Raw genomic sequence first — 144179 nt, 5'->3', positions numbered from 1 at the left:
TTGTGGTGTTGATGTTAGCGCTGGTTGTGGATATAACGATGGTGGTAACTGGGGTTGTGGTGATAGTGGTGATAGTAGTAGGTTTGAATAATCGGTTCCAGGTGATAATGGTTTGGGAGATGACTGTGTCCTTAATGATGATGATGATGATGATGATGACAGGATAGGTGCAGCTACAAAGGTGTGAAGGAGATAGTAGTTTTGGTGGTAGCGGTTAGTAGTAATAGTGGTGGTGGTGGTGGTGGTGGTGGTGGTTACTGCTAGTTTTTGTCATTGTGGTGGAGGTCGAGGTAGGTGTGGTAATGACAGTGATAGATGTGGTAGATGTGGCAGAAGTGGTGATAGTTTCGGTAGCTGTGGTGGAGATAGTGCCAAATGTGGAAGCTGGAGCTGGGAAAGTGAGGTGGTAGTGGTGGTGATAGCTGTGGTGGGGAAGGTGAGGTGGTGTGTGGGGTGAAAGAGGAAAGTCGGAAAGAGCGGGCTGGGAGGGCGTGGCCGGAGAGAGGGAGAGAAAGAGAGAGAGAGAGAGAGAGAGAGAGAGAGAGAGAGAGAGAGAGAGAGAGGGAGGGGAAACCGGAAGTGACAGTTAGAAAAAAGAAAAGAGGGAGAAATGGCAGGTTAGAAAGGAGTGTGGAAGAAAAGAGAAAGAAAAGGGAGGAGGGAGAGAGAGAGAGAGAGAGAGGGAAGAATAATGAGATCTAAGGTGTGGAGGGAGACAAAATTCTCTCTCTCTCTCTCTCTCTCTCTCTTAATTAAATCAAGTGACACAACCCCTCCAAACCACAAGTGAGAAAGATTGACGAGAGAGAGAGAGAGAGAGAGAGAGAGAGAGAGAGAGAGAGAGAGAGAGAGAATGCTCAGTGTATTTCGTCAGACTGATTCTCTACCCTCTTCCTTCATTCCTTCTTCCTTCCTCTCTCCGTTTGCCTTTTTCTTCTTTCTTTCTATCCTTTCTTTCCTCTTTTCATTTTACCCTTCATTCCCTCCTTCCCTCCTCCCTTCCCTCCTTTCCTCCATCCCTCCCTCCCATCCTTCCTTCCTTCCTTCCTTCTTTCTCTTCTTACTTCTCTTCTCCCCTCCTTCCTTCTTCCATCCCTACTAGCATCCTTCTTCCTGTTCCCACCCTTCTTCTCCATGGTTCGTTCTTTCCTTCCTTTCTCACATTCCTCCTTCCTTCGTCTTTTCTTCCTTCAAACGTTCGTTCTTTCGTTCGTTCCTTCCTTCCTTTCTTCTTTCTTCCCATCCTTCCTTCCTTCCTGCCATGCATTTTCTAAACTCTTTCCCCTCTCTCATTAGCTTGTCTTTTCCTATTATTTCCAGATTAAGCTTCTCTCTCTCTCTCTCTCTCTCTCTCTCTCTCTCTCTCTCTCTCTCTCTCTCTCTCTCTCTCTCTCTCTCTCTCCTTCCATTAACACTTAACATAATAGGTCCCTCAGGTGACGTTTTGCTCCACTTATGTCCCCCTTCCTCACTCTCTCATCTCTCTGCCTCTCTCTCTCCATCCCCCCCCCCCTCTCTCTCTCTCTCTCTCTCTCTCTCTCTCTCTCTCTCTCTCTCTCATTTCTTTTATTAATACCAGCGTTGGATTACCTATTAAAGGCAATTATATTCTGTGTAGTTGTTGTACATGTATAATTATATTCCTGTTTTCTTCCCTCATTTTCTCCCATTTCCTTCCCTTTCTCTCCCTTTTCCTCCTCCTCTTCCTCCCTTTGTCCTTTTACCTTTTTCCTCCATTCCTACCCCTGCAGGTTCCTTCCCTCCTCCCTTCCCTCCCTGGCTTCCTCCCCATCTCCTCTCTCGCTAACTCTTTTTACCCTTCTTCCCTTTTCCCTTACCAGCCTCTCTTCTTCCTTCCCCCTCCCCCTCTTCCTTCTCCCCCTCCCCCTTTTCCCTCCCTTTCTCTCTCTTTTCCTCCCTCTCTCCATTCTTCTCTCCGTGCCTCCATCCCCCACCCCCTTTCTCCGCCTGTCATTCACATACCTCTCTCCAGTCTCCTCTTCGCCTTTTCTCTCTTCCCTTCCCTCGCCTTTTCTCTTACTACCTCCTCCCTCTCTCTCTCTCTCTCTCTCTCTCTCTCTCTCTCGCCCCACCAGCTATATAGATGATGTCAACTCTCGTCCCACACGTGAAAAGAAAAATGTTAAAACGTTTCTCAGGAGCCAAGCATTTCTGAGCACTTTTTTAAAGCCCTTTCCCGAGACCATTTTCGCCGCGCTGTATATTAAGCAGTGGTGTTAACCCCACCTTCGCTACGAGAACTTTTCCACTAAGTTAAACAAGTCTCGTGGTAGATGGAATAACAAGATGATCCGAAAATAGCGCTCCACTAGAAATTCGTGGCTCAATGTGCTGGTGTGGGCTTCGATGTGACACTAGGATATGAATAAATGGTGCAGAATAGACATTAATTACGCTGACTGACCCGTCCTCGGCACATACGGAACATCGCCCGGCGGAGTGCAAGTAGAGCCTAATATATTGACCACCCTGTGTAATTACTAAGTCTTAATCTCAATAAAGCAATTATCTAACATTGATTGTAGCTCCACCTCACCTGTATCGAATCTTAAAAATTTCCACACAATTGAAAATAAATTCTTTACAAGAATTCTTTCCCAGCCTAAACAAATTCATACCAGGGGCAGCAATAATGAAATATAAAATGTGTCATGTTACTGAATATGTTCATAGAGATTACTACAGACCACTTCAGTGCATGAGTAAGTTGGAATCGTCAGCTGAGAGAGAGAGAGAGAGAGAAGGAGGGGGGGGAGACCAGGATTTCAGAAACCTTACATTCTGGGTATACTTTATAAGGCTCTTTGTCTAGGGCCGGGGTTTTTTTTCCTTTCAGGACGTGGTGTTTCTTAAGCTGTGTGTTTAAGGCGACCCTGTGTTTAGTCTTTTTCTCCTCTCTCTCTCTCTGTCTCTCTCTCTCTCTCGCTCACGGCTTTTATTATTCTCCTCTTCCCTTCGCCCTTTCACCTTTTCTCTCCCTTCTTCTCAGCTCTGCTCTCTCTCTCTTTCCTAGTAACTAGTAACGAGGTTAGCTGCTCGCCATTACTGATAATCTCCTTTGTAATGCTCTATGGGGGTACGTAAGAGAGAGAGAGAGAGAGAGAGAGAGAGAGAGAGCGTCGGGGATGAGGGAATAATTAGAATATACGACTATCTTCGAACACTTCTTTCATTTTTACGTTACTGCGTTTTATAAATGAAAGAATCCCGCTAGATCCAAAAAAAATCTCAAGTACGAGCAGTAAGCTTATACCTCTGGGCCAAAACAAGAGAGAAAATCATCATCATCATCATCATCATCATCGTCCCAACCTGCTTTTACCTAGGGATAGTTTGAGGTAGGGCTCAGAAAACAAACAAAAGGAAAGCACAAAAGAGGAACTATTGACGGCAGCCACTGAAATGAGCCGGACACTCATTCACCTGCCATCCAAGCCCCCGGAATCCTGGCTCCACCTCATATACTCAACCATCTGCACATATTTTATAGTATTTTCCGTTTCAGGTGATACTTACGTTATTTTCGAGATACAATTAGTCCGTGTATTATCAGAAAAAGTGCCACCCCCTCTTCATATGCTCACCGGAACCTAACTGATCCAATCAAGTAGATCTCCAGTCACTTCCCTAGCCTCATCAGCCTAAATATCACACACTCTTGCACGCTCATTCACTATATTGCACACATTCACCATATTCACCCACTTTCTTCTTGACCTACCAGGCCTCCTCTCGCCTTCAAACTCACTCACACATAGGCCTACCATTCTCGACACCCTCCCTACAATACATCCATTCTCTGTACATGACCCTACCACCTCAGCACGCTTCTTGCGTATTCCACATCTTTCATGAATGACAGTACTTCTTATTCTATTGAATATGTGCGTGTGCGTGTGTGTGTGTGTGTGTGTGTGTGTGTGTGTGTGTGTGTGTGTGTGTGTGTGTGTGTGTGTGTGTGTGACATGCAGACAGACAGACGGAGAGTTTGCTGTTACTGACCTGTCGTATATGACCTGGACAGTGAGGTAACCGGTGACCTGACCACTCGGCTCCTCCAGCTCGGTCAGGGTGACGGAGGTGTCTGAACTGACGGAGTCGCAGGACATGGCGCGCTTGAGTGCCCCCATGCTGTGATGCGGGTCACCCTCCCCTCCGCTGCTGAGGTACCCGGCGGAACTGGGCGGGGTATCGCTGAAGGTGTGGTGCGAGGCTGCGGAGTTTGGCGGGGTGGGGCCTCCGTGCGGTGGGGTGTCCAGTGATAATCTCCTCCCCGCCAGGGTGAAGACGCCAGGAGAACTCGGAGATGCTACGTCAGCTGAAGCCCGCCGGCTGCCCAGACTCCCCTGTCCTATCCTACGTGGGCTGAATGGGCTGTAGGGCTCGGCGGAGACCGGGGGCGTGTCTGTGGAGCCCAGTGAGGCGGTTCGTGCTGAGTTGGGCGGGGTGGTGGGTATCGTGGAAGTAGCTGAAGCGGGCGGGGATAGAGGTAAGGTAGCCGAGGAGGGCGGGGAAAGGGGTGGCAAAGTAGCAGATGATGGTGGGGTTTCTAGAGCATTGAGGGTGAGGGGCTTGGGATGGTCCGGGAGTTGTCGCAGTCTGGCACTGAGAGATGCGATGTATTCACGTACACGACGTGTACTCTCGTCCTCGTCTTCGTCCTCGGTCGCGCCCCACTGCCACGAGAACGGGGAAGAGGCAGACGTGCTTGAGGGAGTGAACGTGAACGTGTACGAGGACGACGTGGTGGCCGAGGGTGAGACGGAGAGGGAGCTGCCACCCGTAGTGGTAGTGGTGGTGGAGAGGGAGGTGGAGAAGGAGGTGGAAAAGTCGCTGGTGGTGGTGGAGAGGGAGGTGGAGAAAGATGTACTTGTGGTGGAGAGGGAGCCTAGAGTAAAGGTGGAGGGTGAAGTGGTTGTGGTGGAGAGGGAGGTGGAGAAGTTACTAGTGGTGGAGAAATTCTTGGTGACTGTGGTGGGGGAGGTGGAGTAAGAGGTGAAGGTAGTGGAGGACAGGGAATCTAGAGCAAATGTGGAGGATGAGGTGGTTGTGGTGGAGAGAGAGGAAAAATAGGAGGTGGTGATGGTGGTGGAGGGGGAGGGGGAGTAATTGCTGGTGGTGGTGGTGAAGGAGGTGATGGTGGCGGTGGAGGGGGAGGTGGAGAGGGAGCCTAGAGTAAAGGTGGAGTCTGATGTGACCTGGGTGGAAGCTAAAGTTAAGGTGGAAGGTATGATGGATGCGGTGGATGAGAGAGTGGAATCTGACGTTAAGGCAGTGGAAAATGAGGTGTAGGAGGTGGAAGATAAGGCAGAGGTGGAGATATGGCAGGTGGAGGGCAGTGTGGAAATACTTATGATATCTCTGGTGGAGTAGAGAGGTAAGGCAGAGGTGGTGGGAGATATGGAGGTGGAGGAATAGGAGGAAATGACTGAAGTGGATGAGGTATATGATGTGGAAGTTAAGGCAGTAGTGGAGGTGGTTAAGGCAAATGTGGAAGGCAAGGCAGAGGTGAAGATGGTGGTAGGAACCTTCGAGGGGGAGGTATAGGAGGTTGAAGTGGAAGTGGATGAAGTACTAGATGGGGTGGATGAATTGAGTGTGGAGCTTGAGAGAGAGGTGGAGGAGGAGGTATAGGAGGTGGAGGCATAGGGTGTGGAGGAGGAGGAAGAGGTAGAAGAAGTGGAGGGGGAGGTATGAGAAGTGGAAGAAAAAGTGGAGGTATAAGGTATACTAGTGGAGGTGGAGGAGGTGTACTGAGTAATGAAGCTATAAGGTGTGGAAGTAGTTGTGGATGTGGTGGAGTTATATGACGGCATGGAGGAATATGTGGAGGCATATGGAATGGAGGAGGATGTATACGGTATGGAGGCAGATGAATAATTCGAGGTGGAGATTTGTGGTGTGGAGGTGGAGGTATAAGATGAGGTTGAGGTGATGGAGGTATACGGAACTGCTGTGGAGGTACCTGACATGGAAGTAGAAGAATAACTGGAGATGGAGGCACTAGGTATGGAAGTGGAAGAATAACCAGAGGTAGAGGTACTAGATATGGAAGTGGAAGTATAATTGGAGGTGGAGGTACTAGGCTTGGAGGTGGTGGGGGAAGTATAAGCTGCAGTGGAAGAATAATTTGAGGGGGAGGTATAAACAGAAGTGGAGGCATTAGTTACGGCGGAGGAGGTATATCTCGAGGTGGAGATCGAGGCATAGCTAAGTGTGGAGGCATCAGAGGTGTAGATGTGAGTTGTAGTGGAGGTAGCAGGCATGGAGGTGGAGGAATAACTCAAGGAGGAGGCATAAGAGACGGAGGTATAGGCTGTAGTGGAGGTATTAGGCAAGGAGGTGGAGGTATTGGGGTTGGAAGTGGAGGTGTCGGAGGGCCACCAATCGTCGGAGGCATCCCTAGGTTCCTCGTGCACCTCCAGCTGCCTCATTCTGGCCTCCACCTCCGCCAGCCTGGAGGTGATGTGGGGGGAGTAGGGGGAGGAGGGAGGCTGCGTGGCTGTGTTGGGGGGAGTGGCTGGAGTGTCGTATGACCCCCATACGTTTATCTGGAAGGAAAAAGCAAGAATATTAATGACTATTGACTGATATAACCTGATGCCTCTCCTACCTGACTAGACAAACGTTCCACAACCCCCACCCTATCTGCCGAAAGGAGGATGGTAGACTGCAAGGGGACAGCAATTTCAGCCTACCGTCTTTCGAATTCACATCTGGTTGAGCCTTGGACCACAACAACAACAACAACAACCCCTTCAGTACGAGAATTATTTCTTCAATTAACCATCACAAGGCAGTGGTGGCAGTAGTGGTGGTTGTAACCCCACGGTCGTCTGAACGTAAACCCACTGGACTGCAGGCCAAAGATCCCCTTCTTCCGCAGTGCACCATTCTCCTCTCGTGAAAAAAGGAGGGAATTGTATAACCAGGCAACTCCGTCGCCCCGTCATATCGAGTCAGCACGTTAAGGCGTCTCTCCAGCCGTCCTACAGATACTCATACAGCGCACCATGCAGGGTGTTAGAGAGTCCTCACCACTGTCCGAACAACAGGTACAGTACAACACATACACCGTGTTGGGATCCGGTACTCCCTTATGGTAGAGAGCGACTCACCAGGGTCGGATCAGGAGGCAGCAACCGTAAACCAAAATAAGAGCAGGATGTGGTGCCGTGTCCTCTACTTAGCTTGTCACTCCGGCACAGATTACTGACATAACCCAATTACAGTTTCCCATTACATTTTCTCCTCTCTCTCTCTCTCTCTCTCTCTCTCTCTCTCTCTCTCACGGCTGTTTTCTAAGATTCAACTATTTAATTAATCACGCTTTGTCTCCACACAATACCATTGCCTACACTAGACTCTTCTTCCTTCCCAGTAGTTCCTTATATCTTGTCTGCTTCTGTCTTTGAGTTTTTGTAACACCACTTCTTTAGCGATTTATTCTGCTTATTACGTTTTATCGTGTATATTACTGACGCAAAACTAAGTCGATATTAAAGTTAAATACAGTGCATACAAGAGAATGTTAAGATGAAATATGCAGACTAAACTGCTAAAGAATAGGAGTTACGAAGCCTGTTCTACCAGAGTATGGTCCTTTTCCCCGTCGCTACTGCAGTGCCTCATTTGTATTCACACACTCGCCTCTTCTTGCCCAGCCGAGTGCAACAAAGAGGCCTTCATTCCCTCTAACTGAGCTTTTCGCCAACATGCACCAAGTCAGCTTACATTCCACATTTCGCACCACAAAGGAAGCACGCACACACACACACACACACACACACACACACACACACACACACACACACACACACACACACACACACACACACACACACACACACACACACACACACACACACTTAATTCATTCTTAATTTAGCTCTCATCTTGCTTTTATCGATTTCCCGCTCTCTCGTAGCCAAATCCTTCACATCTCCTAAAAAAAAAACATTCGCCATGTCTTATCTCAGCAATCTAAATTAATCTTAGTGCCTGAAATACCCATGAAATTCTTGTAACAATAACAAAAGAATAAAAAGGATCGGTAACCAGTAGCAACAGATTCCAAACACGAAGGAAGTTTTAGAGGCCAAACTTCATTACGTCGGCAGTGTTGTTTTGACTCGGTTGTGGTTGTTGTGCTTCTTCTTGCTCCCCTAAAGTTGGTTCGTTTTCACCTGACAAAACTGGACCATTTCCACAGCGTACGTACTTAGATGTGGGTGCATGAAATTCGATTAGCCTTTTGTATGGGGTCAGAATAAGTCTCCTTAGTTGATAGTCAAAACAGTCCTCAAACCTGGACATCAGTCAAGCTGGAATTATGGATATTTGTCAGGTTGGAACAAACGCACTATAGTTCTATTAACCCCTTCAGTGTAAAAAGTCTCCCTTAAACTGATTAAATAGTCTGAAATTAAAAAAAAAAAGGAAAGAAAGAAAGAGCGAAAAGAAAAAAGTGCTTAAGAAAGGAACTTCATTACCTGAGGTGACTTGTCGTGGGTGGGTGGCTGTGATGGTTGTGGTGTGTCGTCAGGATCTTCCAGTTCAATCAAGTTCACCTCACTCTCTTCCGCTTTCCTTTGCCCAGTTTCGCTTGCTTCGTCAGCCTTATTTACCCCCTGGGCACCATCACTATCTACCCTGTGTCCGGTACTACTATCCTGACTATCCTTATCACCTGTTTTGTGTTTTCTTGCTGAGGGATCAGTTCTGCTTCTACTTCTACCATTACTACTACTACTATCATCACGGTTTTGCTCTCCGCTTTTCTTCTCACTAGTTTCGCCGGCACTGCGCACTAACACTTCACTTGTTCTGCCTGTTGTTAACCGCGTTGTCGTATAATCTGGTACTGTTGAAACTGTTGCCGCATAGTTCGGTATTGTTTGTTTGCCATCCGTTGTCGCGTAGTTCGGTACCGTTGATATGTTGTTCTGGTTGTTTCGGAAAGAGGTACGATCGAAATCTCGGTCGTATTTCGCATTGTTATTATTATTGAGTTTTCGGTTGTAAGTGGCCTGCGGGAAGGCATTGTACTGGATGTTATTAGTGGTGTCAGCGGTGACGTAATCAGTGCTGTCACCTTGCTGCTGGATGGTCGAGATGGTGGAAATGGTGGCAGCGGTGGTCATGACAACACCACGCCCGTTCATGGCAGCCATTACCTGACTCTCACCCCCAGATATCCAGACATTCATTGGCTGTGGGGCTTCTCTCTGGGGGACTGCGTCTCTGTCTGGGGTGGCATCTCTCTGGGAAGTGTCTCTTTGTGGGGCGGCGTCCCTTTGGGGTGCGTCTTTCTGGGGGGTGTCTCTCTGAGAGGCGTCTCCATTGCGCGTGTCTCTCTGTGGGGCGTCTATCTGGGGTGCGGCGTCTCTCTGTGGGGTGGCATCTTTCTGTGGTGCGTCTTTCTGTGGTGCGTCTCTCTGTGGGGTCTCTCCCTCGGGGGCGATGCCAGACTCTGAAGACTCGTCGGGGGGCACCCAGGAAGCCCTGAAGGGGTTGGTAGAGCCGCGTTTGGGACTCCCTTGTTGAGAGGTAGCCAGCAGTTCCTGTGGAGGCCAGAGAATAAACTATGAAAAAAGTGTGGTTTTATGAGAGTGAATGAAATGTTTTAAGTTATACGAGATTGTTTTAGAGGTTTCAAACTGCATCAGAGATATTGAATTGTATTAGATGAAATGAGAGCTGAGTAACTTCTAAAAAGTTTGATGAGAGAGGAAAGGTTGTATGAGAGAATAATGTTTGTATAAGAGAAGTGTGGTTGTATGAGATTATATTAGGTTATATGAGAATGTATGACATCTTATAGACTGCATTAGAGGTATTAGAATGTATTAAATTCTATGAGGGGATGTAATGAAGGTTTGGCGAGACAGGAATGTTTCTACGAGAGAAAAAAAAAAAGTTTACAGAGAATATATATGAGAAAGAGATTGCTTGGAGGAATAAAAGTTATATACATTACATAGGAGAGAGATGAGATTGAGTGAGAGAAAAGAGGCTGTGTGAGAAAATGTATATAAGAGGTCAGAAGTAATAAAATGAAGTAGAAAAAAGAAGCTAGTGTGTGTCCCGTGTGTGAGTTAGTGAAACCGGGTGTAGAAGACCCGTAGAATTTGTGCCCCGTGTTTGAGTTAGTGAAACCGGGTGTAGAAGACCCGTAGAATTTGTGCCCCCCGTGTTTGAGTTAGTGAAACCGGGTGTAGAAGACCCATAGAATTTATGCCCCTTGTCTGAGTTAGTGAAACCGGGTGTAGAATTCCCATAGAATTTTGCATTTGTGTTCCCGCGGCCCTAAGATGATCCACAGTACATCCTCCGAAGCGATTTTGTTAGCACAGTCTATCTGTCTATCTATCTGTCTATCTACAGTATCTGTCTATCTATCTATCCATTTATTTAGCATATTCTTTCTGCCTACTCAGCACTCTCTTCGGCCTGTTTTATTCATCAATTTATTAATGACTATATTCCTCCCTCCTTCTCTCTCTCTCTCTCTCTCCATCTACTTATCTACCTGCCTATTTATCTATCCATCTCTCTATCTATCTCTCACCTTGCTAGAGTCCCGTCGTGATATTCTACCAGTCAGCGAGCGGCTTGAATCCCGTCGATCTAGCACAGGAGCAGGTCTGGAGGGTTCTGGGGGGGTGTCGATGCTGGCTACGCCCCCAAGACTACTGCTTCCGGGGGAGGCAGAGGAATAACCCCCCTCCCCCCCACTGTCTGGCCAACCGGGGATTCTGTGAGGGGGGGGGGAATCAGAGAGAAAGAAGGAGGGGGGGGGAAGGGAGAGAGAAATAGGAAGAGCAGGTTAGAGACGGGAAAGAGAAGGTGGAAGGAGTCAGTTAGATAGATAGATGGATGGATGGATGGATAGATAGACAGATAGATAGATAGACAGACAGACAGACAGAGAAGAAAAAAGATAAAACCGGCAAAGAGGGGAGAAAGAAAAAATAATTCGTTAACGCTTAAAAGTTATCAAAACAATTCTTAAAACTCTTTTTTTTTATTACCTGAACTAATCCGACCAATCTCTCTCTCTCTCTCTCTCTCTCTCTCTCTCTCTCTCTCTCTCTCTCTCTCTCTCGTACCCCATTCATCTCATACACAGAATGAAGTGATTTTTTCCTGCCATTTATAAACGCTATTGTTACTAAAACAATAATACTAACAGTTACATAGAATTCAGTTATTCAGCTCTCGGCATAATGATGTCTTTTTTTTAATTCTTTCTATATCCAAACGATTTTATTCAGCTGAACTCCTTTCCATTCCTTCAGTTCTCTCTCTCTCTCTCTCTCTCACCTGTGCTGGGGCGGTGCCGGGGCGGGTCGCAAGGGCTGGGGGGGTAGGGGGTCCTGCTGGGGGAGCCTCTGAGCGGCGGGAGCCTCCTCGACGCAGCTTAGGTCGTCTAGGTTGGTGAAGCGTTTGTAGGAGCCGCTTCGGGGCCAAAGACCTATCCAGTCCAGCTCCCCTTCAAGCTGTGTGTGTGTGTGTGTGTGTGTGTGTGTGAGAGAGAGAGAGAGAGAGAGAGAGAGAGAGAGAGAGAGAGAGAGAGAGAGAGAGAGAGAGAGAGAGACAGGGTAAGAGGAGAGGAGAAATAGGGGGACAGGGACAGAGGAATGAGACAGGATGCCGAGAAAGTGGGAAGGAAAATAACAAATTTCTATGAGACCACAAGGCATAATAAATAATAAACAAGACAACATTCACAAGCCCATAAATTTTGTGTATATATGTAAATAATATATATGTATGTATATAAACTCAAGTCTCAGCAAAACCAGTGAAAATTCCTGCAAACTTTATACAGCAATTTCTTAGGCCTCGGGGGCGTAGTCGAAATTGCTTATCTAAACTTTGGACTGTGAACATTACGCCGACTTGCAAATACCAGCTTATTACAGTTCAGTTCAGTTTTGGTTCACATCAAGGTATGCATGGCCTACTCAAAGTGGCATGAGAGGCTTGGTAACACCTCTTCTTTAGCGAATTATTTTGCATACTACACGCTAACATTCCGCTGTATATTATTCAGTTAACTGCAGATTCGACAAAGTGATTTGCAACGAGAACGTGCGAGAAAATACTGAGATGTAGTGTGAGGCGCAAATCGCTAAGGAAGAGTTGCTACGATAGGCACTAAAGTCAGTAAATATATACCATAGATACTCAAGAAATTACCAAAAAAAATCGAAAAACAAAGAGCAAAAATGACTAAAACTTGCTCTACAACTCCAACGAAAGCAATCTGACCACTGGCAAAGGGAATACCGTACCACGAGCGTAAAAATAAAATGCAACGCTGATGATTTTCTTTTAGGCCGCCACTCCCTTCTGTTGCATTGCTTCTCCTCTGTTCAAAAGGAAGTTGTTTTGCCTAGATTGCAATTCCATGTATGTAGATTTGTTCGTGATTGCTGTTACATGTTTGCAGACTTTGTTTTGGCGGGAAAAAGAACCAGATTCTATAAAATGATATTGTAAGGTGAACATATTTACTAATTTATTTATTATTGGTTAGGGCGCCCGTGGGTCTAGTGGTCAGGACGCCTCCGTCAGAATGAAACCCGTAGATAATGTAGGTTTGATCCCCAAGAGGTTTTTCGATCACATACTGCCATCTAGGGAAGCTGGCTGGTCATCCACCCTTAAAATAATGTCCTGGAATAGAGCAGCCTAGCTTCGGGCCCCTATACCTTGAAAAGAGTCATGTGGGATTGACTGATTCTGTTTATACATTTCTGTTCTGATTTTGATTTTCATTTCATAGGTCTGTGGGGTAAAGCGAGGATTCCGTGGACATGAATGATGTGTGAGTGACTGTGTAGCCCTGGATTTCACTTGATGTACTACTGTTAATAGTTACCCACTTCTAATACTTTCCTCTTTCCTTGATTCTGGATCCTGCACTTCAGGTTCCTTTGACAAAATAGTAGTGGTGGTGGTAGTAGTAGTAGTAGTAGTAATTGTAGTAGTAGTAGTAGTAGCAATAGTAGCAGTAGTGGCAGAAACTGTAGTAGTAGTAGTAGTTGTAGTACTAGTAGTAGTATAGTAGTTGTAGTCATAGCAGTGGTGATGGCAGAATCAGTGACGACGACGATGATGATGATGATGATGATGATGACGAAGGTAGCAACAACAATCACAATAACCAATCATCACCATCATCATCGCACATACCAGATAGCTCCGGCCGCTGGTGGTGGATCGCTGTGACCTGCAGAGGCGGACCTTCTCCTCCCTGGCAGCCTTGATCCACGCCTCCAGCCACGCCCACACGCCCATGTAACGCCCCAGCAGCCCCAGAAGACCCACGATGCCCACCCCGCCCACCACCGTCACACCCACCGCCCACCCCGACCCCATGCTGAGGAAATAGAAGGCTGGGTTAGGTTAGGTTAGGAGAGAGAGAGAGAGAGAGTAATAAAGAAACCCAAAAATCGATGGACCATTAGGTGGGTTAGACAGAAAAGAATGGAAATAAAGAATTACGGTTAGATAAATTGACAGGCGGATAGACAGGTTGACAGACAGATAGGTTGGCTGAGTTAGATAGATATCGATTGATACAAATATTATAATATGTAGATGGACATAGAAATACTGAATAGGGACAGGTACATACAGGTATAATTATCATGTGAGTGGATAGATAGATAGGTAGATAGACAGATAGAGCTTGATAGACAGACAGACAGATAGGCTGTTAGGTAGGTAGGCAGATAGACATATATAATTATAATAGCCACTCAGATTAATTAAAAGAAATAGTAATGCATCAGACTGAGACAATTACATCAATTTTTATCCCAAGGTGTAATAATGGGATTCTCTCTCTCTCTCTCTCTCTCTCTCTCTCTCTCTCTGACACTTGATCTCGCAGAATTAAGATCCATTAGAGAATAATTCTGGCAACATGGGTAGAATTTATACAATCGAAATAATTAATGTATTTCTTGTTACTTTTGATTTTCCATAAGAGTTCACGGAAGTGTCTTTAACCTCCTCAACGCGAGAACTTTTGGTCTTTACTATTTTCAGGCTAATTTCTTCAGATCCGGAGAGGTTTTTCGAGCTCAAGGGGTTAGAGAGAGAGAGAGAGAGAGAGAGAGAGAGACCCTTCCGCGGGAGAGCTCTGCCCTAGTTTGAAAAAATATATATATATTCAGGTATATCCATACTGTATAATTTTGACGAAGCAAATCAAAGCCAGCAAAAGACGTCACCATTCCTGCAAGTGATATCCCTAGCATATCATGGCAGATGGTGGCTTGGGAAATTTCGTAACACACTTTCTTTGGCGATTTATTCCTTACAAACCTCAGCATCCTTTCGTATGTTACTGATGCAAACAAATTTATGTCGATAAATAAACGATATAAAGAGTATACGGTACATGAAAAGTTTATGGTGTAATATGCAAAATAAATCGCCAAATAAGAAGTGTTACGAAGCCTCCTACACCACTTGTAATAAGACTCTTAGCACCTAAGTGGTGGCATTTGAGGGCAGCTCGAGACCTCTGTCTTTCTGCGCTCTCTGCTTGCATGGCTTCCCCTTTAAGGCAGGCACGCAGCAACGGTCTATCTCCACTGTGCCAGTCGTTTTTAATTATATATGATTAGTTTATATTCTTTTCCACGTTCTCTATATATAGTATGGCGATATTATAATGATTTATGTAATACAGAGTTGGACAGTAAGGCGAAGTAATCAAAATAAGTTGCTTAGGAAAAGGTGTTAGGGAGGTTCTTGAGCCAACGAGAAGACGGGCCTATGTGACATTACAAACTTCGTAGCACCCCATCCTTGGCGATTTATATTGCTTATTAAATATTAACGCCCGCTTGTGTGCTATTTGTATCTTTTTTATACCGAAGTGGGATTGCATCAGTGACATGCAAGAGGACACTGAGGTGCAATATGTAGAATAAATCGCTAAAGAAGAGGTGCTACGGAATCTCCCAGTCCATTTACCCCACCCTCACCATATTACCACCCCCACACCATCCCTTACACCACACTACATCACACCACCAGCTCACCATCACCCACACCACATCATCACCACACCACCACCACCACCATACATCACCACCACACCACCACCACATCACCACCACTACAGGCACCACACAAACATCACCATGCTACCACCACCACCACCAGTCACCACACCTCCACCACACCACCACCAGTCACCACACCTCCACCACACCACCCCCAGTTGGCCCCTCCGAACACTCATTCCACCTGCATAATTCACACCACTGGGAGAGGAACAGAGGCCGTCTGGACAGTGGAATGATGGAATGGACAGAGAGGTGATTGGGTGGACAGAGGTATGGCAGAATGACACGAAGGATAGAGTGGAACTGACAGTGAAATGATGGAATGTGAGTGGAATGATGGAATGAATGGTAGAGTAGTGGAATGATAGAATGAATGGCGGCATAGGCAGGAAAATGATGGATAGCATAATGAACAGTGGAACAGTGTAATGAACCGAAGAATGAAATGGACTTGAAAAATATTTAGAATGATAATTACTGTGTACATTCCACAGAGATGAGGTTGGATGCAGCTGTGGGGATTACAGTACATTAAATTACATTACTTTTTATTACATTACACTATACTGCACTGCGTTACACTGCATTACATTGTGCTATACTGCATGACATTATTTCAGTATGACTTGGTAATCAGGGAAAATTAAATGGGTAGTGGGGAGTGCTAGTTGAAGCTATTAAGTGTGTAAGTGTGTGTGTGTGTGTGTGTGTGTGTGTGTGTGTGTGTGTGTGTGTGTGTGTGTGAGACAGACAGACAGAGAGCGATGGTCTTTATCAGATAGATAGATAAGCAGAGAGAGAAATATTAACTATCTCCTCTGTCCTGGAAAAAAAATATTTAACTCGTCCATGCCATAAAAAATATTAGAGTGCGTTGCTAGGTTACAGTGTTTACGTGGAGACGCGCTGGGGCCCATCAGGCAGGGAATTATATCTTTACTCACTTTATTATATCTTCACTCATTATATCTTCACACACTTTATTATATCTTCCTTATTATATCTTCACTCACTTTATTATATCTTCCTTATTATATCTTCACTCACTTTATTATATCTTTACTCACTTTATCATATCCTCACTCACTTTATTAATCTAGGACCTGCGCATAAGGGAGCGTTTTGAGGCTTATATTTGTTTAACATTCTGACCTTATTAACACAGCTTTCATTTGCCTGGATTTATCTGGCTGACTTATTGCCTTTCTGCCTAATCTATTTAATCTCTCTCTTTCTCTCTCTCTCTCTCCTATTCTGTTTAATGGCCCGGTGGTTAGCGTACACGTCTCGTGATGAGTGCGCCCATTGTCTAGGGTTCGAATTCCTGGCGTGGAAGGCATTTAACTAGGATGCTGGCAGTACGTCCTTTCATATACTGTAGTTGCCTATGCTCCCACCCTATCGGTTGTATCGATGACGTGTGCAGACTCTGAATCTCGCTGTCAGAGTCACTTCCACAGGCATTTCCCGCCACACGTATATATACACCCTTTCCCATTAGAACTTTGCCAGCATGAGGAGGGGTTAATTTCTGGTTATCACTTTCCCTCAGGAGAGAAGCTTCGAGGTCTAATAACTGATAATAACTCCTCCCCTGACTGGTAATAACTAGTCCTATAAGTGATAATAACTAGTCCTATAACTGATAACAACTAGCTGAAAAAAGTTACTCCATGGAAAATACCGGACTGCAAAGAGAAAATACAGTGAAGAATTTTGGCCTGGCAAATTCCCTCCCTTGCCTCGACCCCTACTCCCACCCCGACCCTCTCCTTCGCCCTCACCCTCTCGCCTCCATCCCACCCCCTCCACCCCCACCTCGCAACGGGGAAATTAACAGCCATTATTTCTGAGCACCAACACACGAGGGAACGAGATAGACAGGAAAGTGCATACCTCTTCCAGTCCCGTACGTAGGGTCGGGGACAAAATGTTGCACAGCACATCACATGCTTCTCACTTGTCTTTGTTGGCTAATATTTCTAAGCTGAGAGAAGCCTGGTATGTTTCTCCGGCCATAAATACACAAGTTCGTCTTATTCTTCATTACTTGTGTTTTTCTTTTTGCTCTGGTGAGTATATTCATAAGCTGGTAGAGTTTTGGTTTGTTTCTCAGGCCATAAATCACTCTCTTGGATAAAATGCATCAGGAAGAAAAATGAAAGAAGTGGCCTAAGCATGAAGTAAACGTACTGGAATAACAAGCAAACTTTTCTCCCTGACTATACCCTTCAGCAGTGGCGTACCCAGGTCTCGCTGGATGTGGGGGGTAGATAACTAGGGGCCAAGACCATATTTTGGGGGGGAGAGGCTGAATGCTACTACACACTGTATACACGTTAAATATTCCTAAATTTAAAATGGAAGGGGATGAGGAGGCCAACTAAGCGTCTGTCTGGAATCCCGGCCCCCCAGGCTTCCCCCCGTAGCTTTGCCACTGCCCTTAAGACAGACAGACAGATGAAAAGTATAGCTGCCATTACTGCACTTAACACAGTGAAACACAATAAGGAAGAATTTTGTTATATGGGCCACTTTGTAATGTAAATGTAGTTATTACCCTTGGACGGTGGATGGTTAGATGATACTTTTAAGCACTCGAAATGACATAAGGGCACGACACAGTGATATATGCAAGGTGCCCTGGGATTTTTATTTAAAGAAAATGCAGGAGATTATTCTAAATCGATTAATACTAGAACATGATGCTACTCACAAAGAAGTGCTATGGAAAGGATGTAGAGCCTTTGCACAGTGTTTTTTCTGCCAATAAGCTACGTGAAATAAGCTACAAAAAAGCGAAAATCCAGGCCAAGTTAACGTGAAAGAACTAAAGAATACTCGTACTCTCTTGATCTCATAACATCGTAAGGTTACAGCATGACAAACATATAAAATCCAATAAACTACAGAAAAAAAGAAGTATGGCCGCAAGTTTTATATTCCTCGGGATTTCGGACTGGCACATCAGCACTCCGAACTATACGGCAAAACACGAAAATTTTTGAAGTTATTTTCCGTATTCGTCTCACACCTCTGTGAAAAATTTGTTTCTACTACGAATCAGTGTTTGCATCATCATCATCAGAATGTATCATCATCACCACACTGCATCATCATCATTGTCAGTAACAGCATCATTACCATTATCACCACCAGCACCACCACCAATAACACCATCATCATCAGCGTCACCACACCCCCGCTACTCCTGTGCACTGTTATCATTTCACAGTACTCACGCTTAGCTCGATATCTTGGACTTTTCTCACTATGCGCACGTACACCATACAAATACACGGTACACCATGTCCTCACCCACCTATACAATGCATAATACAGTGCATAATAGTATTAACACACAGGTGCTGCCATCATTACTACTGCCACTACCACAATTGCAAACCACACCCCACCACACCACAGTACTACCACACCACTACCCTTGTTATTAACAAACCATTATCCCTACCATTATCACCACAGCCACAGTCAGTACCACAAAACACCGCCCCACCACAACCACAACCAGCACCAGCCACAGTCAGTACCACAAAACACCGCCCCACCACAACCACAACCAGCACCACCACACACCAAACCACACCCACAACACCACCACACGCCAATCCACAACCACAACATCACCACACACCACCACACAACACAGCCACAACTAGTACCACCACACCACACTACTACACCAGCACATCACCACACCACACAAACACAACCACACCACAGCACCACACCACACCACCAGGACGCAGCTCATTAATATTCCCAATCATCCCACAGACCACACTAGACAACACACAGCCACAGTGCTCTTCCTGCGTGTTTGTTTGTTTACTGGTTGCTCGTGTGTGTGTGTGTGTGTGTGTGTGTGTGTGTGTGTGTGTGTGTGTGCGTATTTGACGTGGGAATGTATGTGTTTGTGTGCGTGTAACTTTTTGTTCTTGACTGATTTACATACTGAATCTCTCATTATAATAGATGAAAAATTGTTGGTCATTGATTGGGGTGATTATCTCCGGGTGGTTCGTGTGTAGTTCATCTCTCTCTCTCTCTCTCTCTCTCATTCCTCGCCGCTTTTTTCTCACATATGCCAAAAGACGGACCAAAGACGAAGCCAGCAAAAATTTTACTCTTTACAAAGAACGTGAGATTAGAGAGAATGAAAATAAAGATCCGCTTATTTCGGGATGCCAGGACACGTTGAGGTTTGAGAGACAGGGGGTCGAAGCAAGAGGGAAAAGAGTTAGATATTCAGAGAGAGAGAGAGAGAGAGAGAGAGAGTCGGACAGAAGAAACGCAGACAGACAACATACTCATAAATCTTAACGTTACCACACACACACACACACACACACACACACACACACACACACACACACACACACACACACACACACACACACACACACACACACACACACAACCTTCACTGTTCTATAGCCTCCCTTATCTCCTTATTTTCTCATCTTTCTTGAACCCCTCCCTGCCCACGTCCACCCCTCTCTCTCTCCCTCCCTCCTCTTCTTCTTGCTTTCTTCCCTCCATCCTTCACTGCCTTTTTAATTGTCTCACTTCCTTCTTCCCTCCTTCCCTCCCTATCTACCTCCTGCCTCCCTATGTCCTTCGTTCCTGCCTCTACCTCTCTTTATTCCTCCCTCCCTCATTTATATTCTTTTTTCCCTCCATATTTTCTTTTTCCTTCTTCCCTCCATCTTAACTTCTCTTCTTCTGTCCTTCCTTTCTTCTCCTTCCCTCCCTCGCTCCTTTTCTCTTCCTCTCTTCTCTCCTTCCTTCCCTCCATTTCTTCTTCCCTTCGTTCCTCATCCTCCATTTATTTCCCTCCTCCCCTCCTTTCCTCCTCACCGTCTCTCCTTGTCCCTCCCTACACTTTTGTCCGACAAGCACCAGAGTAAATATTTGAAGCGTTCTCTCTCTCTCTCTCTCTCTCTCTCTCTCTCTGCAGGTCACTGGCATCTTTAAGGCAGTATTGTGACTCCCTTTCTATCTATCTGTTTATCGTTTCTCAGGAACTAGATCTTATGTCAATATATTTCTGTCTACTTGTTTATCTGCCTCTACATCTGTACTTATTTTTTATCTTTGTTAGTCTGTTTGTCTCTTCCTATATCTCTGTCTATCTGTCTATCTGTCGATCAACCTACCTCTTTACAGTATTATCTGTACCTACCTACCTACCTATCTGTCTTTCCATCAACCTACCTCTATACTACCTACTGTACCTACCTACCTACCTATCGATCTGTCTGTCTGTCTATCTGTCTATCTGTCTATCTATCTATCTATCTATCTATCAGTGTATCTATCAATGCCGGGCAGCCGACCATTGTGAAGCCACCGAGGACTTATCACAATTAAAGCGAATAATTCTCTCTCTCTCTCTCTCTCTCTCTCTCTCTCTCTCTCTCTCTCTCCTGTTTACCTTTTCCTGACCAGTTGAGCGTGCGCTTTGTGTAGAGGATTCAGTGTCGGCTATTTTTATACATTCTTCTCTTTTTTTTCAGTCTTTTGTGATGATGCTGTGAATTACCTTCCCCTTTTGCTTTTGTTTTCATGAGACATATTCTTGATGGGGCTTTCTATTTCCATTTTCTTTTTGACCGAAAAGTAATTGAGTTTGACCGAGGCGTTATTTTTTTCTTTTTCATGTTTCATTTCCACAAGGGTGTGTGGCAGTAGGCTGGTTAGGAGGAGGATAAGGAGAAGAAGAAGAGACGAAGAAGAGACGAAGAAGAAAAGAAGACGAAGCAGAAGAAGAACAGCAAAAAAGATAAATAAACACTGTATGATGACCTCTCTCCCCGCCCTCCTTTCTCCCTCCTTGCATTGTTATCCTGAAGACTCACACAACGCATTCATTATACTCATTTCCCCCTTGCTTGACCTACATCCTTTCCATGGCACTTCATCGTGACTAGTATCATATTCTAGTGCTAATTTATTCCAGCTACCCCGCACTGAAGAAGGAAGTATCTGAACTCTGGCCCAAGTTACAGTAAAAATAATAATAATAATAATAATAATAATAATAATAATAATAATAATAATCCATTTTTAACCTACCTTATAAAAATAGCCTCGACAGGACAAAATAATAGAACTGTTGTTGTCTCCTTTCTTGTGTTGCTTGTACGATACATTGTAATACAGGATGAAGTGAGTGGTATGTGAGTGTAACTATAGTGATCGAATAAGTTATTCAGTGTATAATGGCATATCATCATCATCATCGTCATCATCACCACCTCTAGCACCATCATCATCATCACTATCATCATCATCATCACTATCATCATCATCATCATCACTATCATCATCATCATCATCACTATCATCACTCAAACCCTCTCTTACACCTGAGGATAGGGGTGAGGTAGAATCCAGCAACACAGAAATATATAAAATAAACCTTGGAGACCTATCAACAGCATACCCAGTGAAATGGGCCACACAGTCATCAACGCATCACTCAAGCCTCTGGAATCCTGGCTCCATCTCACAGCTATAATCATCTGCACATTTTTTTCTTTTTTTTAAAAGCGCTTCACCTACACCAATCGCCTAAAATCAATCCGTCAACTACCATGCTGTTGATAACGATAACGATAGAGTAATAATAATAATAATAATAATAATAGATTAATAAATAAAAATCCTTGCCACAACTCCTCGCACGTAATTCATCCAACCAGCTCGATCCCCTGTCAGTTTCCTAACTTTTTCAATTTCTCTCCTTATCAATTATCTATCTTTCTGTCTATTACCAGGTGCCTTATTCCCGGAATGGGCAGCCACAAACAAATCACCTTCATGTTATCCTGTCCTCCGCCTTCAGGCTGCCCTCTCTCCAGTTCATACACACCTCCAGTTCAAATACCTCTCTACTCCATGACTACATCTCTTCCCCGGTTTCCCCCTTCCCCTCCACACACACACACACACACACACACACACACACACACACACACACACACACACACACACACACACACACACACACATTCCTAGTCAGTGTCTCATTCTCAGTTCTCTGCACACGACCAAAGCCATCTCAAGGTACTTTAAACATTTTCCTGCTCATTCACATCAACATCACAACATTCCTTCACTTCTTAGCAGTTACTGTACACATAAAACACACACCTGTTAATTATGCAACAGGTTAAGCATCATATTTCCATAGTCCTGATAACGAAGGTAATAAGGAAAGGTGCAGTGTTATACTTTATATACATATATGCACATACGTAATTACGTGTGTATGTAAACATGTATGTGTGTATGGATGGATGGATGGATATGAAAACATTTATCTTGTGTGAATGTATTTACGAGTATATGTACTGCACTATGTATGTATGTATATATGTATGTGTGTGTGTGTGTGTGTGTGTGTGTGTGTGTGTGTGTGTGTGTGTGTGTGTGTGTGTGTGTGACTGTTTTTAGTGTCTTCAAAATCTCAACTTTTTTCTGTCACTCAGCTACGAAGTTTTTTTCGTATCGTACCTTTTGCGAGAGATATATCGCTATGGTTACGTGTTTACTCTCTCTCTCTCTCTCTCACACACACACACACACACACACACACACACACACACACACACACAGTGATTGCTCCGAGCCTGGGCGGCAAAAATGAGGTAAAATATTAATAGAAAAAACTGAGAAAAAATTAAGTGGCCTGGAGATGACTCTCTCTCTCTCTCTCTCTCTCTCTCTCTTTCTATCTATCTATCTATCCATCTACCAATCAGTCTCTTTCTCAGTGGGTTTATATTATCTACCTCCTCTCTCCGTCTATCTGTCTATTTATCTGTCTGTCTATTTACCTATCTATCTGTCTATCCATCTTTGCCAGTCAGTATACATTTCTGCTCTCTCTCTCTCTCTCTCTCTCTCTCTCTCTCTCTCTCCACGGTTTTGTTGAATGAAACGCTAAGCAAACTTACTAAGCATTTTAAAACCCTTACTCACAATCTCCACTGTCAACATTGACTTTCGGTCGTGTCAGATTTGTTCGTCTAAAGCGTAAGCCACGGAGAGGATTATAAGGGCGGTTCCGTTACACACACACACACACACACACACACACACACACACACACACACACACACACACACACACACCTATATATGCGAACAAGTACGTACATAATTATATAAAGCATCTCTTCTACATCTATTTATTTTGCATATTACATCTTACAGTTCTCTTTTATGCATATGTATGTCGTTCTAGTATCTACATACAGTATTTCTCATCAGTAACATACAAAAGGGCACAGGTGTAATATACAGAATAAATCGATGCGGAAGAGGTGTTGCGAAATCTATAAACCCACTCAAAATACCACCCTTAATCCATTCACTACAATGACACTTTTTGTATGAACACTATTCCCATTCGATTTCATTTCTTTCCCTGAAAGTTAGGTCTGACTCAAAGGAGTGAAGTCAAATACAGATAAAACACGATGCACGAAAGGCGTACAGGAAGGGCAGACAAATGAAGAGCGCCGAGTAAACTGCATCCGAAGAACAAAGGAAAAAAGAAGTTTGAGCCATTGAGGAAATAAAAAAGGTACAAGTGTCTGTTTTTGCTGGGGAGAGATGCCTTCACACAGTGACGTCCCTATAACTATGCTCAGTTCACCTTCACTTGACCCAGAATTACGTCCTGTGGCTGCCTTTTTCGTGGGGGTTAGTGACAGAATAAGACAATACTTTGGGTTTGTACTCTCTCCACAGCACTTCTTCATGACTAGCATCATTTTCTAGTGTTAATCTACTGTTATAACTCGGTATTTGAGATAGGGAGATGGCAGTTTTAGGTCAAGTTAGACTAAAAGGAGTATATGGATCTCTAGTGCCTGATTATGCAAACATACCTCTACTCCCTCCCTATCCCCCGAAAGGGAAATGGTAAATCGCAGGAGGAGGGCCTGCAGCCCACCGAGTTCACATCCAGATGAGCCTGGGACTACAATAACAACCCGATAACGTCATTTAGACATATGCATTCTTTGCTGCATCCCAAAAAAATAATAGATAAATAAGCGAATGAAAATGCCAACTAGTTTAATGATTATCAAGTGACAAAAGAAAAAACTTTTAAACAGACAGAAGATGAATGAAAAAAATGTGCTGAAAGAAAACATAGGAAACACTGTTAATAAAAAGTCTACCAAAAAAAAAAAAAGAAAAGTCTACTCAAAAACTCAGAGGAAAAAGCATGAGTCAGTTTTGTGATGAGTACCGAGGAGTAGATTATCATTATACACACACGAAAAAGATGGAGACGGATGGTTTTGGAAGAGCAAAGAAAAGATATACAATGAACAAATTAGCTTGTATAAAAAATAAAAGTTGGGATTTATTTTCGCATTTTGTTGATGCACGACAAACAGTGGATTATAAAAACACAGACAGAAGGCGAGAAAGAATAATGCAGGACTGGGAACAAGAAGAAGTGCAGTTAATAAAGACCTAGCATTCAAAACACAACAACAAAATGTAAACCTAGACGCTCACACAGACAAAAGAAGACGGGAAAGAATGATGCAGGGAGGTTTTTAAGGAGTGTGTATGCTTTTGCATTTATTAAATGCTTGGAAAACAACGACGAAGAATATAATGCTAATCTACTTGATGCATGACAATCAGATTATATACACAGACATGAGAATATTGGAAAGAACTACCGAGAGAGGATAAACGGAGACGAGAAGGAGATGACGGTAAGGAGTGTGTATGTGCGTATAGTTTATAAATCGGTAGCACGCAAAAAAATACGCAAAACAGAGGATAATGAAGACGGACACACAGAAACAATAGAAGACGGGAAAGAATAGCGCAGGGAGGGCAGAGAGTGAGGAGGTGGTGGCGGTAAGGAGTGTGTATGTGTGTGCGTCAGTCATAATGCAAGCACACTAGAACGGTCCCCATGTCAACACCGTCCCTCGCTCCCTCCTTTCTCTCTCACTTTTCTCCCTTTTTTTTTTCGACTTTCTTTCTCATCTTTCCCTTTTTCTCATTTTTCCTTTTTGCATCTACCCCACTTAAGGCTTTCCCTTTCCCATGTTTTCCCCTCGATTATTTATTTTCAGGTTTTATCAAGGTTATATATTTTTTCTTCTCATTCTCTTTTATCCTCTATTTCATTCTTACCTCCTTTTTTCTCTGTTTTTACCCGTTCACCTCTCTCTCTCTCTCTCTCTCTCTCTCTCTCTCTCTCTCTCTCTCTCGTGTTCAGGGTAGACAAACAGACAGGGAGACAGACAGGGCTGACCTAGGCAACCAAAGAGCAACAGGTTGGGGTGAAAGGAGGTGCGGGTGAGAGGGGAGGCTTGAGGGATAGGGAATAGGTCTCTCTCTCTCTCTCTCTCTCTCTCTCTCTCTCTCTCAAACACACACACACACACACACACACACACACACACACACACACACACACACACACACACACACACACACACACACACACACACACACACACACCTGCTATCATCTAGGTTAACACCGACATAACCTGAACAAACACTACTGGAGTTACACGATAATGATTATAATAGGAGAATTAGGATGCATCTTTTCCACTAGTATGTTAAGTATGCGTCTTTATCTGTTATGATCTGGAAAATTGAAGGTACGTGACTATGTTGTTTTTGTAGATGACGGGCTGTCCGGTTATAATGAAACCACCAAGTGAAGGCGACCCCTCCTGCACCAGTCCTTACATTTGATTGACGGGAGTACTTCAACAGCCTTAATCCTTGGCTCTGTGTTTGTGAGGGACGCCTACCTGGAGTGGCACCGATATATCCAGGCGGCTGCTTGACCCGGCTATACAAACGCCCCTCAACTCAGTCCCTGGCCGTCTTAAGCTTGGTGGTGGACTGCAGGGAAAGGGCAACTTCAGCCTGCAAGTCACTGGGTTCCCGTTCAGCTGAGCCTGGGATCACGACAACAACCACAAGAACAACACGACTTCTGAATGTATAAATAAACTGCAGGAGTAATGGTTGCTCACATATACTGTATTATGATAGCCTAGAATGTAAAAAACAATATGCTTTATACACTAAGATATTTTTGCTCTCTCTCTCTCTCTCTTTCTCTCTAATGTGGATATTTGGGTCGGATTGGATATTCCATTTGCCTGTTATGCAAAAATACTGGTGATTGGTAGAGAGAGAGAGAAAGAGAGAGAGAGAATTTACTTTTGTGTTTTTAGGATGAACTATTGATCTCTATCTCTCCCACTGTCACCTTTTCGGCCTGTGTGTGTGTGTGTGTGTGTGTGTGTGTGTGTGTGTATTATTAAACATTCTGTAACTTTATCTAGGATAGGGGAAGGCTCTCACCCTCACCTCACCTTCCAGCTTCACCCCCACACACCCCACCCCCACCCCCACCCTCACCCTCACCCTCACCCCCACCCCCACCCTCACCCTCACCTCTCACTAACCTTCATCCCTACCCTCACCCCCACCCTAACCCTCACCCTCACCCTCAGCCCCAGCCCCACCTTCACCCCCACCCTCATCCCCACTCTCACACCCATTCCCACCCAATCCTCCACCCTCACTCTCACCAACACCCCCTCCCTCACCCCCACTCTCACCCTCACCCCCACAGCCATCCCCACCCTCACCCTCTGTTTTCCTTTCATTTACTCCTCCACTGGACCTAAGCCTCTGAGAGAGAGAGAGAGAGAGAGAGAGAGAGAGAGAGAGAGTTCGTGATATCGTGAGGGACTGCTTATTAATCTCATCTTGACTAGCAGAGTAGGATGCTAGGGTCGGGTTCTGTCTGTCTATCTATCTATCTCTATATATCTATCCATCTGCCTCTGTTTTTGTGCAGCTATTTTTCGGTCTGTCTGTCTGTCTATCTATCTATCTATCTATCTATCTATCTATCTATAGTGAGGGAGGAAGGGTGCATATTTACTGCCTGGCCTCAGGGAAAGGGCTTTTTAGTCTGTGTTCAGAGTTGGACACAAAAAGAAAAATTATTATTATTATTATTATTGTTATTATTATTATTATATTTTTGATGTCATTTTTGTTGCTTTTGTTGCTATTATTTTTATTATTATTATTATTATTATGATTATTTAATTATTATTATATAAATTATCATCATTATCATCATTATTGTTATTGTTATTGTTTTTCTTCTTATTATTATTATTATTATTATTATTATTATTATCATTATTACTATTGTTATCATTATTACCAGTATCATCATTATTACTATTTTATTAGTGTTCATGTGTTTTCTTCAGCTCGAGTACGTAATTATTATCTTATTTTCCCTGCTACTTCACTCTTTGCTCTTTAACTTGGCCTAAAACTGGCATACCTCCATCTTGAATGCTAAGCTGTAATAATGGACTAACCGTAGAATGTGGTGCTAGTCATGAGGAACTGCTTTGGAAATGATATATTGCCGTAGCATTCTCTCTCTCTCTCTCTCTCTCTCTCTGCCAGTCAGCAAAGTGAATAAGATGTAAAGGAACGAAAAATCTGGGCCAAGTTAAGGTGAAAGGACTATATTATGAAGGAAATATTAAAGCTATAGCTAAGCCCTCTAGTCCGAAATTTGTCTTATAAGCTGAATAAAACTGTCATAAAAGAGCAACAAAAAAAATAATGCGTCCTCGAACTGATGGGGTTGTTGTTGCTGTGGCACCGGGGACGTCCGCACCGTGAATGCGTTGGACTGCAGGCTTAAGTTGACCTTAATTCCACCATCCTCCTTGCAGGGAATAGGGAGGCACTCGCAGGACGTTTGTATAATCCGTCAGAGGAGCCGCCCGGTTATATCAGTGCCACCACATGACGGGGTCTCTCTCCAGCAGCAGGTTGAAAGAAGGAGTGGCTGGCATGGCTTCTTTCCCTGAGCACTTTGGTGATATTTCTCTTAATCTTTTATGTTTTCCTGTTCCTCCCCCTCGATCCTGCCCAACCCATTTGAAACAGTAGAAAGTAGGGGTAGGGTGATGATGATGATAATGACGATAATCATCACCATCATACAATAGGTTCTCTCTCTCTCTCTCACTCTTCCTCACCCTCTCTTCCTATCCTCACCCTCACTCTTCCTCCCTCCTTTTTCCTTCATCTCACCCACCCTTCCTCTTGCTCCTTTTCCCCCCCTTTATTCATTCTCCTTCACCCAGTCACCCTCTTATTCTCCCTTCCTCACCCTCACCCCTCTCTTACTCTCACCATCCCGTACCCTCACCCTCCCTCACTCCCACTTTTTCTATATATTTTCCTTCACCCTTCTCTCTCTCTCTCTCTCTCTCTCTTTATCCCTCACCGGGCTCTCATCACCCAATGTCTTATTCAATTCCCTCGAGTCGTGATCAATATTAACTCATCTGGCCAGGTATTGTTGTTCCCTATTACTCCATACACTCCGCTTTCTTCCCATCTTAATTACGTTCGGAGGGGAAGAGTAGAAAAAATAAATGATAAAATGGGATTATTCCAGAAGACTATTAATTTTGAGTTTCCTTCTTTTTATTCCGTGGATTTTTCCCCATCCTTCTTGACAGGCCCTAAAATATCGTCAGTTTGATTGGTTGTTACTCGTTGCCCCCAGGGGAAATAGAAGAAAAAAAGATAATAAATGCCATTATTCTGGATGGCTGTTGATTTTGAGATTCATTTTTTTTTCTTCCATGGATTTTCCCTTACCCATCTTGACAGGCCCAGAATTTCGTCGTCGTGTTTTGTTGTTGTTGCTCTTGTTGTCCTCGAGCCTAAAGATGTACTGTGGTTGGTTCCCCTCAGTTGGTTTGTTTACGTTTCTGAGGGTATTTCGGCACTGTTGATCTGGGCGATTTGGAATCTTCGTACACCGATGCAAGCTCGGCCAGGTGTGGCGGCATCAGGGGGTTAAGGTCATAATTTACGTGCATGCATGGCGGATTTCCTTGCACCTGTATGCGTCCGTCCCGAGCCCAAGCTTGTCCTGTCCGCTTTGTCATCGATCACCGTAACACCCATTGCTCTTCCATCCTTCATCTTGGCTCACTTTATTATCATTTGGAGTCATCTGACCCATAATAACCGTGAAATAATGCCCGACCTTTGCCTTCAGCCATTCATTCTATTTCCCCTTGTAAATTTGCCTTTGGGGGGTTTTCTTAATGTCGGTGCTACGCAAAGATGAAAGACCTCACCTGAGGGACAATGGCGTTTGTTTACGTGGGAAGGTGATGTGCTTGGAGAGTCACATCTTGCCCCTCGCTTTGCTTCTTCTTCTTCCCCCTCCTGGCTGTCCTCACCGCCACACTCTCACCACCACACTGCATAACCTGCCCGGGCCGCCTCCCCTCACACACACGCACACGCACACACACACACATGCACACACACGGACACGCACGTTCTCTCCTTATTGATTCCCTGGCAGGGCGCGTGCGTAGGCTAGCTCACAGGGCTCCATATTTATGAATTTTCTTGGGCTTCACGGTGTTCCTTATTTACTAACGTCCTCGGGATAAATTGTACGTTAATCTTTGTTTATACTTTTATAGTTACTCATACGACCGCCAAACATTTCACAACCAAAGCAGAGTAAACATTAAGGTGAAAAAAAAAAGTCAAAACGATGTCTGATAATACTAAAATCCAATGCAGATTTGTTCATCGTGCAATTTAATTAGGCCTTTTGATAAATGTAGCCCCAGCGCTCTACCTGAGCCCTTCCATTCCCTCCATCCCTTTCCCTTCCTCATTCACTCCCTCTCACTTTCTCTCTTCCGGAAGGCCTAGAGTCAGAGCCACCACCACCATCCCTAGCGGCACAGCGAGGAAGTTAGAACTCTCCCTCTCAAACCTCTCTCCCTTTTCCCTGCTCGCTCACTCACTCTATCTCTCATGTTCTCTCTCCTGGAAGACGTAGAACAGAGTTAGGGCCGTATTATTAAAACTGAGTGCTCCAAGGTGCGGACAGGCCCTAAATTTCCGACGATAATATCTGAAGCGTGTGGTTATGATAGAACACGGCTGGCTTATGCGTCTTTGCTGGCTGCACTATGTAATGTGGGGTGCAGGCTGATTACATTTTTATTGTAAAGAAGAAAGAACCAAAGACTGTAAGCTGGCAAAGTTGTTAAAAAAAAATAATAAAGAAAGCCAAATTTAAAATCTATTCATTTCGAGATGCCTGGACACATTGTGCGTCAAAGAATGTGGGTCAGAGGAAGAGGGAAATATTGACTGAAGAAAACAGTTCCAGACTTGACCTGTTGCATACATGAATGACTGAGAATACTGGTTAATTCTTGCATTAGAACGTCATACAGGAAAAAAAAATAAAGGTGATAGTGTACTGCCAGACGAGTGCTACGCGCCAGCCGCAAAGGAGGGATGCAGGCAGACAGGTCAGAGGAACCGTGGCCATTGATATAGTGACAGATGCGAAATAAAGATGAAAAACTGTGGCCAAGAGAGAATGGAAGATTGAAGGGAATCAATGAGAGGAGATGAGTTAATGAGACGAAAAACCTTTGACTTCCACCCTGTTCAAAGGTGATGTATGTGCGGATCCCCTTCCGGGCATGCAAATTGTACGCAGCACAGGGGTGGCTAAGAATAAGACCTCCCTGTACAAAGTCAGGACCTGTGCAAGAGTTAAAAACAAATGAAAAGCACAGGGTCATCATTTACAGTGTTCCAAAAAAAATGACAGTCAAAATAAAGGAGGGAGGGGGGTTTGCAGATACCTTAGCGCAAACTCCCAGTATGTTAACACCATTACTGAAACGCGTGATGAAGAATGAAAGATTTGTCTTTTGTGGCTTGTCACTATTATTCGCATTTTAAGTGGTACAGGAAGCATCGTAGCCCCTCTTCCTTAGCAGTTCATTCTATACATTATACCTGATTAATTTCTTACACGTTATTGATGTAGATTATGTTGACATTTAAGTTATATAATTAGCAGATGGAAGAAGAGTAAATAAATGAACTGCATTCCACGATACATATCACATTAAGAGTTGTTATGAGTGGCGTCGGGCTTCGTAACAACTCTCCCTTAGCGATTTATTTTTGTATATTACACCTAAACATTACTTTGTATATTATTTCTGTCGTTTTGTTTATCTACATACCTGTGCATCAATAACATACAAGAGTACAATGAAGTGCAATGTGCAGCTAATTCATTCAGGATAAGATGTTACGAAATTTCCTTAACTACTTAAAATAGGAGTCTATTGAAGATATGATCTACATCAGTCAGGTGTGAAATCCACGACCCTCCCACACCACATCACACCACACTCTTACACCAAGCAAAATCATCCTCTCACACCACACCAAAGCACACCACACAACACCCCACACCACACTCTTACACCACACTAAACAAAATCATTCTCCCACACCACACCACACCAAGGTCATTAAGCGAAGGATCCTGAAGCTCCCGCATCTAGTACTTTTGAGCGTGTTTCATGTGTTGTGTTTTATGAGTTGTAATTTAGATTTTTTTTATTCTCTGACCTTACAGTCAGGACGGTAATACCAATACACTTCATTACGATACATAACAAGGCACTGAGCAAAGGCTTTCGGAACAGAGTAATTCGATCTAAAGGGTCCAACAAACTTTCCAGAATACCGTGTGATTGTTTCGTAATTGCACAACCAAGAAGCTGAACATTATTCTTATCGTCGGAAGTACAGCCATGGGCAAAAGTTCGCCGACAGTGCTCTTGCAGTATCGTGTAACCAACTGCCCTCCATATTCTCTTTCCTTCCCATGCGACAGAGAGCATCCTTCCTGCACTCCTCGGTTTGTTGTGTGCTTCCTATTACCATCACAAAACACAATATAAAACAAACTTAATGCAACACTTGTCATCTCCACGGTCAGGTGAGAAGTGTCAGTGAACTTTGCTCATGGCTGTATAGTCGGGGACAAAAGTTTGCCCACTTCTTCACTGAGTATATTATCAGTTAGGGTATGTCCGTCGCTTTGCAACTTCATGTACAAAAAACAGAATCATCACTGGCAGAGAAATATACCAAACCACTCCAACCTGAAGAAAATTAACCACCAGAGGGAAGTGAGAGGCAGCAAACTTTTGCCCTTGACTGTACATTGCGTGAGAAATCTTATTTGAATTTAGAACTGAAACATGGCCATGTCATGTCTCCAAGGTTGTTCCGTGTGCATATGGATGAGGAAGTGGAGAGAGAGAGAGAGAGAGAGAGAGAGAGAGAGAGAGAGAGAGAGAGAGAGAGAGCAATAATGATAAAACTTCTCTCTGGCAATGTAGCAACGAGTTATATTAATTTGATATCCACATGATGAAATATTTGGTGGACTACTGAACTACATTCATTATGAAAGAGAGAGAGAGAGAGAGAGAGAGAGAGAGAGAGAGAGACTCTCCCCCACATGCTGTAATGAACACAATAATGTTGAGAAATAAAGTGAGGATAAGGTCTCTCTCTCTCTCTCTCTCTCTCTCTCTCTCGCCCATCCTCCTTTCTGTTCACTAGCCTTTCTGGATTAAACCGGAATATTTCTCGCCTTTACTAAATAATTCTTTCCCCTCTACACCTCCATTCATCATGATTATCATTAATGCCATTAGTAGTAGTAGTAGTAGTGGTAATAGTGGTAGTAGTAGTAGTAGTAGTAGTAATAGTAGTAGTAATAGTAGTAGTAGTAGCAGTAGTAGTAGTAGTTGTTGCTGTAGTAGTAGTAGTGGTAATAGCGGTAGTAACAGTAGTAATAGTAGTAGTTGTAGTAGTAGTAGTAGTAGTGGAAGTAGTACTACTACATCTACTGTTACTACTGCTACTACTACTACTACTTCTTTAATTATCATCATCATCGTCGTCATCTACACCATCAACATTATCTTCCTAATCCTATTGTTCATATTTCACAGTCGTTTGTATGATCATAAAACAAAAACAGAGAGGAAGCAAGTAGGAGAAACCCTTATTAGTGCCAAAATAATGACCAGAACATCTAAGCCCATATCTGTATTGCACAGAAGGCTCCACAGCTCCTTTTCCTTGACGATTTGTTTTGAGAGACAGACAAAGGAGGAAGTAAAGGAGCATTGTTTTGTTGATGTGGGTATGACTGAAAGTGTTAAGAGAGGATGGAGAACGAGAGACTGATTAGAAGAGTTAATGTGAGTGAGGTGAAGAGGGAGAGGAATAGAGACCATGGATATGCTGGAGGGATGGAGTGGAGAGATATATGGAAGAGGAGGGTGTGAGTTTGAGGGAGGGTAGCTAAATGACTGAAGACAAGACCACGTGGAGGCGATTTGTTTGTGGCCACCCCTTACTGGACTAAGGCGTCTGGCAACAGAACGATAGATAGTTATGTAGACATACAGATAGATAGATAGACAGACAGATTCACCTCAGTGTTCCCTCGTATGCTGCGATATTCTCTTTACATCATCATGAATTCCATAAATTGCATAGAAGAATGTATTAAGTTAGCAGATATAGAAATAAACATTTGAGTCTCTATCTGTCTATCTATTGCCAGTCTCCTCAATCCCGTAAGGGGTGGCCACTAACAAATCGCCTCCATGTTGCCCTGTCCCCTGCCATTTCACTGCCCTCTCTCCAGCTAACACTCCCCTCTTCCCCATCCCTCCATCTCATCCTCTGCCTCTCCCTTCCTCTTTCCCCCTCCTCCTCACCCACACACTCTCCTTGTTAGCTAGTCTCTCGCTCTCCATCCTCACCACGTAGCCAAACCACCTCAATGTACAGTATTTCTCCTACCATTATCTCCAGTCTGTTTATTAGATACCACAGGAAGCTACGTGGCACCTCTTAGCGATTTATTCAGAAAATTGAATCATATTAGTCTTCTGTGTGCCGTTTGTAAGAACAAGAGTTATCAGAGTGCCTTCATCATCATCATCATCATCATCCCGACCTCCTTTCCCACAGAAAGAGAGAGAGAGAGAGAGAGAGAGAGAGAGAGATAAGTAAATGAAGTGCAAAATATAAAAATAAAGTAACGAGGAGGAGGGGCTATGATGTGCATGTAAGAATAAGTGCAGTTTTCGATGCAGTGTGTAGCTGTGGCTGCAGGTGTGTGTGTGTGTGTGTGTGTGTGTGTGTGCAAATACGGGCTGCCCTATTTTTATTCACCTGTCATTCACGGCTTCAAAAATCTTGGACACTTATTTTAGATGGCATGGGAAGCCTATGGGGACTTCTTCCTTGGCGATTTATTTTGCATATTACGTCTAAGCATTCTTTTTTTTTTTCTGTTAACATCACCAGTAGCTACGTAATTTGCATCAGCTGGTTGTAAGGGGATAAAGAGGCTGCTGAGTTTATAATGGGCACAGCAAGCTTAGTACTTACTTGGTTGTCTTGAGGCTGCCTCACTAATACAGAGCTGGTTATTTATTGTAGATACCCTTTAACTGTGATATGAACGTTTTCTGTGTTTAAGTACATGACATTCCTTTACAGATTAGATAGACAATGTGTGTGTCATTGTTGCAGGGAAATATCTACCAATAAAAGATAACTTGATGAGTCTTTCATAATTTTGTTGATGTAAACATGACAATCAGTAGGAATGAATCAACTCGTGGTTCCTTAGCACTGGTGAGGGTGAGGTGACAACACACTACTATTTCGCCCCTAAGGTAGATAAAATTATTGAATTTCCTGTTTATATCCGCACATGTGGTCATGGTAGCCAACTGTGCATCATTTAGGGGATACTTTGGGCCTCTGTAGGCCCATGAAGGCGAGAAATGGCTATATGTTTTAACGAGGACCAACTGGCATCACATGATTGTCACGGCGGAATTTGGAGGGGAGTCGGGATGAAGCCAATTTTCTTCCGTTTTTAACCATAGTTTATCATCCAAAGTCTCATTAGCATTATTCATCACTACAGTGTTTCCTAGACATAGAGGCATTTCTCCTTCGTAAGCGAGTGACGTATTTCCATGATGAGAAGATTATTGTATTTAGATTGGTCGAGCTGCCCAACTTTTATACAAATATTTATTTACCATGACTGTTTTCGTGACACCTTCCAGGGATCACCTTAAATATATGAATGGTCGAGAATTGTACAGCTTGTTGTTTGAGCAGTGTTGGGGTGGTGTTTTATATTGAACAGTTTCAGAGTATGTCATATAGTACTATATTGGGTTTGTTTTCATATGAAGGAACTGGGTCATTCCAATTAGTTGAATGCTGCTCTGTGGTTGTGTGAAATTTGATGAGCCTTAGTTATGCATTAGGATTAAATTCCTTGGTTACTAGTCAGGTCAACCCTCCAGTCTAACTACACTTGGCCATCACTTGCTTACCTGTGAATGCTTACCTATGAGTTGAATGGGATTAGGGATCTTAGTCAGGCTAGAACACACATGCCATATATATTGCTACCACAAAATTAAGTAATTCAGTGTAGATTTTTTGTGCTAGAGAGGTTAAATATACTGTACTGTCACAGAAATAATCTTCCCAGCTCCGTTTGAAGAAATTTACAGCTGGCGAAATACAGTGAAAACCCTATCTCTACGAGCGCGTGATTCAGATGCTTCGATTTTTCCGCTACATATTCGACAAACTTTGGGAAGATACTTCTGTCTGTGCCTGTACCTTTCATTTATCCCTTCAGCCCAAGATTTTTCTCCAAAGGTGAATAAAAACATCTAGAGGCAGGAAGAATAAAAAGGGAAATACATCATACGAAGTTATTTATCAGTTATTTAAGAGGAGCCTGTGGAGTCACATGGAGAGACAGGCTGACGAATGAGGATATAAAGGAGCGTTGTGGTGTGGATGTGGATGTGATAGGAACCGTTATGAGGAACACACTGAGGTGGTTTGGCCATGTGGAGAGGATGGAGGGTGAAAGACTGACGAAGAGAGTGTATGTGAGTGAGGTGGAAGGGGGAAGAGGGAGAGGGAGGCCGAGGATGAGATGGAGGGATTGGGTGGAGAGGTATATGAGAGAGGGGGGTGTAAGTTGGGAGCAGGGCAGTGAAGTGGCGGGGGACAGGGCGACTTGGAGGTGATTTGTTTGTGGCCACCCCAAATGGGATTGAGGCGTCTGGCAATAGATAGATAGATCATACGAAGGGCTTAACATTGCTTATAGCTATTAATTTTTTGGTTTTATTGTATCATCCAGCAGTAAAGTACAGTATTACAGTACCAGGTACAAGTTAAAGGTTTAGATAGCCTGTATCTTATTTTTGACTGACTTTTTGGTGTCTGCATATTTTATCAGTATTTGTTATAAGTAAATCTTGGACCAGAATTTGTCTTGTATTGTATTGTTTATGAAGGCTCCAACATGCTTGCATTCATTGGCCTCAGTCATCTAATATCAGCTGTCTACATTGTGTGATCTCTGGCAGCCTCCTTTTTCAGTCTCTTATCCCTGGTGTGACCTTGTCCCAGGTCTTCTTTGGTCTGCATCTTGCAACCGTACCCCAAATGTTCGCACTTTTCACCTTCTGCACCCAACTGTCATCCTCAATCCTCTTAGCATGCTGAAACCATCTCAATTTACCACTCCTCATCAGAACACCAGTACATTCCAATCCCATCAATCCTCTCAACTCTTCAATTGTAATCCTAGTCCCCCCCAGGCCTCACATTCAAAGATGTACAACACATCCATCAAATCTTTGCCGTTTCTATACTTTGAGCCAACAAATGTAATTTATTCAGTTAATTTTGGTTCTGTTATATGCACAGTACATCAGTGACAGGTACTAATGACCATGCATTAGCAAACACAGCAAAAACATTAAAAATGCAATAAAGCTCAGTCTAACCATAGTCTATCTATCTATCTATTGCCAGACGCCTCAATCCCGTTTGGGGTGGCCACAAACAAATCGTCTCCAAGTTGCCCTGTCCCCCGCCATTTCACTACCCTGCTCCCAACTCACACACCCCTCTCTCATATACCTCTCCACCCCATCCCTCCATCTCATCCTCGGCCTCCCCCTCCCTCTTCCCCCCTCCACCTCACTCACATACACTCTCTTCGTCAGTCTTTCACCCTCCATCCTCTCCACATGGCCAAACCACCTCAGTCCTCCATGTTAATCGTTTACAGATACAACCCCATCCCAATTTTGGTGAAGTTTTCCAAGCACTTTCTTCATGTTCATTAGGAACAATTGGAGTTGATCATAGATGTCTTTATGAGGTATATATGTGGTAGGACAAAAGACCTCTTATAGTCGCTGATTTTACCTGGCAGACCTGGACCACTCCTCCTACAGTATGAATACTAAGTGGTGGTAGCATAATAGTTGATGAGCCCTACTGAGGTAGGAATGAATTTTCCTGACTACTGTACTAAGCAAATCATCCTTCCATTCTGATTACACATGGTCATTAACTGAGCTGAAAGGGGTGAGGGATCTTCGTTAGCTGTTAGGTTAGCACAGATGCACTGTAGCATGATAAACTCTGTGATTTTACTTGTTTTACCTTAAATTATCCCAGATTTTATCCTTTTGCAACTATTTCATACAGCTTACTGGCAGACTAAGAATACTGTGGCTCAGCATCCTTTTCATAGTAGCATCTTCATGAGTAGTATCATAATCTCGTGTCAGTCGATCATTACAATTCAGTATTCATGGCGAAGTGATGGCAGTTTTAAGCCAAGTGTGAGTAAATAGGGTGTATGACAGAAGCCATGACCTACAAGCAGTGGTTGAAGATCCAAGAGAGCTCCCTCCTGTAACACAAAATTGTGCTGTATCATTTTTCCTCTATAAAATATATATATAACCTGATTATATCAGAGTACAGTCCTACAGTAGGTATAGAAAGTTGTAGGAATGCAAAATTTTGATATTATTGTTGTTGTGTATGGCCACTGTTTTTGGAATTAAGGCATATGGTCATTGACACATAGATTAATGCTGTTGTAAAGCCTCATCAATTGTACATGCAAACGAAGCCTACATGGATCAAGATCTCAGCTGACAGTCTGAGCAACATTTTTCACTCATGACCATTGAATTCAGGAGACCCTAATTACTTTCCACAAAATACGGGCATAATAAATGAACTGCACTATGATCATAATTAGCTACTTCTTTTCATAAACTTTTTGGCATCGATGAAAGAGCTCTCGTAGATTTTGTGCAAGCAGTAATCAGCCCTGGGGATATCATAATGCCAGTATAGAGTGGAGAATGTAGGAAAATGCAGTGTCTCTTCCAGTCATCTTCTCAAGGGGTTTCTCAGGATGGAGTAATTTTTCAAGTGATGATGACGACGATGCATCTGGATATTGCAATCACAAATATTTTTTATATGAGCAAATTATACAGTACCTGTATTGGGATCAGTTGTTTTTTGATAGATACAGCAATTCTAACCCAGTTTAGGTCCTCTTTGGATGTGGCTATGGATGGAACATCTGAGTTTATAGGTACTGAGATGAGTAGGAAAGAGAGGGAGGTATGGAAGGGAGGAATATGTTGGGGGAAGGGAGAGAGGAAAGCAGCAGCATTAAGTTTAGGGAAAAGGGGAAAGAGGAGTTAAGAGAGACGTAGTTCATAGAGAGAGAATGATAATTAGATTCCATAGTGAACCATTATATCTTGTTTCACTCTTGCCACAGAAAGATGATTTTATTCAACTTTAAGACAGGCTTTCTGAACTTATAAGGTGAACTACCTGTACAGTCTTGGACAAAAGTTTGTCTGACATTTCACCTCATTTTCTTCTCACTTTCCTTCACTGGCAGATATTAGCCTCCTAAGTGTGCATGCATGACATGTTTCTCTTCATACAGATGATTCTCTGTGATATGATTCGTCAGGGAGGAAGTGATAGATGTACCTTAAGTGTGCTGTAGACACAGTGGAATAGGAGGTGAACTTTGTGGTTGGTGTTATGGTGAAGAAAAGGATGAGTTGCAAATATGTGGAAGCAGTAGTACTGTATAATCTCTTTATTATCAGTGTACAAGTGTTGGTGAAACCATGCACATCACTTGAATTCTGGGTAATTATAGAAAATCATTTGATGTTAGCCTAAACAGAATTCCTTGGTGTACCAGTAGCAGAGGAGTAGTCACACAGTTGAGGATTTTAAGTCTCTGGACAGGTAGGATTATGGGCAGTTAAACAAAATCTGGGGTTAGCTAGTACAGTATAGCATAAAATACATAAATGTACTAACATGACGTTTGTTAAAATAGCCATCTCTTCATCATGAATGCCAAGGTGTAACAAGAGAATAGCACTGGCAAATTGCATTAGTCTTAAAGAAGTTCTAAGAAAGAGATGCAGAACCATAGTTTTATCTTTTTCTGCCACTGAGCTCCAGGAAATAATCTCCACCAAGTTAATCCTTCTCTTAAGTAATGTATTTTTTTTGTATTATTGCCACCACCCAAATGTTTATGATTACCATTAACTTTTGGAAGGACCTCTTGTACTGAGTGTCTTCATTTAGGCAGCATCCAAACTCTACAATTTGAAAAGCCTCTCGTAAGATGAATAAGGGAAAGTGAAAGATTCTCTGCCGACTACAAAAGGTTAATGTGGACAAATTATAGTTGCTGGTCACATCATGCAGTGTGATATGGCATAAATTACTCTGTGGAATTAGATGGAGGGATGGGGTGGAGAACTATATGAGTATGGGGAGGTGTGAATTTGAGAGAAGGCTGCCAAGTGGTGGAGTGCAGGATGATACAGAGTCAGTTTGTGACCACCACTTGTGGGATTAAAGCATCTCACTGTAGATGGACAAATAGAATCATTTTTACCACACAACAGTTTTTTCATCATTAACGAGGCTTTTCTTTAAGTGATTAGATATAGTAGGAATAGCCTTAATAAACCCCCTCACTGCTAGACATTTTTCCCAGGTTGAATGAATTCATCCAAAGTTAGCAAGAATAAAATAAAATATCATTGAAGTGAAGAGGTTAAGAGTGCCACAGGGTTAATAACTTAACTTAGATCTTTTATACTACAACTACACTCTGTTCACTTAAACTTGGCATAAAATGAATGAATCATGAGGAAATACACAGCCCTTGTACCATAACACTGAGCTTCCTGTGACTCCCTGAGATTTAGTTATCCTCTCTCTCTCTCTCTCTCTCTCTCTTTCTCTCTCTCTCTCTCTCTCCACACACACACACACACGCTCAGTTATATTTCAATTTTTTCCTACATCATACTTCTTTTCCTTCCCTGCCCACCCCTCCCCTTCCCTCCCATGATATATAATCCATGCACGACCATTTTCTCTTCCAGTTTATACCTGGAGAAGGCCTAAATCAGACCAGAGGTGTTCTTTCTTCAGTTCAGCACAATTTCACCAAGTACAGTACGGTATATACTGTATAATTAATTTTTTGAAATCTGCTGACCTTTCCCTTCCCTTTTTTTTTTTTTTTTTTTTTTTTTTTTTTAATGTAGTTGCTTCCACCAGTTGATTTTACCAAACTTAAGTAGGATGTCTTGTGCTGAAGTTGTTAATGAAGGTGTAGTACTTTCTGTCATAAAAAGAAATAGCTGCTTATAAAAGACATACCTTTACTCATATTGAAACAGTTGTTCATGTTGTGGTCCCAGGCTCATCAGAAATGTCAACCCAGTGACAGTGGCTTAAGCCTCACTTCTCCTTATGAGTACTAGGGAATTAGTAGAGGAACATTTATAATCAGGCAGTGGAGCTTTCAAGTTATATTAGTGCCACCACATTACAAGGCATCCCTCACCAGCACCTAATGAAAGGGTTGAGACGTACTGACTGAGAAATGGGTCGTATAATCATCCTTTTAGCAGTGAAATGTTTTATTTACTTATGGTCATATTCCCACCAGTGTGTGAGTTTGTTTTACCACCTGTTTCTTGGCAGTTTATTTTGAATGTTTCACTTCAGTATTCTCTTGTACTCTATTTATACTGCAGTATATCATTGTACCATCACATTAATGTACTAGGTGTGAATAACCATCCAACATCATACAATCCAATATTACTCCATCAGGATCATAGGAGGATCTGGTGCTAGACGCTTTGTCTAGACATTGAGGCAAGAGAGACTGTTTCCTTTCCACTTAGTGCCAGTATGTTAGCAGTAAACCATAATCATCCCATGGCATTAGACCCATCCAAGCGTGATTATCAGTGTGGCGTATGGGGGGGGGGGGAATGCTGAGGAAGAGGTGCTCAGAAACCTTCCTAAGTGGCATGAATACATTCCTCAATTTTACTACCTCCAGAAGATTTTATACAGCTTCAGGAAGACATTTTGTAGTGAAGGAGATTATGAAGGCCATATCTGACCTCTGCAGTTCAAAAGTCAGTCCTCATCTGAATAACCTCATCTGAAGGTAACAAGAATAATACCAAAATCATAATCTGGGTTTAGAAGGGTTAACGAGATTAATTTACGGTAAATGTTCTGGAAAATGATAGAAGTACCTTGAGATGGTTTGTTCATGTGGAGAGAATGGAAAACGAGATGGAGGGTGGAAGGGGGAGGGGGAGACTGAGGATGAAATGGAGGGGGAAAGGGAAAGGGGGAGACCAAGGATGAGGTGGAGGGATAGGATGGAGAGGTATATGAAAGTGGAGTCTGTGAGTTGGAGAGAGGGCAGCCTGTGGGCAGAGGCTAGGTTAATATATGGCAGTTCCTTTCTGGCCACCCTGAGATTACAGCACCTGACTATGGAAAGATAGGTGGATGGATAGATAGATTTAGAGTTGGTGTGGAAGGTGTCACAAAACTGTCTTGGAAAATGAATTAAGGAATGTCTACACTTTTCAGCTTGCATGATCCAGCAAAGGTAGGTGTATTTAAATGTCATTTAATTGTATACTGTATTTACAGTATGTTTAATTTTTCACCCAAAGCCAGTCCTTGTTATAAGTCTCCTTTATTGACTTTTTTTTCTTTTTCTTTCTTTCTTTTATTTTTTTTACTGTAAGTTTCAGGTATAGAAAACTTAAAATGCCATTGCTACCTATAAAGCTGTTTTTCCAGTTCCCCAGTTTACAGTCCTCATTGTATGGAAACATTTAAGAAACTGTATTTTAGAACACATTTTTGACTTATAACTAGGACTGCCCTTTATTTTTCTGTTTACATTAGAACACTTTATAGTATTATTGATGACACTATGTTATGATTGGTGGCCGTTATGTTTTGTGGTTATTTCTTTCTTTCTGCAAAATACTGAATTGTACCTGCTCGTATAAATTGCCTCATACTGTATTGTTTTGAAGTGGGGATGTTTTATTGTTGCTTATGTTTTTGGTAGGCTGCTTTCACCTTAAGGACAGTATTAAATTTACTGTTGGCAGAAGAAGCCGTGTTTCTTCTCCTGCATCTCTCTCCATAAGACTTTGGATTGTATATTAAGTGGCCTAGGAGGTCTTGTACCATGTCTTCCTTAATTACCGGTACTTGTTTTACATATAGCTAGCATTAACATTGTCCTGTATGCTATTTATGTTACTTCAGTATTGATATAATTTGCCCCAGTAACACAGGAGGATATTGAGGCATATTGTACAGAATAAATATTTAAGAAAGAGGTGTTACAAAATCTCCAGTGCCACTCACAATAGGATCATTTGATAATCAGTCTGGTTACAGCTAGCAAAGGGCACCACTGACCTTTGGCCAAATAAAGTCAGTGTTGATGTTTTTGGACTCGTGTGACTGATGAACATTGGCTTAAAAACTGTATCATGAAGGGATGGTACACCCCAGAACATTTGTTATTGTGATCCCAGGCTCATATGATGTAAACTTAGTGTAATACAGTCTGAAATTGTGCTTTCCTTGGAGACCCCCATTCTCTTTCAGGGGATGGGGAAGGTAGTTGAGGGACTTTAGTATAACTGGCCAGTCGAGCTGCCTGGTTATATTGGTGCCATTGCACAAAGGTGTCCTTCTCATGCATGTAATTTTTTTATGGGCCTTGGTAAAATGTCTGTGGATATTAGATTTAAATTGCCAGTGTTCATTATTACAGAGTGTATCACCAGCTGTTTACAGAGACCAAACATATTCTGCTTATGTCACATGATATGGAAACTATTGTGGAAAGTTTAGGGCTTGCCCACTTTTTATATTTTAATTTATACAACTGTGATTTTCCAAAGTCTGTGGAAAGAGAAGCAAGAAAGGTGACAGGACTCTTGAGTGCTGTATTCTGTGTGGCTTTGGAGATCTTGTAACACCTCTCGCCAAGTGATTTATTCTGCATGTTATACCTCAGTATCCTCATGTATGATATTGATCCAAACTTCTGTAAATTGATATGAAAGCAGTTTAAATCATACTGTATACAAGAGAATGTTAAGATGTCATATGCAGAATAAATGGTTAAGGAAGAGGTGTTACAAAGCCTCCTGTGCTACCAAGAATATGACCTTCACTCCTAATAGTACTTATGCATAGGTTGACACATTATTAGCATGGCTGAAATCCGCTTTATCAGACTGAAAATCTCCATGATATTCGTGACATATGGAGCGGAATTTTCTGTGCCAATTTGAGACCATGTGCAGCATTAGCTTATAGTACTGTACAAGTTTTTCATCAGTGCCAAAGAAGAGAAACATTTTCGGTTATTTTCACTACAGTACTCAGCAACTTGTGTTTCTTACTCAGTGACTTCTGTTCTGTAATGCAGTATGTCCACTTAGTGTAAGATTACCATCTCAGTCTTCGGTGCTAAGCTGTAGCAAGAGATTAGCTATACAACAATATGGTGCAAGTCAGAAAGAAGTGCAATGGAAATGATGCAGAGCCGTAGTATTGTCTTATTCAGCCCCTGATATGCAAAATAAACTGTAAAAGGAAAAAAATTTTCTACCAAGTTGAGTTGGGTTACATTCTTCTAAGTAAGCTAAACTGTTTTGAAGTTAGTCATTTCTTAATCCCAGGAAGTAGATGCCAGTACAACGAAAAATTATTCAGGTAGGATTCATTTAACTATACAGTATTTGGAAGCAAAGGAGGGTCCACCTGCCTTAAATGCCCTTGTGCAGGTGACTGGCAGCAGTATATGCCCTGTCTTCCATATACTGTACTGTACTTGTACTGTGCTAAACATAGGTCAGTTGACTGTTCGCTGTTGGTTGAATCCTATGAAAATGGGAGTTTGAATCAAATGTAGCTTCATTAAGTATGCTGTTGGAACATAAACCATCTCTTTATTTTTTTTTGATATCCATATCATCATTCTGTCTACTTAGTCTCTCTGTATGCATCTTCTTTATTTATTGTAAACCGACTCCATTGTTTTTTGGGAAAAAACTGTCAGGATGTTGAGGATAAGGATGATATTAGGCTATTAAATGAATGTTTGTGTGTTATTGTGCAAACCTGACAGCAGTGTCATGTTCAACCCCATTTCTCCTACTTTTGCATAAACCTCTCCTGCTTGTTTGTAATGAATTATGAAAATGAATTCCTGAAACTGATTGCATTCATTTTTCTGCTTCCTTCTCTCTTCTTCAACTGTCTGTCTGTATAACTCTCATTCTTTATTTGTTGTCTACCTCACCCGATCTGTAGGTGGGAAAATAGGCCAGGATGATGATGATGATGATGATTGATATTAAATGAACTCCAGGGTAATATTATCCAAACCTGAAAGTAATTCCCTATTCCACCCATTTTTGCCTACATAGTGTGCATACCTCTCTCGTATTTGGTGTTCATTTAATTTTGTTTTGTTTTTAAAGGCTCCAACATGCTTGCATGCGATGGCCTTGGTCACCTAATGGCGGCTCTCCATGCTGCACGATCTATTGCAGCCTCCCTGTTCAGTCCCTTTATCCTGAGGTCACAGTGACCTCGTCCCATGTCTTTCTTGGTCTACCCCTCATAACCCCACCCCCAGTATTAACACTTCTCACCTTCCTCACTCAATTATCATCCCCCATCCTCTCCACATGCCCAAATCATCTCAATCTACCTCTCCTCATCACAACACCAATACACTCCACTCCCATCCTACCTCTCAACTTTTCCATCATACACCCAGCTCCCCCAGACCATGCACAGAGGGACGCACTACACATCCACCTAATCATTGTCATTTTTGTATGTCTGAGCCTGCGAATATCCTCCTTTACTGCCCAGGTCTCACTACCATACAGCATTACACTCCTAACACATGCTGCATACAAAGACCCCTTAGCACGTAGGGAGAGTCCTCTCAATGTCAGGAGAGGCAAGAGCTCCCTGAACTTCTTCCAGCCACTTCTCACCCTAGCCACAGAGCTAGCTCCAGGCCACCTCCAGCACTCAACATGTGAGAGTTATGAAAATAAATACTGTATGAATGAACTGTAATAATATCCTAAACTGACTGCATTCTCTATTCTCTGTATTACACAACTTTCTGTGTCATTTACCTCACCTCCATCCTTAGATGGGAAAATATGTCATAGTGACGAATAATAATTTAGTAAATAAATTTCAGTTTAACATTATCTAATATGCCTGCAGTTTTGTATTTTGCTCCATTTAGTCTGCTGTCGGTGCATATACCACTTCTGATTGTTGTGATACATACATTTACCTGGTTGCTCTTTCCTTAACTGTCTCAATCCGATGACATACTCGTTGCCAGATTTTTGGTTATCACCAGACGACTTTATTCAAAATAGGGAGGCCCTTCAGGCTGAAGGGTTAAATGTCTGAACTGAGTAAAGCCCAGGTTCCCTATGCTTTGGATGGGCCAATAAAAGATGGTGGTTTAGTGGATGGAAAGAGCCCTATTTAGGGCAGTGGCCATGCTTAACTTTGATCAGCAACAGGTGACTTGGGTTTTTCCAGTCATGTAATGCCACCAAGAAGTTTAAGCGAATTTTCTTCCCTTAAATATTATGAACTACAGTAGCCCAGCCTTGGATCCTTACACATCGGAGGGTATAAAATGGAGTAGGCTGTTGCTGTGTTGCCATGATAGAAAGATATATAGATTATACATTGTAATTTTTGTTTTGTAATAACTAAACTTCCATTTATTCATTGTACAGTAATTCAGCCAATTCCTATGCTGAATAATGTGGAACACCGGATATTGCTTATCCAGTGCAACATTTGGCTTTTAGTCAGATGTGAGTTTTTCTGTTTTGACTCTCTGTCCTTAAAACTTTACCGTGAGTAAAGATGAAAACTAAGCATGTAGAAACAGTACAGTAATGATACAGTACTGTTCATGGTGTACTCACCAAGTTTTGGCATCGATGGAGGTTAGAGTTGCACACTGTGTGGTACAGTACTGTACAGTACAGTACACATAATCCCATGTGGTCCAGTGGCGATCACACCACTGCCGCGCTGCTGTCGAAACCACTTCAGGCGGGCCTGGTCGAGTTTACAAAAGTGTGGCTTGGCTATCATCTTGCATTCGTGCCGTCGCACAGTTGCACCATGTTAACCCAGGAAGAACATCTCAAGGAAGTGTTTGTTCTTCCACAAATCCTGCAGTGTGGTCTGGGGCATGTTTTAGTGCTACATTAGCCTTGTGATGGTCCAGCCTTGTCCCATCTTCTTCTTCATGGAGAAAGCGATACAACACCTCTTAGCAGGTGGTGGAGGCACCATGGAGACAAAAACCAGGACAAAACACAAGGCCACAGGACCTTCACCAACCAGGGCACCATCACAAAAGCCACAAACTCAGCCATCACACATAACTAGTAACAAGCACTTTCAGGCCATAGGTGAGGCACGTCAAAAGAAGAAACAGCACAGGGGGTAGGAGAATCGGGGGCTAGCACTCACTCTCGTAAACAGTGCAGTACACAGAATAATTTTACAATTACAATATAGCACTAGGACATGATCACTGACAGTCATTAGCACTGCAGTATAGTACAGTACTGTACACTACGAACGTAGGATGCCACAGAGTTAGGAATAGCGCCAGGGTTTTGGGACCACGAGGTCAGAATAGTGGAGTGCACAGGTACGTCTTCACTGGACGACATCCACGGGCATGAATGAGAACGTGGAGGTATTCTTGGTGCAGTGAGTGAGGAACACCAGTGATGGATTCTGATTGGCTGGCACGTAGCGGGCGTTTTCATCGGCTCCCGAGTTTCGGGATTTCCCTTGGCACTGTTTGGCTACCATAACGAGCGCGTTGATAATCCTCACTGCTGGATATTGTATTGGACTGCCAGTAACGTCCTGTTTCGGTGCTGGATGTTGCATAATTCAGTCAGATATTACTTCAATAGAGCCAAGATCGCTGTGACAGATGTTGCGTTGGGTTAGGTACTGTATTGCAACAATGGATAATTGAGAGTTTACTGTACTGCAGTAATTTTCTTTATTAAGTACTATGTGTTTTTCCGTTCATCTCATTCACACCATGGAGAAAATATTTTCATAAGTCTAGGTTGTGTTTCAGAATACAAAATTACCACTTTTTTCTTTTCTTTTTTTTCTTTTTTAATGCAGTTCCATTCATAATGCAGTATGCAGCCCCTTTATTGCTCCATCAAAAGCAGAGGCCCAAGACTAGATTGCACAGTCAAAATATATAATGCAAGACCAGTTCTCTCCTCTTGGTGGCATTATGTGAACAGTAGACCTCAACTACACCTTGGAATTAGACCCTTAGGGGTCATATTGTGTTAGGTCGTGAGCTCAGTACACCACCAAATATCTAAAAAATTGTATGAGGGCAGTAGGGTTCATGCATTGCAGCAGTACACTGCATAACGACATACTTTTTTTCTCTGTATTCATCAGAGAACTGTCCCATAAAAGAGAAAGTACTGTACCAAAGTGTGACCGGGAGTATAAAAGTGCGGACTTATAATGAGATTGTACTGCACTGTATGTCTTCAGTGTTGAAGTTGCAGATTGGTGACTGGTGGGTGTTATTAGGATGATGGAATCATACATAAATGGTGTTTTATTATTTACTGTACTTGGCCATGTGGAGAGGATAGAGAGTGAGAGACTGACAAGGAGAGTATATGTAAGTGAGGTGAAGGGGGAGAGAGGGAGGGGAAGGCCAAGGATGAGATGGAGGGATGGAGTGGAGAGGTATATGAGAGAGGGGGGTGTGAATTGGGAGCAGGGCAGTGAAATGGCAGGGGACAGGGTGACATGGAGGCGATTTGTTTGTGGCCACCCCGTATAAGGGATTAAGGTGTCTGGCAATAGTTAGATAGATTTGTAGCTATCTATCTATCTATACAGTACAGTATTATAATGATCCGATTTCTGAATGTTTGTTGGTTTGTCCATTTGTGACTGTAATACAGCAAAAACGGCACATTGTAGCGCAATTTTTGTTAGAGCAAGGTACTGCTAAAATTCTTGGACTTGAAGAATAAAAATTTCCGGTCCAGTCGGGCCTCCAGTTCCCGAGTTATGACTCATTTCTTTTACTCGGTAACCTTTAGGTAGACCACTTTCTTTGTGGGCATTGAAGTACCATAACACAACCAAAAGTACAGGACATAGTGCAATATTTGTTATAGGAAGGTGCCATTAAAATCCTCAAAGTTGAAGAATAAAACAATTTCCAGTTCAACCGGGCCACTGGTTCCCTAGTTACGAATCATTTCTGGCCTTTTGTCATCAAGCAGAAGGGCCACCAAAAGCTGCCTTTAAGTGAGTAGTTATTAAATACAGTATTACTGTAATTGTATGTTTTACAGTTTTTATACAGAACAGTATTACTATTTTCCTTTTTTTTTTTTTTTTTTTTTTTTTTTTTTTTTTTTTTAGTTTTATTTGTGTTACATTACTTATTATCTTCTTGTGATGCCAGTTTCCTTTCTTCCATAAAATATGATTATAACATAAGTATGTGCCTTATTTCATTGGTTGTGTGTGTGTGTGTGTGTGTGTGTGTGTGTGTGTGTGAGAGAGAAGATAATATACTGTACAGTTACCACAATACCCTTACTAACAAATTTTTAACAAATATGTTTTTATAAACTGTTATTGGGAAACAGTAAGTTGAATATTTTAAGCATTCACATTTAGCTACAGTTTTATTTTTGGAGGGAAAAAAAAGTGCGCTTTTCAAAGGACAGAACCATAGTACATGTAGCATTCAGTACAACCGTAGAACTATGTGAGCTGTGACATGTCGCATTTTTCTTCCTGGAGTGTTTGGTAGTGTGATCTCATAATTTTGTCATCCTGCAGCTGTCGTAGTTCAAGACCTCACTTCTTCCTCGTGCCTCTCTCATCAGTATGCCTGAAGCATGTGATCTTCATGTTCCTTATAAGTAACCTGATGAACTCTGAAAACTAAATATCCAGCCCAGATTTATCAATGCCAGATTCATTGTGCAGGTGTGAAGACTTAGTGTACTGTGCTGTATTGTGTGTGTGAGAATGGAGCAGAGTTGGTGATGCCGTTTCCTATCCCCAGGATCGCAGCAGCAGCGATGTGGCGCAACTTTTCCCAGTGGTTTTGGAATCCACGTGTCTGGCTGCCCCCAAACTACGAGTGGTCAGACCTGGTACCCAACGAGAAGGTTCAGTATGCTGTGTGGAGTGATGTCTGGACCTATCCCATCCTCATGGCACTGGTGGCCATCCCCCTACGCTTCCTGGTGCTAAATAAGTTAGTGTACAGCCATATTGCCCTGGCAGTGGGTCTCAGGGACGTCAAGGTTCGTCCAGTCGTTCCCAATGAGACCCTAGAGCAGCTGTTCTCTCGCTTCAAAGCCAAGCCCCCAGAACATGAGGTGAGCGCATGTGCCACAACTCTGGGGTGGACAGAGCGCAAGGTGGAGCGATGGGTTCGACAGAGAACAGCCATGACTAGAATCAACAAATTCACCAAGTTCATGGAGTGTGCATGGCAGTGCACTTACTACACTCTTATCTTCCTCTATGGCCTGTATGTCATGTCGGGGAAGTCTTGGCTCTGGGACATCAAGAACTGCTGGTATGACTATCCGGAGCACGGCGTTGACCCAGATGTGTGGTGGTACTACATGATCTCGCTCTCTTTCTACTGGTCCATGACCCTTACCCACTTCTTTGAAGCGAAGCGCAAGGACTTCTGGCAGATGTTCTTCCACCACTTGGTCACCATTTCCCTCATCACCTTCTCCTGGACCTGTAATCTCACCAGGATTGGGACCTTGGTCTTGATTGTCCATGACTGTGCTGACATACCACTTCAGCTTTCCAAAATGAGCATCTACTCGGGGCACAAGGCATTTTGTGATGCTGTCTTTGCCATTTTTGCCGTTCTGTGGATAATCACCAGAGTTGGAATATACCCTGCATGGATTGTTTACAGCACGGCCATAGAGGCCCCCACCATAGTGCCAATGTTCCCGGCCTACTATATCTTTAATGGACTGCTGTGCTGCCTCCTGGTGCTACACGTTTACTGGACCTACCTCATCCTGCGAATAGTAGCCACTACCATCACTAAGGGCAATGTTGAGGACAACCGCTCATCCTCGGATCCCTCAGACTGCTCCATAGATGTGGATGACAAGAAGGAACAATGAGTAAGCTATTAGAGGAAGAAAAGAAACAGTGAGCAAGTTAAGACATACATAGGTCATTGATCAGGATGACAAAATGGAACAGCAAGTAAGTTATTAGAGAAAGAAATGGAACAGTAGACAAGTTTAAGATATACATGTCATATATCAGGATGACAAAAAGGAACAGTGAGCAAGAGAGAGAGAGGAAAAAAGGAACAGTGAATAAGTTGGAACATAAACATGTCATAGATCAAGTTGACAAAAAGGAAAAGTGAGCTGGTAATAGTAGGGTAAGAAGGAATAGTCAGCAAGTTATGTCTTAAATCTCATAGATGTGAGTGACAAAAAAGGGCCACTGAGCAGGTTCACCCATTAATCTGAAAGATCTAGATGTTAAAAAAGGAACAGTGACTCTGTTATGTCGTACAGGTAGCCCTCACTATAAAAGCTTCATATCAACAACTATTTTTGCTACAGTATTAATTGTTCATTAAACCAAAGAAATTTTGCTTAATAATGTTCCATTGCTTCCTATGAAGTTGGGTTACCTGATGTCAAAACCAATTATATGAAAAAGTTTCCAATATTTTGGAACACATCTCAGCAGTTTTTTTTTTTTTTAGTAAATAAGTGCTTGTTAAATTTTCATTGCTCCCAGTGAAGTTAGATCCATAGTTTCCCTCAGTTAACAGTACCAGTTGTATTTAAAAATCTGTAATATCTTGGAACAAGCAGCACATAAGAAGGATTTACTATAGTATGTTACAGTACCGATAAAATGCATATTGAATTTCCATTGCTGTCTGTCGAGTTTAGTTGCTAGTATTCTCCCAGTTTATGGTAACTGTGAATGTAAAAGTTCATAATATTTTTAACTCACCTCTTAAGTATCATGAGGACTGCCTGTACATCTCAAAGATCAGGGGTTGTACGATATTAATCTCTTCACTCCAGCAACATGTTTTATTGATTTATTCTTGGTACTTCCAGATGTTTTTATTACGCTTTGGAGAGTCCTCTTGTTGTCAAAGGGTAAAGGAAAGTAATATCTAACCTCACCATCTCAAATTGTCTCTCCACTTAAATTGTCTAGATTAAAAACATCGTTGATTTTAAGGAATTAATTATGAAGGATGTACCCACTAGAGCCTGGGGATGTGGTTTATATTTTCTACTTACCATCTCTGAATGATTTTATTAAGCTTATGAGAGACTGTTCGAACTGGTAGGGTTAAATATTTCCTTAATTTACCCCTTCACTACAATACAATAGGCCTTTCCAAAATTGAATAAGATCATCTGATAACAGCAAGCAGAAACTGTTAAGGATATCATACAGATGCAAGGGATTAGCAGCTAATCCCTTCACTTCAGAGATGTATTTTTCTGTATTCTTGCTGCCCGTGGATGATTTCCTTCAGGTTAGGGCTTTGAACTGGAGAGGTTAGATGCAACCATCTTTAATCCATTCAGTATGAGTGCTCTCTCCTATGCTGAATAATGTCTAAAGATAGCAGGAATAAAATTAGAAAAATATATATATGTATGCCATCAGGTTCAGGGTTACTCAGCAAGAAGGCAAAAGAAGACATGTAAATATCACTGTACTCCATTCATATGCAAAGAGGCCAACTCATGGAGAAGGTATGAGTGTGTGTGTGTGTGTGTGTGTGTGTGTGTGTGTGTGTGGTGTGTGTGTGTGTGTGTGTGTGTGTGTGTGTGTGTATGTTTTGATATTTGAGTCTATTTTTTTGTTTGTGTATAGATCATTCAGTGTTACACTATAGTTTTACCCTGTATGGAGTTGTTTATTCAACTCACTACCTTTGTACTGTACTTGAAGAAAGACACAAAGTTTCAAGGCTGGTGTGAAAAGTAAACATTTTCAGTCTTGTGTGGCAATGATTTTATTGAATTAATGCATTTTGAAGACGTGCGGTACATGACCAGTCTACAGTATCCAGAGAATTGTTATATATTGCTGGCATCGGAGTGTCCCGTATTTTGTACAAGATAAGGTTGAATTCTTCAGTGGCTTAGGAGGCTTTGTAGAACCACATGCTAAGTTATTTATTTTTCATATTCCACACTAATATTCATGTATGTTATTTATATCTTTTATTGTTATACTGTAGTTTGCATCCTATAACATAACAAGAAACTGAGGTGTGATATGTAAAATATATCACTTAGAAGAGCTTCTACAAACTCTCCAAAGCCACTTTGAATAGTTAGGTGGTAATACAAGTCTAGGTTAAACATGATGAGTATGTGATTTGGAGGAAGTATATCTCAACAACTCATTGAGCCCAGAAGTATTTCTTAATTTATTCATACCATTTCTTGACACTTTTATTTTTCTAAGGATAGGCACATAGGGGAGAAAGCTTGTGAAAAGGACCAGATAGTATTCATGGCATTTTGTTTCTGGGAAAAGCATAAAACAGGGTGAACAGAGTGGGATTGCGGAAGGTTTTGCATATGTATGGTGTGAATGGAAGGTTGTCAAATGGTGTTAAGAGTTTTTATGGTTGTAGTGAAGCCTGCATAAGAGTAAGTGGGCATATAGGTGTTGGTGTGGGACAAGGTTGTGTGATGTCCCCATGATTGTTCAGTACATACTGGGTATAGATGAATGGGGTTTTGAGGAAGGTAAAAGAGTTATGAAGAGAGAGATGAGGATGATAGTGGATGGTGAAAGGTGGAGTATCTCAAATCTAATGTTTGCAGATGATACCGTCTTGCCTGCTTATAGTGAACGAGAGCTTGGTGGATTGGTGCAATGTTTTGTGGGTGTCTGTGAGCATCATGCCCAGAAAGCCTCTATGAAGGAGTTTTTGAAGACTGGATCTAACCTTGTGGTAGATGTAGTTTTCAATAGCCCTGTCACGTTAAGGTCTGCCTAGGTGAATCAGTCTATCTGACGAGCAAAAATGGAAGTAAAGAAGACTTTATCATTTGGAAGGGGTTAGTTGTTATGATGCAGTACAGTGAAGTCACCTAATTTCCTTCTTTATTGGTTACTAGTCAGGATCATCATCATCATCATCATCATCATCATCATTATCATCATCTTCATTTTCTTAACCTAATTCCCACTCTTATAATAGTCAACATCAGAGTAATTGAGTATAGGAATATTGGGAAGTTGAAATTTCACCCCATCAGTAGATGAGAAGAAGTTCTGTATTGCAGGAATATTTGGAGATTGGAATCTCATCCCATCCAAAGAGGTCAGGATGATGATATGATGATGAGAGAGTAATGGACTGCAGGAATATTGGAAAGTCAAGATAAAGCTGTGTTACTGTATAGCTACTAAGGAACTAGGAGGCAGAGATGTGATTGTTTGCTGTGCAGATGCTATAGTATATGTTTTTTATCAACATTAGTACTATTATTCACTACTATAAACTTTTTAATTTTATCTAAAAATGCTTTAGAAGGCATCATGCAGTGATGGAATGGTGATAATTAACACAGTAGTTTTTGTAATGGATTAGGATAAACTCAGACCCAGTGATTATGATAGACTGAGACCATTTCTATAGGAAAAACTTTAGCCTTTTGATATTATCTGTTCTTAAAACTACTGTACTGTTTAATCACTTAAACTACAGTTTTTTGTATGCCTCCTCTAATTGCAGGAAAGTTCTTACTGTTGTATTGCTGTAGAGACCATTTATTAGGTGTTGAGTAGCACTTGCAGAAATATTGCAGATGAATTAACCCAATGCCTGTGGCATGCCAATCAGAGAGGATGTCTTTAGTGTGGGAGGTCTGTGAAAATTAATGTTTTTCACTTTAACATTTTCTTAGAAGTACAACCATATGATAAAATTAATATAGAGCTATACACAACTAAATGAGATCTTTCTACTTACAAGTGAAATAAACTGGATGACTATAGGTGCCTCCATTAACTTATGTTATGAGTTCAGTATGCTGTATTTTTTGGCCATTGGAGCATGTTTTGGCTTAGTAACACCCAAGTGAGCTGGAAATTGTCACCACCAATCACAGTTCAAGACAGAGGTTGCGTCGTCATGTTTAAACACGTACGGTACCGTATTGCATAGCCTACCTTAAAGAAATACAGAATTTTAATGGTGATTTCACAAGTGTAGTGAATTAAAACCATTACAGACCCTTTCTGAAGACCAGCCCGAGTAAGATGCAGTTTGAGTTTGGAGCAACTTATTGTTTTGTCTGGTTCAAATTGACTTTTTTTTTTAAGCATACATACAATTCAGAAAGCTACCGTTGATTGTCTGAGTTTTTGTTTTGTTCAGTTAGAGTTGACTTTTTTTTTTTTTTTCCCCAAGCGTGTACAGTTCAGAAACAGTAACAGTTGATTGTCAGAACTTTTGTCCAATTAGAGTTGACTTTTTTATTTTTTAAAGCGTGAGTATAGTTCAGAAACAGTTATAATTGAATGTTGAAGCACATCTTTTGCTGCATTCTTTTTATTGTGTGTGTAAATGTATTATGAAAGTGGCTGATATTTTGCCAAGATAGCATTATGTTCATCTGGAATATGAAAACACAGTTCTAAGTTTACTTATTGACACACAGTAATGGTTTTCTACAGCTGTGATGCACCTGAATGGCTTGTACAGTTGAACCCAAAAGTTCCTTGTACTGTAAAAGGCTTGGAGTGTTGTCAGGGAGTGAGATGCACTACTTAAATTCATATTCTTGTCAGTTAAGGAGATCCACTAGCACATCTTCCTTAGTGGCTTATTTTTATTATTATTATTATTATTATTATTATTATTGTTATAATTACTACACCGGTTTACAAACAAACAAAATTCTGAGGCAAGCATGTGAATAGGTGTTTTTGACTAATTTTGATGTGTAATTCAAATTTCTAAACAGTTTTGCTCTATCACCTCTAGTTTTTTTGCTTTCAGATATCCCATTTTTTATTATAATGCATAAACAGTATTTATAATGAGTTTATTTCATATATTAAAATGGCATATTACAGAACGAAACAAAACAGACACAGAACACTGACAGAACTAAATATTACTATTTCTTGGATATAAGCATATATACCAGTACATATCATAGTACTACGGACAGTCAGAAGTGAGTTTTTTTGTGACGATCTGGTGTACTTTGCCTCCGGGATGTCGCGCAGGAGCATCCAGCAGAAGTCCCCCATCATGCTGGGGTTCCACTTGCCTTGGTAGTTGCTCTCCATCTTAGTAATACCTTGGTGGAACCTTTCCCCATGTTCGTCACTTACTGCTCCAAGGTTCTGGGGGAAGAAGTTGAGGTGGGAGGGAGAAAGTGAATCTTGAGAGACATTCGGCACCCCATATCCTGATAAGCCTGCAACAACTTCTCGACACATTCTTGGTAATCTAGTGCCCGTGTGTTACCAAGGAAGCCATGGCAGACTGACTTAAATGCTTCCCATGCTCTCAGTTCCCTCAAGGTGAGCTTCTCCTCGAATACCTCATCCTTCAGCACCTCCCAGATCTGAGGTCCGACAAAGATGCCCTCCTTGAGCTTAGCAGAACTGAGAGCTGGAAACAGAGTGCACAGGTGTTGGAAGGCAGCACCATCCTTGTCCATGGCCTTCACAAAATGTGTCATAAGGCCAAGCTTGATATGAAGAGGGGGAAGAAGCACCTTGTTCATGTCCACCAGAGGATTTTCTTGGACACTGTGTTTCCCAGGCACGACAGTGCTCCTAGACCTCCAGTCCTTCTGCATGTAGTGCTTGACACGTTTGACCTTGTTGTGGTGCACGTTTTAAACAAAGTTCCAAGAAAATAGGAGGGTAAATGGATTTTTGGCGAATGTTTTGGGTCTCGGCCTATATGTATACATGTACATACATGTATATCTCAAAAACTAGAGGTGATGAGTGAAAATGGATTTTGAATCTGAAATCAGCACCCCAAAATTTGGTTAGAACACCTAATTTCATGCTTGCCTCAAATTTTTTGTAAATCAATGCTTTAGTAGTAATGGTTTCTAAAAATTTGTATCATACCGTAATGTACAGGTATGCTTTCATGTTATTTTAGCAATCTTTGTTTATACCAAAATGATATACAGTACCATGAAAAACATGCAAGATTATAGTAAGATTTAGTATGCAGTCTAAAGGTGCTGGAGAAAGAGACCTTCATATGCTGACACATATAGTATCTGGGCAGTTCTGCTGGCTCATTTTACAAGCATCCCTCAAGTTCCTCCCTGTCCCCACAAAGAAGGATGGTGGAGTGCAGGAGAAGGGCAACTTCAGCCTGCAGTCCACCAGATTCATGTCCAGACGTGCTTGGCACCTCAATAAAACAACACCATTACAAAATAAATAATTTAGAAAGAGATATAAGAAAGTCCATGTAAGCTGACAATGGCACTGACCTAATTGGCCCATGCTTGAGGTCATTTTATTGACAAAGGTACAGTATTTATCTATGCAAGTGTTATACTTGAGGAATGACCTTGTTGTAAATGGTGCTTTTTGTGTTTGTGAAATGTTTAGTACTGTAGAGTACTTGTTTTCAAATCATTGTGTAACAGTTGATGGATGTACTGTATATGAAATGAACAGATCTTGAATTTGGTTCCCTGTTAATTTGTTTTTGATTTTTTCTTGGAGGGAACAATCTTGCAAGCCCATGACCTTTGGCTCCTTCTTTCTTACATTTAAAAAAAGAAGAAAAGGAGGCTCTTGCTTTACTGTACCGTGCTAGACTGGATATCGGATTTTTCGAACACTTTGAGGATCCCCGGACAAAATATCATACATATCGTATACCATCCGGAAGATGGGAGAAACCATGCAGACTTACCAGACAAATCTACACCCACCGGACACTTTTTTGCATTTAACGTATACCATTCATTTCTTGAAGCTTATGTTTCAGGCCTATCAGATCACTTCCCATGTGCGGGGTGACTCTGAATGCAGTTACCACGACTGGCGGTAATATTTGCCACACGCTTTGGCTAGTCATGAAGAAGTTCTATGAGAAGGGCATGAAATTATGGGCCAGATTAGTGTAAAATGGGTATAGTTTTCATTTTTAGTACAAGAATATGCTATTTTACTCATTTATTTTCCATTATGCGTGTGAAATCCAACTTCAGTTGGGGACCATCGGACTGACCAGATTATCAGCTTTATCGGTTTGGGCTTCCTCTCAATTGATCTGGAATAGAGAAGGTCTACTGTGCGTATGTAGATATATATATATATATATATATATATATATATATATATATATATATATATAATATAATCAGACAAGACCAGGGGAAAAAAATATTCAAAATGGAGCATTTAATAATAGATTTGCTTAAAGTGTTGTGTAATGTCAGATTTAGCATTGTTAATTTTAGAATCTCATCTTGAAATCTCATTACTTGGTGTTATTAAGTTTCTTGCAATGCATTTTATGAGTATACACTTGTGATGAATTTTAGGAGTACATTCAGTCCTCACATGAAGTATTAAAGATAATATTCTAAGAGGCATTGAAGATTTCTCAACATTTCATATTTAGCTATTTACTCAGCACGTTATACCTAGATATCCTCATGTACGTTACTAATGATAGGTGTGAACAATGAAGGATGAGTTGCAAGAGGTAGACCAAAGAAGACTTGGTATGAGGTCATAGAGTGTGACCTCAGGGATAAGAGACCGAATAGAGAGCCAGCTGGAGGTCAGGCAGTGTGGAGAGCTGCCAGTAGGCAACCAGGTCTGACATATGCAAGCCTGTAGGAACCTTTACAAATTAATGAACAAAGGAAACTGTGTTGATAGTAAAGTGATGTAGAGTAAATAGCTTACAAGTGAATGTTAACGTGCAATATGAGAACTAAGTGTCTAAGGAAGAAATGCTACGAAACCTCCATTTCATTTTGAATACGAACTTATGATGTAAAGTACTGTATGTTGCTAACTGTTGTTGTAAGCCCTTCAACCCAAGAACATTGCTAATTTAATTCTTGGTATCTCTGGATGATTTTATTAGGCATTTAAGAGGCATGAGAGGTAGATACAGTCTTCAGTAACCTCTCCAGTACAAGAGATCTTTCCAGAGCTGAATGAAATCACATGGAAGAAGCAAGAACAAAATTTGTAATATATCAGTTGAGGGAAGTAGTTAACCCCTTTATTACCATGGACACATTTGTGAGTTTTATTTTAGGCTAAATTCAGACTGTTTTGCAGCAGCAGTGAAAAATTTGATCATTGTAAAGCTTGATTAAGACAGTTTGCATTTTTTTTTATTGCCAATAGTTTTCTCTGCAGAAAAAATTCATCTTTTGGTGACCTGAATAGAAATAAATAAATGCATCCATGGAATACAAAAGGATTAAGAGAAATCCACCTGAAACTAAACGAAAGAATCTGTTACATCTGTTTGGCTTCAGTTTGTGTGTGTGTGTGTGTAACATTTTTTGTGTTAGTTCTACTTTTGTTTCTTGTATTCATAAAGCATTTTGTCTCTTATAATTATGTGAGTGTGCATGCATGTGAGTGAATGGGTGTATGTTTATGAGGGGGGGTCGGGGAGTTATTCAGTGTTGCAGAATTCTTGTTGGCATTGCCATGTAGGTTGTCTGCAGTTGTAATTTTTATTATGATTTAAGTCACAGTTGGTTGTCTTGTTGCATTGTTTTGTGATCCTGTTTCATCAGTATCATCATGTTTCGGTTTTCCATCATATTAAGTAGGTTGAAATATTCCATTATCAGGAAACCTCATAAATACATTATTGTATTTTTAGCAAGTAACGGCATGGTTGATAGACGTCTCGGGTCAGGAGAACATGTGCTGTGCCATGACAGTTTGAAACAAGGAAGCAGCTGGAGGTTTTTCTGTCATATGAACACTGCCAGGAATGTTGGGTTTTCTCCAGTGGCTTACCCCTTGAAGTTCAGATGTCTTTCATACTTATATTCTTGCTATACAGCTGCTGCCGGACAATTTTTTTCCCCGCAGGAAAGGCCTGTAGTAGTAAAGGGGATAACTGGCAATATCAAACCCCTTCGTTTTCAAGAATCAATCCAACTCTTCATAAAATCATCAGAAGACAACAAGAATAGCATGTTTTTAAAAAGACATCCCCAGGCTCAGTAAGTTAAATGATCTGGACACATATAGCCTCACCTCAGGCCCCTACACCCCCTCAGAAACAGTAAATGAATTGGATGTGTTTTAGATCCTGTTGAACACTTTAAGCATTTATAGTGGGATGAAGTTAATGGTGAAGATTCAAAATATTGCTAAAGTTGTAAACTACCTTCAGTCCTATTACATTGTTATATATTGTATTCATGTAGACTGCTGATGATTTTATTAAGCCTTTTCACTAAGTGTCAGGACAATGATGGTAACGATGATGATGATAGTAATGGTGATGGACAGGCCTCGCATTTCAAAGTAAATATAACCATCAGGAGCTGTTAAGAATTCATATGTTGTCGTAGGGACAGGTTAAATAGTTAAGAATAGTGTTGGGAAAGCTTCATTGTCTTTGATTCTGCAGATCCCACTATAGTATTTATAATTTTTTTAAATCACTGAATCATTTATTTATGTTTATGCCCAGTTTCTTCAAATGTGTGTAAGCATCTCTAAACCCCTTCAGTCTGGTGATTTATTTTCATATTTTATTCGTGCTACCACCAGATAATTTTATTCAACAGACCTCTTGTAGTGAATGAGTTAATGAAGGATATATTTAACTCCACCAGTTCAAGAAGTGTATCCAAAGCAAATTAAAGCGTTACTGTAATAACAGAATATAAAGTACATCACTAGAGCACAAATGGCTTTCTCGTATGTTCTTGCTATCTCCAGTGATTTTATTCATTGTATGAAAAAGAAAACTGGATGTTGAATGGGCAGGAAACCATATACTACACTGGGTGGCAACCATATAACCAAACTATGGCACCTGGTGGTTTAGTGGATGATTAAGGTGCTCCAACCGGATTGAGCCTGTGTCGGTTTATATCTGAAGGGTGGTTGGGGTTTATTACTTACGTAATGCCACTCAAGAGTGAGTGAGGCTGGTCACTCATCTTAAACGTCAGGACCAACTTGCCTAGTCCTGGGCTCCATTGCTCCTCGTGGGGCAACACAGGATTAGATGATGATGATGAATGAATGAATGGATGAAAAGATAGACATCTTGTACTGAAGGAGGTAATGAAAACCATTTCTTAACCCTCCAGTTCAGAATGATATTTCCTGCATTGAATTAAGTCACCTGGAGATGGCAAGAGTGAAGTAAAAGTTCCTGGGTTGAAGGGGTTAGTTTTCATACTGAAACAATGTTCTCTTGTCATTTTGTATGAAGCTTTTACTTATCATGAAAGAAACTTGATGATTTGGTCGATAGACTGCTCCAGTTAGAGTGACAGCCTCTGCATAAGCTTGATCCCTGAAAGGTGATTGGAAGTTTTACGATCATGCAGTGTTACAAGGGAATTCAGCTGGTCATTTACCCTTCATAGTACTGAACTGTGTAAGTCTTGCCTCATGCCTCTACATCTGAAAGTGGGTAAAGTGAGGTTGGCTGGGTGGGGGGGGGGCTGTTTTAATTGATCACAGAGAGCCTAGTCATGGCCCATACTATTATATTGACAGCATAAGTGAAACATGGCAAAGTATAATATTCCTGGTGAAAAATAACTCATTGCTGTTTTTACTTAATCCCTCCACTAGATGTTTTTATATTTCCTTCTTGCCACCCTCAGATGGTTTTGTTGAGTTTAGGAAACAATATTAGAGCTAGAGAGATTACGGTAAATATTGCCTTCATATGCTCTTTTTGGCACTCGGGAGGGATGCCTTCATGTGGTGGCATTAGTATAATTGGGCTGCATTGCACATTTATACAAATGTTCCTCAGGCCCCTCCCTATCTCTCAAAAGAAAGAGGATTGATTGCAGTTGGGCAGTTTTATCCTGCAGTCCACCAGCTCCACACACAAAAGAGCCTAGGGCCACAACAGCAGCAGCAACACAGTCAATTCCCTTCACAACTAGGAGACACAGGACTCTGTTACACTGAATGAAGTCGTCTGGAGATAAGAAGAATATAAAAACATCATCCTAATATTGAAGCGAAGTTTAAATTTCGTGACACAGGACAATCCGATTCTTGTGTACATTTTTTTGTTTTATTAAATTTAAATTTAAGAAACCTGAAATGCTCTTTAGATCTTCCAATTTTCTAATGGTTTGTTTTTAATTGTTTTGTAGCGTTTAAGTTTGTTTTGTGTCGTTTTGATATGTTTTTTTCAGCTGATAAGCGTTCCTGGTAATGTTCGATGTTCCACTTTGATATATTAGCTTTGATACTTTGCTGCATCAGCATACTCACATCGTGTACACACACACACACACACACACACACACACATAATTATATATATATATATATATATATATATATATATATATATATATGTACACTGAGTCACAAAGTATCGGTGCACAGGGGGTCTGATGCCCATCGAAAACATTCGAACAACTGCTGTACATTACCAACAGCTCATTATGTATTATCAATGTCTGTTTATGTAAACATAACATTTGCAACATATTTGCAAGAAGACATTGGTAGTTGGCGATATAATGACACCTCATGATATCAGGACTGCAAGCGTATTGTAGGTCGGACACTAATAATTCAGTGACCCATTGTACTTTAAATAAGCCATGTTCATACATACATAACATACATGAAGTACCAGTACATATACATACATACACATGTGCACTTGGGATTGGTAATTTTAAATGTTTATAACTAGAGGACTTTTCAAGCTTCATCCCCTGCAGTACATTTATACAGATGTTTTTGTTATAATTCTGTTATCATAGTTTGGTACAAAACCTAGACATTTTATGAAGTCTTAACCGTATACCCAGCCACTTTTGGCACATGGATAGGTTGTTCTGTTGGCATGAAGAGAAAATTATTAAATTAAGGTTTGTTATTAAAGAGAGCTAAGAGTAATTGGTAAGCATTGTTATTCATAAACTGTACGGTCTTGACCACTGAGAATATCATTATGTGTCATTCTGAAAGGCTGTGGAGATTTTGCAAGACCTCTTCACTAGAGATTTATTTTGTACATTACACTTCAGTATCCTCTTGTATGTTATTGATGCAATCTGTCAGTATGAAAGTGATATGCATAGCATACAAGAGAATGATGAGGCATAACATGTGAAATGAATTGCTAAGGAAGAAGTGTTATGAAGCCTCCTGTGCCACTTTAGAGTTCGGCCTTATGTTGCCTGTTTTGCGATTTAAGAATATCCAGTGAATGTGAGTGGTGGATAGTGCAAGAGGTTGTCTGCAGAGTGAGTCTGTACAATGGGCACACTTGTAGTCATTGTATTTTCAATAAATGTTTATTATTGAGTAACTCTGGGTTTTATTTAAACACTTTCTCTTCTTTTAGTTTGTTAGTTGTGTGTGTGTGTGTGTGTGTGTGTGTGTGTGTGTGTGTGTGTGTGTGTGTGTGTGTGTGTGTGTGTGTGCATTTACCTAATTCTATCATACAAGATTTGAGCCAAGCTCGTGTTGTCCTGTCTCTTTTCTACAAAACATTATATCTAATCTAGATTTAAACCCATGGATGCTCTTTACCCTCACCATCTCTCCCTCTGAATTATTCCAGTTGTTTATAGTTCTGTTTAGAAAACTAAACTTCTTTACATCACTGAAGCATCGGCTCCTCTTCAACTTGAATTCATGTCCTCTTGTTCTTCTATCATCTTTCACTAAGTGGTCCTCTCTGTCCACATGTTCTGTTCCTCTTACTCCACTTAAACACTGCAATCATTGTTTGTGTGTGTGTGGGGGGGCTTTAGAGTTGACGTTTTGTTTTTTGAGGCCAGTAGTCCTCCTTTGTTCTACACACTTTCTTGTACCACGATTTTGCCACTAATGCCTGCTGTCCATATTGAATACTGTACATATTAAGGCTGTTGTACTGTATGCAGACCTTTGATTTCCTAACCTTTGGGTCATATTGTAAATGTACTGTATTAAATATTTACTGTAGTTGTGTCTCACCAGGGCAATTACCCTTTCGTATTTTACCCCAGTAGCTGAAACATTATTTCCTAAGTCTGTTAAATATTTGTTATATTTCATGGAAGCAATTTTCTCATAATATATACCTGTGTTTGAGGCATTATTTCTTTGTTGTATTACTCTGTTAATGATGACTGGCAGAAGCCTGTGATGCAGTGATGCAAAGTTTGGTTATCATCTGATTTTTGTATATTTTGAATTTTTTACTAAGGTATGGAGATAAAACTTGGACTTTACTGAAAGGATATAAGAGTGAGAGGGGTGGCAATAAGTTATCTGAGAGGAACATGTGGTTGTGATGAGAGGCAGACATATGCATGAGGTAATTCAGGAATGTTGTGGTGTTGTGGATGTGATGGAAAGTGTTAGGAGATGGTTTAGCAGTGTGGAGTGCATGGATAGTAAGAGATTGATGAGAAGAGTTTGAGTGAGGTAGGAGTGAGAGGGAGAAGGAGACTGAGTATGAGTTGGGTGGACTGGATGAAGAAGTATATGAGCAGCAGTGGTGTGGGATGGAGAGAAGGCCGCCTGCCACAGTAACTGAGTGGTTAGTATTGCTATGTACAAAACTGCTGGCCCATTAGCACCAGGATTTGAATCCTAGTACAGGCAGCTGGTGCAACTTGAGGCAGGTGCCAATCAACCTTTTGTGGGTCAGTAGGTGGAGTACTGTACCTGGGACAGCATCTAGGGGAGATAACTGTTATAACTTGGGCTTTTTTTATCCAAGATGATGGTTGATAGTCTGCCGCAGGCTTAATGGCCTCAGTTGCAGAGATAAGCTATGTGGCTATGCATTTCATGTCTACTGTCCCCACCTTTACTTTAGCTCCTTCACTCTACTGATGTCTCATGTTAATCAGACCATCACCAGATGATTGTTTTCAACTCTGGAAGAAGTGCAAATAGTGTGAGAATGCTTTGATAAGGGCTGTATCTCATGACAACAATTCCTAAAGTCTCCTCAGCTGTGTACAGTATACTGTAAGTGGAAATATTTGTAGTAGTGGCTGCAACTCCAGTCTCATCTGAACGTGAATCCGATAGACTGCAGGCTGAAACTGCCCTCCTGTAGCACATCGTTCTTCTTTCAGGGAATAGGGAGGGAAGTGAGGGACATTTGTATATCCAGGCAACAGAACAGCTCAGTTTTATGGCTACCACCATATGAAAGCATCACTTTCCAACACCTGTTTGGTCATACAGTCTATCAAGAATACAACACAGAAGACCCCGTCCTTGTTGTTGTTGTTCATGCGGCCCCAAGTTAATCTGAAATGCAAATCCAGTGGACTGGAGATTTGAACTGCCCTTCTCTTGCAGTCAAGTCTACTCCTTTTGAGGGATAGGAAAGTAGTTGGGCAACATTTGTATAACCTCGCAATTGAGCTACCCAGTTATGTTGGTGTCACCACATGAAGGCATCCCTCTCCATTGCCTATCACAGTGGCAGGGAAACACCATTTATATTTTTCTACTTCTTGATGCAGTAGTACATTTCATATATATTAACTCCTTTCTTACAATGATGTTTAAATGTAATTTACTCTTGCAGCCTCCAAACAGAGAAATTCAAATTGGGAAAGACAGTATACTGAAGTGATTCATAAATGTTATATCTGACCCCTCCTGTCCAAAACGCCTCCTTTAAAAAGAACAAAATCTCCTCAGGATCCCTTGATTCTAATGAAGTACATCATTGTACTGAAGGACTTCACCATGCCTTCAGTAAGTGTATGCATTTTTTCTTTTAATTCTTCCTGTCACCAGACAATTTCATTCAAAATGGAAAAGGATCTTTCTTAGTGGAGTTAGTGAACCAGGCAGACCGTAGGCTGAAGTTGCCCTTGTCCTCCAGTCCACCATCCTATTACTGGGGATGTGTGCAGGAATGTTACTGTTTGTATAAGGAGGCTGTGGAGCCACGCGATTATATTGGTGTCGCCACATGAAGGTGTCCCTTTCCAGAACCTAGCTGATGTCATAGGCTGAAATAAACAGTTAAGGAAGAGGTGCTGGGTAGCCTCCTAAGCATATGGGAATATGGCCCTGCTGTAATAACTTGCAGAGTATATACCTTACATATTCTTATTGATTGATACTGGAAAGGGACACCTTCACATGGTGGCACCAATATAACTGGGGAGCTCCACTGCTCGGTAATGCCTCTCAACTCTCCTCCATTCTCTAAAAGGAGAATGGTGGCCTCCAAAGAAGGACAGTTTCCAGCCTGCAGTTCACTGGGTTCACATTCAGTTGAACCTGAGGCCACAACAACAACTTGAATCCACTGACATATAACTTTACATACTTGCAGATGATTTTGTTAAGCTTAGAAGACCTTTTAGTAGTGAATTAGGTTAATGAATGCTCAATCTTACCCTTCCACTTCAAAAAGTCCCTACAGAGCTCAATAAAATGGCCCTTAGATGATGATGATGGTGGTGGTGTGACCACAGTCTTGTTTAGACATGAACCCAGTGGATCGCAACTGATGTGGCTGTTCTCCTGTAGTCCACCAACCTCTTCTTGGAGGAGTGAAAGAAAGCTGAGGGACATTTGTACAACCAACTAGCAGAGTTACTGATTATATCAGTGCCTCAGTGTGAAGGCGTCTCCAGCACTAACTAGAGATGGCAATATTACGACTAAAAAAATTGTTTAAAAAAAAAAAAAAAAAATCGTACTTAATGAGTTCCTCCTTTCAGTCCATTTTTTTTTTTTTTTTTTTAATGCTTGATGTCTTCTGTCAATATTATTCAGCTTTGGAGAGACTTTTCACACTGGAAGCGTTTGATACAGCCTTCATTAATCCTGTTACTCTTACGGTGTTGTCTAAAACTTAGTAAAAATCTTTAGTGGGGAGAGAGAGAGAGAGAAAATAAAGGATTTGTCTGTCTTGCAGAGCTGTTTGTTGAATGGGTAAAATTGTCACTGGGTAGGTGTTTGGAAGTGATAATTCTCTCTCTCTCTCTCTCTCTCTCTCTCTCTCTCTCTCTCTCTCTCTCTCTCTCTCATAGCTATCTCTTATCCACATCTACCATCAGTTTTTAAAACTTGAAATTGATGTACTGGCTTCCCCATGGGCATGGCAGTTTTGAACTGTATTCGTAGCACTTCTTCTTTAGCAATTTATTTTGCATTTTACACCATAAAAGTCCCTTATATCGTTTCAATATCGACGTAAGTTTCCATCATTATTATTCAAGAAGTTACTGAGGTGTAATGTGCAGAATAAATAGCTTAGAAAAATGTGTTACTAAATCTCCAGAGCCACTGAATACTACCCCAAGGATTTCGGATGCTTGAATGATGGGTGAACAAATGTGAGGTCCGTTTGTGTTAGGCACTGTTGATGGTCTCTTACTTTTGTACTCTACAGTACTGTTCCTTTTCCGGATCCCTCTCATTACCTGCAGTTGGGAAGGAGAGTTAAGATGATGACAGTGATGATGATGATGATGTTGACATTTTGTTAGGTTGGCAGGTTAGATTAAGTTAGGTTAGGATAAGTAGGATTAGGGCAGGGTTGGGTTAGGATGCTAGATTAGGGTAGAGTTACGTTAGAATAAGTTAGGGCAGGTTAGGTTTGGATAGGTAAGGTTGGTTTAGGTTATTATGATCAGGTTAGGTTAGTTGATGATAATTTTTGCTTTCATAATTACACATTGCATGGCGTGCCGTTTCGTCACTGTTATAAATTGTTCAATTGTCTGCAACATTTAGAACACGCTTCATTCCTTATTGCAACATCTTTTTGGACGAGGATAAGCAACTACGAACACTAAATACGAAACTCCAACAGGACCGTTGATAATAAAATTCCACGAAGGGCACAGAATTTATTATTATTATTATTATTATTATTATTATTATTTGCTACTTAGTTCTGGTATGCATGGGTCACGCTTAATTTTCTCTGCAAGGAAGACATAGTTATACTAATACCACTTAATTTTGTTCAGCTCTTGAAAGAAATACAGATATCCTTGAAGCCAGAGGGTTAAGATTATTTCATTAACCCCCCCCCCTCAATTTGGTCACGTATTTCTTTTATTGCTATCAACAGACGATTTTCATTCAGCTGTGCAGAAACTTTTGGAACTCAGTTAAATACAAGGTGGGCAATATTCCCACTCTACTGAGGGATCTCGTGTGTGATGTGGGGACAGGTCAGTTAGCGTTATTAATGTCCACCCTGGATCATTTATTCTTTTCCTACTCCCACTGTCACACCCACCCCCACACCAGCAAAATTGCTGCAGGACATAAAAGCATAAAAGTGCCACCAGGTGTTTCTGATGAAGCACAATTTACGGACCTCCCAGTAAACTCATCATTAATCCCCTTCACTTTTGCAAAATTTGAATAAAATCGTCTGTAGGTAGAAAGAATAAACTAGAAAAATGCGTCACCAGCTTTAAATGGATAAGTAACTGTCTCGATTTAACCCTTGAACTTCGGGAGACGATTTACTTATAAAACCAGACGAACTTACTGGCAACTGGGACATCTAACCTAACCTAACCTAGCCTAACCCAACCCAGTCCAGTCCAATCTAATCCACCCAACCCAAATCTAGTCTAGTCCAACCCAATTCAGTCCAACTCAACCGAACTTACTTCACCTATATCCAACCCAACCCTGCCCAGCCCAGCCCAGCCCAGCCCAGCCCAGCCCAGCCCTACCCAAACCAACCAAACCCAACACAACACAACACAACACAATCCAGCTCAAACCAACCCAGTCAAGCTCAACACAGTCCAGCCCAACCCAACCCAGCAAAGCTCAACTACCCCGCCCTGACCTGACCAAGGCTAACTCAGCCCAACTCAGTTCCACCCAACCCAGTCCAACCAAACCAAACCCAGCCTAACCTCCCCAACCTGACCTGATTAAGGCCAACTCAGCCCAATCCAATCCCACCTAACTCACTCCAACCCAACACATCCAAAACCCATCTAACCCAGTCCAACACAACATAACCTAACCTCGCCTAATCTGGCCTGTTGATCAAGTCCAACGCAACCGTACCCAATCCCACCCAACACATCACAACCCATCCCACCCCACCCACATTCATTCAACTCTGTCCCACCCAACCCAACCTATCCTAACCCAGTCCAACCTAACCTAGCCTAATCCAAGCTCCCTAGGTCCGAGGGTTAATCGCCAGAGTTTTGACCCCCACCCCCCCGGGCTTCGAGATAGCGTGAGTATGAGTCTTCAGAAAAAACTTATCTTATCAGCTTCTCGAGGCTTCTGATTGACCACGTTGGTGAGGAGACCAGAGGTAACCTTAGGCTAGTTGTGCTCGGAAATGGACGAAGGGTGAGTGTAGAGATTAGTGTTGTGTGTGTGTGTGTGTGTGTGTGTGTGTGTGTGTGTGTGTGTGTGTGTGTGTGTGTATTTTGAAAGACCCATATTCTGAGTGGCATTGAAGATATCGTAACGCCATTTTCTTAGTGGTTTATTTTGCATATTACACTTTATCTTCTGTATCGTTTATAACCTTACTTTCTCGTATGTTATGTATATCGTTTTAAAATCGACATACTTTCCGTATCAGTTACCTAGAAGGGGATATTAAGGCATTGTTTGTGGACCAGTAACCTACAAGAAAATGTTTTTATATAATGTGCAACATAAACCGCTAAGGAAAAGGTGCTACGAGTCCCCTTATGCCATACATTGTCCTTCGTTGATGTTAGTGTCGTGCATTATTCAGACTGGAAGAATTATACTCAGATTTTCAGTGGTAGTAGTAGTAGTAGTTGTAGTAGTAGTAGTAGTATTTCCAACCCTAGGCTCATCTGAACGTGAACCCGGTAGACTGCAGTCTGAAGTTGCTTTCCTTCTGCAGCTCATCTTCTTACTTTCTAGGGATAAGGAGGAAGTTGAGGGACGTTTGTATAAGCGGGCAGCAGCGCAGCTTAGTTATATCGGTGCTACCACATGATGGCGTCTCCCTCCTCCACACCCCTCCCATTCCCCTTCCTACCCCTTCCTTCCTGCTTATCACCCCTTCCTTCCTCCTCATCCCTCCTTACCTCCTTATCCCTCTCTACCTCCTTATCCCTCCTCTTCCTCGCCCCTCCCTCCTCTTCCCCACCTTTTTCTTCCTCCTCCCCGCCCTTTTCTCCCTCCTCCTTGCCCCTCCCTTCCCCCTCCTCGCCCTCTCTTTTCCTTCTATACTCCTACCTTTCTCCTCGTCATCTCTCCCTTCCTCCTCCTTCTCACCACTCCCTTCTTCCCCCTCATCCCTCCCTTCTTCCTCCCCCCTCCCCCATCCTCCTCCTCACCCCTCTCTCCTCCTCCTCACCTCCTCGCTTCACCATTCTTTCCGCTTTACTGCATACGTGTAAAAACGTTATGTTCCACCCGTATTTATACCTAAAGAGGCTCCAAGTCGGGCAGAAACTGTTGTATCTTCCCATTAAACAACTGTTACATGTGTGGGTGGTGCTGGAGGGAGACACGTTCACGTGGTGGCACTAATATAGTCACGCTGCTGTGATGACCGGTTATACAAACGTCCCTCAATTCCTGCCCTATCCCTCAAAAGGAAGATGGTGAGCTGCAGGAGGAGGGGAACTTCAGCCTACAGTACATCACGTGATGGCGCCCCTAGCCAGCAGCAATACAGACTACAATTGAGTGATATGAAGCCAAAGTGGATGGTACAGGCAGGAGCAAAAGTTTGACCCAAGATTCCACCACGTCTGCATCGTACTTTAGGCATGTCCATCACTTTCCACCCTGACGCATCACATCAATGAGCATCATATACGATCAGAAAAACATACCCAAGCTTCTATCACCGTAGGAATATAAGCAATAGGAGGAAAAGGAGAAGCAGGTGAGGTAATATTAGGTGAACGTTTGTCCGCGAGTGCACGGTCTTATCTTATGACTGGCGGTAATGGTATCAGATAAGGGACCGTAATTATGAACACCACTAAACAGAACTTATGTATGAAATTGCTTTTTTTGTATTTTGTGTCTTCATCCAATGATTGCCAAATAATTAGCGGCCAGAGTGAATATTAGACTGAAAAAAATCGCAAAACAAAAGGAGAAAAAGTATTCCCGATAATGATTAAGTGCTATACAGGCCTTCTTATCCTGTGAATCAGTTAAGGTTCGTTATCAGGAATTCCCCATGAGTTGTAATTTTAGAAAAATCCGAACGAATTTCAACGATAAAGTTTCATAAGTTGTCTCGTCATACTGTTATTTTTTAATCTTTTAATTAATACTCACTTTTTATCATTTCTATTTTTCCATCTTATTTTTTTTAGTTTCATATTCATTCCCATTGATGGTGAAGGATTTGGCAGCTGTTCAAGTGAAAACGAACGTACGTATAAACAATCTTAGCTCCCTGAGCCTGTGACGTACAGAATGTTGGTTTATTCGTATTAACTTCAAAGTACATTTTCTTCATCTTAAGGGAGACTGTCTTGTTGCGATGGGGTTAGCAGTAGTACAGTAGTAGTTATAGCAGTAGTTGTAACCTCAGCCTCATCTGACTGTGAACCCAGTGGACTGCTGGCTGAAGTTGCCCCGCTCCTGCAGCCTCCTATCCTTTCGGGGGAATAGGGAGGGAGAAGAGGGGCGCTTGTACACCTGGGCAGTTCCACCGCCCAGTTCTATCGGTGCCACCACGTGAAGGCGTCTCTCTGAAATCCTCTCCTGAGATTAATAATACCGTCTGGAGGTAACAAGAATAAATCAACAGAACACGTCACCCGATTCACGGGAGGCTTCGCAACACGTCCCTCTCGGCAATTTATTTTGCATGTTACATCTTAGTATTCCACCGTTTCCTGTTTACACGGTTTTAATATCGACATAGGTTTTATCAGTAATATACAAGAAGATACTGATGTGTCATGTGTAAATTAAGTCGCGACGGAGGATGAGATACGAAATCTCCAGTGCCACTCTGATAACGGCACTCATGCTTAGGAGAGTTTGTGAATACGGGAGAAATGATTTTGGGGGTGAATAACTGCACGCACGCACGTACACACGCACCCCCATACACACACACACACACACACACTCACTCTGCCCTGACACACACATACTGTATATACCCACACTCCACCACCATGGACACCGTCACGATCACCACCACTGCTAGCCCGCCAAAATTGTGAGTATTTGTGCGTTAAATGTCAGTGTTCATGGGCTCGTGTGCGTTGCATTGACTTAGTAAGTTGTGATCAGACTCGTTTTTAAACTTTTGGTCGTATTTTAGGTAGCATAAGAGGCTTCCTGACGCCTCTCCATTAGTGATTTATTTAGCGTATTACACCTTAGCATTCTTTTACTTGTCATTTATATCGTTTTGATATCGGCATAGCTTCATTCATTCACATACAAGAGAATATTGAAATACGACATACAGAATAAATCGCTGAGGAAGAGGTCTTACGAAATTTCAAGTGCCACACAAAATACGAACCAGTAATTCTGTTTATAGGCTCGTGTGCGTGGCGTAGACTTAATTTGTGATTGTGGTTAGACTCGTGAATTTTATGTGGATTTTTTTCTTTTTTTTAGATAAAGTAGGCTCGTTGTAAATTATGTTGTGGCTGGAACTATCTTATTTTACGTAGATATTTGAATTTTTAAGTCATACAATTATTAGATTTTGCCAGTTCGTCCACTGTCTTTTCCATTTACACCCATTTACATGGCCTAAAATTGCTGTCTCCCCATTCTCAAAGCTGAGTTGTAATAAGAGCTTAACACTAGAATATGATGCTAGTCACGAGGAAGTGCTATGGATAGTGCGTACAGTCTTAGCCCTGTCTCTGTTACTGACCTACGTGCAATAAGCCTCAAAAGGATAATAATTTGGGCCAAGTTAAGGTGAAGAGAGTTTTAGAAAGCCTGCCCCTGTCCGCCAGCCACCTATCCATTGTCTGCCCGTTCTCTTTTCCCACCTGTCTTAGGACATGGGATAGATTGAAGGATGGGAGAACATTCAGTTGCTGTTTTTGTAAGTTTGTTTTCGTGTGATGGAACTTGGACACTCCCAACACGAATACTAAGTCATGCATGAAATTCTGTGAGTTATATGTATGAGGCAGGAATGAGTCTCCTTGGTTATTAATTAAATCGTCCTTCCAGTCTGACTACCGCTGACCATCAAAGGGGTTGGAGATCATTGTCAGGTTGGTTTAGGGAATGTGGAAGTTCAGGAGCGTTGTGGTGTTGATGCGGATGTGCTCAATACGAGTATGTTAGATGTACCTTGTGACAGTACAGTGTGGAGTGAATGGAGCATGGGATTGACTAGGACAGTGTACGGTATGTGAATGACGTGGAGAGGGAGACCAAAGAAGAGCTTAAAGGATGTGGTGGAGAGGTGTATGAATGAGGATCTTGTGAGACAGAGGGAGGGCAGTGTGATGACAGGAAACAGGGTGGAGCCGGGCTTGTGGCCTTCCCCTCAAAATTAAGGCGTCGTAGATAGATAGATGGATGAATGGATAGACAGATAGGCAGACAGATAGATAGATAGTTCAACAGGATTTCGGTACGTTTTGACACAACGTCCAGTGATACAGAACCATTAAGAGCAGATATCCGTGATGTACTGTAGAAGGAAGAAGTGTGTGTGGAAAAAGTGCATCAGTGAGAACAGAGAAAACTGAAAAAAGGTGACTAAAGGCCTTCTCGTCGGTCAAGGAATCTCCCTAGCACCTCATCCTCAGTGATTTATTTTTGGAGCAGGCTGGTTGATATGATTTTTTACCTTTACCTATGTAGAGTATGGCGATATTAGAGTAATTTAAGTAACACTGAAGAGGATAGTAACGTATAATAAACAAAACCACTCAGGAGAAGGTGTTAGGGTGCTTCCTCAACCCACGAGAATACGAGCCTAAAATACAAGGAAAAAATAAGTGAATTATTAATGAAGATTTTGCTACCACTACCATCATTTTATTTATTTATTTAATAATTTGTTTATTATGGGTTCCCAGAAAAAAGCAAAGCGTTAGTGGCATTGGAATTTACGCAACACCTCTTCCTTGGCGATTTATACTGCTTATTGCACGTCAGAGTCCTCTTGTATGTGATTCATGTAAACTATGTCGATGTTAAACTATAAGTATCACATAAGGGAATTTTAAGGTGTAGTGAAAAGAATGAATCGCTAAATAGATGGCGCCACGAATCCTTCTGGAATGAGAGGAGGCGTTGCTACGCTTTGTTGCATGATTGTGTGTGTGTGTGTGTGTGTGTGTGTGTGTGTGTGTGTGTGAGGAAATTGCTGGTGATGTCTGTACATATGATTTCGTGGTGCCTCAGGAGAAGCTCTGGATATTATCAGTTAACGTGAAGCATGGATGACGAAAGCAAGGAGGAAGCGGAGATAAAGAGAGAGAAGGGGGGCGTTTTTATCAATATCATGTGATCAAGGGGAAAGGGAGGCGGCGTTAAAAAAGTGGAATGAGTTGGTAGAGAGGGAATATAAGTTTTCGTGGCAGCCATGAAAAAAAGTGTTATCAGATATATTGAAATTTGGATGACGAATGCAAGGAAGACGTATAAACAGAGAGAGAGAGAGTAAATGGGGACCTTCCTATCACTTCAGTTATTTGGTCGAGGAAGGGCGAGGGTCATCACTTAGTCGAGGGGGAACCAAGGCACTGATGAAGGCTGTAGACTCATTCCCGTAACAGCTGTGGGGGAAGCGATGTTCATTTTACTCAGTTCGCATTAACGAGGCATCAAATCACCATCTCTCTATCTTGAACACTGTGTTGTAGCAGGAGATTTACCCCAGAATATGGTGCAAGTCACGAGGAAGTGCTATGGGAAGGGTGTTGAGGCGCAGTATTGTCTAATTCTGACATTTATCTTTCGGGAAAGAAGCTGCAGAAAGAGGAAACTCTCGCCAGGTTAAAGTGAACGAATTATGGTTAAATGGAAGTTGGTTAAGGACTGCAAGGAACAAAATAAGAGCAGAATAAAATGAATGCAAAGGGGAAAATGAGAATAAATGTAGACACTAACACCACGTGCCATCATTTAGTCTAGCCAGAGAGAGAGAGGGAGAGAGGAGTGCCTGATAGGTGAGAGATAGCGCTGATAGTGTAGTCAGTCCGACCCCCCTTGATAGTAATATTGATCCCATTTGTCTTGCGTCGCTGTTGCGAGGTATGTGAGTGTCCCACGTGTAGTCGATAGGTAGAAAGATTCGCTTTGTCGATAGATAGATAGATAAATAGATACATAAATAGATAGCTAGAAGGAGGGATAGATATTAGGTAGACAGATAGACTTAGGTGGGTAGTTGGAAGAATGAATAGAATCAATTGGAGAGAGAGAGAGAGAGTGGCAGTCGTGTTTGCGTCGGTGGTGATAGTCGTTGTCAAGGTAGCGTGGTGGTGGTGGTGGTCGTGGTGATTGTGGTAGTGATGGAGGTGGTGGTGGTGATGATAACAGTGGTAATAAGGATGGTGGTGGTGGATGTGGTGCTGTGGTGGTAGTGATAGTGGTGATAACAAGGGTGGTAGTAGTGGTGGTGGTGGTGCGGTGGTGATGACAGTGGTGATGGTGACAGTAGTGGTGATAATAGTGATAGTTGTGGTGATGGTCGTGATGAGTGTGGGTATGATAGTGGTGATAATGCCGGTGATGATGATAGTAGTGGTGAGAGTGGTATTGGTAGTGGTAGTAGTAGAGGTGAACTGATAGTGGTGAGAGTGGTATTGGTTGTGACGGTAGTGGTGGGTGTGGTAGTGGCAGCAGTAGAGGTGGACTGATAGTGATGGTAGTGCCGGTGATGGTGATAGTCATGGTGATAGTGGGAGCAGCGGTACTGGTCGTGATGGTAATGGTGCTGGCTGTGATTTTTAGTAGTCAAGCATTGATTCTGGAAATAATTCATTCATCAATATTACAGCCATATACATTCCACACACACACACACACACACACACACACACACACACACACACACACACACACACACACACACACACACACACACACACACACACACACACACTTCAAAACCATACATACATACATACTTACATACATACACACACCATATTGATATTAATTGAAACGCACATACTGTACATGCACACACACACATGAGCGCGCTCCCTCACCCACCTTTACAATACATACACACACCTACATGCTCATCTCTCTTTCTCTCTCTCTCTCTCTCTCTCTCTCTCTCACACACACACACACACACACACACACACACACACACACACACACACACACACACACACACACACACACACACCACTCATTTTACTGCAGGTGGTTGGACAGCTAGATAGATAGACTAAATTGATAGATGGATAGGTAGGTAGGTAGGTCGGTAGAATGTATTTGTATTAAGCGTGGGTGTTACTAGATGGGAGGGTTGATAGATAGAAGATAGATATGAAGATAGACAAGAAGGTTTGATAGACAGGAGAGTAGATTAAATGATAGATAGATTGCTAGGTGAGTAGGTCGATAGATAGAAGGAGAAAATAGATGCTTGGGTAAAGGATAGGTAGAATGTGTATGTGTTTCTGTGTGTGTGTGTGTGTGTGTGTGTGTGTGTGTGTGTGTGTGTGTGTGTACGTTATTGATTGTAATTTCATTGTTGTTGGTTTTTTATGTAGTTTCTTTAATAATGAGAATGTTGTTGTTGTTGTTGTTAAAATGATAATAATAATAATAATAATAATAATAGGTTAATAGTGGGCGTAATTGATAGAATACACACCTCCTCATTAATAATAGTAATAACAATGATAATTACAACAACAACAACAGCAGCAATAATGATAATAATAATAATAATAATAATAATAATAATAATCGCATAGCATAGAGTGCATACCTCCTCCACGTGTATTATCAACAAACGTGCACATCGAGCGTCGAATCTGCAGGAAATAAAATACTGTACCAGAGAAAGTCAGTGCAGAATCATTCGCCTAGGGACAGGTGTTACGGTATTCCCAAAGTCACGTTCATACACTATTCTGAAAAGTTTCGTTCTCTCTCACTGTTTATCGGAAGGAAGTGGATCGAGATTAAATTTATTGGTATTGGAGATTTCGTAACATCCCTTCGTGTGCGATTTATTCTGCCCAGTACACTGTAACATCGTTTTTATATATTATTGAAACAAGTTATGTCGACATTCAAACAGTTCAAATAACAAACAAGAAAATGTTAATATGTTAGAGCAGGATAAGTCGCTAAAGCAAAGGTGTCACGGAATTTCCTTTTTTTTCGCTCTCTCTCCAGACGATTTTATACAGCCTTTTGATAGAATTTTGAATGGGGGGGGGAATGAGATTTAGATATAGCCTTAAGGAGCCCCTTTGCTATTGGAGGGATGGCCGTAAACAAATCGCCTTCACGCCGCCCTGTCCTCAGGCATTTGGCTGCCCTCCCTGCAGCTCACAAACCCCTTTCATAAATCACTCCATTCCATCCCTCCATCTCGTCCTTCGTCTTCCCCTCCTCCTCTTCCCCCACTTCACCTCACTCACATACACTCTCCTAGTTAGTCTCTTATTCTCCATCCTCTGTTTTAAGCTGAATATAATGATCTGATTATAATTAACATATATGTTAACGATGTGAAGGGATTAGGTGATAAAAATATATATCATTGTCGAGTTTCAGCGAATGGTACAGTAAGGGACAAAAGTTAGCTTACCATTCCTCTGCGTCTGCTTCCACTTTTAGAGCATGTCCGTCACTTTCCTCCCTAACGCATTGTCACAGAGAATCATCTATGAGCACAGAAACATACGATGCCTCTCTCAGCTTAGAAATATTAGCCAGTAGAAGGAAGTGAGAAGGAAAAGAGGTGAGATGTTTGGCGAACTTTTGTATCTGTGGACAGAGAAACATACCAATCTTCTCTCAGCTTAGAAATATTAGCCAGCAGTGGAAAGTTAACAGTAGAGGAGATGGATCAATAGGCATACATTTGCATCTAACTGTACTAGCACATATATCGATGGGTTATTACAGCGTTTGTGAATGTATTACATAGAGAAACTTGTTCGGTAGGGGGAGTGAAGTGTGATAATCCAGGAAAATATTAAGTGGTGAGTAATAATCTTGCTCAGTGTCCTTTTGGACTCCGTGAAGGGAGGACGTAATCACGCGAAGCTCAGGTATATTATTTCTTTTCATTTTATTTAATCATCCGGCGCTCTAACCGGATGAGCCCCGTAAAGGTTTACATTTGAGGGGGTGATTAGGGTTTATTTCTTGCTTAATGCTACTTGAGGGCGAGCAAGGCTGGCCCCCATCACCGTAAATGTCGGGAGAGAATAGCCTAGCCCGGGCCCCTCCTCTCCTGATGGGGCAATAAGTGATTGATTAGGTGATTGATAGAGAGAGAGACAGATACACAGACAGAGGGATATATTTTTTTCACTTTGCGATGTTTCCCTATACTTATCACTCCAGGATAAGGATTTATTATGCTATGCTATTAATTGTTTTATCAGACGGTTTTATATAGTTTACGACAGATTTTTGGAACTGGAGGGGTTAGAGATAGCTTTTGTTAATCTCTTCATTGTCAGGGGGGGTCCCATGAGCTGAATGAAATCATCTGAGTACAGAGAGATTAAAGCAAGATAAAGATGTCATTGTACTGATAGGATTGATAAGGACAGCTATACGCCCCTCTGACTCTCTCTCTCTCTCTCTCTCTCTCTCTCCAGTGTTGTATAGCTATGTGTATCTCACTATCACTCTGTCTAACCAGCTATCATTCTATCCACATCTATCTGAAGAAAACGAACAAAGTACAAAGGTTACTTCTTACTCAACCCTCAACATATTCACTCGTTGATAATACACGTCATGGAGGAGGTATAGACTCTGTGGAGTGCCCTTGTTGTTGTTGTGTGTGTGTGTGTGTGTGTGTGTGTGTGTGTGTGTGTGTGTGTGTGTGAGAGAGAGAGAGAGAGAGAGAGGGAGAGATCCAAGATAAAGGTACCACAACTATTAGTATTACCACTGCTACTACATTTATTACAACTACCACTACTGCCACAACTACCACCACTACTAAAACTACTGTAACATCACCACCACCACCACCACCACCACCACCACCACCACTACTACTACTACTACTACTACTACTACTACTACTACTACTACTACTACTACTAGTGCTACTACTACTACTACTACTATATAGGGCATGTGTGTTTGTGTGTACGTATGTAAAGTTCCGTACATGTGTGTATTTCCCATCGAATGTGCGTGTCTGTTTTAATGTGATAAGAGAAAGATTAATGAACGATAGCAGAGAGAGAGAGAGAGAGAGCGAATGTGTGTGATGGATGTGTGCGTGTGTAAGGATTTTGTTTGTACAGTAAATGTATGTATATATATACATATATGCTTGCGTGTGTGGGTGTGGGTGTGGGTGTCATTTGGACTGAATTGTGTGTCTCTTCGTGTGTGTATGGTAGATACGTATATCCAGCCATGTGTGTGTATACGTGTACATAATCGCCTGAGCGGTGTTGCGTGTCTGTAGGCGTATGTGAGTATGTAATTGTGTGTTCATTTTCCCCGGTGAATGTAACTAGGCCCTTACTGTGTGTGTGTGTGTGTGTGTGTGTGTGTGTGTGTGTGTGTGTGTGTGTGTGTGTATGCTCAGGTTAGGTGTAATATGGAGTATTGTTCAAATATTTTTTATGTGTATGGGTGTTTCTGTGTGTTTGGTGATGTCTGTGTCTGTGTCTGTGTGTGCCTGTGTATGTGATGTAGTGTGTGTTTGTATAACTGCTGCGTGTGTGCGCGTGTGCATGTGTGTATAACCCTGTGTGGTGTGGCTGCCTTTAGGATGGGCGGATCGCAGTCGATGTTCTGGTCAGCGGAGGTGTGGCTGCCGCCGGGATGGACGTGGGAGAAGCTTTCCAAGGCGACCACCTTCACATACCCGGTGTACCAAGACATCTGGACCTATCCCTTCCTGCTGGCGGCCATTTTGCTCTCCCTGCGCTACTTCGTCCTCAAGCCGTTTGTCTTCGCACCGCTTGGCCTCCGACTGGGCGTCACCGACACCCGGCCACGCCCCCCGCAGCACAGTGATGCCCTTGAGGCCGTCTTCGCTAAGCATCGCACCCGGCCGCCGCCCAGTGCTCTCAAAGCAGCGGCAACCGCAGAAGGTGTTAGTGAGCGGCAGGTGGAGCGGTGGCTACGGCAGCAAGCAGCCTCTAGTAGAACCAGCAACCTAACCAAATTCTGTGACTTGGCGTGGGAGGTGGCATACTATTGTGCTTACTGTGTACTGGGGTTCATGGTCTTGTGGGATGAGGAGTTTCTCTGGGACATCGATCACTGCTTCCTCAACTTCCCCCAACATTCCGTATCACCAGGTGTCTGGTGGTACTACATGGTGGCGCTTGGTTACTACTGGAGTATGACCGTGACACATTCCATCGGTTATCATCGCAAAGATGCTGCCCAGTTGCTGGCTCACCACGCCCTCACCATCACCCTCATCAACCTGTCTTGGGCATGCAACTTTGTCCGGATCGGTGCACTTGTTCTCCTGGTCCATGAGTGTGCAGATATTCCCATGCAGCTGGCCAAGATGTGCAAGTTGTGTGGTCGCCGTGACTTGATGGACTTAATGTTTGTGGTGTTCCTGTTGCTGTGGCTCTGCACCCGCACCGGGCTGTACCCCTTCTGGATCCTTCACACCACTCTCTTCCGCGCCCACGTCCTGGCGAAGATGTTCTACCCCGTCTATTACATCTTCAACTTCATGCTGCTGCTGCTCATGCTGCTGCACATCTACTGGACCTACCTCATCCTTCGCATCGTAGTCCTCAAGCTGACCAGTAGCCGCCTCCAAGATGTCCGTTCTTCCTCAGACGCGTCCTCTGAGGGTGATTACGAAGACACCAAGAAGGAGGGATAAAAATGCTGCCATGTCTCACACACTGCCATTGACACAATCTCTTCTCACCACACATACACTGTTCTCGGGATTCTTATGTGTATGTGTTATTTTTTACCTCACAGCACCATGATCCATTCCCAGCACTGAGTTTAAAAGGTTCCTAACAAAACACTGATTCTGTTAAGTGTTAGGATAATGTTACTTGGTGGTCCCATTAGTTATTTAGGACACTGAGAGCAATTTGTTTTTTTAAGTAACTGTGCAAGTGAGGTGGAACTTGTGTGCATTTTTTTATTAGGTTCTTTTGTACAATCAGTCTGGACAGTACGGTGCAATTCATCACTCTCAACTGGTGCCATCCTAAAACTACTTAATGTAAAACTATTTATTGAATTCATGTACTCTCTTTTCTTGATGCTTTTGCACTTAATGTAAATACAAGTCTGCTTCTATATTGCGTCCACGGGTCTTTCAGTGTATAATTTCTGTACTGAAAACTTGTTTGTGATAATGGTCTGTGTTACCAAGGACTGTTTCATTATTTTAGTTGACCTTGGAATTTCGTAACGTTTCCCACTGTGCCATTTATTCTGCTCATACACCTTAATTATCCTCTTGTACGTTGCAGATGCATATTATCTCAGTTAAGCCGATATCCATAAAACACGAGGGAAAGTAAGGTGTAAGATGGAATAATAAATCACTGAGGAAAAGGCACAGCAAAGTCTTCTGTGCCAGTCAGAATATGGCGTGGAGTGGAGTGCCTTATGATGACTCCAGGCTAACTAAAAGGCTGGTAGATATTAACTTGACGGCATACTCTTTTTCGGCGGTTTTCCTCGTTGTCATCAACTTGTTTTTTATGGTGTGTGGGATGACCTGATGCTGCAATAGTCGGAAATGCTAACCTCGTCTGTCCCAGCATAAGATACATAATGAAGGGAAAGAGATGATTTGGGTGAGGGATGCGGGCGCCATTTGTTGTTGCACATTGGCGAAGTGATACCACATGAATAAGCTTTTATCCCTTGTGGTAGAATTAGATGCTGTTTGTCCCTAAAAATGCGTTTCCGATAAGCCTTCATCATTAAATTAACCGACACAGAACAAAAACAAGCTGATGAAGAAGGGAATGCCGTCGAAATAGAGGATGCCGTAAGTATCAACCGAAATGCAATAAGATGACTTAAATAAAGGACAGAGTCTTTGATCTCACTGCTTCAGCCTTCACTTGGGTCCTGGAGCAGTCTAGCAGGGGGGTTATGTACAGTTACGAACATATACAGGGTGGACAGTATATAACGTTCCACATCCACCACCGGGCTACTTCTCGTGTGTTGTGGGGACGGCTGTGTTATCAGTATCTACTCTGCATCATATTTTCACTTCCTACCCCCCAGTGCCACAACCATGCCCACACTAGCCACGTCCTCGCAACATACAAAGATACTGCCTTGTGAGTTTCTAGTGGAGCGCTATTTGTGGACCACCCTCTATGATAATCTACTTCAGAGCGATAAATCAGAAAAAAGAACTAAGACTTTAAGAATTCAGCGTTGTACTCTCCGTAGTCCATGAAGCGTAAAATAATGATATATAATTCGGCACTTTCAGTATATTTAGATTGGATTGTCTTAATATATGTAGTTTGAGATTAATTATTGAAAAAAGAAGTTTGAAGAGTTTATATGCTTATATGTGATCAAAACTGCCTATTTTCTCCATAAATCCACGGTTCTATTTATGTGATGTCACTTCTTAGCTGGTCGTGTCGGCTGCTAAAAATTGACGTCATTGCTTCGGGCCATATGACCTTATTAATCTCCTTATGACCTTCTTAATCTCTCTCTCTCTCTCATCCTGCATTTATATTATGTTCTGCAGGTACTCTAGGTCTAAAGAAAATGGGCTTTCGATTGGGTGTCTAATGGGGGGGGAGGGGGCAAAACTTTCATGCACCCCATTGTTCAGGTACAAAGTGGAGTTATTTTTGTCCACGACTGTACATTCTCAATCACTTAATGATTCCAGATATTTATTAAAGAGTTGGCATTCTTTCTTTTCTTTTTTTTTCTTCTTTTGTGCGTGTGTATTGAGGTTATGAGACGTATTCTAAGTGGCTTTGAAGTTCCGTAACACCTTTTGTAATACCTTTTCCTTGGCGAATTATTTTGCACATGATACCTCCCTATCCTCCTGTCTTTAACGATGGAAACTACGTCAGTGTTCAAGACATAGAAATAACACAGAAAAGTATGTGAATGTGCAAAATAAATCGCTAAGGAAGAGGTGCAACGACCCAAAGCCCCCCAATATACGAACCTGTGACCTATGATTTCCCAAGCCCACCAGTGTAGTCCCCCGTGCAATTTTTGACCCACTCTGTATATATTGGTGTGTATCACAGTGCTCTACATTTCACCAGTTTGCCTCGAGAGTCAGTAAAATGAATAAATAACCAGGGAAGTGAATGAATGAGTGAATGAATGAATACGTCAGTAAGTAAATAGGCAAATGAATAAAGTACATAATGAATAAATAGGTGAATAGATGAATAAATAAAAAATAGATTAATAAAATAAATAGATAAATAAATAAATAAAACCCTACTCAGGTCCCAAGTTGAACCGATGTCAAATAAACTTTCTTTTAATTATTTCTATTTACTCATGCTAACCTTCATCGTTCACTTTACCTTGACCTAGAATTGCTGTCTCTCCATCATTAATCTTGAGTTCTAACAAGAGATTAACCCTTGAATGCGGTGCTAATCACGAAGAAGTGCCGTGACGTATGACTTTATGTTGTCATATTGATCCTCTTTTATGTAAGGAAGAAGGAACCAAAGACCAGAAGTCCGCAAGAGTTTTCCTTCCCAGAGAGAGAGAAAGCCAAATTTTTAGGGAAATGAGCTACAAAAGGACGAAAATCTAGGCCAAGTTAAGGTGAAAAGAGTATAGTCATCTCTGTGTGGCTCCCAGGGCTCACTCTCGGCTTACTAAAATCCCTGGCATCAGCTAGAATAGAATACTAGAGTTACCCTGACCGTGAGAGGGTTATTAATGTATACAAGTAATTAACTGTAGAATTTTCGTCTTTAATCTGCTTTTCCCTCTGCCTATGACCTCCAGTCCCTTCAATCCTACAGTCTGATGCTCTTAGTTTTTATCCTGGTTTCTATACTCATTTTACTCTAACTTGGCCTAAAATTGCCCTCTTTCTCCATCTTCATTGCTGAATTGTCGCAACAAAGTAACACTAGAATATGGTACTAGTCACGAAGAAGTGTCAGGGAAAGGTTGTAAAGTAGCGCCTTATTCTGCCACTGAGACACCTGAAATAAGTCGCAAACGGATGAAAACTACGACCAAGTTAAGGTGAATGAAGTACACCTCGATAGATCTGTAAGTCGATGAGAAGTTTGGTAGTGAAGTTTAAAAAATTGCTCCAAAGTTGACCCATGTTGCTAGCTGGCTTTGGCGTTCTCGTAACACTTATCCTTGGCGATTAATTCTCTAGGTTAAACCTCAATATCGTCTTGCATATTACTGATGGACACTGAGCGTGAACCTGGTGCACTGCAGGCTGAGGTTACCCTTTCCCTGCAATCCACCATCATTCTCTCGGGGATAGGAAGAGGTGAGGGCTGTTTGTATAACCGGGCAGCCACACCGCCCAGTTATGTCGATGCCTCCACGTGAAGGCGTCCCTCTCCTGCACCCTAAGGTCACAGATGACATTCAGTATGCAGTCACTTAAGCAGGCAGTGAAACAGACAGCAGTAGAATAATGATGAATGTATCGCGTCACAAGCAGATGAAATATTAATGTTAGGTTTCAAAGAGAGAGAGAGAGAGAGAGAGAGAGAGAGAGAGCAGATCAAGGAACCAATAGCCAGGTTACCACGGCCGGAAAACAGTTAACAGACAGCCTCAACCGCTACTATGCTTCTTTCACATTAACTTGGCTCAAAATTTCCTTCTTTCCATCTTGAATGCCCAGCTGTAACAAGAGAGTAACATTAGAACATGATGCTAGTCACGAAGAAGTGCTGTGGAAAGGATGTAGAGCCGTAGATATTGTCTTTTTTTTTTCTGTCACTGAACAACGCGAAGTTAAGCTGAAGGAAATTGTCTGGTGGTGGCCAAATGAGAGAGGGAGAGAGAGAGAGAGAGAGAGAGGGAGGAGTAGACGAGACTGAGAGGGTAGAAGGAGGGAGGGAGGGAGGGGAAGGGAGAGACTGGAGCGCTGGGAGGAGACGGAAAGCTGAAGGGAAGGGAAGGGAGAGACTGGAGGGAACGAGAAAGAGATTCAAGGGAGAGAGTGAGGCAGAGAGAAAAGGAGGAAGAAAGAAAGAAGCGAAGGAAAGCAGAGACTGAAGGAAAGGAGGGAGAGGGAAAAACCTGTAGGAAGGGATGGATGAAAGGAGGGAGGAAGAGACTGGAGAGGGGAGGAGGGTAGAAGTGTCGGGAGGGAGGGGCTAGGGAACAGATGAGAGGGAGGGAGGGAGGGATTGACTAAAACGACTAAAGAGAGGGAAAAACTCGGAGGTGGAGAGGGAATGAGAGAGGATGGGGAGAAGAAACAGAAAGGGAGAGGTAGGGAGGGAGAGAGGAATAGACGGAAGTGAGAGGAGAAACGGGTGAGAACGAATGGCATGAGAGAAAGTGGGAGAGAAACAGAGAAGGGAGAGAAAGATGAGAGATAGGGAGAACGGATGAGAAAATGAGTGAGTTAAAGTGAAAAGTGAGAATGAAGAAGAGAAGGAAGATAAAGATAGGAGTGAGAGGGTGAGAAAAGAAAAATGGGAGTGAGAGGAAGAGAAGGTAAATCAAGTGAGAAGTAGGGCGGGGGGAGAGAGAGTAAGGAGAGAAATATGCGAGTGAGGGGGAAAATGAAAGAAAAACAGGGGTGAGAAAAAGTCAGAAATGAGAGAGAAGCGAGAGAACAATGGGTGTAAGAGAACAGAGAAAGGGAGGGAGGGAGAGGGAGGGTAAAGGGGGACAAAGGGAGGGCGTGAGGTGATACACTATCTCTTGATAACGCATGTACACTCCGGAACAAAAGTTGGGCTATACTTTACCACTTTTCCTTCACCTAGTACTCTTCTAGCTAATATTCCTAAGCTGCCAGAGGCATTGTATGTTTCTCTAACCGTAGATAAAAGGTCCGCCAGATTTTTCACCGTTTCTGCCTATTACATCCTCTGCTGGCTAATATTCCTAAGCTGAGAGAGGCTTGGTATGTTTCTCGACCCATAAATGGTTCTGTTTGATATGATGCGTCATGGAGGAAAGTGACGGACATGCCTTAAGTTTGAAGTAATCGCAGTGGAATAGTAGACCAACTTTTGTGCCTGACTGTACTTTATCCTCTACTCCTCCCCCCAACCTCCTCCTCCTGTGCTTTTCTCTTTCCTATTTTTCTCCCTTCCTCTCCCCCTCCCCCCCTCCTTCTCTGCCCCTTTCGTCTCGCTAACATTTCCTCTACTTTCCTCACCTCTCCTCCTCTCTCTCCTTCCCTAACCTCAATCCTAACCCCCACCCTCACTCTGCCTTCTTCAGTCCTCCCATTCCTTCTTCTTCCTTTACCCCATTCCCCTTCCCCACTCCTCTACTTTCCACAACCCACCCCCTCTCCCTTTCCTTTCCACATTCGTTTCCCTCAGCCTCATTCTCCCCTTCCCCCTCTCTCTTCCCCTTCCTCCCTCTACGTCCCTTACCCTTCCCCCTTTTTTCACCCTCACCCCATTCCTGTTCCACCACCCTCACCCTAATCCTCACCTTTCCTGAACTTCCTCACCCTCCCTCCGCTTCCCTACCCCACTTCTTACTCCCATCTTCATCTCCTCCCCTTCACTCCCATCCTCTCCCTCCTTCGATTTCCGAGCCGATCAGACTCTGTGAGAAAATTTGTTGTGGTGGTAGTAGTAGTAATAGTAATAATAGTAGTAGTAGTGGTGGTGGTGGTGGTGGTGGTGGTGGTGGTGGTAGTGGTAGGGAATGGTATGTAAAGCTTATACACATAGTTGGACACAAGTAAAGCAGTAGTAGTAGTAGTAGTACAGTTGTAGTGGCCGTAGTACCGGTAGGTGAAGACGTGTTATTAGGTGAGAAACAGAGATGAGGTAGAATTCCGATAATGCTGATAAGAGATAAAGTGAGTTTCCTCCCCTAACCTATCCCTTTGTTAGTACTCTATCCATCTTCCGCCCAGTCAGCACGTTCCCTGCAGTTGCATTCATCAACACTCGTCATTGCACCCGACCTATCCTTGTCTATCCATCCTTCATCCGTCGCTTCAGTCCACGTATCCTTCTCCATCCATCCTTCATCCATCTTTGCAATCCAGCCTGTCATCCATCTCTGTTATTTATCCTTTATTCATTCAACCCTGCAATCCAGTTCTTATCGGCCGTCTTTGCAAATCATATCGGCACTGCATCCTGTGTTGCACGTCTCTTCTCTGCAGTCGTCCTCGTCCATCCATCCATCCATCCATCCATCCGTCCGTCCATGTGAATATTGATGTTTCTGTTTTCATCCATCTCGCCATCCAATCATCACTAGAGAGAGAGGGGGGGGGAGAGAGAGAGAGAGAGAGATCAGAATGTCTGTAGTCAAGAGTTACGTCGAACTCTTCTTCAGTCCTTCAACCCAGCACTACCTTACCGTCAGTTCAGTGGTCAGTGTCGTTATTTTCTCCTTTTTACCTATTTTTTTACTATCATTGCAGTTTTATCTTTGTAAGCATAAAAGCAATTAGACGACTGGTAGTTATGTGGATCAAGGAACATGCTTCGGATGTGGTTTATAGTAATTAACATCCGAGAATGTTGTTGGAATTTATTGTCCACAGAATGTCGCTCATGGAATGTCGACTTGTCACGCAGCTAAACAGACTAATCCAGGGCCCCTGCATTCCTAATGGGACAGTAAAGGGTTAGTTGGTAGAAGAGAATAAGAAGGAAACATGTAAGATCAACCTAATGTGTTACATAAAGATTATCAGTATAGATTTCCCTTTTTTGAGAAATATTTCCTACCAGTCAGTTCATAAATAAAGTTACTTGTGCTGGCTATTAGAAGTAAGTGTTATTAGTATACCTGTGTATTTAATAAAGAGTACATGATGTGAGAAGTAAAGAGGCAAGAGTGTTAGAATCTTACATAATATCTGTCATTCGTGGCCACATAATGGTACCTGAAAGTGTGGTATGTGATGGAGGTGATGGCCACGTGGCCAGGCTGGTGTAGTATGGCGAAATTGTGGTAACTGCGTATTTTGATAGAGCTAATGGCCACCTAGCATTCTGTGGCCACATTTTAGTACCTGTGTGTAGTGTGAAGGAGGTGATGGCCAGCTGACCAGCCTGGTATGGTGCATGTCCAGACGGTAACAACAGTGAGCGCGTAGTGTGAGTGAGATGATGACCACTTGGCCAGCCTGGAGTGTTGTAACCACACTGTAGTAACTGTATCGTGTGAGGGAAGTGATGGCCACCTGGCCAGCGTGGTATGGTGTGAGAACACTATGGTAGCTTTAAGTATGTAATGTGTGGGAACTGCTGGCCACTTGGCTAGCCTGATATGATGTGGACACATTGCACACTGTAAGTGTGTAGTATGAGGAACCTATTAGCAAGCTGGCCAGCCTGGTGTGGTGTGGCCACTAATTGATCCCTGTACAGGTTGGCAGCTGGATCCAGGAGGCGTCGGCCGTGTTCTGGCAGGCAGAATTCTGGCTGCCGCCCGGAGTGGACTGGGTAGACCTGGAGAGCAGAGAGGACCTGCCATTGCCCAGTTTCTATGACGTGTGGGTGTACCCGCTGATGCTGGGTGTCTTCCTGCTGCTGCTTCTGTCCTTCTGTATCCAGCCATACCTTCTGGACCCACTGGCCCGAGCAGCAGGCATATCCAACAAGCGATCACGTCCTCCTGTTCCCTCCCAAACTCTTGAGGCTCTGTACCAGCGCTATAAGCTGAGGCCATTGGAGGAGGAGATGAAGGAGGCAGTAAGTGTAACTGGCATGTCAGAGCGTCAGGTGGAACGATGGCTGCGACGCAGACACGCAGCCACACGTGACACACTGTATGATAAATTTATGCACTGTGGCTTTAACCTGCTCTCTCACCTGGCGTTGTTGTCACACGTGTGTTGCACCTTACTGACGGAGGACTGGGTCTGGGACATATCACAGTGCTGGCAGGGTCATCCCTTCCATCCTCTCGCCGCAAGCATCTGGTGGTACTACATGCTCGGGCTCGCTTACTTCTGGGCTTTGACGTACCTCCAAATGCAAGTTCCCAGCCGCAAAGGTTTTGACACCGTCCTGATTGTGCTGCATCACATCTTCACTATCCTATTGATGGCCTTTTCATGGATATGCAACTATGTACGTGTGGGTACACTTGTGTTGATGGTACATGAGGCATGTGACGTTCCTCTGAACACCGCTAAAATGTTTGTATATGCAGGCATTAAATGGCCACAAGATATTCTTTTTGTGATGTTCGTCATTACTTGGGTTGTCACACGTTGCTACCTGTACCCCTTCTGGATAATACGCAGTTGTGTGATCTACTACCAGACACTGAATGACACTCCTGCAGTCACCGTCTTTGTGGCACTGCTCTTCGGTCTTCTTGTTCTAAATATCGTCTGGACTGTCCTCATAGGCAACGTGGTGGCCAAGAAGTTGACGGCGGGGAAATTGGAAGATGTCCGCTCTGATATGGAGGACTTCTGCACCGAGGATGAAGACGAAGACAATGTGGTAGCCAACATAACCAAGACGAAGACGGCCTGACACGCCCATTCGGTTAATAAAAAATAAATAAATAAATAAATATTAGATGTCTAGAGTATGTGAATAAATGGCACAGACTCAGACTTCTGTTCTCAGTAGGCACATCATTCTCACGAACGAACAAGTGTAGACTTGCTTTTATTAAATCACCTGTAGTTGTACACCGTCACTTGGCGTAGATTTTTGTCCTTGTGCAGCATGTTTCCTGTAGCTCAGTGGCAGCATAAGACAGTAGTATAGCGCAGCAATATTCCCATGGCACTTTGTGTAGAGCACCATTCTTTAATATTTTTCTGTTATAGCTCAGCATTCAGGATGGAGAGATGGCAGTTTTAGGCCATTTTGAAGTAAACAGAGTATAGTGTGTGTGTGTGTGTGTGTGTGTGTGTGTGTGTGTGTGTGTGTGTGTGTGTGTGTGTGTGTGTGTGTGTGTGTGTGTGAAATATGTCATTCTGCCATCCAGCCATACTAGCAATTCATTCCCACTGCCTTGTGTTGCATCAGTCGCATCACATCACTGTTAGTTTATAGTAATCGCCTGCAGCTAAAACCTAAAGGGCTGTATTGTAGGTGGCTTTGGAGGCTTCGGAGCACCTCTTCCTTAGCGATTTATGTTGCATGCTGTACTTTAGCATTCTGCTGTATGCTAATTAATTCGTTTTGTTATGAACGTTGGTTGAATCAGTTACATACAAAAGGATATTGAGGCCTAATGTACAGAATAGATCGCTACGAAAGAAGTGTCACGAAAACCCCAACCACTTTAAGATGCGTGTCACCTGGGCTCCATTGGCCCAGAGGTAAGGTATCCCTAATTATCACGCGTTTTTGTACAATATTAAATTTTATTGCTGTGCATATATTTAAGTATGTGATGCGCGCGCTCGTGTGTGTGTGTGTGTGTGTGTGTGTGTGTGTGTGTGTGTGTGTGTGTGTGTGTGTGTGTGTGTGTGTGTGTGTGTGTGTGAGTGAGCATTATTTTCATGTAAACTGCCGTAAAATTTGTGTTGTTTGTACTGTTTATCCGAAGCAAGACAGACATTAAAGAAACTTAACGAAATGATGATACTACTGCCGTGAAATATGATGAGACTCCCGTTGAATTATATTTGTCTCTTTTTATTATTAGACCTGGGTACAGTCAGACATAAAAGATGAGCTGCAATTCACTGCGTCTACTTCATACTTGGGGCATGTCCGTCACTTCCTTCCTGACGCATCTATGGGCAGATAAGCATACCAGGTCCCTCTCAGCTTAGGAAGACTAGACAGTAGTGTGGGCACAAGAACAGGTGAAATATTAAGCAAACTTTTGTCCACAACTGTAGCCCACATAGAGCCGAGTGGGATGATTAGTAATTTTGTAATCAATGGCTAATGTGGGCCGTGCACTACATGTCACAGGAGGCTTCATAGTACCTCTTCTTAGACGATCTATTTATTTTTTATTGCACCGTTTTATCCTCTGATGCCGGTGCATTCATGAGGCAGACTATGAAAGTAATAGATAATTATAAGCATATGATTATAACAATGTACAATTTGCATTGTAAACCACTTAACAAAACTGCTACGCAGCTTCTGGGTGTGGTGGTGTAAGAAAAGCTTTTATCTGGAGATACCTGCGGCGGGAAGATTAAAGGTCTGTGTGCAATTAAACAGAGTAGGCCTAATTGTTGACGTTCAAGCAGTAGTTGTTGTGGTAGTCGCACTAGTAGTTGTTGTTGTTCTGGTGGCAATATAAATAATATATAGCTGAGAAATGTGGCGGGAGGGGCGGGACGGAGGGGAGAAGAGAAACCAAGAGGGAGGAAAGACGGGGGGGGGGGAGATAAAACTGATAAGAGATATCGGACGTCGCAATCAATGAATACACATTTCTCTTCTATCGCAACCTCTACCACCATTACTATCACGGCCGCCACTACGCTGCCCACCCTCATCCATCTATCCATCCATCCAGCTCTGCAAACCGTTTCTTCGAGCCGTTTAACTGTCTCTGTCACCGGCCAACCGTTTTTGTAACTGCCAATCCGTTTTTGAATCCATTCATCCATCCGGCTGCACAGTTCGAAGGAGTTTGCATTTTTGTTTGGTGGATTCTTCAACATTGTGTCATCAGTGAACTGGATAATATCTGATCAGAGAGAGAGAGAGAGAGAGAGAGAGAGAGAGAGAATATACCGCGAAAGAGTTGTGCATTTCGTGAGATTGTGCTCGCCATTAGAGAGAGAGAGAGAGAGAGAGAGAGAGAGAGAGAGAGAGAGAGAAAAAAAAAAAAAAAGAAAGAAAGAGAGAGAGGAGTGCCAAGATGTCTTCCTTCAAGAGTTACGTAGACGTCTTTCTCAGTCCCTCAACGCAGCACTACCTCACCAACAACACAGTGGTCAGTTTCGCTTTATTTTCTCACATTTTCTCTCTATTTTCTCACATTCTCTCGCATTTGTCACTCATCTGCTTTTATTCATCAAAAACTCTCTTGTTCATTCATCCTCTCTCTCTCTCTCTCTCTCTCTCTCTCTCTCTCTCTCTCTCTCTCTCTCTCTCTCTCTCTCTCTCTCTCTCTCTCTCTCTCTCTCTCTCTCTCTCTCTCATCGTTATTCATCTTCCTTCATCTAATTAATTCTTTAAAAAATTATTGCCTACTTGAAATTACTTGATGAGTAACGTAATAATGGGAATCATTTCAAGTATAATAATAATGATGATGATGATGATAATAATAATAATAATAATAATAATAATAATAATATAATACAATTATATTATTATTATTATTATTACTTTTATTAATGTCATCATCATCATCATCAGCTTCGCAAGCATTAGCATTATTATCACTTACGCAGCTTTACTTTCCATGAAAGTGAACGAAATATTTACTGGAAGACAACAACTAAGTTCTGCCTTAAATTTGCCTCAACAACTCCTCCTATATATATATATATATATATATATATATATATATATATATATATATATATATATATATATATATATTCATTTTTTAAAAAGTACTTGTGCAGTAAGTTAAGTAACGTTACGCTTCTTTGATGTTGCTTGTACTCTATTCCTTTTACTCGAACTTGGCCTGAACTTGCAGTCAGTCTGTCCTGAATGCAGAGCTTTAACAAGAAACTAACACTAGAATATGGTGATACTCATGAATAAGTTCTATGGAAAGGATGTAAAGTGGTAGCGGACTGAGCTACGTAAAATAAGTTGAAAAATGAGAATAGCCTAGGCCAAGTTAGAATAAAAGAATCATAGTATACACAGCACTGGTGTGTAAGTTAGAATGTAATACACTGTTGCCGAAAATTCCTTGAACAACTGGGCATGATGGATGTGGATATGTAGAGAATGAGGCTTGTCATCACGGAATGATTGGTATGCTTGATTACGAGTGACCTAAGCGTATGTAATTACTCGGATGTAGTGACCACCTGTTGCCGATGAAACAGATAACAGGTTCCAATACTACTGAGAGATATATCTTCAGATTCCTTTTTAATTTCACTGAATTGCATTGTACTTACAGTGTTCCAGATCTTTTTTGATGAGAGTGTCCATGTAAGAGATGAGCATTAAGGAGTACTGCCATCGTCTGTACTGCCTGTGTCTGTTGTGGTTTTGTTGTGGTAGCTGTGAGTGTATAATGTGAAGAGGGTGTTGACCAGTTGGCTAGTTGGGTGTGGCGTGGTCACACTGGTAACTGTTTAATGTGAGGGAGGTGATGGCCACCTGACCAACCTGGTGTGGTGTGACAACACTGTGGTAGCTCTAAGTGCGCAGTGTGAGGGAACTGTTGGCCACATGGCAAACATAATTTGGCGTAGGAACGCTACACACTGTAAGTGTGTAGCGTGAAGAACTTATTAGCAAGCTGGCCAGCCTGGTATGGTGTGGCCACTAATTGATCCCTGTACAGGTTGGCCGCTGGATCCAGGAGGCGTCGGCCGTGTTCTGGCAGGCAGAATTCTGGCTACCGCCCGGAGTGGACTGGGTAGACCTGGAGAGCAGTGAGGACCTGCCATTGCCCAGTTTCTATGACGTGTGGGTGTACCCGCTGATGCTGGGTGTCTTCCTGCTGCTGCTTCTGTCCTTCTGTATCCAGCCATACCTTCTGGACCCACTGGCCCGAGCAGCAGGCATATCCAACAAGCGATCACGTCCTCCTGTTCCCTCCCAAACTCTGGAGGTTCTGTACCAGCGCTATAAGCTGAGGCCATTGGAGGAGGAGATGAAGGAGGCAGTAAGTGTAACTGGCATGTCAGAGCGCCAGGTGGAACGATGGCTGCGACGCAGACACGCAGTCACGCGTGAAACAAAACATGAAAAATTTATACAGTGTGCCTTCAACCTCCTCTGTCACCTGGTGTTACTTTCCCACGTGTGTCACACTTTACTGGGGAAGGTCTGGGTCTGGGACATCTCACAGTGCTGGCAGGATCATCCTTTCCATCCGCTTGACTCCAGTGTGTGGTGGTACTACATCCTCGGCCTGTCATACTTCTGGGCTGTAACCTTCCAACAAATACATAGTCCCGGACGCAGCACCTTTGACAAGATCCAGATGATGTTACATCATCTCTTCACCATCCTTCTAATGGTATTTTCGTGGGTATGTAATTACGTGCGTGTGGGCACATTGGTGCTGATGGTACATGAGGTGTGTGACATTTTCCTGCTCTCTGCCAAATTGTTTGTGTATACAGGCATAAAAGGAACACAAGATGCTCTGTTTGTGATGTTTATTATTAGCTGGATTATTACACGTTGCTACCTGTACCCCTTCTGGATCATGCGCAGTTGTATGATCTACTACCAGACACTGAATGACACTCCTTCAGGCACCGTCTTTGTGGCACTGCTCTTCGGTCTTCTGGCCCTGAATATCGTCTGGACTGTCCTCATAGGCAACGTTGTGGCCAAGAAGTTGACGGCGGGGAAATTGGAAGATGTCCGCTCTGATGTGGAGGACTTCTGCACCGAGGATGAGGACGAGGACGTTGTGGTAGCCAGCACAATCAAGACGAAGGCGGACTGAAATGCTCTCTGGACCTGTGACAGAACCAGAAAATAGAAGTAAGATTATGTTACGAATGTACTGTAAATGCGACTTGTACATTGCTGACAGTGGCGGGCAACTCTACGGCGCACATTCAAGCCGTGTGAATGACAATTTAAGAGTAGGCTGCAGTGGGCTTCACTGATGGTAGGATTACAGTATACTTCATGATGGAGTGGAAACCCCAGAAGAGTGAAGTGAGAGGCAAGAACATCAGAAAAAAACATCTGTCCCTGTATTTGTACAAAGACACGATGATTATCACACACACACACACACACACACACACACACACACACACACACACACATATATATATATATATATATGCGTGTGTGTGTGTGTGTGTGTGTGTGTGTGTGTGTGTGTGTGTAATCTGGGTGAGCCTGTTTGAAGTGTTAGGTTCCTGCAGTCCACTGGGATCATGTTTAGATGAGCCTAGGGTTGAAACTACCACCATCACCTCTACTTCTACTGGTACTACTACTATTACTACTACTACTACTACTACTATTACTACTACCACCACCAGCACCACCACCACCACCACCACCACCACTACTACTACTACTACTGCTACTACTACTACTACTACTAATACTAATACTACCACTATTACTACTTCTACAACTACTACTACTACTACTACTACTGTGCACTGCTGTGAGATTGTATTATTATTGATAGTTGTACAGATACTCCATTGTGCCTTATTATTTATTTTCAGTGCTTCTCGCATTCTAAAGGTAAATGAAAGATGATGCCGAGTGTTGTATTGTGGAAAGACAGACGTTTGTGGTAAGCCCTTGGAATAGTCTAGGTCCTCTGCAGAGATCACTACTCTTGCCATTTCACATGCCGTGTTGTTTATTTGTAAGACTCGTATTCTAAGAGGCTGTGGGGATGTCGTAACACCTCCTCCTGAGCGATTTATTCTGCACATTCCTTTGTATATTGTTTGTGCAAACTTTGTCGATATTTAAACAATGTACATAACATACAAGAGCATTGTTAAGATATAATGGGCAAAAGAAATCGCTGGAAGGAGGGGTTACGAATCCTGATATGTCACCTAGGATACGATAATGTAACTTCCACGATGGTTATTTGATTATCCGTTCAGTCGGTTTGATTTACTGAGTTACCTTTTTATTTGCCTATTCGTTTAATGTGCCAGAGATGATACGATAAATTGACTTACCTGTTGAAGGTCGCCCAGGTGTGCTTGTTTGTGGATTTTATTTTTGCTAGGTCAGATAAAAGTACCCACATTGATACGTTTTTCGAAAATGAAGGGTTATATAATCCCTCATAAAACCCCTTATTGGCTGGAGGTCCTTCATGTGTTAAATTAAAAATAATTAAATCTGGTGACGGCAAGAATAAAATGTGACGTCATCGGGCTGAAAGGATTAAAAAAACATTGCTTTATAACTCATGAGTGACGTTGTTTATTTATTTATTTATATTCATATTTATTTATTTATTTATTTATTTTTGCATCAGAGTGCTGTCAGATGTATCAGTGAGGAGTGTTATAATCTTGTACTCGTTCTTTTAGTACACTTGTCATTCGTGAGGTGTTATTATTTTTATTATTGTTATTTCATTATTATTATTATTGTTGTTATTGTTGTTGTTGTTGTTGTTGTTGTTGTTATTGTTTTAAAAGGGCAAAGGTTTGGACAACCGTGTTATTTCTTTTTCTTTTATTTTCTTTCTTTTTTTTCAACCATTTCTGAAGCATATGGTGACCATAGAACATGCCTGACTTTTCTGTTTTCGCTAACTGCACTCTGTAATGTGGGATGCAGGCTGATTACCTGAACAGTTACAGGTGTTTCAGAAATGCCTATAAAAAATTAGGAGTTTACTTGCAGAAGAGGAGTTGAACTGGGATGTTTCTGCACGACACTTCACCTCGGCATGACACAAACATACAACCCAGCAAAGTAAGATATTCAAATGCAGATCAACACTGTGTGCGCTGTTGTGCAGAAACACCCTTGGATTCAACACTCCTGCTGACCATGGTGAACAAGATACAGTAGTTCGTATTCTAAGTGACTTTGGATTTCGTAACACCTCTTCCTTAGCTATTTATTCTGCACGTTAAACCTCAGAATCCGCTTGTATGATACTGGTGGAAATTGTCTACATTAAAACATTACAGTATTAATACTATACAGGAGAAAGCTATGGTGTAATATGCAAAATAAATCGCTAAGGAAGAGGTGCCACAAATCCACCAGAACTACATCACAAGAGGAAAAAAAACACACACACATTCCCGTAGCCAAAACCAAAAATGTCCTGCCTTCCATATTTCCCTTTTCTCCTTGTACTTCAACGAGTCTGCATTCTTTTCGTGATCTTTTGCTGTGTACTGCTTATATTTATCACAGAGAAATATCATGTAACACCTTCAATTGCCACAGTCGATGGGGAAATGTTGGGGAACTCTTGATGATGATGATGATACAGTTGACTCCATTCCTACGCGACCCACCCAGCACTTCAAAATGTTATCTCAGCAGTAGATAGGTTTTGTTCTAGCCTCCCCCCCCCCACCTCTATCTCTCTCCTGCTTATGAGTGTATTACGAATCATATTCACGTGTCGTGGTTTTGAATTATGACATTACACTGAGATAACACTGGCAGTATTGAGTGGGTCACGTGGAAGTAAAGCCCAACGTACAATTGGCCGAAATAATCCCGTTTCTCTTCCTTTCCATCAGTAGCTCTTAACAGTATATTATTTGTAGTAGTTTAAAAGTATCAGTTAGGCAAAAATAATTATTTAAGTAACCAAAAAAGCTTATAGTGACAACATGCAACTCTCCCCCAAATAATATAATGTCATGGGATACTAAAGGTGTGGAAATGGAACGGAACTTCTGCATCGGACTGTACATGGTGCAATGATATTTATTCAGTACATTCTTACACATCTCTAGTACATAATTAAGTTTACATTCTCTTTTTTTACCTATGTATATGATGTGTTTTTATACTGTTTAATTTATATCTAATGTACAATACACGTTTTCATGTACTCTGTGTTTCGTTTAAGCCTCATATAAGTGTGACTGACAAGAAAAACACCCTGACATTTCCCCAGACGACAGATCGTATTGTGTATGGCATAGGAGGCTTCGTGGCAGCTCTTCCACGGCGATTTATTTTGCATATTGTACCTGAACATTGTCTTGTATGTTATTTTTATCATTATAATATGGACGCAGCATACCACCAAGAGGATATTAAAGTGTAATATGCAAAATGAATAACCAAGGAAGAGGTGTTACGAAATCTCCAAGGTCACTTAGAATACAGTCCTCAGACATACAACCAGCTGATTCCAATCTAGGTCCCTCTTCCAGTCTCTTAGTATCCATATTTACACGAAAATCATGATTGGAGACTGAGAATCTGATATGAAAATTACCATCTCTCAGAGCTACGAATGTCCTGTTAGATTTTTTCATTTAAAGGGATACTAACAAATAAACATTTAGTACTGGGGTCTGCTGATCTAGTGCAGGGGTTGCCAGAGGGGGGGCAATTACCCCTGGGAGGAAATTTGGACTTTCGAAGGGGTGATAACTAGCAGAAGCCAAACTGACCAAAGTACCCCTTATGTTGTGCTGTTGGTTGTAATTTTGATGTATATATCGTTGGCTTTTAATGTGTGTGTGTGTGTGTTTTAAGAGTAAGGTAAGAATTTTAGTTCCAGATAATTATCATGTTATATAAAAGTACAAAATCTCCGAAATATCCCAAAACTTTGTAAAATCTCCGTCATACCGCTAAATTTCTTGTCGTTACACGTTAAAAAAAAGACCGCTAAATGGAGGCGGATAACGCAAGACTCTAGTAAAAATAAACAGAAAAATAAATAAACAAGGGGAGGGGGCGCATTCTTCCCTTTGAAATTTGGAAGGGAGTGACATCAAAATTTTTCTGCAGTTGTTGGAAGTGACCAGGAAACTTTGGGAGCCTCTGATTTAGTGGGTTACGGCGCCTCAACCAGATGTGGTGGAGAAGGGTTCAAATCCAAGGGCTGGTTGAAATTAAGTCTTTACATTTTGCCATTCGTGCTCTCAGTATCTTGACTAATGAGACTAGCCTGGGTCCCTACGCTCAGGTGTCCGTCACGTGCTTGCCTCAGTTGATAAGTGTGCTGCTCACGTGATAAGCGAGTCGTGTTGTAGTTGGCCTTTTGAAGAATTCGTAACGCCTCTTCCGTAACGATTTATTGTGCACAGTGCATTCGTAATCCCTCTTTCCCAGCAATCTGTTCTGCACAGTACATCCATGACACCTCTTCCATAGCGATTTATCTAGCATGTGTCATCTCAGTATCCTCATGTACGTTAGTAGTACACACTGATGTTGATATTATGGTGATATAAATAACATACAAGAGAATGAATCGCTAAGGAAGAGGTGTTACGTGACCTCGACAAGTAACGTAAAGTTTGATCTAGTAACCTGTGTTAGTGAAGATTGGATGTCATGCTCGTTATGCATGAATCATACTAAAAGGCTGAGAAGTAAATTTCAAAATTACCAACCCACAGAGCTAGCAATATCTGATTTCAACTTTAGCCTTTATTATTAATAGGATGATCCCTTGCAACTGGCGCTTGGTGGTCCAGTGGGTTCAGGTGCTTCAGCTGGTTATAAAGAAATCCTCAGCTGCAGTGGGTTATAGGATCACTGTCACGTTTTACGATAAGCAGGTCTCCACGGTAGTTAACCCCTTCAGACTGGTCAGGTGGTATACTAATTTAGTCTTGCTATACTCGGGTCACTTTAACTCCTAATTTCTATTTTTGTTTCTTTTTCAAGGTCACATAGGAGTGAGCCACTTCTGAACTGCAGCTCTGAGTGATCTGCGTAGCTGTCCATCCACGACATTAACGATCTCTTCAACTTGGATGCCACTGAGTGATGTATATCACTCCACACGTCACGTCAATATGGTGAGCACATCCAGCTGGCGGTAGGCAAGAGATGAGGTGTAGGGAGGAAGATGGAGGAGTGTCACCTCACTCCAGAAGACTCAGCTCAGAGGGAACCGAACTTAGTTCAGAAGGAACCCAACACAGCGCAGAGGGAACCCAGCACAGCTCTGGGGGAACCCCAGAAGCCTCAGGGACTGCAACAGCTCCCTATATGCCTGATGGTAAAGTGGTATGTCATGTAAGCCACCTACCCAACGAGCTACTGCTGCATGTGTTCTCATTCCTGACACAGAAGGAACTTTGTCTGTGCGTGGCGCCCGTGTGCCGTGCATGGAGGGAATTGTCTGCTGACCCATCACTTTGGACACGCCTCATCTTCCCAAAGCACCCAACAGAAACATCTCGTATCCGGGAGCTGATAACAACACGGGCACGACACCTTCTCCACATCGAGCTGCAGAGCCACGGGGATGGTGAACAGCTGCTTCTTATGCTGGCGACACACTGCCCTCGCCTGCGACACCTCACCTTCAACTTTTGCGATGGTGTAACAGAACACACGGCAGAGGCATTGACCCAGGGTTGTCCAGAACTGCGCTACCTCAGCCTGGAGGGGTCACAAGTCACAACAGCCCGATGTTACCGCTTGCTGGCTAAACTGACCCACCTCACCTTCCTCAACCTCTCCCACTGCCGTGACCTGGACGACGCAGGCCTCATGATCATTGCCAACAGCTGCCGACATTTGCAGTACCTGGATATTGATGGCATCACCAGCATACATGACACCTCTGTAGTGGGCCTGGCCAAGCTCTTGGCGGGCAGCTTGCACCACCTGCTGCTGGATGGTGAGAACCTGTCAGATATGGCCTACAAGGCACTTGGGGCCTGTACGCAACTGAAGAGTCTTGGTGTGTCCTTCTGTGAGAAAATGACAGATGCTGGGTTGACAGCGCTGAGCCCCCTCACACGCCTCACCTGGCTCAAATTGCGCAAGGGCACACAACTGCGACCGTCAGGAATGAATGCCTTCATAGGAAGTGGTGGTCTAACGCACCTCACCCACCTCAATCTGGGAGAGTGTACCCTGCTGGATGACAATGTGTTGTTGTCTGTGGCCACCAGCTGCCCGGCACTGCTACATCTCGAACTGAACTGGTGTTGGGATGTGACAGATGCTGGGCTGGCCTTGGTGGCAGCCCGATGCTCTCAGCTTCGTGTTCTGGTGCTGGTAGGAGTGGTGCAGCTAACAAGTGCCATCCTCCCCATCCTCATTGACGCTCTTCCCGATCTTCTCGTCCTGGACTTAGAACAGTGCAATGCCATAGATGATGTCTCGTTGCACGCCCTGGTAGTTCAACGACCCTCACTTAAGGTGTTTGACTACTGGGGCGATACTGTTGTGCCTGGAGACCCTAAAACCGTCTCACAACAACCCTCACCCAAACTCCCTGTGCCAGATTCAAACTGATGGCCGTATTATTTAAACTGAGTACGTCAAGGTTTATGCAACGCTCTGTGCTGCATCCTTTCCAAAAAAGCTTTGTTTTAGTTGCTTGAGAATTGATGGCCACACTGTGAAAACTGAGTGCACAAAGGCAGGAGCAACTGCCCACAACCCTCACCCCAGCCCTCTACACTGGATCCCAAGTCATAAAGTTCTGTTTGAGTTCTTGAGAGTTGACAGTCGTATTAAGAAAACTGTGTGCACAAAGGTAGAGGGAACTCACCACGGCCCCATTCCAAATCCTCTGCTCTGGATCATGTTTATTAATGCTCTAGACCTTTGATAATGGACATCTGTTATCACATGTGGCTGCACGAAAGTAGATGTGAGTCTTCATTCTTACGCTAATTTCTGAAACATATTTGGGTGAAAGAACCAGAGCCTTGGCGAGACACTGTAGTCCTGGTGCGAGTGAACATTATGGGACCAGATCCTATGGTCATATTCACAGGGTTCTCCCCTCAACGAGAGAATATATATATATCCACTAACGCCCTCCCCTCCCAGACCCTGGAAAGAACACATGATCTATTTACATTGCTACTGATTACACTCTTTTAAAGTGGGATGCAGGCTAATCTTTAACAACCTTTGATATTCTGTAAATAACAATCGAAAATTAGGGACATGCTAACAGCTTAGTGCACTCAGTTTTTAGTAACACGACCTTGAAAACTTTCTGGGAAATTTAACGCATACGAGACTACGTCAATCCGCTGACGTGTTCTTTTAATCTATTTCAAGTTGTGAGTATGGCTCAGTTCCCTCAGACGAAAAGAAGTATCTTCAGACCAAGGTATCGTCTAAGTTGAATTAAATAGTCTGATAGGAATAAGAATTTGAGAGAGGGAGTGAGTGAGTGAGAGAGAAAGAGAGAGAGAGAGAGAGAGAGAGAGAGTCATCGGACTGAAGGCTTTAATCTCGTCTAGTAGTTGTAAGAAGAAAGCATAAAAATTGGGCTATAGGAGCTAACTTCACCATGATAAAACTCGCTGCTGTGATAACATTTTATTTACATTGTAAGTGTACTAGACCCTGCGCCTGGTGGTACTATGGTTAGAATGTTCCAGTCGGGGGAACGACCTTGCATACTGTAGGTTCGATCCCCAGGAGGTGACTGGGTGTTTGCGATTTTGTAATGCCACAGGGAAAGCAGGCAGGTCTTCTATCTTTAACTGCACTGGACCACGGTAGCCTAGCCCCGGGCCCCTACTCCTCGTGGGGGTAAAAATGGGATTGGTGCTTTGTAACTTAATACATTCTTGGGTAGCCATCCTCTTTCATTTGTCCTTTTTTAATTGGCAGTTTTTATTGCTATTCTTTGCGACGGTCGGGTGAGGTCTGGTCATTATTATTATTATTATTATTATTATTATTATTATTATTATTATTATTATCACTATCATGATCATCATACTCCTTATTCACTGCCATCCCCATGACCTACCCTGAGAGAGAGAGAGAGAGAGAGAGAGAGAGAGAGAGAGAGAGAAGGAGGGAGGAGGAGGAGGAGGAGGAGGAGGAGGAAAAGGTGGGATGTATTATGTTTTTGCTTATCATGGCGCGGTCGCATCCAGCCTATCACCAGAAGGGACACGCCTTCGTCACCCCAGCCAACAGCCAATCATGTCCCACCACCGTTACGCTGATAAACATTACTCATATCTCACGGTTTTGTGTGTGTGTGTGTGTGTGTGTGTGTGTGTGTGTGTGTGTGTGTGTGTGTGTGTGTGTGTGCCAGCCCCCCTTCATGTGATCAGCGGATGCTATGACTCAACACAGAGGGAAAACAGTTTTACCAATTCCCAAGCATTTCAGCCCGAGTACCTCTTTGTGTGTGTGTGTGTGTGTGTGTGTGTGTGTGTGTGTGTGTGTGTGTGTGTGTGTCCTTTCATTTTTTTTTTTTTTTTTTTAGCTTAGGAGAGACTTTTCAAAATGAAGGGGTTAGATACAGTCTTCCTTAACCCCTTCACTGGAACAGGGCTCTCCAAATTTGGAAGAAATTATCTGGCGCAGCAAGAAGGAGGAGGAGGAGGTGGAGGAGAAGAAGAAGGAGGAGGAGGAGGGAAAAAGAAGGAGGAGGGAGAACTATATGATGGAATGAAAGAAAACAGTCATATATGCCATCTGCGTGAAATGATTCATTCCACATAGCATCTTTTGTCGTCATTATTTATCGTTTCTTATATCGCCTTATCCAGCCTTCCTAAGCGTGGTGCGAATACCATAAATTACTATCACTCTCAGGCTCCTATGACTCACTCTTAGCTGAATAAAATCGTCTGGCATCAACTGCAATAGAATACTAGAGTTGTTTCGACTTGAGGGAGTTAGTGCTGAGAGTTATAACATTCAAGCCCTGCTAGGTTAAGTACTGTTGGGGTTATGCGGGTTAGCTAAGGTGCATTTAAGTGGGATGATGATGATGATGATGATGATGACGACGGGGAGGAGGAAGAGGAGGAGGAGGAGGAGGAAGTGTGCGAAGAATGGTTAGGTGAAAAATAATGATGATGATGATGTGGTGGTGGTAGTAGTGGTGATGACGATGAAGATGGTGGTGGTGGTGATGATGATGATGGTGGTGGTGGTGATGATGATGATGATGATGATGATTGTGATGGTGATGGTGAGGAGGAGGAGGAGGAGGACGAGGAAGAGGAAAGGGGAGAAGGAGGAAATGTAATAAGATTGACTAAATAAAAAAATGATAATGGTGATAATGACGATAATGATGATGATGACGACGACGCTAGTTATGGTGGTGACGACGATGATGATGATGATAATGCTGATAAAATGGTGAGGACTATGATAAGATGAGCATTGGAAGTGAGTAACTCCTTCGTAGACTCAGCATTCAGGATTCTTAGCCTCTTCACTACGATTACTTTTTTGATAGCTTTTTCTTTCTCCCCCAGACGATTAGATTTAACAGTAAAGTTCTGTAGTAGCGAAGGGGTAAATTAATCCCTTCAGTTCAATGACGATTTTTTTTTTTCTTGTAAACGCCTTTCTCTCTCTCTCTCTCTCTCTCTCTCTCTCTCTCTCTCTCTCTCTCTCTTTCTCTCTTTCCCGTTATCGAAAAAAAATATTTCCAATGATAAGTAAAGCCGTCTGAACAGCAGCAAGGATCTAAGAACAACGTGACCGTAGGCTACTGAAGGGGCTAAGGCTGTATCAAACCCCTCCAGTTCTGAAAGTTCCAAAATAGATTAATAAAATCGTCTGGGTAGGAATACATAAGTCTTTTTGGCAGTTACCGAAATCGACCCTCAACCGCTCTGAAATGGGCTTGGAATCTTTGTCATGTTAAACGCACTATCGTGTAAAAGCGCAGCAAAAGTTTTAAGTGACAGCCGAAGCATTCATGGGATAATCCGGTTTTGTACAGCCAGACACAAAAGTACGCTTCACTTTCGCTTACACTTTCACTGCGTCTACTTCACACTTAAGGCATGTCCGTCACTTTCCTCCCTGACGCATCATGTCACAGAGTCATCCTGGGGCAGAGAAAGATACCAAGCCTCTTTCAACTTCGGAACATTAGCAGCAAATTAGAGTGAAAAATAGGAGGTGAAATACAGGGTAGTTCATATAATGCGCTCTTTTTCCACTCCGCCGGGTGATTTCTCGTGTTTTACAAGGACTACACAATCAGCGTTATCAATATGTATCCTGCGTCGCTTTCCATTCCCTACTGCCATTGCTGCACCCACGCCCACATCAGCATACTGACCCATCTAGATGAGCGTTATTTATTGAACACCCTGTATAAGCCTAACTTTGTCCCCGATTGTAGTGCCTTATCTCCCCGCCTCATGTCCCCGATAAGATAGCAGGTCTGGGTGGGATTCGCCGACATATTTTTACGATCGATTCAATGTCGCAACTTACAACGGTTTGCAGGAAGAACTAGAGACATATGGAGCTCCTGCAATCTCTTTTCTTGTCCTTCCTGCCAAAAGAAATATGTAAAGCTACGATCACTTCTCTTACATACGCATCATATATTTTTTGTAGGATGAACAGGAGGCACTGGATTATATTGCACTGTTCTTTCATTGTCATTCCTGGAAAAACAAAACCGATGAGAGACAGACAGACAGAGAATGTCCATGTGTTAGGGAATCAGTAGCATGACTTTGGGACGAGGGAAGAGAATGACCCCCCGAACGTCAAGATTTGCGATAGTCACACAAATAGGAAATCGATAAGCCAGGGGGTTTAAAGGGGCAATAGTGATGCAGTTGACATTTTGATGGGAGAATGATTCAGCCATGGAAGCGTTACAGAGCCTGCAGAGCTTGAAAGTGGCCGGTCGTCTACTCCTTTCACCTTCACTTGCCCAAGATTTTCGTCCTTTTGCAGCTTTTCAGGAGCTCAGTGGCGGAATAAGACAGTACTATGGCTTTAAATTCTTTCCACAACATTGCATCGTGACTAATACCATAATCTAGTGTTAATCTCTTGTTACAACTTAGCATTCAAGATGAGAAGATAGTTTATGCCAAGTTAGTGTATGAAGGGTATTGTGACTTCACACAGGGAGCAATACCCCAGGCTAATGTGGGCAACGGCCACATCACAGAGACGGCTGAAGGTGAGGTGCTTGCCGTGATGTGTCGCACCCCGCGGCAGTTGTCACATTGCTGGACGGTGACGCTGGTGGGACGGTCTGCACAAATACTCAGGTCTAGACCCTCCCTGGACCCCTCCCGAAGGATTCTCCGGACAGTCGCCTTGGGCTGGACAAAGGGGGTCGAATGGCAGGGAGGGGAAGGTTACAGGCAGCACGGGCAATGAGATAGCGTTGCCTCTGAAAATAGTTCCCCACAAAATAGAAGAGAGGAAGTTAGTGTCACAGAAAATTGAAAAGCTTTAGGGGTTATTGAACAGTATGAGTTTCTTTTCATATTTATTCTTTCACATTTTACAGCGTTTTCCTTTGTTCTCAGGTGGAAGAGGGAGATCCCAGCCAAAGGAGAAGAAATATATGAACTTATCTACTCGGTAACAACTATGTGAAAGTGAGGTGATGGAGGAATAAGCAGAAGAGATGGAAGAGGAAGAAATGTCAAAGGGTGTGGGAGATGATGAAAGTGCAGGGAATACGAAGTATAAGGAGAAACGAGCGAGTGAAAGAGAAAAAATGAAAAAGGAGGAAGTATCAGTAAGTGGAGAAGGAATGGAAGAGAGTGAAGGAAGAGTAAAGAAAACAACAAATGAGAAATCGGCGAGAGAAAAGAGCTTACTGGAAATTATAGAATACGAACTAAAGATTCTGATGGAAAGAGTGACAAAGGAACTGTGGAATGTTGAGGAGAGGGAGAGTGAAGTGGAGGAAGACGGAGGAGAGAAAACAGGAGTAAAGAGGAAGAGAGACGACAGAGACGGTGATAAATATGAGGAGAACAGGAAGCGACCAGGTGAGAGAGGACATAGGCTACCTGCTGGAATTGAGAGAAATATAGTCGGAGCTTGGGTGACTCAAACTCTCTCCGATCTGCTGCAGGAAGTGGTGTCACCCTGCCAACAAGGTGACACCATTTCACACACTGACACCACCCCAACCTCTGCCACCACCCCACATGTACCTCAAGATACTCTAGTCTCAGCCAGTTCCCTTCTAGACTATACCTGGCAGAAGCTGAACACAGGTCAGTAACTTATCTTGCTCTCGTAAGTGACCACTCGACTTTAGAAGATTTAGGTTTAGGCTAGTGTTGATCCCCATTGTAAGACTGCGTGGCTAGAAGTTTGAGTTGTCTTCTAACATCATTCAAATAGTGTTCCATTTCAGCCAACTAAGACAGTATGAAATTTGTGTGGTATGTGCTGCTTGAAGTGTGTGTGTGTGTGTGTGTGTGTGTGTGTGTGTGTGTGTGTGTGTGTGTGTGTGTGTGTGTGTGTGCAGCGAGGTAACCCAATGATGTGTGATATTACAGGCCACTGGCGAGACGTGCCCTTGTCATGGCGTCTGGTGTTCACATGGGGTAGTGTTGCGCTCGTGGGGCTACTTCTGCGCCGCCTTCTAGCGCGCCTCTATCCAAATCCCGGCCCGCCCACACCCGCCCAGCTGGCAGAGGTTGTGGGCGTGGTGCGAGCGTGCGACCGTGGCTTGCTGATGGGCGGTGACCCCGATCTCAACCCTCTCCACTCCCCACCCGCCTCCCTCAACGCCTTCGCTCGGATGGCAGTGCGAACCGTGCTGGATGAGGAGGATGAGATGCCCCCTACGTGTCCAGGTCAGGATCGAGATACGTAATCGAACTTATGATCAGACAACAGTGCGTTTACTCTAACCTGACATAGATCCCTAACCCCTTTCTGCTCAGTTAATGGTCAGATGTAATCAGATTGGAAGTTAAGTTGGCCAAAAACCAAGGAGATTCATTCCTGCCTAATAACTATGGGTCATCGAATTTCAAGCAACCACGGCATGGTATTAAAGGTGCATCAATGACCCAGTTCTGTCAGGCGAAAGCAAGCCGATTATAACTGTTTGTGATTTATTTTTGTAGGAAGGACAAGAAAAGGATAGTGCAGACTTTTCCCATGTCCCTATGTCAATATTAAAACGATGAAGATAACACAGAAGAATAATAAGGTGTAATACGCAAAATAAACTAATAATAATAATCACTTCATTCCGACGACAAATATGATATTGTATTATTGCTACCACTAGGCTGTACTATTCAGTTTTGGAGAGAATTTTTGAACATGAGACGTTACATATTGCTTCCTTTAACCCCTGACTCAGCGAAGTCTCACATAACTTTAACAGAATCGTCTCGTGGTAGCAAGAAAAAAATATGAAAATACGTAATCATGTTGCAGAGATTGAAGAAAAAATGCTAGAAACTTTGCTAAGCTGATGAGAATACTACCTCTGTTCCGCAGTCTATGTTATCATGTACTACCGGTATATATTTTTGTGTCCTTCAGATGCGCCAGCCACAGTGACTCATCCTCTACCCAGCGAGCACTGCCCCGCCCTGGACCGCTTCCTGTTGCAGTATATGGGGCGGGGTGTGCCAGTGGAGCTGCAGGGCATCATTGAACACTGGCCGGCACGACAGCTGTGGTCACTGGGGTACTTTAGACAAATAGCTGGGTCCCGTACTGTTCCTGTCGAGGTGGGGGCACGCTACACCGACCACACCTGGTACCAGCGCCTCATGACCCTGGATGACTACATCACCACCTACATTACTGGGCGGGGCCAGGGAAATGACGGGGCCGAGGAAGGGAGTGACGGGGCTGGGGAAGGGCCAGGATACCTAGCACAGCACCAACTACTGGACCAAATTCCCCAGCTGAGGGATGACATTCTAATACCAGACTACTGCCATCTAGGGGACACTCCGCCCCGCCTTCACGCATGGCTGGGCCCCTGTGGAACTGTCAGTCCCCTACACCATGACCCCGACCATAATATCCTTGTACAGGTTAGTATCTTGATCTCATCCCTACTGTTACCCATCCTCACTCCACATGTACTGGCTTGTTTTACAGTTTCATCTTCGACTCATGGATTGGATACCATAGTGCCATGCTCTGTTTTTCCACTATTATTTCTTGTATGTAGGTGGTAAGTGGGATCAACAACCATCCACTCACTTGATGCATTACTGGCTTCAGGTGACTCTACAGTAAAGAAAGAAACCAAGTTAATGTGTTAAAGCGTTCCAGGCATGTAACCCATAATGGTTTACGTGCAAGGGATGGACAATTTTTGTTGACAAAGAAGTCTTGCTTGGGCCCCTACACTGTTGATGAGACAATAAAAGATTGGATGATAGACTGATAATTTCTTGCTTCATTTCTCTTTATTTTGCCAGAACATGTGCAGTGTTACATTAATTTTTGCCGTTTTTTTTTTTTTCTTTAAAGAGAAAATTTTCGATTAAGTGCTCTTCTTCCATACAAGGTGTTGGGGTACAAGTACATTCGAGTATACACGGAGGACCAGACTCCATTCCTGTACCCACACCCGGACCCGCTGCTCAGTAACACCTCACAAGCCGACATCGAGGCCAAGGGAGCTGAGGAAACATGGCCGCTCCTGAAGAAGGCTCGCTACCACGACTTGGTGTTGGGACCCGGGCACGCCCTGTACATCCCACCACGCTGCTGGCACTACGTCAGGTCGCTGTCCACATCGCTGTCTGTCTCATTCTGGTGGACTTGATTACACACACACACACACACACACACACACACACACACACACAATTGGCAGTTTCAGGAGATGGATCTTCGTGGTCCTGACTTTTTTCTTTTTTTTTTCCCACATTTTTGCCAAGCCACCTGAAGGGGAAAAATACCTCTTGTTTCTATATGCAGATTTCACATAACCTGCAGAAAGGAAACAGAATTATTTAAAAAAAAAATGTTTTCCAGTATTTTATTTATATGAGTTAGACCCAACTAATTAAAGTTTGCCCACTGGACTTGCTGTTATGAAGGCCTTCCATGCGATGACGTGATGCCTATTTGTATCCTATTCATGTTATCACCAGACGATTTAATTAGCTTGAAAAGGGTCTGTAGTGGCGAAGGGGTTTTTGAAGGCCATGTCTATCTTGGTCGGAAAATCTCTCGTGAACCGAATCTTTGCGTCTGTAAATGGAAAAGAATAAACTAGAAAAAAAATATGTATGTCACCTGATTGAGGTGGTTTAGGGCTGAACCTGTCTTTGTTTTTGTGGTGTACTTCACGTGGTGACACCAATTTGACCGGACGGTGGAGCTGCCCGGTTATACCAAAATCCCTCAACTCCCTCCCTATCCCCTGAAACGTTGGTCGTAGACTGCAGAAGGCCAGCTTCGTCCTGCAGTCTACATGGTTTCACGCAGAGATGAGTCTGGAGTTGCATCTACTACTGCTACAACAACAACAACAACAACTACTACTACTACTACTACTACTTGTACTACTACCACCTCTGCTTCTGCTGCTACTGCTGCTGCTGCTGCTGCTAGAGAGAGGAGAAAGAGGAGGTGAGTTAAGCAGGTTGGGGTATATAATTATAATTATGCTCAAAGAGAGAGAGAGAGAGAGAGAGAGAGAGAGAGGTTAATGGGTTAGGTATATGGGTGGGGGATTTAATCATACCCACACAGACAGGGAAATGATAAGATAAGGACAGTATCAGCCAATAACATAGGCGGGGTGAAGGAGGGAGCAGGGAGAGGTGGGGCAGGGTGAGGAAGAGGGAGGGTTAAGCAGGGGCAGGGTGAAGTAAAGGGAGGGCGAGGCAAGGTAGGGACAGGGCGATATAGGTTATATACAGTTAGGCTGTGAATTATGCTGACAAACAAAAGCGACCGAGAGCAATGGAAACTGACTGAAACCCACCAAAAGCGACCGAAAGCTACTGAACGCGACCGAAACCGACCGAAACCGACGTTCAGATAGGTGTCTAGTGGGTGGCCATTGGCCAAGGTTCTAACTGGAGGTAGGGGCCGCCCCCCTCCCCCCCAGCCACCTCATAGCCACGATTACACTTATCTCTGCGGAGGAGGAAAGGGAGACAGAGGAGGGGGAGGGAGACAGAGTGAGGTGGAGAGAGGAGGGAAAAAGGGAGAGTAATTAGGAAGAGAAGCAAGTAGGTGATTGTTGTGCGGTGGGTTATAAACTTAATGAGGAATCTACGGTACTTGTGGCTTTGTCAGAGGGATAGCAGAATAGGGAGGAAGGGGGAGGGAGGGAGTGATTGATAAGGAGGGTAGAGGGAGGGAGTGATTGATAAGGAGGGTGGAGGGAGGGAGAAGTTGACGTGGAGAGGTAGGGGTGGAGGGAGGGAGAAGCTGATAACGATGGAGAGGGGGAGGAAGGAGGGAGGTTTTGAATAAGAAGGGAGGGGAGTGGAGAGAGAGAAGGGGATAGGGGAAGTGAAGAGACACAGGAAGTAGTAGGTAGATAGGAAGATGGGGAGAGAGAAAGGGAGGGTAGTGGAGGATGGAGGGGGGAGGTGGAGAGACAGGGGTGGAAGATGAAGGGGAGAAAGAGAGAGAGGAATGAGAATTTCAAGGTAAAGAGAAAGATAGGAGATAGAGATAGGAACAGGGAGGGGGAGATGACAGGTGGAGGAGAAAGAGAGAGGGGGAGGGGGGAGGAAAGGTGGGGGTGGTTGGGAATATCTGCATCCACTTAGTGCCAATAGGCTGAGGAGCGGGGACGGATGTGGAGTGAGAGAGTGGAGGGAGGTGGATGGCTGAGTCTGTTGCTGAGATGAAGGGATACGTGGAAGGGGAAGAGTGGCTGACGTCCTCCCATTTTATCCATCCCAATTCCACGGTAAGAAGTTCATCATCATCATCATCGCTGAAGCCGGAACATTTTTAATCATATTTAAATGTTAGCATCATTTCTGACATACATAATCAAAAGAGAGAGAGAGAGAGAGAGAGAGAGAGAGAGAGAGAGAGAGTTAAATCTAAGCTTTCTCTCTCGCTGCCAATAACTTTACGCAAAGATATCCATTTCTACCCAGTGTTCTCATTTTCAGTCTTGCTTACATCAGACGATTTTATTCAGCTTTATGGTGAACTGGAGGGGGTTAGATACAGCCTTCAGTAACCCCTGGAAGACGAGAGATTTTTTTCTAAGTTGTCAAAAATCGTCTGGAAGTGGAAAGAATAAAAAAGAAGTCTCTGATCTGAATGGGTTACTTGCAGCCTATGAAATCGTCACAGGCGTTTTGGAACTGGTGGAAGTAAATCATGGGCCTGCCTGTACCCCGCCGAACTCAGTTTCAATAATATGGCGTCGCTTCCTAATAGCCATCTCATTACGGTATTCTTAGCCCTTCTCTCTATGATTACGACCAAGGGCTTATTCTGGGTTGCGTAGGAGGCTTCGTAGCAACTCTTTCTTGGCGATTTACTCTGCATATTACATTAACATCTCGCTTGTTGTTATATCGCTGTAACATCAACATAGTTTGCATCTGTAGCATACACGATATTGATGTATAACTTGCAGAATAAATCCCCAAGGAAGATGTGTTACGGAACCTCTAAAGCCACGATGGATTAACACTAGAATATTATGTTAGTCACGAAGAAGAGCTATGGAGATGATGTAGAGCCGTAGAATTTTCTTATTCTGCCGCTGAGCAACGAGAAAAAAAGAGGTAAATCTCCGCTATGTTAAAGTAAATGAACATTAGGAGGAAATTTTCGCTCTTCTGCAACTTATTTCCCCCATCTCAGTGGCAGAAAAAAAGGCAATGCTTCGGTTCTGCATCCTTTCCATTGCACTTCTTCATGACTAGCATCATAATCTAGTATTAGTCTCTTGTTACAGTTCAGCAATGAAAATATACAGGGAGCAATTTTAGACCAAGTCAAAGTGAGCAACGTACAGTTTCTTAACCCCTTCGCCAGGTTGTAGGTACCGGTACTCCCTTAGTTGATAAGATGATAGTGATAAAAAGATTATGTTGAAGACTAAACAATGCATGATAATGTGATGGTTTTATGAAAGTGTTTATTCTTGGTATCAGGTGATAGGGGAGAGGGAAGATTTTTTTTTTCTTTTTTTTATGTGGCTTTGCAGGCTTCCTAACAACCTTTTTGTTACCTCTCAAAACTGTACCGTAGTATTTTAATGGAAACAAAGAATAGAGACAAAGTCAAGATATTTTCAATGAGAGATTAAGTTAGGACAATAATGGTGATGATGATGATGGTGGTGGTGATGGTGGTACTAATGATGCTACTGTAATGGTGGTGATGGTGATGAAATTATTGTGCAGAAGGCAGGTATGGTGCAGTGGGAAGTGGCATGGTGTGTGGCATGAGTGCTTCTAGCTGTCGTCATGTGTGCGGTGGGATAATGATAATAATAATAATGGTGATACTAAATTATAGAATTATTGTGCAGAAGGTAGGTGTGACCCAGTGGGTGTAGCATGAAGACGTCCGCCTGCAGGCTGCTGTGCTATGGGCTGATAATGATGATGATGATAATACTAATAGTGGTGTTGATGGAATTACTATACAGGTGGCGGGTTTGGCGCAGTGGGTATGGCGTGGTGTGTGGAGGGAGGACTTCTGGCTACCGGCTGGCTTGCGGTGGGAGGACCTTGAGAACAGTGAGACGCACCAGCTGCCCCAGACGAGAGACGTGTTGTTGTGGCCGCTGGTGATGGCGCTGGTGTTCCTGGCGGTGCAGCACCTGTGGGTGGAGCCCCGCCTCCTGGCCCCGCTGGCCCGGTCTGCTGGAGTGGCCAACAACCGCCCCCCGCCACCGCGGCCGTGCCCGCCCCTGGAGGCCGTGTACCGTCGCCACAAGACTAAGCCTCCCCGTTCGGTGCTTGAGGAGGTTGCACAGCAAGCCAGCATGGCGACGAGACAGGCAGAGCACTGGCTGCGAGTACGCCATCGTTCCAGCCGTCTCACTCAACACGACTACTTCCTGACATCTGGTGCCACGGTGGTGTACCATTTTTGCTTCTGTTTGGCTGGCTGGGTGATCATGTACAATAAACCGTGGGTGTGGGATACTTCGCTGTGTTGGCGGGAATACCCCTACCACAACCTGGACAGTGACGTGCGGTGGTATTACATCCTTGTGCTGGCCTTCTACTACAGTGTGCTGATCTCAGAGGCGATCATTCCTCGTAGGGTCAATGATGGTCGCTTAAAGATCTTCGTGCACCACATCTGCACGGTAGCATTGATGACTTTCTCGTGGGTGTGCAACTTCATACGTATAGGGACATTGGTGCTGCTGGTTCATGAGTGGGCCGATGTACCGCTCCTTATAGCGAAGATGCTCATATATGCTCACAAGAAGAGCTTGGCCAATGTCGTCTTTGCTATATTCCTGGTGAGTTGGATCTTCACCCGCTGCATCATGTACCCCTTCTGGGTGATGCACAGTGTGTTCTTCGAGGGTACCACCTACATGTTCATGCCGTCTGCCTATCTGTTCATGGGTCTACTCACCCTCCTGCTGGTCCTCAACCTCCTATGGACCGTCCTAATTCTGAGAGTGTTCCTGCGCACCATCTTCACCCGCGTCGAGCTCAAGGAACTCCACACCTCCGACTCCAGTGCCAGTGACGAAGAATCAACCAAAAAACAGGACTGAGAGCGCGGAGTATTGATAAAGATCGTTAATTAGTTTGCGATGACTTAATACTGGTAACACAGAGAGTGTTTCTGTTCTCTATCCTCACCCAAACCAGTCTTGAGGAGCGCCACACCGACTCCACAGTCACCAACGATGACACAGCTAAAAACAGGACTCAAGAACGTGGAGTGTGGTTAAAGATTGCTGCATGGTTGATGGTGACTTAGTATTCAATCATCCTCATCCCGTAAGTGTTTTTGAGCTCTATCTTCTGCCCTGTCGAACTTGGGGAACTCTACAGTATACCTCCGACTCAATTGCCATCCATGCGGAAACAAAATTATTAGAACTGAGAGAGCAGTGTGTTAATAAAGATCGCTGTTTGTTTTATGGTGAGCTGATATTGAAGCAAGAAGTCCGTTATATATGGGCCACTCTATACTTACCTGTAGTGAAGGGGGTTAGCTGTGAATGGTCCATTTCTATCAGGTGAAAGTAAACCAAGTGGCGGAGATTTCTGTCCTTTTGAAGCCGATTTTTAAGTACCCTTGAGACTCAGTAAGACAATACTGTTGTTCTGCATCATTCCCATTACACTTCTTCGTGATTATCACCATATATTACTTTCTTAATACAACCAGTATTCAAAACAGAGCTCATTTCTAGGACAAATTAAAGTGAACAGAGTATTGTAAAAAAATCTCAAAACATGAGCGGCCTAAATGTTACTAAATGTATCTTTCTTTATTTTTTATCTATTTTTGTCATTTTAATTTTCATCATCTTCAGTCTCTCGCACAGGAGTCCTTGATAGTCTTATTTATTTCTCATTATTCATTCATTTTATACATATTTGGATAAGAGAAAAACACGATAAATAGCTGAATCATTTGAATGAAAGAGAAAAATTAAAACTAACAGAGAGAGAGAGAGAGAGAGAGAAAGGGAAAGGAAACAGAATACGACTAGACAGTATTGTGTGTGTGTGTGTGTGTGTGTGTGTGTGTGTGTGTGTGTGTGTGTGTGTGTGTGCTATTACTTGGTGAAAATGTCTGTTTTTTTATTTTTTATTTTTAAGAATATTAGATTAATTTAGTTCTTACTCTAGTCATAGCTAGCACAAAAATAATTCCCATTTTATTATTATCTGTTTGGTAGGTGGGGGCGCCCACTCACTCGATGTAGTTTTACTACGCTGGATTGTAACCATATAACCATACGACGCCTGGTGGTTTAGTGGGTTAAGGTGCTCCAGCCAGACTCAGCCTGTAAGGGTTTATAACCAAGGGATGGGTGGGGTTTATTGCTCACATAATGCCACTCAGGGATAAGGGAGGCTGGTCACCTTCGCCATAAATGTTGAAAATGTGCAGCCTAACCCCGAGCCCCTACCCTTCTAATGGGGAAAAACAAGACTGGATGAAGGGCTGATGGATGCTCTTTTTTTTTCCTTAGGGTCAAAAGTATTTTAAATGGCTTTGGAAGTTTCCTAACACCTGTTCCATAGCAATTTATTCCTCAAATTACATACAGCATCCTCTTGTATATTAAGCTACTGATGAAAACGATGTCGACATTAAAGATAATATACAGGAGAATGTTAAGAAGTAATAGACAAAATTAGTCGCTATGGAAGAGGTGTTACGAAGCTTCCTATGACACCTGTACAGTTTGGCTCAAGAATGTAAGGAATTTTACGCTTAATGGAAATATTGTCAAGAAAATAATGTGTGAAAAATCTGCATAGTAATACATTAAGAAGTTGTCGTGTTTATGTATATTAGAATGTGATCCTTTATTGAACAACACACAGCACTCCCTCATATTTTTCCACCTTTCTTTCTCTCTCTCTCTCTCTCTCTCTCTCTCTCTCTCTCTCTCTCTCTCTCGTCCTGTGTTTGCTCCATATAACTGGAAATGTGTTGGTAACCTTAATATCTATCTTTTGATGATTATATTTTTTAATTGACATGGAGAGAGAGAGAGAGAGAGAGAGAGAGAGAGAGAGAGAGGGGGGGGGGATCTAAAGGAGAGGTGGAGACGAAAGAGGGGAGAGGTTAAGGGGAGGGGAGGGGAGAAGGTCGTTTGGGGAGGGGTTGAGGGGGTAGAGTGCAGGTGAAGGGATGAAAGAGATTGCTTGTATTAGTCTCTCTCTCTCTCTCTCTCTCTCTCTCTCTCTCTCTCTTTCTCTCTAATACTTCATCTTCTCACAAGGGGTAAATGTTTCACTCTAAGAGACCATCAAAAGAAATTTAAAAAAAAAATGCATTTCTTTCAGTAATTCCATTGTGTATGTATAATGAAGCTACTTCCCTGTCCCCAAAAGGAAGATGGTGGACTGTAAGGGGAGGAAGACTTCAGCCTGCAGTCTACAGAGTTCATGTTTAGATAAGACAGAGGCCACAACAACAGTAATAACAACAAAAACGTTCAAAAGCAGATTCAATCACCCCTTATCAGCTGCTGGCATATCTTACGAGGTCATCATTGTTTTCATGCTTAGAGAGTTTGTTCACAATACAGAACAAACAAAGAAATGAGAGAGAGAGAGAGAGAGAGAGAGAGAGAGAGAGAGAGAGAGAGAGAGAGAGAGAGAGAGAGAGAGAAACAGGAATTATACTGAAGAGGCTATCAGCTGTACGTAATCTATAAATTATATAAATAAATATAAGAAAAGGGGTTCATTAAAAAGTTTCTCTTCCAGCACAAAATTGCAGGATCCCACTTTTTAACCTTCTCATGGTCGGACGACACAGTACAGAAGCATGAGTGTGAATACTTCCTTCTGCCTTTCCTGTACAATTTCCTTCATGGGGAGGAGGGAAGCCAACACTCTCTCTCTCTCTCTCTCTCTCTCTCTCTCTCTCAACTGACGGTGTATGGACAGAGGCCCTCCTGTTTCTTACACTAACAGTACACACCTTAGATCAGTGGTATTGAAAGAACTGACTCTCTCTCTCTCTCTCTCTCTCTCTCTCTCTCTCTCTCTCTCTCTCGTATGACCTTTTGAGGTACTGTTTGTGCTTGTAATACCTTGTAACTCTTTCCTTAACACACAAGGGACGAAAGTTTGAGGGGGAGACCTACTGTACAGACAGAAAGCGGCAAGGGCGCGCGCACACACACACACACACACACACACACACACACACACACACACACACGCACACACACACACACACATACACACACACACGAGAGAGAGAGAGAGAGAGAGAGAGAGAGAGAGAGAGAGAGAGAGAGAGAGAGAGAGAGAGAGAGAGAAAGGACAGGACAGGAAGAGTAAAACTAAGTCATGGACAACTACTATTTATAGTAAGGAGAGTGGGCAAAGTCTGAGGGCAAGAAAATGAGAGAGAGAGAGAGAGAGAGAGAATGTTGTGTAGTGTCTTTCGATGGCATATGAAAGACTAAAAAAGACATGCAAGATTAGAAAACAGAGTGCGGAAATGAATTAATAAGAAAGAGAGTGAGAGAGAAAGTGAGAGTGAGAGAAAGTGAGAGTGAGAGAATGAGAGTGAGAGAGAAAGTGAGATTGAGATAGACTATCTTGTGTGTACCGTGGACAGTGGACAGGTAATAAAAAGATGCATCATATTGAAGGAAACCATAGTGAAAATGACTAGAGAGAGTGGGGGGGAGGGAAAGTACCGAGTACTGCCTTGTTTCGCTGACAGGCGGAAAAATAAAATGGATAATATATATAGCTGACACTGAGAAACGGGCTAAGATGAAGAGCGGGTGCCCGAGTGAGTGTGAAAGTGAGAGAGTGAGCGAGAGTGAGAAAGAGAGCCAGTGTGTGCCGTGTTAGTGCCTTGGACTGTTGACAGGTGGCGCCCCCACCAAAATACTGCTGGGTCTAAATCACAACAAACCAAGAGTGACCTCATTTCACAAGCTGATTTCCTACCCCGTGGCACTTCCATGGGCCACCTCTGGACGGCAGTGTGGCCAGGCAGGACGGACATGGCCTCAGAATACACAGGTGAGAGGAAATGAGGTAGCGGGAGGTAGAAATGAGGTGAAACATGAGGGGGGAGGGAAGGGGAGGGCCTATCGAGGAAGTGTCAGTTCAGTCCGTTTGAAACACTTGTTCTTATTTAGGCCTTTACCTAAAAATTTTGGGGTGGTTTAGGATTAATTTCAGCCATCATACTACTAGCATATGTGAGCAAGATAATGAGGGGTATTTATAAAGTTCCAAAGGTGTAGGAAATGGTAAATTTGAGTGTTAAGTAAAGGGTGCAGTTTCAGGAAGTGATGATCATTGGAAACCCATTATTTAGGCTTTTACCGTAGGATTTTGGGATCGTTTGGGCGTAATATAACCCAAAATTATAAGTAGCAATGCCTAACAGGGTAATGAGTTTGTATTTACGGGCTTTTTATGGTGTAGGAAGTGATAAATGTGGGTGTGGAGTGAAGGGTGAGGGGTCAGGAGGTGAAGTTCATTGGCTACACCTCAGGAAGTTCATCATGTTGTGAGCTCATCAGGTTCTTGGAATGTTAGAAAGAGGTGCCCTGGCTTTCTGTTTATTTCACATTCTTACATTTTAAAGTTATTTTTCCTCTTCTTAATGCTGGTCAGTGTTGAGGTACTGTATTTAATGTTATGTCAGCAGTGTGGGGTTGACCTTATATGTGGGAAACTGGATGATGATGATGATTGATGAAGTCCTGTGGTTAACCTTTTATTTAGTAGATATGAGGACAAATGAGAATAAGTAGTAGTATAAACTGCAGTCACTGAATAAAGTAAAATAGATCATAGCAGATGATTAAATTCAAACTTAGTAGGTTTCATGTAGTGTATGCTTTTTTCACTTTAATTATACATAAAAATTACTTTCTCCATCATGAATGCTGAGCTGTAAGAGGTGAGTACTAAAGTATGGTGCCAGTAATGAAACATTGCTGTGTGAAGGATGCAGGGTCATAGTATTGTCTTATTCTGCCTTTACGCTGTGGGAAATAGATGGAAAGAACGACAATCACTGCCAAAATAAGGTGAATAAACTGTGGTGGTTTGAAGTACCAGTTTAAGTGATTGTCATATGCATTGATTTGAGTATTCATTTGGTGGTTTTGGACTTTTAAGTCAAGTAATGCCTTTATAGTTTTTACTGAAACTTGGTCCAGAGTTTCATCCTTTTGTAGCTTAGCCAAATTCACGAAGCGTAAAGGCAAGAAGAGATACAGTAGTTCTTAATGTCTCATCATAGTGTTAATCTGTTTGTACAGCTAAATGCTGCAAATGGAGAGATGGCAATTTTGGCCAAGTTAAAGGAGCACAGGGGTAAGCCTAGTGTACTCTTAAATATTGTGGAGTACAACAGTGTAGTCTTGGGTCCCTACATCTCTCACAGGGTAATGTTGGACTGGTTGTTGCCATTTTCACGTGATGGGATCTACTGTACTGTAAATTGTTCCTGAAATTTTCTCTTGATTGCCAACTGACTGACCATATTAGCCTGTTGGTTGCAGAATTTTCCTCTACAGCAGCTGAATGATGTTACTCTGTGATAGTTATCAGAGAATGCCAGAAATAGGATCTTTAACTCTAAATGTCTAAGAAAAATTTACTGCGGTACATGCGTGTGAAGTATATATTATTTTATTTTCATTATGTATGCCTAAATCAGATGGTCATGTTGAGCCTTTGTTCATTTTTCAACTGTTCAGAACATTTTCCTGCTTTGGTGTAACATACCTCTACTAGTACTGGTAGGCTGCTGTTCTGAATTATTTCCATGGATGATAGTTTGCAGTACTGTACACTGATCTTATGTGCAGTTAACAATCCTCTGCCAGCATTGTGCCCTGCCTTACTCATTTTATTACCGATAAATCAAGAGTAAATTCCAGAAAAATTGCCTAATAAGTTCTGTTAGTACGGTACCAGGTAATCAATTTTTGAGTTCACTCAATTTCAGTATCAATGGTATGGGAAATGTTGTGATATTTTCAGTGAGGATTTTCCATATTCTTTTGTGATAATGATGATTTCCTGTGTTGTTATGTAGTATGGTCTTAATAGCAAAACAAAAATGCATCATATACAGTAACTGGAACTTGGTGTTTTTTTGGTAATTTGGTCATGTACCCTCAAGGTTCCCATCGTGTATCCCTGGAGGTACAGTCAGGACAGAAATTCACCAAATATTTCACCTGTTCTGCTTCTCATTTTTCTTTGCTGGTCTGTATTCCCAGTATGAGATAGGCTAGGCATGTTCCTCTGCCAGTAAATTATTGTTTTTTATATGATGCACCAGAAAGGAAAGTGACAGACATGCCCTAAGTGTGATGCAAACAGAGTCGAATAGTAGGTAAACATTTGTCACTTAGTACTCATACCCAAGGCAGACAGCCCCTGAGATAAGTTTTGGTGTTGTAAGATAAGAGATTATTATATCATCAGCATAACTGGGTGTGTAGTACTTCTTTCTTAGGGATTTATCATGAATAATGCACATCTGTATTCACTTTCATGTAATGTGTATCCTTTAAATACCAACATAGATTGCATAAACACCATACAAGAGAATATTAGCTTGCCATATGCAGAAATAAACTGGTTAGAGGAGGTGATATATATAAAGCCTTGTAAGCTTACAAGTACATATGCCTTGGTTTGGTGTGGTATGTAAATCTTGGTTAACCTCTTGAAGCTGTTGATGGAATTTTTAATTTATTCTTGCACTTACCTGATGATTTAATTCAGCTTAGGGATTTATATATATATATATAGTTCAACCATGGAAGAATATGCTGTCAGAGAGTAAAGTTTGACTACTATTTCCCCGCTTCTGCATGTCATTTTTCTCAGTTGGCTAATGCCTGCTGGTATGCCAAAGAGAGACTTAGTATGTTTCTTTGTCCATAAATGTTTCTTTTTTATATGATCCGTTCGGGAGGAAAGAAACAGGGATACCCAACCTGTGAAGTAGACTGTGGAATACTTGTAGTAGGTGAGCATTTGTCCATGACTGCATCTTGGGTTTATTATCTCCCTTGATTCTGTTCCCAAAAGATGATGGATAGATAGTTAACACATGGGATTGTATAAGAGAGAGAGAGAGAGAACTGGTTTATATGGAGCCAGTTCTGTAATTCTACTCCACCTGGCTTTTCTCTCACTCTATCCCACCCCCTCCCTCCTCTCTCTCCCTCTCCCTTTGTCTCATCCTTCACCCCATTCTCACCTCACTCTTTTCTATCTTCCCCTCCCACCCTCATTCTCAACTCCACTGTCTTGCACCTTCTTATCCATCCCCTTCCACCTTCCACACTTATCCTCTTCTGTTCCCCCCCCCCCTCCCACAGTCCCTCTCTGTTTGACATAAACATCCTTTCCATTAATTTTCTTCCCTTTCCTTTCCCTTCCCTTTCTTTTCTGTTACCTGTACTACCTTCACATCAACTCTCTCCCACCCTTCCTCTCTGCTTTTTCTGCCTTGCTTCCTCACAGATCCCCTCACTCTCTCTGTTCCACACCCTCACCTTGCTTCATTGTTTTCCTCTCCTTTCTTGTCCCTTCCTCTTCCTCTTTCTCTCCTCCCCTCTCCTCTCTTCTCTTCACTTCTTTTCTCTTCTCTTCTCTTCTCTTCTCTTCCCTTCCCCTCTCCTCTCCCCTCCTTCCATTTGGTTCACTTCTCATTCTTTCTCTTTCCTTCTCTTTTCTTTCTTTTCCTTCCCTTCCATTCCCACCTTTACACTTTCCACTCCATCCATACTTTCTTCTCTTTCCCCCTCTTTCATTCACCCCCACTCCCCCCTCCTCCCCAAACCTAACTTCACTTCTCCCACCCTCCATCACTCACTGTCCATCCTTCTCCTCCCCCTCCCCCTCTTTCTTAACAACTTACAGGTATGGTGATGACTAATTTGATTTTAGTGACTATTTTGTGGTTACATTCACCTTAAAAGTGGCCTATGAGTTTATGTAGAATTACTCTTATAGGCTATACTTAACACCCACAAGATAACATGGGATAGGAGGCAACATTGGGGTGGTGATGATGTTTTTGTTGTTGATGTTAACACAGTTTTAGCTGGACATGAACCTAGAGGACTGCATTCTGAACATACCTTTAACTGTCTGCCATCTTCCTTTCGGGTGATAGGGAGGGAGTTGAAGGATGTTTGTATAACCAGGCAGTGGAGCCCCCCATTTATGTGAGTGCCACTGCAGGAAGGCATCCCTCGCCAGCATCAGATTAAGTACTGGTACCTAATACACGTTAGAGGAGTCAAGGTTTAGGTGATGGAATGATGGGTTATTAGGTGAGATAAAAAGGCAACACTGTTTTCTTTGTGTAGTATTAATGTGTCCTGAGATAGCAGATAAGCTGTTAATTGGACCTGAAGCTTTGATAGGAGTGAGTGAGATACTGTAAACAAAAAAATATATAGGGTATGCAGTATTCTCAAGGGCTTTTCAGATTATCGCTGCTTTCTTCATCCATCCATCCATCATCCAATCCTATTTTGCCCCAAGAGGAGTGTAGGAGTCCAGAGCTAGGCAAGTCGGTCCTGACATTTAAGATGGGAGTGACCAGCCTCACTCATCCCTGAGTGACATTACGTGAGCAATAAACCCCAACCATCCCTTGGATATAAACCTACACAGGCTCAGTCTGATTGGAGCACCTTAATTACCCACTGAAGCACCAGGTGTCATAATTTGGTAATATGGTTACCACCCAGCATAGTAAATGGTTTCCTGGTGTACAGGAAACCATTTGGCTCGTCACTCAGTGTAGAGTCACCCGTAGGCATAAGGAAGAGGAAAGAATGAAAGAAAGAAAGGTGACTTTCTTCATATACTATACTGTAGTTATTACTGTAGAGTGAGGTAAAGATTGAATCATGCCTTGAGATTGGAGCATTATCATCATCATTTCCACTGCCTGGCTCCCACTTGGAAATCTCTTGAGAGGATGACCATGATTGATTTCCCGTAGGCTACTATGTCCTCACACAACTTTCCTCAGTCTGTGTCAGTCTTCCACTCCTTCCATTTTACCAGTGTACTGCTCCACTCTCTTCATCCAAGTTACTCAAAGTTCCCCTCAGTTTCAGTTTCAAACAAATTTGCCACCTTGTGCATGTGTGATTTCTGTTATGTCCCTACCATCATAGTTTGACTTATATAATAATAATTAACTCCAGTAAAGGGTATTGATAATAATTACTGAGTTTTTTATTAAATCACACATTACAGCAGTGTAATATTGTCTATCTATCAATCTATCTATTGCCAGATGTCTTAACCTTATATGGGGTGGCCACAAACAAATCACCTTCACGCCACCCTGTCTCCCACCATTTCACTGCCCTTCTCCCAGCTCACCCCCCTCTCTCTTTCATATACCTCTCCACTCCATCCCTTCATCTCATCCTTGGCCTTCCCCTCCCTATCTCCCCCTCCTCCTCACTCACATACACTCTTCTCGTCAGTTTCTCACTCTCCATCCTCTCCACATGGCCAAACCACCTCAGTGTGTTTCTCCTAATGCTTCCTGTCACATCCACATCCACATCACAACGCTCCTTCACATCCTCATTTGTCAGTCTGTTTCTCCATGTGACTTAATTGTATCTGTCTTAAATTTTAGCTTAAAAAATAGTGAAATATTACTCAGGTTGTAGTTACACCAGGCCCATAGAAAAATATATATATATATATATATATAATTTTTTTTTCTTTCTTTTTTTTAAAGCCCACAGGAATTTCAAGCAAAATTGTCTTTGCAAGGTTTATTGCTACTTATCCAGTTGATTTCTAGGTTCCTTCATGTATAATATGCAGATTATTTTTTTTTTTTTTTTTTTTTTTTTTTTTTTCTGAGCACATCCTAGACAGTGAGGGTTGTTGTCATCTGTATACATTAATGGCACCTCTTTCATCAAGGTACTGTAGATTAGGAAAACTACCTCTGGTTACTATATCAGGCTTAGCTGTTCCATTGTTTGCGTGCCTGATATCATTATTTGTTTGCCTGATATTATGTAAATACTTATGGGTCACCTCTTTACCTTTAGCCTTGATCTTAAATATATTTGCAGAGTATTTAACCCCATCAGCCCGTATTTATTCAGCTCTGGAGAGATTCTCAACATGATGGGGTTAACCTCTTCAGTACCAAGATGATTTTTCTTATTCTTGTCACTATCTGACATTTTTACTCTGCTAAAAGAAGCTTTTTGAAGTGTACGGTGTTGATAGTTTTCATTAACCCTTCCAGTTTACTATAGATCCTTGCAGTGCTGAATAATATTGTTTGGAGATAAAAAATAAAAAATGTCATTCCATTGAAGGAGTTAATCATCATCTTAATTGTCTACATCATTGTCCAGTCTGACTACATTAGGCCATCATCTGAACTGATAGAGCTAAGGATCTTCACTGGGTTAGAACACATGCAGTAGGAACACAGATCTCAAATTCAGCCTGTATCGGTGATGGTTGACAACACAGTCCACCACGCTTAATCTTATATGGCGAGGCTTTGATGATATTAAAGCCAGCTGACTTAGCACTTTTGAGAGGCTCCACCTACCAGTTGCTGCCAGTATGTGTGTGGGGCTCAGGCTCAGCTAAGAAGTGTGGAATCATTCCTTTGTTAACCCCTTCAGTCTGATGATGTCTTTTTTTCTTTACTACTACATTTATATTATTTTATTGAGTTTCAGAGAGACTGTTCAAACTGGTGATGTGTTATGTAGCTTTTTTTTTATCCCTCCCTTCACTATTAGTGTTTATTTCTTCACTCACAAAAAATAATCAGTTACAGTATAATTACTTCAGTTTAAGTTGACCTAAATTTGCCATCTCTTCGTCTTGAATTCTGAGCTGTAGCAAGAGATTAACACCAATATATGATGCTAGCCAAGGAGTGCTATGGAGAGGATGTAGAGCCCACACTATTGTCTCATTCTCTCTCTGAATGTTGGAAAATAAACTGCAGAAAAGACGAAATTCTCCATCTAGTTATGGTTAATGAACTATAGTAGCGGGAACAAAATAAGAATGCTTTACTTCATCATCATCATCATCATCATCATCATCATCCGGACCTCCCCTCCCACCCTAGGGCAGGGTGAGGAGTAGCGCATGTCCAGACACACACATTAAATATATATATATATATATATATATATATATATATATATATATATATATATATATATATATATATAAAATCCCTCTGGTTTAAAAAGACTCCCATAATCAAAATGACATTGTCTGGGGATGGAAATAATAAACTACATCAAAAAAGCATTGTCTGGTGATGGAAATAATAAACTACATCAAAATAATATTGTCTGGTGATGGAAGTATTAAACTACATCAAAGTAACATTGTTTGGTGATGGAAATAGTAAACTACATAACATTCCTGGTGATGGAAATAATAAACTACATAACATTGCTGGTGATGGAAATAGTAAAATTCAAAAGACATTATCTGAGTAAAGTGGTTATCAGAGTTCCAGCATTCTAGCAATTTTAGTCTCTCTTTGGCTGACCAGTGCTTATATCCTTATGTCACCTTAATCTGACCTAAATTTGCTGTCTCTCCATCATACTGTGGCAAAAAATTAGTACTAAAATATGGTGCTAGTCATGAAGAAGTGTTGTGTAAGGGATGTTGAACCATAGCCTTGTCACTGAGTTATGTGAAATACGTTTTGAAAAAGGTTCAAGTGAAGGTGACAGGAATATCATGAAAAAATAAAAGGGATTGGTTATATGCTGTGCAGGGCCAATATATTGAACAGTTACATCAATGGATGCTGTCCCATTGTGCATTATTCTGCAATCAGATGAGGATGATGATGCTTGGTAGATTTGTGTGTAATAATAATAATAATAATAATATTAATAATAATAATTTTTTGTTTATTTATTGTGTGTGTGTGTGTGTGTGTGTGTGTGTGTGTGTGTGTGTGTGTGTGTTCGTGTTCCCTGATTGTATTACTGTATAAGAATGTTCTTTTTTTAGGCTCTTTTAACTTTTACAGTATTATAAGTGGATTGTGAATTTGAAAGATTGAAGAAACTATCCACTTTAACCTGGCCAAAAATTTGAATGCTGGACTGTAACAAGATTAAAACCAGAGTCTGATTTTAGTCACAAAAAAATTAGTATGAAAATGATGTAGGATCACAGTATCATTTTTTGCCACTGAGCTACCAGAAGCCAAGAAAAGGATGAAAATTGCCAGGTCAGGGTGAATGATCTATGGTATGGTAACCATGCTGTGTTTGAACTGGTTAGACTCATATCTGCTGTGTCTTAACCTGGCTTCCATTCTCATACAGTGTCAGAGGAAGCTGACTCAAGCACCACAAGGCTTACTTAGTGGTTATATAGGTGATGACTTAGTACAGTAAGTTCTCATTACCGTTGTTGCTGTGGCCTCAGGGTTATCGGAAATGTGAACCTGGTGAACTACAGGCTGAAGTTGCCCTTTTCCAGTTTTCCATAATCCTTCCTTGGGGGGATAGGGAAGTGAGGGATGTTTGTGTAACCAAGCAGCTTCATTACCATGATATATTGATGCCACTGTAGTGAGACCTGGGCAGTAAAGGAAGAGGATATTCACTGGCTCAAACGTACAGAGATGGCAGTGATAGGTGGATGTGCAGTGTGTCCTTGAGTACAAGGCCTGGGGGGGCTAGGTTTATGATGAAAGAGTTGAGAGGTAGGATGGGACTGGAGTGTATTGGTGTTTTGATGGGGAGAAGTAGATTGAGATTACTTGGGCATGTGGAGGGGATGGTGAATGATAATTGGATGCAGAAAGTGAGAAGTGTTAAATGTTGGTGGTAGGGTAGTGAGAGGTAGACCGAAAAAGACCTGGGATGAGGTCATAGTGCAACCTCAGGGTTAAGGGACGAAATAGGGAAGCTGCTAGAGATCGAGCAGCATGGAGAGCCGCCATTAGGTGACCAAGGCTGATGCATGCAAGCATGTTGGAGCCTTCAAAAACGAAAAACGACGACTGTGTGGAGGTTTTTCTTTCCAGTACTTGAGCCTTCAGTATAAGACATCTTTTGACACATTTTTGTCATTAATGCCACAGTAAATTACACAAGAATTACTTCTACACTGAGTGACAAGTCAAATGGTTTCCTGTACACCAGGAAACCATTTACTATGCTGAGTGGTAACCATGCAACCAAATTTTGGCGCCTGGTGATTTAGTGAGTAATTATTGCGCTCCAATCGGATTGAGCCAGTGAAGGTTTATATCCAAGGGGTGGTTGGGGTTGATTGCTCATGTAATACCACTCAGGGACGAGTGAGGCTGGTCACTCTCATCTTAAATGTCGGGACTAACTGCTTAGCCCCGGGCTCCTACGCTTCTCGTGGGTCAGCGTAAGATTGGATGGTGGATGGATGGATTACTTCTAAAGGTATTATTGCTACCTATGAAGCCGATTTGCCTGTTTATCTTTATTTACAGCTCCAGTTGTATAGAAAAGTTACATTTTGGATCATATCCCTGACTAATGGTGAAGGCTGCCTGTGTTTTCCTATGTCCCAAACTGTATTCACATATCATCTGAGTACATACCCATCTCATTTCCCAAGTGTATTCTTATCACATCTGTATTGTTACATCTACTGAGTATAGTTCCCTGTCCCATTTCCAAAGTATGCTCTCATCTTATTACTTGAGTATACTGTATTTGTTCATCATGTGAGCTTATTTTCTCATCTAAGCATAATCTTACCTATTTTAAGGTATAGGTATATGCTCCTTATCTGAACAAATTCTCATCTAAGCATATTCTTATCTCATTTATGCCAGTGCTAATGTCATCTAAGCATTTATTCATCATATCTAAGTACCTTTTAATCTCCCCATAGGTGTGGCCTAGAGCAGCCTGCCCCATGCTGCTGCCACCCCCAACTCACTGCCATGGACGACCTACCTGCGCTGCACCTCACATCACCCCCTGCCAGCCTCTCGTACGACTATTTATCTGTTTGTCTCTCTGTCATTGTATAGGCTCATATTCTTTTTCATCTCGAAGCTTTTATAAGACCTCTTCCATGCTAATACGACTGCCAGCTGCCTCCCACCGTCATGGGCGATGTACCCACACTGCACCAAACATCACCATCTGCCAGCATCTCTTAAGACAGGTTGAATTGTCGTGGACAAACACTCGGAACAGGACTCGGACAGTGAATAAAATTGATGGGTGAAGAGATGAAAATATGACTTCCCCCCCCCTTTCCCCTCTAATAGAATTGAGCTACGTCCACGGTTTGAAAATTAAGTCATGGTTGCTTCAGATTCAAGAAACTTCAGTTATGAAGTAGGAATGAGTCTCCCTGATCACTTTATGAATCCACCATCCAGCCTGACTACACTTGGTCACCAGTTGAAGTGAAAGGTATCAGGGATCCTTGTCAGGTTAAGAATAAATGTGCTATTGTAGTCGCCATGGTTTATTGGCTTAGAGATCACAATATTGACTGTAGGTTAAACTTTGATTCCTGCCCAGGAGCCATTGTTTGATGTCAGGAAGTGCATGTGGTCTCAGGTGCTACATGCTACTTTTAAGAATGGTCCTTAATGCCCTTAATACAAAGGCATTGCTTATTTTGGCAACCCTCAGACAATTTTATTAGGCTTTGGTTAAGAATCAGGTTGTGAAGAGGTTAATGGAGACTGTTTCTAACTCCAGCACTTCAAAAGGCCTCTCCAGAATTAACAAAATCACTTGGAGGTAGCAAGAGTAAAATAATGTCATTGGACTGAAGGGCTTCAATAGGGGCACCAGTAATTCCTTAACCCATCAGAAGAGTTTTTTTTTTTTTTTTTTTTTTTTTTTTTTTGTGTCCGACTCTGGGCAAAGGCTTCAGGGCCTATATCTTGGGGGCAGTAGCCTATCCCAAGGCCCAGTAGTCCTCCTACACCTCCACATGTCACCACTTCGGCGCTAACACCCACCGTCCATATTGAATACATGCTAGGGCTGTCTCATACAGGACTGGTGTATTGGTATTAGCGGGGGTATTTTTACGACATGTCGGCGGGTCATCTGGTAGATCAGGAAAGTCTGCTTTTAATGAAATTCAAATCCTTAACCTGTCCCCTGCCCCAGCCAGGATTCGAACCTGGGTCCATCAGGACTGCAAGCCGCCTCTCTACCGATTCAGCCATAACATAAAAATGGTACCATATTGCATAATTTACTAATACTATTATGCTTTCCTATTCTTATTTTTTAATATTTTTGGAGTTTAATGTCTGTGGGCTGCAGCCAAGAATGTTTAAAATTTTTAATGATTAATGAATGGATATTTGGCCTTTTGCACTTGGCACTGGTTATATTTCTCTTGTTTTCACGTGTTTTCATTTCCTTATTTTTTCTCCCCACCATTTGCTTTGAGGAAATCTAGGTTTAAGATGATGGTAGTAAGTAGTATTATGATGATGATGATGATTGATTAATTCTCCATTATGGTTGTTTAGTTTGGCTGTGACAGTGATGGTTATGAAGGTAAAATGATCAGATTAGTGTTTTAATTAGTGCTGCTGATGATGATGATGAAATTATTAATTGTAGTATTTTATTTGGCTGTGATGGTGATAATGATGATGAATAAATTATTTTGTGTGGCTGTTACAGTATCGTCACGTTTCACTGAGGTAAACAAGATAAGAGTGATGCTTTAATCCTGTTAGTAGGTGGGCCCAGATGCTAGGTATGGCCGTTATAGCACAGCTGGGGCTTCACAGAGACAGACAGACAAGGAGGCTGGCAGACAGACGTACACACATGCTCATGTGCACATGCATACATGCATACACATGCATGCACACACATACATACACATAAAATACATTGCAATACTTTATTAAATCTTTTGCCACAAGAAGTCATTCTTAAGCTGATTAGAATTATCTGTCAATATCAAGAATAAATGCTGTATTAGAGGGTGGTATTTTTACATGAACTAGTAGAGATGATTTCTACGCCTATGTTGGTTTTTGTTGCTCCCAGATTATATTCAGCTTATGAGAACACCCAAGCAAGAAAGTGATTAATAAGAGCTATATCTTACTTCCTCAGCTCAGAAATTCTCTCCTGAGCTGAATAAAAGTATCTGAATGCTGTATAGCTATAATAAACTGAAAACAGTGTCATTGGACTGGAATAGCTAAGCTGTCAAAAAATTGTGTGGGAGTAGCAGTAGTAAAACACAGGTCATCATGATACTGAAGAGGTTAACCTGTTCTCTCCGATAGCATAATTTTTGGTTTATACTTCCCAACACAAAACAGTTTTATTAAGTTAGGAAAGAACTGGAGGGGTGAGATATACCCATCATTAACCCATTCAGTACAAATAAATCTCGTCAAACCATAATTAATAATCTACCCCTAGGAGTAAAGTAATAAAAAATACATTCTCCAATTGAAGACGGTAGAACTCATTATGCTGATGGAGTTGAGGGACAGTTGTGTGACAGGTAGTGGGGGCAGTCTGGTTATATCTGTGGTACCACATGAAGGCCTCTTTCTCCAACACAAGTGCGTCCCCACAACGCACTAATAAAGAAGGGCATCTGTATAACCGGACAGTTAAGGCTTTCTGGTTGTATCTAGTATGTCTCTATGATGCATAAATAAAGAGGATGGTGTCTGTAGTCAAGTATTTATATCGATGCTACAATATGAAGGCATCCCTCTCCAGCCATCATGACACAGTAATAAAAAAGGAGAACAGATGAAGAAGTGGGCTGGTGTAAGTTGTGGGGTTTCATCTCACAATACAGATGATCACACATACCTTGGCCTCCCCAGCTCAGTGTTGTGCCACACCTGTCCAGCTGAGCTCAATAGTTACCTTACATTCTTGAAACTGTAGGACCATATACTGAGTGGCATAGGAGACTATATAGCACCTCTTTCACGGCAATTTACCTTGTATATTACACATTTACAACCTGTGTGCTGTTCATCAACATGGTCTGCAACAATAACATACAAAAAGGTATTATAATGTAATATGCTGAATACACTGATCAGGAAGAGGTATTACAAGATCTCCAAAGCCACTTATAAAACTGTCCTGTGTGAAAATGTAATATGTTGCTTAGCTGCTTCTGATAATCAAGAGGATTAGAGTCTCACTTTGTGAATTTAGAACCCAAAATGCATGAAGTGGTTATTGGCTGGACCTATACCAAGATATGGAGTATCAGGAAAGCCAAGCTACAGTTTTTTTTTTTTTTTTTTTGGGGGGGGAGTATTGGCTGGACCTATACCAAGATATGAAATATCAGGAAAGCCAAGCTACTTTTTTTTTTTTTTTTGAGGGGGCAGTGGGGAGGTGAGAGAATATAATGCAGTGGTGGACTGGACTTTTATATGTGTTTGTGATGGTAAAAGTCAGAGAGAATGTTACACATGAGTATTGTAAATGAAATTAACTTTGTGATGAAAGCTTGGAAACGCAACCACACAGACTCTTACTATGGTATGTTGTTAATATTGTTATTGTCGTTGTTGCAATCCCAGGCTTATCTAGACATGAACCAGTGAACTCCAGGAAACTGGTTATTGTAGTCAGGCACTCCCAGAGCTCCCTAGTTGAGGTTAAGAGATTGTGTTGTGAAAGCGAGGTACTTGAGGTGAGGAGGTGTGTTGTAGTCTTAGGGGTTGCCTTACAGTTAGGACATAGTAGATTCTTTGCAAGTTATATTTTATTTCAGTGTGGAAGCAGGAAAAGGTAGTAGATTCTTTATATCTGGCTAGGTGCACGCTTGTCCCGCAGGGAAGGGCAATTTCTCTGGGATGATTGTCTGCTGGGGTTTCATGAAGGATGCTGTCTGACTGGAAGTTTTAGGTGGCTGTGTGTTTATGTATGTATTGGTGAAGTATAGTTTTAGGCGGAGGAAGAGGGATGTTGTGGAGACAGTCTGTGTACTGCTGGATTTTTCTTTGTTTATGTCAATTTGAGTTTTATTAATCCTGACTCCTCACTGCAAATCCTGAGTGGTTAATAATGAACAGTTGTGTGTTATGTGAAAAGTTGTCGTATTTTGATTAATAGCTTTATGGTGGAAAAACAAGTTCATTGAAAGTGTGGGAACCCTTTGATTGCTGTGATAATCTAAACCATTTGGTGTGAGCCTAAATATAATCCCTGGGTTTACCAGTGGCAGAGGATGGGGACTCACAATGGTATATGAAACCACTGACAGCTGTGATTTCTCTCATTTGAACAAACAAGATCATCTGATGTTAGACTGAATACCATACCAGAGGGTTAAACAAGAATTTACACTCCCATAGCTCTTTTATGTTAACCTGACCCAGAGTTTTGTCTTTTTGTAGCCTAGTTCAGGTTCAGTAGCTAAATGACAAATTTAAAACAGTTATACAGCAGCTCTGTGTACTTTCTATATGACTTTTCACGACTAGTATCAGATAATAATATTGACCTGTTGTTACAGCTTAGCGGTGAGGATAGAGAGAGAATAAAAGAAGGTCAGGTTAAGATGAAAGGAATGCAGTAGTGAGTGTGCTTATGATGACGGGCATTAAACCCTTTAATATGGCTGTGTCCCTTTTAAATTTCTGTTCCTGTTACCAGACAAGTTTATTCAGTTTTGGAAGGGTGTCTCACAGTGGAGGAGTTTTTCAAGGCTATGTATGACCCTTCCAGTTTGAAAAGTACTGTATATCCTAACCTGCATATAATTGTCAGGATATAGCAAGAATTTAGTGAAAAGAAAATAACGTTCCTTTGCTGAATGGGTTAATGTTGTGGAGTTTATTGGTTCTGCATCTGTGTATGGGGAGACGACAACCCATTCTTTTCACCATCCCATCTGGCAAAATGGGGTCAGTATGAGTATATTATAGACTAGGTTTTTAGTAAAGTAATAGTTTACTGTTGAATAAATATGGTGTCATTATCACTTTCTAGATGCACAGATTTAAAACTTGTTGCAGAGTGTTATTAGGGCTGTTATGCCTGACAGATTGATTGATTAATTAAAGCACCATTTAGACCCCTCACCCCCTTTAAGCAGATCTCACTGTATTGTATATAAGGTCAAGGTTTAGGCAAAGGTGACTAGTGTCTGAAGAACTCTGAAGTGAGTAATAATTACCTCTAAGCAAATGAAGGCCCATACTGCTAAATGGTGCTTGTTATAATTTATTTGGATAGATTGTAGCTGTCTGTTTCTTAGTCACATTGCAACATAGATAGTGCTGTATTTGTACTTGGCTATTTATATATATATATTTATATTACACAATTCCTGTGTAATATATATATATATTTTTAGTTTTTAACTTTTCAGGTTTCTTTATTTCTCTGACCCCTTCAGTGTAATAGGTCTGTTAAGTAGATGAAAATCATCTGTGTGTAGCCAGAATAGAGTAGAAAAGTTGTCCACATATTGAAGGAATTGTTCATAATCCTTTTTGTCCAGCTTGTCTCAAAAGGGATATCCCTTTACTGAGTCAGATTAAGATAAAATAAGATATCCGTATACTGAATCAGAAGGAAATAAACAGACACTTTAATGGGTATATGGTAGCATACTTTAGTGACAAAATATCAGAAATTAAAACTGATTCTTTGTTGCCATGCAGCTGTCTGTTTAGTTAGCAATTTTCAGACCTCTTTATTTTGAAGGGGTTATTGTATGTTCATGCTTAGTTTGCTAGCTTGTTTGAAAAGTACTGCTATATGTGTACAGTACAGGTACAGTTCAGTAGTGTACACTGAGGTTGGCTGTGTTATCGTTGACAGGGACGGTTTGCTGGCTCCGCGGGTGTCAACGCCACCAGTACCCCGGCCCCGCAAGACCCCCTCCTCCTCCTCCTCTTCCCCCCTGGCCCTCACCTCCACCCCCAAGACCCCCTCCACCAACCCTAGGCACCCTCCACCTGCCCCCACCACCCGCCACCTGCCCCCTGCACCCCACACCACTACCACCAACGGCTACGACCGCCACCACAAGTGAGTGTCTGTGCTCACCTTTCTTGCCTGGCCTCACTGCACCTCTCATTTTCTTCCTCACCTCTCATCCTCTATCTTACTGTTTGCCTTCATCCTCACTTTTCACCTCCTCCATACCTCACTTCTTGTCCTCTGCCTCACCTCTCATCCTCGGCTTCACCTCTCGCCTGCTGCCTAAACTTTCCCCCCAGGCCTCACCTCTTGCCCTCCTCTTCACCTTGCTTCTTATCCTCTGCCTCTCCCTTTGTCCTCTTCACTTCATCTTTCATCCCTTTCCCCTCTTCTCTTCCTCTGTCTCATCTCTTGCCCACTGCCTATTGTCTTGCCCCCTGCTTCTCCTCTTGTCCTCCTCCAGTTGTCTCCTTTTATTCTCTACCTCACCTCTTATCCTGAACATGTCCCATCGTCCTCTACTTCCCCTCTCATCCCTGGGTTCACCTCACACACTTCCTTGGACTTTCTCATGCTTGTGTTTTCCTTATATTGTATCCTTTTCTTCCTTGCTCATCCAGTCATTTTCTCTGCCTGCTTTCCTCATTGCTTTTTTTCCATGTATCTCTTTTGCTGTCTTCCTAATTCATGTATTTCCTTGTATCCCTTGCTTTCTTCCTTCTTAAATCCTTTTTTGTCTCTGTATCCATTCCTTCCCTCTTTCCTTTCATCTTTCTTTCCTTCCTTCCTCTCCTTTCTTTTAATGCCAGTCTTTTGTATGGATCCTTTCCTTCCTTCTGTCCACTCATTATATTTTAGCTGTAATTTTTCCCTGCTACTCCATATTTTTTTCTTGGTGTGATAGTTTCCCAATTAAGAAATTGCTTGAATGTAACTAATCTGTAAACATTATATATACCCTGGAAAATCTTAATGAAAAGCATTAAACCTTCACTGTTCATCTGGTAGAAGTGTTGGAATAAAATAGTTTAACAGCCAGAGTAAAAAATAAGTGCAACAGTACCACTTAAAGGGTTAATGTATTAAGAATAAAAAGTCTCAACTGTCTTTAATAAATTTATGCTCTGGAATATATCTGCCCCAGACATCATACCATAAACTTTTGTAACAAGACAAAATATGATGAAATTAATAAAGCCAAAAACATAATGCAGCAAAGCTTTATATACAGAAGTTCAGAAAATGCACAGACTTTATTAAACGTTTTATAGAAAAGTTGGGATGTTATGTTTGTGTAAAAATCTTGTTGCTCCATGTGGATACTGTGGTAAATAAGTTAGGTGGGGTTTACCGCACATTTTTCAAGTTCTTTACTGACAGCGTGCTGCCTGCATTAGGTAGCACATTGTACATATATAGGCAGTATTTTTGAGGCTTCATTTGAGACAGACTGTTTAGAGCTAGAGCTAAGGTTGGTGCCGCAGTATAGAGTTAAAATTGGTGTCATGCGTTTTATTTTACCCGTCATTACATGACCATCTTATTTTATTTTATTCCTGTTACAGTATTTACAGGTGATGATGTTAACCTTGAGGGGTGGTTTTCAAACTGGAGGGTTTGGCTACAGCCTTGATTAACCCCTGCACTATTAAAGGTTCATCCTAAGTTGGATACAATTGTTTGATGTTGGCCAAGTGTGGCATTCCCAAAAAGATTTACAATTGATTTCTTGTTGTAACTGAACATCATAGAGAAATGGAGAGATTCTTTTCTTGTTCTTGCAGCTGAAAAATATATAATCTTTTATAATAGTCCTCTCATAAGCAGTACAGTATTTGTTTTCTAGGAAGAACAAAAAACTTGGGAAGACCCAGTATTCTCCTTTCCTTGCCCTTCCTGGGAAAACATATCACAGTTACATCAGGGTTTTGACCGTAAATAGGTTAGAAAATCTCACTCCAGGGTAGAATACATGGACGATGTCCTCAGGTGAAAGGCTGTACTAGGCGACAGCCTCGTACTGTAGTGAGAATTTGCTGATGCTCCACTTTCACTGAGCATTAGGGCATTACTGTGTTATTAGCAGCCATACTAGTGTCTGTTGTTGGACTGTAACGTGGAACTGGGGAAGTGTGGTTGATTCAGGTAGATATTGTACAGTGTGTGATATGTGTCGCGAGTGAAAAGGGATCCAGAGTTCAGGTGTACAGAGGATGAAAGTGGGAGAAGTCATGTACAGAGAGTGAGGTGATGTAACAACAAGAGCCAGCGTGGAGAGTGTGATAATTGAAGTGGAAAGGGTTAGAAGTGATGAGATGATGAAAAGACTGTCATATTGAGTTGTGGTGAGTGTGAAGGAAGCAATGTGGAGTGTGAGATGTCTTAATGAATATGATAGGTAAAGTGGAAAGTAAGAAAATTTACAAAATGATGATGTGAAATGTCAGTGAGACATTTAATTATGATGAATTTGGAAAAGGTGATGTAAAGGGTGAGATGCGATTATGTTCATGAGATTCAGATGTTTAGAGGAATTATGCTGGATAATGAAAGTGTTGTATATTCCTGGTATCAAGTATTTCCATATGAGGTTACAATTTTTCCACTGGAATAATTCATGCGACCGAAATCAAGACATGTTTAGGTGTCTGTTGTCTTAAGGTGATGTGTACAAGAGAATCAAATGTTTATTTTCGTGAGGTGATGCTTTCCTTCCTTGACCACAGCAGAAGTTGTCGAGGCCAGCATGGGATGCAGCGCGCCCCCTCCCTGGACTCGGCTACACCTCTGTCCCCCATCACTCAGCACCGGGGGAATCATAGTGACAGGTCAGTCTGGGTCAAAAGCCAGGTCTCCTCAGGTGAAAAGAAAAGTGGATAACTTAAGTGAGTGGCTAGAATGGATTTTGTTTCTGTTTACCATTCATCATTTTGTTCATTACTTTGCTCCCTTTATAAAGGCTCTGACATGCATGTATGCATTGACCATGGTCACCTAATGGCGACTTTCCATCCTGCACAGTCCTTAGCAATGTGTCTCATCAGTATCTTTACCCAGAGGTCACACTCGGTGACCTTGTCATAAGTCTTTTTTCGGTAAACCTGTCACAATTGTACCCTCAGTGTTGACACCTCTCACCCTTCACACCTGGTTGTCACCCTCCATCCTCTCCACATGCCCTAACCATCTTAATCTACCCCTCTCATCACAACACTAATACATGCAAGTTCCATTCTTTTCCTCACCTCTTCATTTGCAGTCCTAACCCCCACAGACCCATCATTCAAGGACGTACTGGACATCCATATAATCATTCCCATCTCTGTATATCTGAGCCTGTGAATATCCTATTCCTTTATTGTCCAAGTCTCACTGCTGTACATTACATTCAACACATATGCTGCATACAAGGACCCCTTAGAGCAGGGGAGCCCTCTCAGTGTCAGGAGGGGCAATAACTCTCTAAATTTCGTCCAGCTACTCCTTACCCTTGCTATTGAGCTAGCCCCAAACCCAGTTCGAGCACATATCATGTCCCTCAAATAACAAAACTCCCACACTCTCAAGAGGCTTTCCAGCAAGATTAATCCTTTCCACCTTCTCTATTGTTTATGCTTATCTTTACATACCACACCCTCAAAATCAGCATTACAGTGTTTCATAGCATATCCCTAATACCTCTGTGCCCCTTATGCACCCACTTATCACAAACGCTGCTTAAAATGGAGGTATTTTATGTTAAAACAGAACCAAAGGTTGGAAACATACAGAAAATTGTATTTTCTAGAGGTAGATACACAAGGGACATCTCTCACAAAGATTTGTTCATATCATAAAGCCTGGAGACGTTGCATTTAAAAGACTTTAGATCATAGGTAAAGGGAGATACAGATTGATGGAAGTAGTTCCAGATGACACCCACATAGGCTACTCTACTGAAGCTGTTTCTTAAGAGAAGTACCGTATATAATTAGTCTTGTATTATTATTACAATATATTGTGTCACATCTGTGTCATTGTTACAGTGAGAGTGAGGGTGAAAGCAGCCCATCCTGGCACCGGCGTAGCGCCCCTCGTCTTGGCTGCTCCTCCCATCCTCACCCCCGCCACCACAGGAAGCCCCAGTACTCCCACAGCCTCCCTGGCACCCCTAGGGTCAACGGGGGCTCCCACCATCATCCGCACCATCACCACCACCACCACAATGGCACCCCAACCACCCCACACACTGTCCTGCCATCACTGCAGGCCCCCCAAGACCCTCTCTCACCCTCCACAAGTCACTATGTCACCTGTCCTGCGGGCGTCAGTCACCTAGAGAGCTCAGTCTTCAGTAGTGGGGAGTGCCAAGCGGGAGGTGCCATTGACTACAGCAGTCTACCCCTCCCAGAAGACAGTCATGAATCCAGCGTTCGTCCATCGCATATAAGTCGGCATCTGAGTGAGCCTTGTATCCCACAAGCTCGCCATCGCTCCCCAGTTCGCGCCCCAAGATTACGGGGTGGCCGGGTCATTGGAGGGCCAGTCAGGAGGGAGAGTGTGGCCATGGACAATATCAGGGAGAGTGGACAGAGTGAGGGGGAGGGGGAAGGGGAAGAGATGTATGGATTAGGGGCAGGAGCAACATTAGAGGTGCAGTGGAGGTTCATACAGACATTAGTGGCTGAACTCAATACCACCAAGGCTGCCCACCGCCGCCTTCTGGCTGAGCTGCACCAGGCCAGGATGGAGGCACAGGTCTTGAGGGCCACACTGGATGCATATACTGATGCAGGCCTTCACCCCGGCTCCATCACAGGTGACACATCTGCTTGACCACACTGCAGCTTCTTAACTGTTGTCTATAATCCACTGGCATTGTTCTCATATATCCCTCTCTGGGCTGTCATATGCATTTTATGCTCATGAAGTATACCTCCTCGAGAGGTTTTCATATGTGGAGAACACATATGAAGTCTGCTACTAAATAGTTATAGAAACTTAAATGCTGCCTTATGTCAGGCAATCCAGCACACTAACAGTAATGCAATGGGGGGGGGAGGAGTTAACACCATGTAAAGAGGATGTGAGGGATGAGGGAAGGTACAGTACAAAATATATTTTGGGCAAGGCAAGCAAAACTGCCAGGTCCCTCAAGAATCACCCAGCCTTCCATCCAACCATGAGTTAGGTTAAGGTTGTTTCACTTAAGGTAACATTTTGCCTACTGTACACACATCCCAAAGTTTTGCTATGAGAAATAATGGAGTATAAAGGCTTTGTAGTCCTCATTGTAAGTCTAAGATGTGTTTTAAAATACCCGTATAGCTTTTCCAAACAATTGGTACTTTAGATGGGCTGAAAGTGGCAGATCTGCTGTATAGATAGGAAGGAAATGTAGTTGACAATTTTTCTGTATTTCACGGTGGACTATAGTCGCTGCTTGCGACTCTGAGGTTGTTATTATCATGCCCTGGCAACCTGCCATTCAAAAGTGCATCTGATTTTGTGTATAATATGAGACACGTGATTTGCATATAATATATTCATGCATAATAACATGATTCGTGTATCATATGATATGAAATCAGACGCACTTTTGAATGTTAGGTTGCCAGGGTACGATAATGACAACCTCAGAGTCATGCGCCGCGACTAAAGTAGTAAAGATGAATGTCAGAAAGGCAGCCTCTAGTGAGGACTTATGGTGCTTATTCAGTGTTCCCTTCAATTTAATGACATTTGACCATCAACTGAACTGAAAGGCTTTAGGGATCTTTGTCAGTTAGAAATAATTCTCAATAGGAACGCAACCACTGTACAGTGTAATGTTATGTGATGAATTACTGTAGTAATAATATAGTAGTTGCAGCCTCATGCTAATCTGAGATGTGATCCCAGTGGACTACAGGCTCAAGTTGCCCTTCTTCTGCAGTCTGCTATCCTCCTTTCAGGGGACAGGGAAGTAGTTGAAGGACATTTGTATACCAGGCAGTTGAACCTTCTGCTTATATGGGTGCCACCACATGGAGGCATCCATCTTAAGCACCAGGAATTACTTACTTATCATGCCCCTGCAGAAATGGTGGGACAGATCCACGCAGCTCAGAAGGTGCGAGATGAGGCCATGATGGCGCGGATAAAGTTGGCCAATGAGGAGAGAGATGCCGCCCTTACCCACAGCCGGGCCATGCTGGAGCGCCTCAGTCTCTCTCCCCGCAGCTCCGAGCCTCAACATCTCACCACCCCACCAGGGGGAGGCCTTGAGATTACTACAGCCGCTGAACTGGTGAGATTTTTTGTTCGTCATTATCACCATCATCATCGTCATCATCATAGTCATCATTGATTGTTTACATGTTCAGCCACAACCAGCCATATCCTATGTATTGGCATGACGCAGATTCCACATTACCCTACCAGTATATCTGAGAGAGAAAGGAATTAGAACCCTACACTTATAGTAAACACGTCAGGTTTCAAAACTTCCTAGCCTACACAGTGGTATCATCACAGGCAAGCTGCAAAAGAGCATAAAATTCTGAGCTGTAACACCTCAGTCAGTGTGTTCTAAATCTCTCCTAATGCAGACAAATAATCCATGCACAGATGCATTTGTGAGACTGAAGTGTAATGTTGATGAAGGTTGATCATGATGATTAACAATGTTGACTGAGAAAGCCACTGCTCTTTGCCCCATCAGGAGCACCAACAGCAGCAGCAACGACAGCAGCACTCTGGTGGCAACAGCAGCTCCAGCTCTCCCCACCGTCACCATCATCGCCACCACCACCACCATCACGCCACCACCACAAACGAAGTAACCACACACACCACCACCACCACTGCCACACCTCAGGTACCTCACTCTTAATTTAGCTGTGGATGGTGAATAGACAGGATTACCAGCATAGGAATTTTAAATAGTTGGTTTGTTTTTACTCGTACACGATAGAGCTAAGCCACTCACACAACATTGATACTAAATTCTGGCCTCATGAAATACAATGAGCCTTGGTTATGAGGCAGGAATAGACCTCCTTGATTACTAGTGAAATCAACCCTCCAGCCTTCTTATGCTTGGCCATTAACTGAGATAAGCTATAAGAAAATCATTGTCATGTTAGAAGACCTGCAGCATAGTATGTGTGGCACGCATTTTTTGAATCCCTTCATATTGGTGATGTCATTTGAATTTCATTCGTATTACCTCTAGATGATTTTATTAAGGTTCAGGGAGACTTCTTGTCTTGAAAGGGTTTATGAAGTCTACATAATTATAACCTTTAATTTGGAAAGTTACTCAAAGTGAATACATCATATGGAGGTAGCAAGAAGAGAATTAAAACTGACATCTCCAGACTGAAGACATTAACTTGAAATGGCTCAGACAGTTGTATATGTATGTGCCAGTACTGAATAATGTAATGACTGTCTGCATCACTGCTTTTCTTAGCTGAATTAGGCTGTCTCATGACAGCAAGAATAAACAAAATACCTATGCCTTCAAGCTGAAAGGGATAATAAATTGCAGTACAGCAGGTGTAAAAGTCTATTTAAGTCTAGAAAATTATAGACAGAGTGTAAGCAATCAGGAGACTCAGATGTCCTCATGCTAGCCATTCACTGAAAATTAAAGCGTAAAAGCATCTTCTATTCTGCTTACAAGAAATCTCTTGGACTAAAGCAGTTGGGAAAATTTCTTTTAACTATTCATTTCAATGACCCTTTCTTATTTTGTTCAGGCTACTGTTCATCATCATCATCATCATCTAATCCATTGTTGCCCCATGAGGAGCTTAGGAGCCCGGGGCTAGAGAAATATGACATTTAAGACGAGAATGACCAACCTCATTCATTCATGAGTGGCATAACATGAGCAATAAACCCCAACCACCTCTTGGATATAAACCTGCACTGACTCAGTCTGATTGGAGCATCTTAATTACCCACTAAACCACCAGACACCATAATTTGGTTATATGGTTACCACAAGCATAATAAATGGTTTCTTGGTGTACTGGAAACCATGTGGCTTGTCACTTAATGTAGTGTCACCTGTAGACAGAAGGAAGAGGAAAGAAAGACAGAAGAGGAAGGAAACTATTAAGTAATTTATATTCAGTTCAAGAGAGTCTGACTCTGTCCGATATGTTTATGTGAAGCTACAGTCAGTGGTGAATGTTTTTGGCGTATCAGATAGGGCCAGGATTCCAGGAGCTTGAAAGGTGAGTGAAGGGAAGTGTGGCCCATTGGATTGGGCAAGTTTGGGTTGTCTGGATGTTGCTACTCCTCACCCTGCCTAGGGTGGGAAAGGAGGTCTGGATGATGATGATGAGGAGGAGAGTCTAAAGGGTGGTAGGGGTTAATGGCTTACATAATGCTTCTCAGGGGCAAGGAAATTGTCAGTTGCCTTAAATTTCTAGACCAAGTAGCTTAGCCCTTAGCCTCTTTGTTCCTGAGAGGACAATAAAGGATTGGATGATAGTTGGATGAAGAAACCATTTGGACTGAAGAATCCGAATTAGTACAGTTTTATAATATTTTCAGTTAAGCATATCTTGATTAGCTGTATAGTAATGGATTCTTGTAGGATGTTTATTGATGCTTCCCTCCTCCTATTGCATTGACCTCCCTTCTCCCCTGGCAGTGCTAGCTGGCTTGATGGAGATCTGGTGTCGGCCTTGCATGTTGCTGCAGTTGTCATGCATGTTCTGCTCCACTCTGGTACCGTCTTGCACACCAACTCTTCACCCGTCTCACCTCACACTGAGCGCGTCCCAGTGCCAACTTTTAAATACTATAACATACAAATTATATGGGTGTGATATGCAAAACAATTGGCTAAGGAAAAATTGCTATGAAATATTCCATCCCAGCTTGAATACAACCTATTAAAGTGTTCAGTGATGCTTCGCACCCCCACTGCACTGCTGGAGGTTTAGTGTCAGCTTTGCATGTTGCTGCCTGTTCCATGCTAGGTATTACTCCACTTTTATAATTTTGCATGCCAATGCTTCACCTGGTTAGCCTCACACTGAACATCTGGCAGACTTATGCCAGCTTAATCTCCTATGCTGTGTTCAGCAATAATGTTTTTAACAAGATTTATACTAGGTTAGGTTTTGTTTTTTTTATTATATACTCTAAGGCACAGTCAAATTTTGAACTGTACAGTGTAGTGTGTATTGAGCAGCTTACAAAATGCACTTCCCTATGTGAAAAATATCTTTTATACCTCACAGGACTTAGCCCAAAGCCAATCATATGACAAGTCACATCACATCCAGCATTGTGATGCCATGCTCTGTCACTTGATGAGGCCTTGTTCAATTCTAGAGAGGTATATAAAACTGTGATTTGTGATACAAAAGATGTGTAGGAGGTGAGGATGGTGTTGGAGGTTACTAAAAATATGGGTGTTAGGGCCATGCCGAGGCCGTCACTCTGGCTCAGCTGGCGGCGCTGGAGGAGGAGGTACGGACGCTGCGCCAAGCTACTGCAACTGCTGCTGCAAACACCACTGCAGCTGCTACCACAGCCACCAACACCACAGCATCAAGCCATCATAGCCAGCAGGATGGAGAAGGGGAGGCAGGGACATCCAGTGGTCAGGGTGAGTCATGGCAGTGAGGTTGGTAAAATTGTGACCATATATACCAGTGCAGTATCTATTCCGCCACTGATAGAGGGTATGGAGCCTGTCCCACCAGGATTGGACTCCAAGTCACCATTTGGATAACTCCTCAGCATATGTAAGCAAGCACTGGTTTGGCAAAAATGTACTAAAAAAATGTTTGAAGTGAGTGAAACATTCATTTGACTCATGATTGAAGGAATATAAGCATCCAAGAGAGAGTCGCTTGTCTTCAGAACATTATTATCATGAATAAAGCAACTGTAAGTAAAAAAAATAATAACTTCATAGATCAGTATCATAATAGTTATAGTGTAGTGTCATATGAGAACTGCCTTTATAATTAAGAGACACCTCTATTTTTTTTAACCTGATAGTCAGCAGAATTCTCTCTCTTAAATAAATCTAGGTGTATTTTATATATACTATTTCCCGACAGTTTTGTTCAGCTCAGAGGAGTCTTTGAACTGGAGGGGTTAGATATAGCCTTCATTAACGTCATC

The 144179-nt window shown here is 42.4% G+C and overlaps 9 protein-coding genes across 9 annotated transcripts in view; 8 read left to right on the top strand and 1 right to left on the bottom strand.

Moving 5' to 3' along the window:
* Positions 1–13410, bottom strand: part of LOC145406811 (uncharacterized) — a 47031-nt gene extending 33621 nt beyond the window's left edge. The window contains exons 1-6 of the mRNA XM_080277908.1: positions 13225–13410; positions 11347–11522; positions 10592–10778; positions 8514–9584; positions 4887–6572; positions 4024–4823 (exon numbers count right to left, since the gene is read on the bottom strand). Of these exons, the coding sequence (XP_080134034.1) occupies positions 4024–4823; positions 4887–6572; positions 8514–9584; positions 10592–10778; positions 11347–11522; positions 13225–13410 (4106 nt within the window). The remainder of the gene's footprint in view (positions 1–4023; positions 4824–4886; positions 6573–8513; positions 9585–10591; positions 10779–11346; positions 11523–13224) is intronic.
* Positions 13411–30336: 16926 nt separating this feature from the next.
* LOC145406810 (ceramide synthase 2-like) lies at positions 30337–89512 on the top strand. The gene is made up of 3 exons (XM_080277907.1): positions 30337–30365; positions 34784–34829; positions 88394–89512. Exons 1-3 carry the CDS (start codon positions 30337–30339, stop codon positions 89510–89512), a joined length of 1194 nt encoding a protein of 397 aa, XP_080134033.1.
* LOC145406602 (ceramide synthase 6-like) lies at positions 49563–50988 on the top strand. The gene has a single exon (XM_080277677.1). The coding sequence runs from the start codon at positions 49563–49565 to the stop codon at positions 50679–50681; it is 1119 nt and encodes a 372-aa protein (XP_080133803.1). The 3' UTR covers positions 50682–50988.
* Positions 79639–80721, top strand: LOC145406601 (ceramide synthase 2-like). The gene has a single exon (XM_080277676.1). It carries the CDS (start codon positions 79639–79641, stop codon positions 80719–80721), a length of 1083 nt encoding a protein of 360 aa, XP_080133802.1.
* Positions 89513–91823: 2311 nt separating the features above from the next.
* On the top strand, positions 91824–94562 carry LOC145406809 (ceramide synthase 2-like). Its single transcript, XM_080277906.1, has 2 exons — positions 91824–91898; positions 93444–94562. Exons 1-2 carry the CDS (start codon positions 91824–91826, stop codon positions 94560–94562), a joined length of 1194 nt encoding a protein of 397 aa, XP_080134032.1.
* A 4880-nt stretch (positions 94563–99442) lies between these two features.
* On the top strand, positions 99443–101233 carry LOC145406661 (F-box and leucine-rich repeat protein 13-like). Its single transcript, XM_080277748.1, has one exon. It carries the CDS (start codon positions 99605–99607, stop codon positions 101024–101026), a length of 1422 nt encoding a protein of 473 aa, XP_080133874.1. The 5' UTR covers positions 99443–99604; the 3' UTR covers positions 101027–101233.
* Positions 101234–106046: 4813 nt separating this feature from the next.
* On the top strand, positions 106047–109296 carry LOC145406861 (bifunctional peptidase and arginyl-hydroxylase JMJD5-like). Its single transcript, XM_080277975.1, has 4 exons — positions 106047–106722; positions 107011–107310; positions 108014–108516; positions 108999–109296. Exons 1-4 carry the CDS (start codon positions 106122–106124, stop codon positions 109257–109259), a joined length of 1665 nt encoding a protein of 554 aa, XP_080134101.1. The 5' UTR covers positions 106047–106121; the 3' UTR covers positions 109260–109296.
* A 3600-nt stretch (positions 109297–112896) lies between these two features.
* LOC145406808 (ceramide synthase 3-like) lies at positions 112897–114173 on the top strand. The gene is made up of 2 exons (XM_080277905.1): positions 112897–112905; positions 113010–114173. The coding sequence occupies exons 1-2, from the start codon at positions 112897–112899 to the stop codon at positions 114171–114173; spliced, it is 1173 nt and encodes a 390-aa protein (XP_080134031.1).
* A 13916-nt stretch (positions 114174–128089) lies between these two features.
* The window catches only part of LOC145406807 (uncharacterized), a 16748-nt gene continuing 658 nt past the window's right edge, over positions 128090–144179 (top strand). Inside the window, exons 1-7 of the mRNA XM_080277904.1 lie at positions 128090–128139; positions 133959–134058; positions 134101–134168; positions 136790–136888; positions 138086–138858; positions 140120–140328; positions 143466–143655. Coding sequence (XP_080134030.1) covers positions 128090–128139; positions 133959–134058; positions 134101–134168; positions 136790–136888; positions 138086–138858; positions 140120–140328; positions 143466–143655 — 1489 coding nt within the window. The remainder of the gene's footprint in view (positions 128140–133958; positions 134059–134100; positions 134169–136789; positions 136889–138085; positions 138859–140119; positions 140329–143465; positions 143656–144179) is intronic.

This window comes from Coenobita brevimanus, chromosome 71 (assembly GCF_032717465.1).
Source record: "Coenobita brevimanus isolate Jiangsu-jjx chromosome 71, ASM3271746v2, whole genome shotgun sequence".
NCBI lineage: Eukaryota > Metazoa > Arthropoda > Malacostraca > Decapoda > Coenobitidae > Coenobita > Coenobita brevimanus.
Note: the sequence above shows the minus strand (reverse complement) of the source record. Positions and strands in the feature narration are given on the sequence as shown.

Bases quoted from the DNA above. Each gene is read 5' to 3' on its own strand.
- LOC145406661 (XM_080277748.1), top strand. From the start codon at position 99,605: ATGAGGTGTAGGGAGGAAGATGGAGGAGTGTCACCTCACTCCAGAAGA.
- LOC145406602 (XM_080277677.1), top strand. From the start codon at position 49,563: ATGCCGTTTCCTATCCCCAGGATCGCAGCAGCAGCGATGTGGCGCAAC.
- LOC145406810 (XM_080277907.1), top strand. From the start codon at position 30,337: ATGCCTGGACACATTGTGCGTCAAAGAAT. The intron at 30,366-34,783 runs GTGGGTCAGAGG...GTGGTTCCTTAG, and splicing joins CACATTGTGCGTCAAAGAAT to CACTGGTGAGGGTGAGGTGA. The intron at 34,830-88,393 runs GTAGATAAAATT...ATCCCTGTACAG, and splicing joins ACTACTATTTCGCCCCTAAG to GTTGGCAGCTGGATCCAGGA.
- LOC145406809 (XM_080277906.1), top strand. From the start codon at position 91,824: ATGTCTTCCTTCAAGAGTTACGTAGACGTCTTTCTCAGTCCCTCAACG. The intron at 91,899-93,443 runs GTCAGTTTCGCT...ATCCCTGTACAG, and splicing joins ACCTCACCAACAACACAGTG to GTTGGCCGCTGGATCCAGGA.
- LOC145406861 (XM_080277975.1), top strand. From the start codon at position 106,122: ATGGAAGAGGAAGAAATGTCAAAGGGTGTGGGAGATGATGAAAGTGCA. The intron at 106,723-107,010 runs GTCAGTAACTTA...GTGATATTACAG, and splicing joins CTGGCAGAAGCTGAACACAG to GCCACTGGCGAGACGTGCCC. The intron at 108,517-108,998 runs GTTAGTATCTTG...CTTCCATACAAG, and splicing joins ACCATAATATCCTTGTACAG to GTGTTGGGGTACAAGTACAT.
- LOC145406601 (XM_080277676.1), top strand. From the start codon at position 79,639: ATGGGCGGATCGCAGTCGATGTTCTGGTCAGCGGAGGTGTGGCTGCCG.